At 33.2% G+C, this 141,695-nt stretch overlaps 14 protein-coding genes, 1 long non-coding RNA gene and 1 pseudogene across 24 annotated transcripts in view; 10 read left to right on the top strand and 6 right to left on the bottom strand.

Annotated features, from left to right (window-relative positions):
* LOC11411365 (UV radiation resistance-associated protein) overlaps window positions 1-4,047 on the top strand; it is a 5,087-nt gene extending 1,040 nt beyond the window's left edge. For all 3 annotated transcript variants that reach the window (XM_039829290.1, XM_003629628.4, XM_013591176.3), the window contains exons 3-6: window positions 1,017-1,197; window positions 2,087-2,235; window positions 2,441-2,668; window positions 3,753-4,047. In XM_039829290.1, the coding sequence (XP_039685224.1) occupies window positions 1,017-1,197; window positions 2,087-2,235; window positions 2,441-2,668; window positions 3,753-3,875 (681 nt within the window). In that variant the 3' untranslated portion in view covers window positions 3,876-4,047. The remainder of the gene's footprint in view (window positions 1-1,016; window positions 1,198-2,086; window positions 2,236-2,440; window positions 2,669-3,752) is intronic.
* A 348-nt stretch (window positions 4,048-4,395) lies between these two features.
* Window positions 4,396-6,636, bottom strand: LOC112417223 (uncharacterized). Its single transcript, XR_003007780.2, has 4 exons — window positions 6,360-6,636; window positions 6,145-6,248; window positions 5,300-5,379; window positions 4,396-4,644 (listed from the first exon to the last, which is right to left on the bottom strand). It is a non-coding gene; the product is annotated as an uncharacterized lncRNA (long non-coding RNA).
* A 1,342-nt stretch (window positions 6,637-7,978) lies between these two features.
* Window positions 7,979-9,826, top strand: LOC11408310 (small ubiquitin-related modifier 1). The gene is made up of 4 exons (XM_024772535.2): window positions 7,979-8,065; window positions 8,383-8,499; window positions 8,590-8,742; window positions 9,500-9,826. Exons 2-4 carry the CDS (start codon window positions 8,398-8,400, stop codon window positions 9,569-9,571), a joined length of 327 nt encoding a protein of 108 aa, XP_024628303.1. The 5' UTR covers window positions 7,979-8,065; window positions 8,383-8,397; the 3' UTR covers window positions 9,572-9,826.
* An 8,035-nt stretch (window positions 9,827-17,861) lies between these two features.
* Window positions 17,862-22,267, top strand: LOC11413792 (small ubiquitin-related modifier 2). 2 transcript variants are annotated; one of them, XM_003629625.2, is made up of 4 exons: window positions 17,862-17,997; window positions 18,296-18,396; window positions 19,657-19,809; window positions 21,953-22,267. In XM_003629625.2, the coding sequence occupies exons 1-4, from the start codon at window positions 17,967-17,969 to the stop codon at window positions 22,022-22,024; spliced, it is 357 nt and encodes a 118-aa protein (XP_003629673.2). In that variant the 5' UTR covers window positions 17,862-17,966; the 3' UTR covers window positions 22,025-22,267. The 2 variants fall into 2 exon arrangements, with proteins under 2 accessions (XP_003629673.2, XP_039685395.1); XM_039829461.1 differs by having other exon boundaries at window positions 17,874-18,154.
* Window positions 22,268-23,890: 1,623 nt separating this feature from the next.
* LOC11409745 (L10-interacting MYB domain-containing protein) lies at window positions 23,891-27,800 on the bottom strand. The gene is made up of 6 exons (XM_039828621.1): window positions 27,667-27,800; window positions 26,603-27,468; window positions 26,162-26,464; window positions 25,705-26,046; window positions 24,643-24,966; window positions 23,891-24,555 (listed from the first exon to the last, which is right to left on the bottom strand). Exons 3-6 carry the CDS (start codon window positions 26,387-26,389, stop codon window positions 24,013-24,015), a joined length of 1,437 nt encoding a protein of 478 aa, XP_039684555.1. The 5' UTR covers window positions 26,390-26,464; window positions 26,603-27,468; window positions 27,667-27,800; the 3' UTR covers window positions 23,891-24,012.
* Window positions 27,801-28,726: 926 nt separating this feature from the next.
* On the top strand, window positions 28,727-33,131 carry LOC11415850 (TBC1 domain family member 13). Its single transcript, XM_003629623.4, has 9 exons — window positions 28,727-29,131; window positions 29,225-29,317; window positions 29,547-29,651; window positions 29,898-30,050; window positions 30,325-30,423; window positions 30,524-30,652; window positions 31,498-31,677; window positions 32,152-32,268; window positions 32,742-33,131. Exons 1-9 carry the CDS (start codon window positions 28,838-28,840, stop codon window positions 32,901-32,903), a joined length of 1,332 nt encoding a protein of 443 aa, XP_003629671.2. The 5' UTR covers window positions 28,727-28,837; the 3' UTR covers window positions 32,904-33,131.
* Window positions 33,132-35,308: 2,177 nt separating this feature from the next.
* On the top strand, window positions 35,309-38,944 carry LOC11426571 (actin-related protein 2/3 complex subunit 4). Its single transcript, XM_024771693.2, has 8 exons — window positions 35,309-35,475; window positions 35,551-35,619; window positions 35,707-35,759; window positions 35,892-35,919; window positions 36,056-36,130; window positions 37,030-37,134; window positions 37,920-38,009; window positions 38,633-38,944. The coding sequence occupies exons 1-8, from the start codon at window positions 35,473-35,475 to the stop codon at window positions 38,720-38,722; spliced, it is 513 nt and encodes a 170-aa protein (XP_024627461.1). The 5' UTR covers window positions 35,309-35,472; the 3' UTR covers window positions 38,723-38,944.
* Window positions 38,945-42,005: 3,061 nt separating this feature from the next.
* Window positions 42,006-59,991, top strand: LOC11417982 (protein NO VEIN). The gene is made up of 13 exons (XM_003629621.4): window positions 42,006-42,574; window positions 42,870-43,210; window positions 44,511-45,180; window positions 46,433-46,540; window positions 47,800-47,974; window positions 48,297-50,056; window positions 50,707-50,919; window positions 51,849-54,104; window positions 54,673-54,788; window positions 55,888-56,281; window positions 56,362-56,679; window positions 57,630-57,887; window positions 58,305-59,991. Exons 1-13 carry the CDS (start codon window positions 42,044-42,046, stop codon window positions 59,445-59,447), a joined length of 8,283 nt encoding a protein of 2,760 aa, XP_003629669.2. The 5' UTR covers window positions 42,006-42,043; the 3' UTR covers window positions 59,448-59,991.
* A 3,041-nt stretch (window positions 59,992-63,032) lies between these two features.
* Window positions 63,033-66,155, top strand: LOC11409744 (cation/H(+) antiporter 4). The gene is made up of 3 exons (XM_003629619.3): window positions 63,033-63,372; window positions 63,455-64,474; window positions 64,888-66,155. Exons 1-3 carry the CDS (start codon window positions 63,106-63,108, stop codon window positions 65,983-65,985), a joined length of 2,385 nt encoding a protein of 794 aa, XP_003629667.3. The 5' UTR covers window positions 63,033-63,105; the 3' UTR covers window positions 65,986-66,155.
* A 1,186-nt stretch (window positions 66,156-67,341) lies between these two features.
* LOC112417483 (geranylgeranyl transferase type-2 subunit beta 1) lies at window positions 67,342-77,855 on the bottom strand. 3 transcript variants are annotated; one of them, XM_024773307.2, is made up of 8 exons: window positions 77,696-77,855; window positions 77,348-77,615; window positions 76,915-76,981; window positions 76,678-76,826; window positions 75,006-75,139; window positions 74,817-74,915; window positions 74,629-74,704; window positions 67,342-67,609 (listed from the first exon to the last, which is right to left on the bottom strand). In XM_024773307.2, the coding sequence occupies exons 1-8, from the start codon at window positions 77,747-77,749 to the stop codon at window positions 67,515-67,517; spliced, it is 942 nt and encodes a 313-aa protein (XP_024629075.1). In that variant the 5' UTR covers window positions 77,750-77,855; the 3' UTR covers window positions 67,342-67,514. The 3 variants fall into 3 exon arrangements, 2 of the variants coding, with proteins under 2 accessions (XP_024629075.1, XP_024629076.1); XM_024773308.1 differs by lacking the exon at window positions 67,342-67,609 and adding an exon at window positions 71,332-71,701; XR_005643490.1 differs by lacking the exon at window positions 67,342-67,609 and having other exon boundaries at window positions 74,817-74,925.
* An 8,264-nt stretch (window positions 77,856-86,119) lies between these two features.
* LOC11408309 (eEF1A lysine and N-terminal methyltransferase) lies at window positions 86,120-93,979 on the top strand. Of its 2 annotated transcripts, none has more exons than XM_013591175.3 (15): window positions 86,120-86,673; window positions 86,896-86,962; window positions 87,262-87,443; window positions 88,065-88,313; window positions 88,593-88,676; window positions 88,767-88,814; window positions 88,891-88,955; window positions 89,166-89,214; window positions 89,981-90,215; window positions 90,898-91,019; window positions 91,671-91,751; window positions 91,880-91,954; window positions 92,478-92,671; window positions 92,816-92,966; window positions 93,365-93,979. In XM_013591175.3, the coding sequence occupies exons 1-15, from the start codon at window positions 86,203-86,205 to the stop codon at window positions 93,560-93,562; spliced, it is 2,271 nt and encodes a 756-aa protein (XP_013446629.1). In that variant the 5' UTR covers window positions 86,120-86,202; the 3' UTR covers window positions 93,563-93,979. The 2 variants fall into 2 exon arrangements, with proteins under 2 accessions (XP_013446629.1, XP_003629664.1); XM_003629616.4 differs by having other exon boundaries at window positions 89,981-90,239.
* A 2,019-nt stretch (window positions 93,980-95,998) lies between these two features.
* LOC11411364 (beta-galactosidase 9) lies at window positions 95,999-108,895 on the bottom strand. The gene is made up of 19 exons (XM_039829486.1): window positions 108,454-108,895; window positions 108,125-108,220; window positions 107,877-107,989; window positions 106,951-107,017; window positions 106,558-106,650; window positions 105,860-106,003; window positions 105,566-105,654; window positions 105,166-105,271; window positions 103,680-103,767; window positions 103,446-103,567; window positions 102,462-102,665; window positions 101,734-101,966; window positions 100,754-100,869; window positions 99,473-99,570; window positions 98,787-98,897; window positions 97,571-97,678; window positions 97,080-97,285; window positions 96,513-96,864; window positions 95,999-96,351 (listed from the first exon to the last, which is right to left on the bottom strand). The coding sequence occupies exons 1-19, from the start codon at window positions 108,688-108,690 to the stop codon at window positions 96,214-96,216; spliced, it is 2,721 nt and encodes a 906-aa protein (XP_039685420.1). The 5' UTR covers window positions 108,691-108,895; the 3' UTR covers window positions 95,999-96,213.
* Window positions 108,896-111,368: 2,473 nt separating this feature from the next.
* On the bottom strand, window positions 111,369-112,681 carry LOC112417149 (chalcone synthase 1-like; annotated as a pseudogene).
* A 5,086-nt stretch (window positions 112,682-117,767) lies between these two features.
* LOC25501794 (probable magnesium transporter NIPA2) lies at window positions 117,768-122,535 on the bottom strand. The gene is made up of 9 exons (XM_013591174.3): window positions 122,282-122,535; window positions 121,941-122,164; window positions 121,769-121,825; window positions 121,090-121,180; window positions 120,792-120,952; window positions 119,258-119,385; window positions 119,033-119,170; window positions 118,770-118,862; window positions 117,768-118,254 (listed from the first exon to the last, which is right to left on the bottom strand). The coding sequence occupies exons 2-9, from the start codon at window positions 122,065-122,067 to the stop codon at window positions 118,078-118,080; spliced, it is 972 nt and encodes a 323-aa protein (XP_013446628.1). The 5' UTR covers window positions 122,068-122,164; window positions 122,282-122,535; the 3' UTR covers window positions 117,768-118,077.
* Window positions 122,536-126,492: 3,957 nt separating this feature from the next.
* On the top strand, window positions 126,493-134,555 carry LOC25501793 (serine/arginine repetitive matrix protein 2). Of its 4 annotated transcripts, none has more exons than XR_005643656.1 (9): window positions 126,493-126,654; window positions 126,991-127,521; window positions 128,185-128,607; window positions 128,768-129,284; window positions 130,168-131,804; window positions 131,894-131,948; window positions 132,038-132,594; window positions 132,926-133,001; window positions 133,201-134,555. XR_005643656.1 is itself a non-coding variant. In XM_024772219.2 (7 exons), exons 2-6 carry the CDS (start codon window positions 126,996-126,998, stop codon window positions 131,932-131,934), a joined length of 3,144 nt encoding a protein of 1,047 aa, XP_024627987.1. In that variant the 5' UTR covers window positions 126,493-126,654; window positions 126,991-126,995; the 3' UTR covers window positions 131,935-131,948; window positions 132,038-132,657. The 4 variants fall into 4 exon arrangements, 1 of the variants encoding a protein (XP_024627987.1); XR_003007682.2 differs by having other exon boundaries at window positions 132,926-133,342; window positions 134,084-134,518; XR_005643655.1 differs by having other exon boundaries at window positions 132,926-134,555.
* Window positions 134,556-141,361: 6,806 nt separating this feature from the next.
* LOC25501791 (chaperone protein dnaJ 20, chloroplastic) overlaps window positions 141,362-141,695 on the top strand; it is a 3,525-nt gene continuing 3,191 nt past the window's right edge. The window contains exon 1 of the mRNA XM_013591171.3: window positions 141,362-141,695. This exon is cut by the window's right edge and continues 190 nt beyond it. Coding sequence (XP_013446625.1) covers window positions 141,448-141,695 — 248 coding nt within the window. The 5' untranslated portion in view covers window positions 141,362-141,447.

Genomic DNA, 141,695 nt, shown 5'->3' with positions numbered 1-141,695 from the left:
AAACGGGTTCCAAGAATATCTATGTTTATAGTTTGCAATTTCCTAAATTTTGATAACTACAATTTTAGTTTATCTTACGACGTATGAAGCTTTTCAAATCGTATATCATTTGACATTCTTAAGAAAGTTTTGAAGTTGATGACGCCTGCAAGCAACAAGTCAGCAAACACAAATTTGGATGGTTATATGATCCTTTCTATTTCATTTGTATAGTTGGTATTTGGTTGAGGTTACGGATAATAGGCATTTATTTTAAACTGTTTAGGTGTTTCTTAAAGGTCCTCATGTTTAAAATTTACCCAGACTTTTCTATATTGATGGGAAAGGCCTATAGATTTTGTAGCAAGGAGAGTAGATCAAATGGAGGATAGTCAAATCCCTATAGGCAGAGGAAGACCTAGAAAAACTATCGGAGAAACTATTAGGAAAGATTTGGAAATTAATGAGTTGGACTGAAATATGGTGTATGATAGAACATTATGGCGTAATTTGATCCATGCAGCCAACCCCACTTAGTGGGAAAAGGCTTGGTTGTTGTTGATGGAAAATTACTTTCTTTTTAGGATGTCCTGTTGTTCTCTTTCTTGCATGTTTTGTCAGCTGTGTCTGTCTGTTGGTTAAATCCTTATCAGGTGGGCTATAAGATAATCGGATGTTTTTATTTAGACTGAATGGTAGATTTTGAATACTTTCAGCTCCTTTTCCATGTCTCCCCTCCTACACACACAAATCTTATGGAGTAAGCACTGCTATAATGTCTACCTTCTTTGAGAAATTTGTTGCTCTGTTACTTATGGAGTAAGTACTGCTATAATGTCTACCTTCCGTACAACTTTTTGTATTTGTAGTGTTGAGGTGATGCCTCCTTGACTGCTGCAGACATGTTGCTTTTAATTAGCTAGCATAGTGATAGCACTTTTGGGGATTTTATTTTTTAAATTTTAAAATTAAAAATAGCAGTGTCATATGTTACTCCTATTATTGTAGTTTGAAAGCTGATGATGCTGTTATTATAGGAATCAAGTAGATTAATGTCTGAAGAAAATGGCTATGTTCGTCTGAGAAACTTGCAAAAGATGCTAAGGATGAGGCAACAATACATGGCATCTCAAATTTCAATGCTGTATCCTGTAAAGTTGTTGGTTGAACCAGCACAAGAGCAAGAGCTTGAAGCATATCCTTTAGGTAGCCCAGCAGGTAATAGTTAGCTCAGTGATGATATTTATTCTGTGTGGATTTTACCCCTAAAGTAAGACATGACTGAGCTCATATAAAAAAAGAAATTTGAGGTGCTAAGATGGTTCTGCCACTCTCTCTTGGTTTTCTATTCCTTAAATTGGGCTGTTGTGTTCTCTCGTTCTGCATCTAATGATACACTTCAGGACTTGTTCTTTTTCATTGATGCTTTTGCATAGTTTTTGCTTCATATTTATTGCCAAAAATTATTACTTTGATCTTTTATTGGCAAATTAAAACAAATTACAATGTCATATTCTTGATTAGTAAAAATTATTACTTTGATCTTTTATTGGCAAATTAAAACAAATTACAATGTCATATTCTTGATTAGTAGTAGATGTTTATCTCATACTTTTCTCTGTCGTTTTGTATAGAATAAATGGCAGTAGTCTTTTACCACAATATCATAAGCAATAACATGTAGACCGCATTATTGTTGCTCTAAATGTAGGTGTACTGAAAGAGCAAATCGTTTGATCTTTTGGCTCTATCACAACGGCATTCTCAATTTTGTTGTCCTTTTTTATATCTCATTTGATTAGCAACCTTTATATTGAAATACTCATAACAAAATCATAGATCCTTTGAACATTCAACCAATCAATTAGTAATATTGTTTTTTCCTGTTACTTTTCTTTATACCGTAAAGAGGGTTTCATGGAATGTTTCACAGTATGGGGTGGATGCACTAGAACACTAGAAGACCATGGCAATTCCCTAAATGTTGAAAGTCTATTTTGCATAGTGCTAATTTAAATCATGCAAACTTTTGGATACTATTGATTGCATTGCTAAATTACATCTTCTCAGAATCGTTGTTAAAAGTTATGTTTATATCCTTGCCCAGGCACTCCTCCTGAACTTAAACCAGTTAATCAGGGATCTTTGACGATTCAGGGTCTGCACTTAAGCATGCTATCATTTAGAAAGATGAGTTTTTTCACAGATAAAAAGGAAATTCAGAAATCTGCTACAGCCTTAGGATATGTTGCACATGTAAGTTTTAGTACCTCCCGTCTTCTTTACCTCAGATCTTATATATTTATGCATTAATTTATATCTTGTGTTTTTTATGATCCACACCAAAAATCATGTGATACGGTTTATAATCTGTGGTTGTTTTTATATATAGCTCATGTGGGACTGTGGACCTAATAATTGTTGAAATATGCTTTTAATATACTGTTTTTTTTCTTCTCAGGCTGTTTCACTTGTAGCCTCATACTTGCAAGTTCCTCTACGTTATCCCGTACGGTTGGGTGCTTCTCATTCATATATTATTGACAACGCACCCTCGATAGAGCTAACTTCTTCTGAAGCTTCAACAAGCACAAAAGTTTTCACAAATGCCAAGCATGTAGAATTCCCCCTATTTTTAGAAGGCCAAGACACAACAAGAGCAGCTTATGCTGTATTCTTACTAAGCAAGGTATATTATACCCACACACACACAGATATATATATATATATATATATATATATATATATATATATATGTGTGTGTGTGTGTGTGTGTGTGTGTGTGTGTGTTAATATCTTCCCTGTAGCAATGCTGAAGCTTTGAATTTAATATGCAAAACATAACATGATAGTCTCCCTCTTGTTCATTGTTTCCTTCAGAGATCTTTCCACCGACAGTCGGCCCCCTTTATCATTTGCTTAGTTTGTTTTTCTGGGTTGTGAACTTTTCTTAATCGCTTGTGACTTTTATTATCTGATGATGATCTGTCTGTTTCTGTCGTTAAGCAATTTTTTTCATATCTGTTTCACTGAAATAGCGCTTTGAAGAAGTTTGGATGCATTTTCTAGACTCTGCTAAAGCATCATATCGGATTGCTTTGGCTCTGCTCATATGTTTCTCTGCATTAATATACTGAATTAGTAGACCTTCATGTTGACTGCAAGAAGAAAGCCTACCCTATCTTAGCTAAGGGTGTGTATGTTTCAAGGTTTGAAATTAAATTCCCTGGAATCATATTCTTAGGAATAAGATTCCTTCTCATGTGTTTGGTAAAACTTTTGACTTCCTTGTAATGTTTTTAAAAGTTGTTTGATTTAAAAAATAAAAATAAATGTGAGCGATAGTGGGAAGTTATGTTTAGTTGAACTTTATTCCCATGGGAGTGTTAAATTCCCATCCTTTAGCATGGGAATAGAAAGTTAATAAATCATGTGTAAAAAACATTCATGGGAATAAAAGTTATCTAGGAATAATTTTTAAAAAGTTGAAACAAATTGGAATGTTGGATTCCAAATCTCACATTCCCTGATTAACATTAGAATCCTTGAAACATACACACTCTAACTGGTTTCTTCACCGTAATGAACTTATCTTGGGTTTTATTCTCCTAACCATTTGAAAAAGGCTGTGGAATTTGCATTGACTTAGTCAGGTAGATTGGCTGCATTTGCCTACTCTCTTTGTTCGTTTAATTTTTCCTTGATTGCTGTGTAAATGTCCATTCTGATTAATCTTACTTATTGCTCATTTCACTTACGTTTTCTGATTGTAGGATTTAGAGCAGCTTTTGAATTTCATTGGTGCCAAGAGTTTGGGACCACGCCATGTATTGGCCAATTTGAGGGAACTTTTTAGAACTATCCAGTCTACAGCTTTTATAGATAACTTAATTTAGTATTTGTATCTGAACTTTGACGTTCTTGTAAATTGATTTTTGTTAATTCTTACACGAGTGCAATTTTTTTGGTGCACCGTTCAATGTAGCATTGTTGTCAAAATTGAGTCAAACTTTCTACAATGGATTTGATATTCTTTTCGAAAGTATACACAGCTGTTGATTAGTAGTATATTGTTCTTGAGTGAAACATTTCAGATGAATTTTTTGCGGGGCTGTCATGTTATATACTAGTAATTACACCGGTGCAATGCCCGGGGAGAAAATTAATTATAAATATACTATCGTAATATACATATTGTTTGTATGCTTAATATACAATCGAATAGTCAAATAAAAAATTAATCAAACAATAAGAAATTTAATTCATATTTGTTTTGAATCAAAATCAATTTTTTTGTCAAAATACACTACTGAAAGTGCACTTTCGATAAACCCAGTGTTTTTGACAGATTTATATAGATAACTTATTATACATAACACCATCCATTGCAAACGAAATGGATAAACAAAACATACAATGCATCACAAAGTCTACATAAAACCTTGAATATAATGATACCAACTACCTTATATATTTGTTGTTTCTCATACACCACAGCCTAATCCTCTAACTTCTAATAATTTTCATAAAAGTATGAATATTTACAATTTATACCTTCTTACACCCAAATTATAAATTCCTGAAGAAAGCTTTCAGCCTGTTCAATATTAGAGAGATGGCGAGCCCAACTTAAGGAGCTTGAATTTTGTGCTCAACCTGAATAGGCTTCTCCCACATTCGTAAACATCTTTTATCAGTATATCAATGAATACAATAATAAACATTTTATGCTTCCCTTCTAAAGAATTGCCTAGTCTAGTCTTCATTATCAACACAAAAAGAAAACTCATTATTATGTCATGTTAAATAATTGTCTAGTCTTTATTTGTTTGTAAATTCTCAATTGTGCTAAGGATATAAAAGTTCCATTACTAAAATGATGGAAAAAAGGTTTATGCAAAAAATAAATTGCTTGTGTGGCATAAGCAATTGTTTTCAAAGTCTGAGGTACAAAAAATGTCTTTGAAGAACCATGGACGTTGGAAAGTTACGTTGTATCACCTCAACTTTTTCCATTGATTTCTCTTACAATGTTCCACAAAAAGTAGTGTAATGGGAATAACATTCCATCGAATTGCTATGAGTTGTAATGTGACTGCTAAGATTATCAAAGATTGAGGAAAAAATGAAATAAAATGAGTTGTTATGAATTATGAGTGGTAATTGCTATGAGTTGATAAAAACTATACTTAGTTTCTTACCACCAACAACAATAAAAGAAAAGAAAAATAAAATGAATTGTACATTCCCATGTGCAAAATGAACATGCAAGTTTTAAATTCTACATTCATGACCAAAGACGAGGCATAGAGATGTTTACCTCATATGACCTCCCAAAACGAACCAAAACTGTTGTGCCCCTAGAGCTACTCCTCAAGATCAGCCACTAATACCCCAAAGCTGATACCAAAAAACATCGTTAGAAATGTAATATAAACGGAAAAATAAAAAAATAGAGGGAATCCCACAAGAAGTTCAATCAAAAGGATATTTCAATGAAACATTAATTGAGTTGTATAGCCAAATATATGAGTTCTTTCTTCTTTAAAAACAATACATGATGATTCATAGCATTCACAAATAATAGTAATGATATTCTTTTTGCCATACTCAAATTATTGGTTCACACAGTGCATGAGAGAGATGTTTCTAAACTCACCGAGTGATTGTCATGTGACAGATATATATCTAATGCATTATAAACTAATGGAATTTTTGTCTTCACCCTACAAAGCCTGCCCCATAAGCACTGAATATTTTCACTAAAAAAGTCACATCAGAGATCCAAACCAAAAAGATGATATACAATCCATAATGGTCATCAATGTTACTACAACGTTTATGTTAGATCTAAATAATCACTCTTAAAATTACTACTTATTCTTGTATTTGTGGCCTAATCAGATTGAGATTATTGTGTTCATTTGGATTATCCCATCATTCTTGGGAATGTTAGGTCTAGGATTGTAAGCAAATCAGATTAAATATTAGTTAGAAAAATAACCATAAGAGTGATTGTGATGTGAGAGATATTTCTAATACCAATCTCAGTAATTGATGCGATTAAAGAAAACCAATATGACCATAACCATAACCATAACACAAAAAGTAAAGTAACAAAAATGTTCCAAGATACGGAAATATTTGGGCTTAGAGTTATCTTACCCCTCATCACTCATCAGACGTGAGAAAGTAACACAGTTGCAATGAAATCTCCATCGCATGGTCAACATTTTCAGGTCTCACAAGAAATAGATGACTTGGTAATTCTAGTCAATAAAGGATAGTGGATTAGATTAGATCAATTTTCAATAATAAAGAAAACATCAAATTTAAAAGTCAAGCACAGAAACATGAAAATCGAGAGTGAAGAGAATTACCAAAAACAGGGCTTTAAAAAGTCTAATATTAAGATTAAGACATTTTCTGAACAAATTCTTGCGTTTCTGCGGAGGATCTCAACCCTTTTTGATCAAAAAAGAAAAATTAAACATTAATGAAATCAATTAATTGATGGATAAAATGAACACTTGAAAAATAAATAAAAAATATAGGGACCACAACAAATATAAACCGAAGGTAATGGTTTATAATTAGTTGATGTATATGTATTAGATGGATAGATATGACAATAAGGTTAACCATAAATGAAAAGGCAATATTAGCAGATATGTTATGAATCTTATGATTCATTGAGATTTTTGACGTGATTTTACCATTCAATGGTTTACTTGTAATATACTCTTTCCTTTTTAAAATTAACGTCGATTTAACCAATTGCACACAAATTAAGAAATAAAATAAAGTAGTTAAATGTCGTAACATAATATTAATTGAAGGGTATAATTGAAAAGAAAAAGTTATTATTGCATTGGAAACTGAAAATGATATTCATTTTGAAATAATTTTTTTGCTAAAGCGACACTAATTTTGAAACGGATGGAGTACAATTTATAAGAGATTCCTTACATTGATATTAGACGAGAAATGATATTTGAACATTCATTTTGTGATAACTTTCTCTCTCATACCCACATCATATTCTCATTTTCTCTCTCTAGTGCTTTGGTTTTTGTACCAAAACTCAAATACTTTCTATATTTTGATTATCCCACAAGTTATCCTACATGGTTGTTCAAATAACACTCCTTATATCACTTGAAAGAAAATTTAATTAAGTACTATTATTATAGCATGACAAAATTAGGTAGTGAAAGATAGGTAATTTTTACCAAACTTTTGAAAATGTCTGAATTAAGTAACGACGTAAATATAATTTTGGTGTTGCTCCATTAGGACCTGATCAGAGCTAAAGCTATGATATTCGGTATTCACAATCACATGGGGTTATACTATTACGAGAAATTCAATTCTCTGTTCCTACAGCAGTGTCTTGTCACTTCAGCAAAATATAGTAAATTGCTCATTACTCCACAATGAAAATTTAGAGACTCTTGTTGCGTGTTATGAGTGAATATCTGTTATTCATGTCAACATGCTTAAAACTGGAAACTGAAATCAACTTGTCATAAAAACTATCACCCTTACCTAAACACATATTTGTGAAACTTACAACTTTTCCTTTCACCACTAAAATCACAATCTTTATTATTGAGATAATAGTAATTTTGATCTTTGAATGCATTGAAATCCTAAAATAGTCTTTATTGTTAACAAGTTTTGTTAATATTTTTTATATGAGGCCTTTAATATACTTACATAATGTCATTTTTTTTTTGAGCAAACATAATGTCATATTAATCTATATAAATATTTATCTATAGTCATATTCATCTTTAAAGAAAAAAAGAGTTATTCTTAACATCGAAGACTATTTTAATATTAGAGACTATTTTAACTTACAGATCATACAATTAAATACTATTTTAAAATTTCAATACATTGAGAGACTATTATGACATGCTGTTACACATTCAAATACTAAAATGATTATTCTCTTCGACTTATTAATTAATGGTTTCTTTATAACTTTACACAAGTTACCTTCACTCTCACGAGACACTACAAAAACCTTAGTATTTATTTTATTGTTGTTCTGTTCTTCTCTAATTGTTCCTGTTTTCTTGTATGTACTCTATTTTTCTTCTTTTCTGCTCGAAGTCAATAATTTGTTTAACACAATCTGTATATGTTTTTTGTGGAGATTTTTGTTTCACTTTGTAACAACAAAAGAAAGAGGACTTTTTTCTTCTCTTTTTTATTTGTTTAATATTATGGTTAATCTCATTGTATAATAATAATGACAATGATAGTAATAATAAATGAATAAGAGTTATTTTATGCTGCTTTCTTTGCAGTGAAAAGAAAAAAATTGTTTTTGCTTTCGATTTGTGAAAAGGATCTTATTACCGTCTCTTCTTGTGTTTGTGTGTACACATGTAGGTTGATAAGAGCATTATGGCTTCAAATGGTATATTGGGTAATAAGAGAAAGGCTTCAGAAAGAGATGAAGTTACTGAAGATGGTATTGTTCATATCGAATTTGGAATCAGGGGTCAGGTATGTATATATGCATCACTCTTTTTCATTGCTTCTTTTTGTTGCATGAATCCAAACACACAATAAGTGCTTTTGTTCATTAAAATGTAGGATGGGAATGAGCAGCATTTCAAAGTGAACCAGGACAAGTTCTTGATAACAGCATTTCAACAGTACTGTAAAAAGATGAAATTGCAATATGCCACCATCAACTTTCTGCTTGATGAGAAATCTATTCAAGGAAATCGTCAAACACCAAAGATGGTTAGTTTCTTCTTGCTTTCTCACATTTTCCTTCATTTCTAGAAAAAACCGAATGTTGTAAATAGCTAAACACATTCTGTAATATAAAAGCTCTAGAAATATTAAGTATTTTGTGTGTGTTTATTCTCCGATTCTTGATGGAAAGAAATCCTAGTAATCTAAAGTTTAATTGAAAGATAAGTAAATTTTTTATCTAGAATTGTTCAAAAAAAAGCTGCAATATCATAACTCTAAAAATTGTTATATAACTTATTTTTGTTTGAAAGGGCTTATGTCTATCTTATGTGTATCAATCATAAGATATTGGATTCTGTCGCTTTCGCATATATTCTTTTACGTTGCATTATATTTTTAAGGTTTTATTTGAGAATTTGGAGGGGAGAAAGGGAGAGGAGGACCTTGGAAGTGAAATAGTATATAAGAAAAATGGAAAAATCTTTAATTTTTTTAAAGTGTATTTTTTATAGAATGATAAATTAATATTTATGATTAATATATTTTTAATTTTAGAATATTATAACAAAATAGAATAAAATTTAAAGAATTTATATAAACTTCTTTCAATATAATTTTTGAATTTTTCAAAATAAAAAAGATTTTATATTATGAAGAAGAAATAAACCCATAAAGCTAAATGTTATTGCTTGTACAATCTAGAAGTAATTTTTATGTCGTAATTCTAAGTACTATTTACTTTAAGTTTCTTATCCTGATTCAGCTAACCTTTTTTCTGTTTTTCATATCAATGTATCTTCAGCTGAATTTGAAAAATGGTGACACGATTGATGCCATGAAACACCAATCAGGAGGTGGTGTTGTAGCTATGTAAGTTGGAGGAAATTAAATGGCTTCGTAAATAAGTTTGTTAGTATGAATTGTTAATTTGTTTGTTTGACTATTTTATAATGTATTTGAGGTGCATGATCGATGATCACAAAAGTAGAAAATTTATTGTTCGGAAACACCATAAACAAGCATCGATATTGTGAGAATATGAACTCAAATCTTTGATGTTCTCACATTTATTGGCAGTCAAATTCGAACCCTAATTTTTGTAATTTGTATTGATTATGATTGATCAATTGTGTTAAAAACCTTTTCGAAAAAAATATAATGATAAGAAAAATAATGGTTAATTTTATCCTTATATCAAGAATGATTTTATAAGAAAAATTCAAGAATGACATGGCACAATAATCACCTTTAAATTTTAATCTCATTTATTAATCTTTCATAAAAAAAAGATACATAACACCCACCACCTCATGATTTCCGGCCAGGCTGAGATTTTATTGGTTAACATTAATTTCATGATTATTTCTTGATAAAATCTAAGGGTGATTATTCTGCCATGTCATTCTTAAAATTTTCTTGAAAAAATCTTTCTTGATATATAGCATTGCTCATATTTTTTTTTGCTAGTTACAAGATAATATACAATTATCATAGATATATTTTAAAAAACACTACAAAAAAAAGGTATATTTTAAAAAAAAATGATCATAGATATTTCATATCAAATAATTATTACATGAAATTTTTTGATGATATTTTGACATTTGACAAAGAAAACTAACAAGAAATACCAATTGTAACTAACATCGATTGTTGAATCTTTTCGCATGTGTCTTAGGCTCATGTTTGAAATTTTACAATCTGTATAAATTCTATTAGATTTCAGCTCTTATCTCGGCATGTCTCGCTTCCACTCAGCTAAACTGATAAAATACTGATGCGCTTGTTAACCAACGCAAGTGTAAATCAAATGAGATTTAATTTTACACATACATTACTTAAGTTACGTCGCATGAGTTAACTCACGCTAGTTACAAAGGTGTTATACCCATAGACTTGGACGGTGTTCATCTAAGAAAAAGGTACAGTCTCATGTGATAGTTTTGTTCTTTTCTGATATCACAAACATGTTTTTTTTTTTTTTTTTTAGAAAACAGGCATATATTTTATATATGAGTGGAGATATTTTGACTCCAAGAATAAGTGTAATATCTTATTTCAAATCCTGATCTTTGATTCCAATTTTGGTTAATGGTTTAGATTAATTGATATGGTAGGCTTTAATTTTATTTTCTACTGTAGTCAACACTCATCACCACAAAATAACAAAACAATAAATGTCTTTTAATTGATTGATTTTTTTTTCTTCTTCCATTTTCTTTCTCAAACAACATCATCAACAAAAACTAACTACAATGGAGATGATTATTTAAATTTGTCGTTATTTATATAAGAAAATACAAAAATTTATTTATTTTTATGCAATTATTGTAAATGAATTAGATATAAGAAAACATCAGGGTTACTTCCTCTATCATCTTTTATTTTTTCCGTGACAGATTAGTACAAATATGTGTTTTATAAAAAATATAAGAAAAAATCAGAATTATAATGAAGAAACAAAAAAAAAATATATCGTATAAAAAATAGTAACGGGGGAAGAATAAATATATACAATTTTTTTAACGTAAAAATAAGTAAAGGGAGAAGAAAAAAATCAATGGGTGGAAAAAAAATCTTTTAGCTTAAAAAAAATATATGAGTGAATCTTGAAATATTTTTAATTCAAGGAAATGATTTTAAGTTAACCCTCAATATTGTGTCAAAAAAAAAGTTAACCCTCAAACATTCTTTTAGCGTGAGAAATAAAAAAAAACAATGGAAGAAGAAAAAAGAAATCAATCAATTAAAAGATATTTATTGTTTTGTTTTGTTATTTTGTGTTGTTAAGTGTTGATTACAATAAAAAATGAAATTAAAGCCTACCATATCAATTCATCTAAGTCATTAACCAAAATTGGAATTAAAAGTCAAGATTTGGAGTAAGATATTGCACTAACTCTTGGAGTCAAAATATCATTCCTCATTATATATACCGATAACTAGAACATTTACCCGTGCTACCGCACGGGTCATTAGTAGTGTATAAGGTATAAAAATGCAAAATTATCCATTACAAAGAAAATAAAACGGTACATGAAGAAAAAAAACTTCACGGAAATACGACATATGCTTAAACATTTTGGAACATCTCCTTATATATTACATTTGAAGTGGCATCGATGCAATCCCCGTTGCCATCAGTTAGTAATATCTTAAGACCATCCCTTGATGTAAGGTGTGATACTGCAACATATAAGTGCCCATGTTAAAAGACAGGTTGTGGAAGATAGATACCGACTTGCTTAAGGGATTGCCCTTGGCTTTTGTGTATGGTCATTGCAAAGCATACAAATATAGGAAACTGCTTACGCTGAAATTTGAAAGGAATTCTTGTATCAGACGGCGTCATCGATAATCTTGGTATATATACCTTCTCCCCAATATTGCTACCTGATATAACCCTGCCTTCAAGAATATATATTCTCATCTTTGTAAGAATTAACCGAGTTCCATTACAAATGTCTGTTGTAATATCCAAATTTCTCAACAACATAATAGGAACTCCAACTTTCAAACATATTTTGTGATTTGGAAGACCGGAAGAATTAATAGAGTTAAAAAATTATGGTGTGAGTCCAGATGCGTGAAACACGAACATTGAGCTTGATCTTTACCCTTCCAGCAACAATAGCAGAAACATGAGTGAAAATTGGAGCCATTAGCTACTTTCGGTGTGATGTAAATTATGAGAGGATAGTACTCCTTCCGTTTCTAAATATAAGCAAAAATGATTTTTTAGGCATTTTCCAATAACCTTGTTTTTTGGGTGTGGCAGACAACAAATTTAATGTTGGCGGGAACTGGCCTTCCAAATACATCTTACAGTTTGTAAGGCATATAAAAAAAAATAAAAAATAAAATACATTCATAATTCGTTACTAGCATTAAGAAGGCATACAAAGATTAACCAAATAAATAATTGAATAGTCGTGCAACATTTTAAAAAAAAAACGAACACTAATTAGGCCAAAACACAATCATGCTTGAGTTAGAATTATCATTAGAATTATCACTGACACATAGAAATGAGACACTGCAAAAGGTAATGATCACATTTTAATAACACGGTTTGAATGTCGACTAATGTAATAGAAACACTGCAGTTTAGAATACTGAAGCCATGAAGATAACTTTTCAAGTCAAATAGTCAGAATTATAAATTCCTTCCTTCAAAAAAAAAATAGTCAGAATTATAAAGCCATTATAATGATATGAAACTGCTGAATAAAAATGAGATACATAATTTTTGAATAAATAAAAATGAGTTTGGAAAATTTGCACTATTAGTAACAAATATGGCCGCCTATAATTTTTATAGTTATAACCAACTACTGCAATAACCTAAATATGGATGTTAGCACTGTCCTGAGAATTATATAATGGAACTAAATCGGACAGAAATTTAATTAAGGACCAACTAAGGTCTGAACACAATTTGATAGTCAGGTTAGGACATGACGCTAACTACCTTATTTACCTGAACTTGACAGCTTGTTTGATTAAGCAAAGATGTTTTATGTTATGAAGATTTGTCTGTATGCATTGGACCATATGTAACTTAAAAAATACTTGCAAGTTTCACACCACAACACGTAAAAGTTATGCAATCATTTTAAATTGCCCCTACATCCTACATAAACCATAGAAACCCAAGAACCAACAGGGACGTTGAAAAAGTCCTTGAGGGCGTGCCAACCTGTTGTGGGGTAAATCCGGCCATTGTTTCGCTCAACCAAAACCTCAAATTCGTTGTAGTTACAGTCCACCAACATAGCATATCGACCAAGTTCATCCCCAAAGTCATGAGTTGGCAATACAACCATCCCCTGAAAACCAAAAGATAAAAAATCAGCAATTAAACCAATGTATTTCGTGGATATGATAAAACGTATATACGGACACATCATTACTTACGTATTCAACGTAAAGATCAACGACATAGGTTCGGTATTTGATTCTAAGATCATTGACGATCTTCTCCAGCTCGGTCGTCGGATTTGGATTCAAATCCTTTGGATTACGATAACATGAACGTATATAAGTATCAGGAACAAAAAGTTGAATATTGTACACGAATAAATCAAAATGGATTGCACATACCAGGGCATGGAGTAGTGAAAGCAAAACCTGGATATCAGCCATAGCCATTGCAAAACGTAACTGATGGGAACTTCAAAGGATGAGAATTGAACAGAGTGAATGGAATAAAAGCACCTAGCCTTGGTACAACACATTTGCATGGGAAAACAAAAGCCTGCTTAATTTGACGGCAGAAGTTGGAAAGAGTGCATATTGTAACGTAATGCAAGGAGAAATTTGAAATTTTTGTGTGTTGTGATGCGAGCCTTGTATAATCAAGATTAGTTGTAGGGCTGAGAAAATAATGGCGCACTAATAGTTAGATCAAATGGTTGATACTGATTGGCGCCTAAAATAAGTAGAATTAGGATTTTAAGTGTTAATTGGAGTGTTAACTAGGATTAGAAATAAGTTAGATAAGACATACATATATATAGTAGTATCTTTACAACATGTACGTAAATTTAAGTATGTGTGTAACCTCGTGACAGATATTTAAAGAAGTGTACTTTGGAATATTTGGATTTTATGCCTCCCGTTGAAATATATGTATTTTCTCACTTGTGATATGAAATATTGATGGTGCGGTTGAATTGGCAATATTGAGTCACATAAACACCACCCAAGTCTATGAGTATAACAACTTTGTAACTGGCGTGAGTTAACTCACATGGGATATAACATCTGTGTGAGTTAATTCATGCAGCGTGACTTAAGTCACGCATGTATAAAATTAAATTATGTTTGATTTACATATGCATTAATTAAATAATGCAGAATATTTTGATCAGTTTGGTTGGGTGGGAGTGAAACTTGTCAAGAAAAAGCAGGAATCACTCTTGTTGTTAATGGAGTTGGTGTTTCTCTTTGACTTTGTATGAGTGTGTGCTAATTGCACCTTCGATATTAGACTAAAGACTTTATTTTTTTTCCTTTCAATTAGATGTTTTAAGGGTGACGTCTAAGGTGAACCATCAAATAAGTGATTCACCGGTGAATCACTTTTAGATACCGTCAGATTAATTTAAAAGGTTTGGATGAGTTAGAGGCAAAAAATGAAAACGCATATGTATTTCCTCACAGAATCCCTACCCCACCCTCTCTCTCCCACTCATCTCTCTGCATTTCGTTCAACTGCTGCCTTTGGCCGATATTCATCCACCCACCGCCCCCATTGTCTAATCTACAATAACCAAGAAACCTTAAGACTATTCATTTTGGCACTCAAAACCCTTAATTCCATATCTAAGCATTTCATGAAACATAGATTTTGCACAATAAAAAATATTGCTTTCAATTTAAAATGATTTGGTTGCTCTTACAACTCAAAAGAGAAAATAATTTTTTTGAAAAAGACTTTTTAAAACTAACATATTAAACCTTGTTCCTTCACTTCCTATAGTTATCATATTCACATCTTAATGAAAGAAACATATTTTCGAATTTGAAGAAATTTCTAGTCTTGTTTGAAATAATTCTCATAGTCATAAAATACATCCCAAATGGTGGTAGTGAAATTGATCGGAGATGTTGAGACAAGGATAACTTGTTGAAGGGATTTATGACAGTGGGCAGCATGGAGTTTGGGAGCAAAACAGGTAGTAGGAAAAAGAAGAGAGATGTGCTCTGGTGTGTACGGTGCATAATAGAATCTTTAGGCTCGATTAATCTAATAACTCTTGTTTGTTGTTCAAAGTGGTTCACCGGTAAGGGACTTAATAGAACCCTCATCCTAAAATCCACCTGTTTTAAGTTTAACTTTTACAAAGTTGTCATTTTTATAGCTGGATTATATTGCTGACGTTTGTGCTACAATGCCGAGGTGGAAAGTCTTAATCAATAAATTGTATATTAACGCATCATCTTTAAACTTAGAAAACTCCATCTTCTCTCTAATCTTCAATATCAATTTGGTTTTTTTTTTTTTTTTTTTTTTTTGTGAAGAATATCAACTTTGTTTGATCAATGGTCATTAACAACAAAAAGATAATTATTTTGATTGAAAATTTTCAAACAACTTAGTTAATAATCACTTTTTTTTTGGAAGGAAACTTAAGATCACATATATGTTGGTATTTTCAAACCTAAATCAATTTTCATACAATTCACGTTTAACTAAAATCAATTTTCTTATTCAATTATATCAAAATTAATCTTCGTTATAGAACAAAACACACTATTATATTTTTAAAATCCAATATCACTTAAATGAGACAACCATATTATAAGATAAATAATATATGTACAACTCTTTTATGATAATTTTTAAGACAACTCTATCTTTTTCATAATTTTATTGTGATTTTACTATCTCTGCTTTTATCCTCTCTCTGGTGTATTTATTCCAAACCAGAAAATGAGAAATAAATTTGTTTCAATATTGTCCTAAGATAAGATGATAATACAAATAGGCTAAAATATGGTTTTGGTCCCTGCAAATATGTCTCGTTTTGGTTTTAGTCCCTGCAAATTTTTTTTGTTGTTTTTGGTCCCTGCAAAATATTTTGTTTTTGGAAATAGTCCCTGCAGGGACTATCTATTTCCAAAAACAAAATATTTTGCAGGGACCTTTTTCAAAATCAAAAGATTTTGCAGGGACTATTTCTCTAATAAATGGTTAAGTCATCATGTGACACGTGTGCAAATTATCACAAAAGTGAAGCCAGGGACCAAAATCAAAATGAGACATATTTGCAGGGACCAAAAACAACAAATTTTTTTTGCAGGGACTAAAACCAAAACGAGACATATTTGCAGGGACCAAAACCATATTTTAGCCATACAAATATTAGTACTCATTAAAACGATACGAGTGATAAAAAGATACTCTCTCCGTTATAAAATATAAGCAAAAAATTCTCATATTCTTTGTCTCAAAATATAAATAAAAAAGATCAACTTTTATGCTATTATTATGTTTTTTCAAACAAATCATCTTTTTCAATGTAAAATTGAATGCAAATTGCATTCAATGTATTCTCCTTTTTATTATCTCCATAATTTTTAACCAATGAGAATTATTTTTACATCTTTCCATGAAATTTATTTCAAGGAGAACACAAAAAATTATACCTCAAATCACTAAATATTAATTTTCTTAATAAATGTGAATTAGAGTTTTTTCTTATAAATTAGGACGGAAGGAGTACATAGATAGACGTAACTGATATATATTGCATTTGGATGGATGTGAACTAAGCAACAATCACGTGAGGTCATACTATTACGGTACTACCTAGTCACTTTTCAGGAATATATTCCAGCCAGAATCAGAAAATATAATGGCACATTTACGTCACTTTACTTTTTTTTTTGTTACATTTACGTCACTTTACTTTGAAAATGTAGTGAACTGACGGGTCATAAAAACTCTCATTCTTACATGAGAAATGATATTTGTCCAATTATTTTTGTACAATTTTCTTCCTCATCCTCACCTTATCTTTTTATTCTCTTTCTTCATTTTTCTCTTTCTATTGTTTTTACCAACGAAAAGAGAGAACAATCAGATTGTCTCAAAAGTTATATCAAAAGAACTGTTCAAATATCACTCCTCTTCATACTTAAGAGCATCCACATCAATACCATCCATCAAAATGATTTTAGTCTGTAAAAATGGTTTTTTCTACTATTATCAAATCAATATATTACCATTACTACTGACACACCTCACTTCCACCTCACAAGTTCCATCAATTTTTACTTTTGAAGTAGTAATTAAATTACTAGTACTATCTATCTACCTGATTACATTTTATTATTAATATTATAAGGATGTTAGTATATTTTAGGCTAAAATATGGTTTTAGTTCCTGCAAATATGCCTCGTTTTGGTTTTAATCCCTGTAAAAAAAACTTTTGTTTTTGGTCCTTGCAAATTTTTTTGTTTTTAAAAATAGTCTCTAGAAGAACTTTTGTTGTATGCGAATATGAGAGAGAAGGTTATCACAAAAATTATTACAAAATGGTTGTACAAATATCATTTTTTTTTGTCAAAAAATCAAATATCTTTACCACACTAACACAATGGCTTTGGGGAAAAGTGAAACCATTGTAACAGTCGTGTATGCTCTAACACACCCTTGTGAATATGACAACTTTTCACTACCAAATAATCATAATGCTTTCACCTAAGACAATTACTCCTTATTAAAGATTTATCCTTTTTTATTTTTATTTTTTTACACATGCTATGCCTTCATTCTCCCACATCCCTTGGTAACCATTTTCTTCTTGCTCTTTCTCCTTTTCTGTTGTCCTTTGTATGCACAGACTCTTACATCTTTCTCTGCCTTTTTCACACTATACTTTACTTATTCAAGTTCCAAAACCTTTGAGTATAGCAGCAATTGTAACACCTTGTGACCAATGTCATGTATGTTGTTTTTCTTGTCTTTTAGTCCATATGCTGTTAATGAAAATCTGAAATTCTTTTAGTGAAGTTGAGCAAAAATAGTTGTTTTGCCTTTAGATTTGTGAAAAGGATCTTATTATTATTGTTTGCGTGTACATGTAGATATGAGCAACATGGCTTCCAATGGGAAGAGAAAGGCCTCAGAAAGAGATGAAATTTCTAGTGATGATAGTGTTCGTATCAACTTTTCAATTAGGGCTCAGGTATGTACCACTCCTTTCCGTTCTATTTTCATGTTATTTACTTATTTTACCTGCCAAAGTTATATGTAAAATTATTAACCACAATTTTCCAAGAAAGCTTAACTGCATAACTAAGTAGGGTTTTCTTTTCTTTCTTTCATTCTCAATATTTTTTTTTTTTTGAGATATTGCACAAACAAGAGCAGGACAAGGTTAATATTCAATGTCATTAACTGATACTCCCTACGTCCTAATTTATAAGCAAAAAAACTCTAATTCACACTTATTAAGAAAACTAACACTTAGTGATTTGAGGTATAATTTTTTGTGTTCTCCTTGAAATAAGTTTCATGGAAAGATGTAAAAATAATTCTCATTGGTTAAAAATTATGGAGAAAATAAAAAGGAGAATACATTGAATGCAATTTGCATTTAATTTTACATTGAAAAAAAATGATTTGTTTGAAAAAACATAATAATAGCATAAAAATTGGTCTTTTTTGCTTATATTTTGAGACAAAGAATATGAGAAATTTTTGCTTATATTTTAGGATGGAGGGAGTAATTATACAAAAATTTGTCCAAATACAGAAGGGAGTTAATTTATTTATATATAATATATACCATATCTTATTTATAACTCTGTCTTTTTCAATTCTTTTGTAAAAATTATAATTTCTCTTTCTCCTGCAAAATACAAAATTAACTATTTTTTCGTAAGTATATGGATTTTCATAAGTTTAGGCAAAAGTACACTCGTGGTCCTACAACTTAATTTCATATAACAATTTAGTCTTTTGTCTTTTCGGTTAATTTGCTATGGATTTTCAAGGTTTGAATTCATGAAATTTAAAAATCCATATACAAATGGACCAAAAGAGAAAAGTCGCAATGAGAAAAAGACAAATAATTAGATTGTCATTTGAAATTATGTTAAGGGATTATAAGTGTAATATTCTCTACTTTTAATTAGTATATAATATACAAAAGTGACATGTTTTGGCACGGTGGCTCTTTTGATTCCTCGAAGTATGTCATAAGTATATTTGTTAGCATTTTTGTTTGGCTAAATCACAACGTTGTCCATTATTTTTACTTTGCTCCTATTTTCTCTCCAAAACCAGTTTTTCAGCCTTAGGTTCTAGCAATTTATGAGACTATAAATTTGTCTAGTAGTTATCCATGTGCTATCTTTTAATTTATGTCAAGTGTGTCTGTACAGCTCTAACCTTTTTCTTTTTGTTGTGTACCATTGTGGTTTTTCTCTTCATTCAAATAAAGGATGGGAGTAGGGTATTCTTCAAAGTGAACCCGGACAGATACTTGAAGATACCATTCAAGAAATACTGTCAAAAGTCTAACTTAGAGTATGAGACTGTCACCTTTTTGCTTGAAGGCAAACGTATTAATGGGAATCGTCAAACACCAAGAACGGTCAGTCTCTTTCATATCTTCTGCTTTTCTACTTTTCTTTCATAGTTTCCTTCATTTCTATAAATAAAACAACGTTGCCCCTTAAACAAGAAACAATGTTGTAAATAACTATTAAATTAATTACTTCCCTGTGTGTAGTTTCGTTCACTACTATACTAGCATGGACACATGTGCTAAAGATGGAACAAAAATTTATATACAGAACAAATATTTAATTTCCTGAAATTGTAAGGATTTGTAAAATTAGTCTATCAAATTTATGAAATATATTTAGTCCTTTAACCTAGACAATATCATTCGATTTAGCCTATTTTTCAAATTTAACACCACAATTTAAAGGTTTTATGATGGTATTGATGCATAAAGAAAAAAAGACTATTCGAGTCAATGTACAAGTCTTTCGTTGTTTTGATGGATGGACTAAAAGTTCATTTATTATAGATTAAAACGAAAGTGATTTTGATACACGTAAGTAATTTGGATATTAAGAAAAACATAAATTAATTGAAAAAGCATTCAATTTGAAAAACTATATATGTCAAAATAGTTTTTCTTAACACGGTTGAAAAATCATTTACACCATAAATTATGTTTATTTCCGTTTTCCATTAAAAATGATTTTCTTTGAAAGATAAAAAAAAACTTTATTTATGGCATAAAAATTATTTTTGAAACAAACTTACACAAACATAAATTAAAACATCAAAAATGATTTTTTTAACAATCTTAAGCAAACAGGCCCTACTTGATTAATGTTATATAATGTAAGGGGGCTAATTTTAATATTTCGTAAATTTGAGAGACTAATTCATACGCTTACAATATCGACGATGTAAATTCTCTTGTACTCAATGGTACTTGCCTTTACGTTTATTTTTTATTTTCTTATAATCCTTTACGTCCTCCTCTCAATGGTATTTGGGAGTTCCCTAGTTAGGGTTTATCTAATGATGGAGCTTTCTCTGCTAAATCTGCCTATTGAGTTCCTTTCCAAAAATCATACTACCACTATGCACATTAACCCTCTCTTTGATCTGTTGTGGACTTGGCATGACCCTCATAGAATTAGAGCCCACCTTTGGAAGTTATGTCATGCTCGTCTTCTTACTAATTATGAAAGACGTAGGAGAAACATGACTAATGGTGTCTCTTGCATTCATTATAGAGATTAAGATGAAACAATCATGATCAAAAGTGTTCGGCGAAGTTCTTCAGTTTTGGTCTTTGACTGGCAATTGGAATCTTACTATTGATTGCACCAATCTGCATTGGCCAACCTTATTTGTGATGATGGTTTAGGCTCTTTGGAAAGACCGAATCTGCTTGCTTTTGATGGCAAATAAGATCTTGATACAAATCTTCGCAATATAGTGGACAGTTTTGTAAATGTCATTGATACAACTCGTGCTATTAGCTCCAATTCTTACTTTGGAAACCTAAAGAAAGGATTACACATTGTTCGGCAGCCTCATAAATTTTTTTTGAAACTTAATATTGACGGTTCCCATAGAGCCTCTGACAGATCAGCAGCTTGTGGTGGTAAAATTAGAGACTCAGCATGCTGTTTCATTAAAGAATTCCATTGCAGCCTAGGAACCTCTACACAGGGGCGGATCCAAGATTTGGTTTTTGGTCCAATGAAATTTAAGACAATGTACTATTTCATCCAAATTAACAGTTTTAATAATAGTTTTATTTGGACCAGTTTTCTTAACCGAAGTTTATTTGTGACGCTAATTAGAACAAAATGGGATGTCAACTTCCTCTAACATTTCATTTTTATAGACATCCTTCGTATGTAAATTTATTTTTGGAAAAAATCTAGCGTGGCTTTAGCCTAAAGCCACACCAAGGTTTATGATAGATCCACCCGTGCCTCTAATGTCATCTTTACTGAGCTCTAGGGTCTTGACCTTTGCTTGAAACTCGCAAGAAGCGTACCTATACATTTCCTTCTTGTTGAAGTAAATTGTTCGGTTGTTGTTAGCCTAGTAAATAAAGGGTATCAGTCACGCCCAATGATGATTATGTCATTTTGTCATATCTCTTTTGTTACTTCACATCCTTATAAATGTTGCTGCATGTACAGAAGTAATTTTTATGTAATGTTCCTCATTTTGATTCTGTTTTTCATGAACTTCAGCTCAAATTGAAAAATGGTGCAGAGATCGATGTCATGAAACAACAAACTGGAGGTGGTGATGAAGCTTTGTAAGCGGGAGGAAATTAAATGGTTTAGGAGCGAGCCTAATATAAATTGTGAATTTGTTTGTTCACTATCATTGTGGTACATGATCACAAAAGTAGGTATCTATAACTTACATGTCCTTAACTATAACCTTATCTTACAAGAACATCTAACGCAAACATTGGTTTGGTGCAAGTTTAAAACTACTGCACTTATTTGTTGAACATGAATTGTTTGTCTGGTATGATATAATGCTGCTAATATTGGGTTAAGTGGAAAGTAATGTTTATTTTTTCTACATGGTGAACTACAATTAAACATTTTCACGAGAGATTGTCTCCAAAATGATTATCAGATGAGAGGAGCTACGCCAAAAACACAATAAAGTTATTATATCTAACTCTAACGAAATGGTGTGTTCTATAATTGATATGGCTGCAGCACATACATGTGTTGCACCGTGCAGCTGATGGAATTAGTTTGTTCTATAAACTACTATCACCTTAGATCAATTTAAAAATATCGATCATATCCTCTATTTCTTGCAGTCTTTATTATATATGTAGGGAATCTGGACAATATTGTCTTTGATACAATTGTAAAATGGTAATTAGTGTCATTTTTAATTAATATCAATTTTTTTCGTTCTCCATCCTTTTTTATATTTTAGAGTGGTTATTTAACTAGAATGCAATGGGAAGGACCATTTTATACATGTATCGTGTATAGTTTGACGAGAATTTTTTTTGTCTTTATCATGTTGTTAGTACAAAGTTATCGTAGTTTAACAATGACTAATTTCTATTGAGCGAACATGTGAAGCACATAAGATGAGTTCTTTCCTTCTAATTAAATTTTTTCTGCTCGAAAGAATTAGAAATCAAATTCATGATAAGATTTATTTTTGTTTATTTTGGTGAGAAAAGAAGAAAAAAAGAAGCAAAAAACAAAAAAAGTAAGCAAGAAAAGCAAAACAGAACAAACTAGGTTCTTAAAAACGACACATCCACAATATCAGCCCATACTGCCGATGAAATAGAAAGGAGGGGCTCCTACAACACAATGAGACTAAGCTATTAGCTCCTATTTTCGTCAAGATATCCGCACAAACATTTCATTCTTGGAGAGTATGATGATGAACTATGAAGATCAAATATTTTTTCATGTACTTGTTCAATTTTTTTTTTCTTTTTCTTTTCATGTTAATGTAATCTCTTATAATCATCAACAAATATGAAAATTATTATTACTCATGGTAACAACATAGAGAGAGAGAGTTAAAGAAGCAGATAATCTTTCGTTTCGAGATATTCTATGCAATCGTTGTCTTTCTACCCTCACATGAAATTTGTTTCTCTGTAGAAACTCACACACTTGTATGCGAATCATCAATTGCACTAATGCAACCCTATAATGCCCAACCCATATAAAAAGAAATTAAACAAAAAAATATGGATAAGTAAACACAACACGACTCCAATAACTTAAATAGTCACCCACTCTATGTTATTACAAAAATTAAGAAAATGTTTTTTCTTCATTTGAAGTAAACGAAAACAATTTGTTCCAAATCCATTTAATAATTCAACACCAAATACACTACTCAGAAGTTAGAACCTTAGCTTTGTTAATGTGTTTCTAATGAATGATAGTCATAAATCACATTATCAAAGAGATCAACATAATTTTGCAACTCGAGTACCCAGAAAAATAAGAGGGGGGACATATGAAAATTCACCATCACTTCACTTGCATCATAAGTGGAATCGCCACTTATATCAATATCAATACTAGTTATAACATATCATACAATCTCATAACAAAACTTTTAAAACAAGATATTTAATGAAAGTGAACTAAAATGTTTAATAACATCACTATAAACAACACACAAAAAAAAAAAAAAAAAACATACAATTGTTCACCAAAAAGCTTAAAGAAGAACATAGCCATAAATACCATAAAAAAAAGTGCCTCTCATCACTATCACCACATATAAAAGTAAAGTTGTATCCTTAAAGTCTAAATAGCCATCCACGTCTCTTATCAGTAGACATGGCGACAAACATTTCCCTCCAATCTGGATCCTTAAACTTCTCCAAGGCTTTCCCGTAGATGTCATCTGAAATGTCTCCTATCTCTTCAAGAGCAACTACACACTTAGTAAGAGAACAATTTGTTGTTACATGTGAAGAACTAGCCTCCACAATCTTACCCCATGCCTGAGCCCATGCTGCAATTGCATCTCCCATCTGACGTGATGTAGACACTTTCTCGGATGTACGATCTTTTAGTTGAATTTTTTGCTTCCCTCTGCATGTGATGCACTCCACTTCTTGTATACCATTGTCTGAACTATCATTATCAACACATACACAATTCGCACTCCTAGTGTTAAAATATTGATTATCATGCTCATTTTCTTTATTGGTATTTGGTTGGTCTTGGGCAATTGAATGATGAAGTACTTCAGTTTCATTATATTTGTTGAATATGATTTCCAACAACCTATAATGGTCACACCCTTTATTTTGAAACTGAGATGCTTTATCATGTGTCTAAAATAATATAAGCATATCGTCAATACATTAACAATATTGACAAATAAAATTAATTTAAATCTACAAACAAAAACTAAACCATACCTTAAGGTAATTTTTCCAAACCTCTTCACTTGCGGTAACAGTGTTGGTTTCTGAATTCCACACAAATCCAACATTTTGCAAAAGTGAATAAAACTCATGAAACATGGCTCGTAGACAATGCATTTTTGCCTTTAGTTGTTCCTCTTCATAGGAGCAATTAGTTATGGAATTCAACCTATTAGTCATCGAAGTCCATGTTCTAGTATGAAACACGCCATTTGACATATTTCCTTTTGTAACTTCATCAACCATAATGTCAATGAAAGTTTTAGTTACTATGTCAGGCCAAAACATTGAGTCACTACTGTCAACATTAGTTGTCACCTATCATGAAAAACAGCATTACAGTAAGAGGAGTGCAACAAATGCAATGAGACACAATTTGGAGGCCGCAATGATAATAGCAAAATCATATTTTATATCAATTTAGTTTTATTTCTCGTTAAGACATCAACGGTGTAATGTTTAATATAACCACATCAAGAGCGGATCATATCCTATATCAATTTAATTCACTTCAAAAATGTTGCTATTAATGTACAACGATGTAATTATTATAACAACGATTAACAATAGATTCCTATCAATATTAGCAGTGTACCAGAATGGGCATACACTCACCTCGTTCCTCTGCAATATGTAGTATTTAACAACAATGTCTTTAGATAATTACTTACACTATTATCAATTCAATGTTATGCATCTTAACTTCCAGCTAAGACATTACAATAGAAAGTATTTGACTTATATCTACTATCAATAAATAAATCTTTGTTTGCTTATACAAAAATGTTATAATATTAGAAAGCAAGTGGAAAAAAGGGGCACCAAGCAGTTGAAGGACACATGAAGATTTTATTACAGATGCCTCTGTCATCATTCTTGGAACAATTTCTACTTGAGTACATTGTAGACAAGGGTTCTTACAATAATCTAATATGCTATCTCATTCTCAAATATCGCAAAATGGAAATCTCCACATGACAACAAGTGGCACCCAAAAGTAATGTAATAGAAACTCAAGAGGGATCCATCAAAATGCATGTGAGGAATGAATGATACCTTTTCAGCGCAACAGAGATGATGACAGGGTGATGGAGCAGAGGCAGGCAAGGCGGCAGATGCAGGAGTAGCGGCAGAAGCAAGTGCAGCAGGGCCAGGGTAGGAGGCAGAACCAAGAGAATCGGCAGAAGCAGACTCAACAGCAGAGGCAGGTGCAGCATGGGCAGGGGAGGATGCAGGAGCAAGAGCACCGGCAGAAGTAGACTCAGCAGCAGAGGCAGGTGAAGGCACAGCGGCAGAAGCAAACTCAGTGGCATTAGCATGTGCAGAAGGGGAGGAGGCAGGTGCAGCATGTTGTGAACGATAGCCAGTGATCTTGGCCCCCTTTATGGATTTTTCGACCTGTTTAGTAACAAGCAATCACAAACTCTTATGCTTGTTTCATTTGAAGTTATCTAAGCTCGTATTCTCAAAGAAATTACCACACACAACTCTCTTATGGTTTTTAAACAACTACCTGCTTAATATTAAAATAACCCGTGTACTTTGTTGTGATGTTAACTTTCGCCGACGGTGAGTTTTGTTGCAAGAAGTCAACTATTCCATCAGGTATGGGAGGTGGTCTCAAACCTGCTTTAAATGTCTTTCTTAACTTTGCAGCTTCATTACAGGACTTGGCAGCCGCTTTCTTTAACATGGCATTTTCCATTATACGGAGTAATGGTCGATAATCAAATGGCATCATTTCTATTTCCAATGACTTCAAGTTACACAAAGAAGGGAGCTTAACCTCCAATAAATCAGGAACTAAGGAGAGAACCTAAGCAATTAAAAATGAGGGTGAATTAGGATCATTTTTATGCAAGTCAATTTAATATTAAGAAAGTTTAAAAAAATAAATATAAAAAACATGTTGAGAAGAAAGTCGAAAACAAAGATTGGAAACATGGCATGGTACCTGAAGAGTAATTGAAGTGGTTGTCAATGATTCTACATTGGTAAGGTCTCGCAGCCAGGTTAATAGAACCAAAGCACGGTTCTCCTTAGCTGAATAATCCGGTACATCAATGTTTACTTGTTTAACAGAAGAAAGACCGCTCCCACATATTTTCTGATCAAGGTTTCTGGGAAAAGTAAATGTACAAAGATTTGGAGTTGAAAGCTAGATTTTGGCAAAGTTAGATGAATAATAGAATAATCCAAAACTAAATTGACAAGTGTCTCGCTTGAGATGATGAGAGTTTGAGCATCCTTTAACACCTTACAGTTAGATCCAAGTGGGTTAAAAAAGGTAAATTCAAAGATTTTGGAAATAATGTTTCATAACTACCCTGTCTACCGTTAACTGAAAGCTTAAGAGACGTAAGAGCCTGGCATTTAGAAACGCAGTTCATAATGAGATAACTAACACCAGTGACAGAGATTCCTAAATGGTGGATGTGGGTGTTAAAGGAAGAAACATAGGTTAAAATCTTATGAAGGAGCGAAGACTCATAATGCCATAACAGTCAAGATCTAGAGAATGCAGTGCAGCGGATGTATCACGAAGAGACAAAAATGTTAGACACGAATATGGCAAATTTCTTTACATGCAATATAAGTGTTGGAATACGTTTCCATAGATGTTTCCATCTTTTGGACAAAACGCAAGTTTGAACAACTTGTTTGGAATGTAATAATGACAAAATGTGAAGTAGAATGCAATCAGGTAAGTCACTTATCCTGTCATGATTCTCGTCATTATCACGCCTTGCAATCTTGTTGGGTGGAATCATTACCTCATCCACTGAATTAGACATTGTTATTCAGATAACAGTACCTAAGCTGTTAGTTCAGTCAGAATAAAGATTCAGTAAGCAAGCATACAAATAAAAAAACAATATGTAACTATAATCTGCAATATAACGGAACAAAAAGGTGTTGTGAAATTCACAAAAACCTCACCATTTAAAAGAATAATTTATGAAAACTATTCAGTAAGTAAGTGTTATTGAGTCTCATGAAAAATAGAGAATGAAATACCTGAAACGGCGATTATTTTAAAATTGGAGTCAAAATCTGTTTGCACGAGGAGAGGTGGATTCGAAACGGAGGGGGAAACAAAGGGATTTAATTTTCATTTCCCGCATCTTTGAAAAATGGTTTTCATTTTTTTTATTTAATTTTAACAATTATTATTAGATTAGATCAAGTTATGATTATATATGTATGCTTTAAAAAAATACACCCCTTCAAAAGAAATACTTTAGAAAATTTGTTTAACATTTCATTCCTTCAAAAAATGTTTAACATTTCATTAATTTTTTTTTTTAGCTTATCTACTTTTTGAGTATTCCAAAATAGGAGAGAAGTCGTCTTGGAATACATATCCTATTTTTTTTTTTTTTAAATATATGATTAGATTCGTTTGAGATGCTTCGTGAATTTCTTTACGATGTTTCTAATTTTTTTTTATAATTTATGTTATAATCATGATTATATTTTTTTTTTTAGTAGGAATCACTATGTCTTTTGTAAATTGTGATTATATATCAACGAAGAACTATGAGTGTTTACTTAAAAGTATATTATACGTTCGTTCATACAATGATGTTATATAATTTGAATTTTATGTTTTTCTTATCCACTTAATTGTGTCGCATCGTATTCGTATCAGAAGTACGTATCTAAACTTGATAGCTTATATGGAAATTTTCTAGTTCAGTTTTGGAGGTTGACAATTTGCTTCGAATATATGATTGTTTGGCTTCTAACATATTCAATTGAATCCTCTTGAGTTTCTTGTTCCTTTAGTTCACCTTCACTTTCATTTACTCAAACCAGTAATGTAATTACTAATATTGTGGCCTCGACCTCCAAGTCTCTTGTTGATCTAAATAGATTTCTCAATTTTCAAGATGAATTGTTCATTGAGAATCTTGCAACAAAGCCACAAATCGGCCCTAACTTATGTAAACTGTATTTACAAATTTACATTATTTTTTTAATTTTTTTTACTAATGAAAAAGATTAACTATTAAAAAAAACTAATAATGACTAAAAAAATAACTAATTTAGGAATTAAAATTGACACACAGATTCCAAAAAACCAATGACATGTGTGTGTGTAGTGTGATGTGTTGTTCATCTCTTCTCTCTTGAGAAATGAAAATCCAGAAACCCTAAACGTAAAATTCATCGATTACCGTTCAAAATGATGAAGAAGAAAGTTCCCGATTGGCTTAACAGCTCTCTCTGGTCAGCACCAACTGTTCCTCCCTCCCCCGCCACCACCACCACCACCGCCACCACCACCACCACCACCACCGAGGAATCCTCCCCCGTCCACAGCCCAATTTCACCTCCGCAACCTCCGTCTCCTCCCATCGTAGTTCAAGATCCTCCACCTAAGCAGATAATTGAAGATTCTCGATCCGACGATCACCATGACCACGACGTGCCTCCTTCCGCTTACGACGTCTCTCACCATGCTCAATTATTGGCTGAGGTAGTTTCACTTTAGCAACTGATTCAACATATTTTTTTGGTATGTGTTTACGAGTATTGATTTTTGGAATGGTTTGTTTTTGTTTTGGTTCAGTTGTCGAAGAAGGTGATGGATTTGCGGGAATTGAGAAGGATCTCGTGTCAAGGTGTGCCTGATTCCGCTGGGATACGTTCTACATTGTGGAAGGTGTTATTGCTATTTCTCTTGCAAACTGTTTTTTCATTGATTTTAGTTATGATTACTGATGTCTCGTTTTTTGCGCCAAAGAATGGAAATGCAGTGATGGAAGTGTATTGATGATTTCAAAATAGGGATTTAGTTAGTATAGACTATATGTTCTTTTTTGTTATGGAAAGAAGCAAGTGAAATTATAGAAGACTATTATCGCAACTCACACACTTATTGATGTTTGCAGCTTTTGCTTGGATATCTTCCACCGGATCGAGCGCTCTGGTCATCTGAATTAGCTAAGAAGAGGTCACAATACAAACAGTTCAAAGAGGAGATTCTCATGAATCCTGTAAGTCAGTTGCATAGCAAGCAAAGTTATTGTAATGTTATCATCTCATATTATGGGGTGGAGGAGTGTTTGAAAGATTCCTTAATCGTAATGTTTGAATTTGATCAGATTTTGCTCTGTTTTTTCTGTTTCATTCGTAGAGTGCATGTTTGTCTAAGTGCAATCTTTGTTGAGTTGGTGATTTTTAATGCATGTTGTTCTATTTGCTTTATCTTTTTGGCTCTGAATGTTTCTGTCGCTAGCTAGTCAGAAATCACAAGGAGGATGTACAACTCCACTATTGGTGATGCTGATGATGCCGCCAAACGTGACAGGGCCCTGCTCTCTAGATCAGAAATTCCTCATGATGAGCATCCTTTGAGTCTTGGGAAGACCAGTGTATGGAATCAGTTCTTCCAGGTACAATGCAAAGGAATCTGTTTTCGTTAGATATTTGAATATTTCTACGTGAAGTCTCTGATCATGCATGGACTATCAACTTTGTTGTATATATAATCGATGAACGACACATCAATGCATGATACTTATCACACATTACTTAAATTGATCCGTTAATCTCTAGACTTTTTAATGCTTATTATATCACAAGTATATTAATTTGATCCTAATGTACTATAATGCTTTGGTATGCAAAGGCTGTTGTGATGTAAACGATCCTCATTGCATTCTGTAGGATACAGAAATCATAGATCAGATTGACCGAGATGTAAAGCGCACTCATCCTGATATGCATTTTTTCTCTGGTGATTCTAAATTTGCAAAATCTAACCAGGTTATTCCTTTATTTTTGTGGAAATTGGTATAGTCTCTCCATAATTCAAGTCTTTTCCAGCATGAACTTATTGGTTTTTTATTTTTGCTGACATTTTCAGGAGGCTTTAAAGAACATATTAATTATTTTTGCAAAGTTAAATCCAGGAGTAAAGTATGTCCAAGGGATGAATGAGTTATTGGCACCTCTATTCTATGTGTTCAAAAATGACCCAGACGAAGAAAATGCAGTGAGTATATTATATATTTTTGACTTGTAATCTCTTAGTTCTCAAGTTTATAATCCATCATTGAGAAGAATATTACATATGACCCTGATGTTTTGTTAACCTCTTTTTGTAATGTCTTGTTAACCTCTTTTTGTAATCCATGCTTTGCTAAGTCCACCTGCAGTCTCCTTTACATTTAATTAATTATATTTTTGTTTTTATAATCCTTTTGACTTGTAATCTCTTAGTTCTCAGTTTATAATCCATCATTGAGAAGAATATTACATACGACCCTGATGTTTTGTTAACCTCTTTTTGTAATGTCTTGTTAACCTCTTTTTGTAATCCATGCTTTGCTAAGTCCACCTGTAGTCTCCTTTACATTTAATTAATTATATTTTTGTTGCGTAAAATCTTATTAATTTAAATTACATATTTTCCTAGGAACCTTTAACAATAATTTGTGTAACATTGATTTTGAAATTTCTGTTTAAAAAGTGCTTACCCGTGATAATCAGAAGCACCATATGCATACCTGTAATTCTTTACCTTTTCCACACATAGAATTTCATGTTTTCTGTTTCCTCATTCCACTGGTTGATATTTCCAAGTGTATGCATAAATTGAAGGGGAAGCCATAATGGGGGGTAGAGATGACAGATCAAAATTTAGGTGTGATCAGTATAAAGGTATCATTGCTCACGGGAATTTAGACAAGAAATTTTGCTATGATGTATGATCACGGGAAGGGAATGTGAAGAAAAAATTATTGTTAGTAATAAGGAGTCATGTATGTTTATGGTGCATTTATGTTGTCTTTTATTATTGGTTTATTGTGCTTAACAGCTCCTTATTACAATATGCAGGCCTTCGCCGAAGCTGATGCATTCTTTTGTTTTGTTGAGCTATTGAGTGGGTTGCGAGATAACTTTGTTCAACAACTAGACAATAGTGTTGTGGGAATCCGTTCAACTATTACAAAATTGTCACAGCTTTTAAGAAAACATGATGAAGAGTTGTGGCGTCATCTTGAGATCACTTCCAAAGTAAGAGTTTTTAATATATTGTTACAGTTTTGCTTTTAGTTTACATTTGGAAATATATTGAGTAGGCTGTGCATTTATTTTAAATTATTATATATAGTTTTTGATATAGCTAATTATTTTTTCGTTCGCACATTGTGGTATATACTGTTATGCAATTGATTGTGGTGTTTGTGCACTGCTCCGTTCTATTAAATTTGTTAAATAAACTAACATGGAATATATACAAAAATGCGGGCTCTTTCCTGCTTCATTGCTTTGATGATATTACTTCCTGTGTTAGAATTGTTATTTTGACCATTAGTTTTTGTCTGTTAATACCTTTTTATGTTTATCCATCAATTAAGCAACAGGGAGGGGTAATTAGTCTGTTTACAATTTTGTTTGCATGCTTGCCAAATTATTCAACCATATATTTACTATTGGCTATTAAACAGTGTTTCAGTAATGGCTCACTTTTCTTCTTTTGAATGTCAGATCAATCCCCAATTCTATGCATTTAGGTGGATCACTCTCCTATTGACTCAGGAATTCAATTTTGCTGACAGTCTTCATATTTGGGACACTCTTTTAGGTGACCCAGAGGGTCCACAGGTACAATTTTATTCCAATTTACTTTTTAAATAATTGATTGGCATGTAGCATTTCAGTAATGGCTCATGTTTCTTTGATGGAAATGATAAGTCAGATTGGATTTGAAGTTGCGAAGTTACTTTTAGTGTCAATTTTCTCATACTGGTGTTGATTTTTCATTAGTGTTTCACTTTGCATTGCTACTCTTAATCCACTTTAGAGGATCCCGATTGTGAAGAAAAGATGGAAGATATGGCCATATTATCGGGACATTAGAACACGTTTTTTTTTCCTCATTTTCTTTTGTGCATGTGAGCGTGTTTCGTAAGTCTCCAGTTTTTAGTGACTATTGTTTGCTACTTGAAATTCCTGTCGCTTCTTAAACTGTATATAGAACTGGTGATGGTAGATCAGCAAGTTAATGATTTTGGGTAATGTATGTATCTTTTTTGTTAAAATAACTTAAGTTGGGAAACTGACACAATGTTCTGCAGGAGACTCTTCTCCGGGTGTGTTGTGCAATGCTAATTCTCATTCGCAAGCGCCTCCTAGCGGGTGATTTCACTTCAAATCTCAAGCTGCTACAAAATTACCCCTCGACAAACATTAGCCATTTGCTCTATGTTGCCAATAAGTTTCGTGTACAGTCAGTCTAAGGGTTTTTGTTCCCCGCATTTTTTGCATTTTGCTTTTGTATCTCTAATTTAGTGTTTGAAATCCAATGTTTGTAAATGACTCTAAATTTGAGGCTGTAGCAACTTTTTATTTTTCTCGTACTTTTTAGTTTTTTTTTCCTTCATGTGCCTTCTATCAATTTGTGCTTGGTGAAACATGCGTATATTCACATCTCCCCACTCTTCAAAGAATAATAGTTTGTTTAGACATTGGATCAAATTGTAATGTGAAATTATCAAATAAGTTATATTGGAGTATAGCTATTACGTAGCACACTACTTTGTAATAGTGAGAAGAAAAAAAAACATAAATTGGAGAGGAAAGGCTCTTGTGAATGCCTCTTCCGTGTGAATGAAGTGGCTTCTATTACAATGATATTTAACTAATATTTTAATTAAAGATTTAAATAATATATAAAAAAGTAAAATTGTACTTGCTATAGTTTAAATCTAAGAGTTTTTCTAATTACACCATGTTTAATCCTGGTTGCACTCCAAAATGACAAAATTATCCTTCCATAAAATTAATTTTCAAAAAGCATCTTTTTATCTGGGTTACACCCTAAAATCCCTCTTCAATTTAAGTAGGTCATGTAAACTTAGTTTCAGTAGGTCATATAAACTTAGTTTCAGTGTACATACTTAAACTCAGTTTAAGTAGGTCATGCAAACTTAGTTTCAGTAGGTCATGTAAACTGAGTTTAAGTGTACATACTTAAACTCAGTTTAAGTAAGTCATGCAAACCGAGTTTAAGTGTATTTAAAAGTTCAACCTTGTTCAATGATTCTACGTGATCTCAGTTTAAGTATGTACATGTAAACTTATTTTAACTAGGTCATGTAAACTAAGTTTAAGTGTACATACTTAAACTCAGTTTTAAGTAGATCATGTAAACTCAGTTTATGTAGGTTATGTAAATTGAGTTTAAGTAGATTATCTAAACTAAGTTCACATGAACCTACTTAAACTGAATTTAAGTTAACATCAACAATGTAAAACTGAAACTGTCGTACAGTGCAGTTGAACAAGAAGAATAAAATTGAAACCAGCGTTATTGAAAAAGAAAAAAAAATTCACTTATTTATATACAAGCTAGTATGAATGAAAGATGTTTTGATTCACTCTTTAATCTTCCAAAGAGATTAATTGAACATCAGGATTGTTTGATCGTTGGTGGGTGAAAGAAAGTGAAATTTTAGAGTGACAATGAATGAAATCAAAATTTTAAGAAAATTTATATAAAAGGACAATTTTGGTATTATCAAAAACTTTTTTAAAAAATTAGGTGTAATCAAAAATATATAGAATGTGAATAGAAAAACTCTTAAATCAATGGTATAATTGAAAAGATAAAAAAAGTCGGCCAAAAATCTCTTATGCCTTCTTTTCAATAGATAGTTCTGCTCCAAGTCATACTTTGTACTTTGAATGAATTTTACGATATGATACTAGGTTTTTTATTTTAACAAGTTATGATACTAGTTAGAGACCCGGGGTAAATTTTACTGATTTTGTTTGTATATTTTATTTTAAATACATAAGTAAAAAATAGTTAATTTGAATAATATAAAAAGAGAAATGATATTTATACAACCATTTATTGACAATTCTTTTATATTCATATACTATGTTTTTTTTTTTTTCTCTATTGTTTTTGGCAGTGAAAAAAAAAATGTTGTTACAAAAGTTATTTCAAATGGATGTTTAAATATCATTAATCTATTCATAATTATACCAAACTCGTCTGCTTGAAATATATTTCTTTATCTCTTTGATGAAATTATTCTTAATAGTTTACCGTGTTGCACCTTCTGGTTGCTGACAAATTAATAGTTGTTGATTGGCATATTAATTTTGTTACATATGCATAAATCCTTTGTATATAATGCATTAGTTTTTGGAAAATAAATTTGTTTTTGATTGAAAATATCTATGTAATTTAACGTCTTTTTTAGTATTATAAGTTTTTTTTTATTTGGATTAATCCATGTAACACATAAAAACTGTTGTTTTCAGGCTCTGATGTTATGCATGACACACTATAATAATGCCATATTGCGAAATAAGATGACATTAGAGTTGAAAATCAAGAGGCACCGTGAGTATAGTTCAGTTGGTAGGGTTATGCATTGTTTATTATATGTAGGGGTTGAGGTTTAAATTTCGGACATTCCATTTATTCAGTTTGAAAAAGGTGAATTTCAACCACTAAATAGTTGACAAAAAAAAAATTGAAAATCAAGAAATAAGAAAACTTACATGAATTAGTCTAAAATGATATTTAAATCTACTTTTTTATCTTAATATGAATTTTTGACCAGCGACTTTTATTTGTTTAAAAAAAATGTAAAAAATGATTTTTGTGATTGTGATGAATAAATAATATATAACATAAAGCGGGTAAGACAAAGAAAAGTGTAGTAGCAGGTGAGATTCGTTGATTGATTCGGATCCCTTTTTCCTTTCTATATTTGATTTGATTTGATTTGATTCATTCACTCGCTTAAACCGTACTTCAACTTCTAATTCGTCAGATTCAGACCCAAAGCAATGGTACGATACACACTGAATCTTGTTCTTCATCATCGCAATTTTTCATCTTCTCAATTCATGTGTTTTTGATTTCAGGGTAGCACAACATTACGCTTATACTTAACCTGCATTCGCAACACACTCGATGCTGCTATGTGCCTCCAGGTTCACCAGCTCTGCTTCTTCACACCATTTTCTATATTCATTCATTTTGTTTCCGATCGATCATCAATCCTATTTTCGTAATTGCAGAATTTTCCTTGTCAAGAAGTTGAAAGACATAACAAACCCGAGGTTGAACTCAAGTAAGCATTTTCTCACTTACACCGATTAACATCATTATAGTTACATCGATCAGTGCTTATGCTATGTTTAAGATTTTCACCTAACTAACTTAATTGAATTGACGTTCCCTTTTTTTTTTTTTTTTTTTGCAGGACCAGTCCTGAACTCCTTCTAAATCCTGTAAGACCCCATCTTATATCATATCACTATATCACGTTCATTTACATGTAATCCTTTCTAAATGATGTATGCTTTAAGGAAATTATTATTGTTGCATCAATGCTTCATTGAAAATTTTGTGCTGTTGTTGTTATAGGTTTTGATATGCCGTAACGAGGCTGAAAAATGCTTAATAGAAACCTCTATCAATTCATTAAGGATAAGTCTTAAGGTAAACCTTTTTTCTTGTTTTTTGTCATATGAAATTATTTCTCATCTGAAATTCGTCTCTGCCCTTGTTCATATCATGTATTTATTCATTATAGTCTCACTAAATTGGTCTCTGCAAGTGGCATGTGGCATGTGGCACTAGTCCAAAGATACCCTTAAGGGGTTTCAACATGGTACCTTTCTTTTTAGTATTAGGAGTTAGGACTACTGATCTTAGAAATGTAATTGGGTAAGACCTATATACATGGGATGCAACTGTTGAAATGGGTTTTGTAATGTTTTGCCAGAAAAGTGCGTCTATATTCTATGTAACGGTTACATTCAGCCCCTTTTTTCTTCACTAGAATTGTTTTTTTTAATAGCACCATCATTATTACTATGATATATTTGATAGGAACTGAGTCTGTTGGCAGAGATATATGTGTCTAGTACAATCAGTTTTCAGAGGTCTTCTTAGATGGTGTGTTGAAATCTATCAAGTTATATCCTTTAGTTAAATAAATTCAGATTTGTGAATTTAGATGATAACAGCGCTAATGGTTCATTGATCATACCGGGGTTGAATTATGGTAGAAGAGTTTTTAATATAAGTTTTAGTGATTTAGTCAATTATATAATATTTTGGATACATTCATCCTTTCTTGATGTTTGTTGCATTCTCTCCCGATACAAGAGCATCTTTAAGGCGCCAAAGTAGCAATAAATTGGCTACAAATCTTGTGCTTCAATTAACTTGTGGTGATAATTCACAATTTAATTCTATTAGCAGATAAGCAAACTATATCAAAATTAGAATATGTTAGCAACCTTCAGATTTACTCATGAAGTGCCACTATTCATTGTTAGTTGTCCGTAATTCCTTATTCTTATTTTATTTTATTTTTAATTCATCTTGTGCAGGTGAAGCAGGCTGATGAACTTGAAAACATATTGACGAAAAAATTTCTTAGATTTTTGTCCATGAGAGCTGAGGCTTTCCAAGTACTGAGGAGAAAGCCTGTGCAGGTTTATAGCTCTTGTTTCCTTTTAAAGTCTGGCGATGATTTTTCGATCAAATAAAGTAATGTTTAGATATTGGTGATAGCTAAAATAAAGGTGCAGGGCAGAGGGATAACTTTGTATGAAGTTTCATTGAATCTAGAAAGTAAAAATATTTGTTGAGTTTGCCTCAGATATTGCATGTTTTCGTGATTGTACATGGAATGAATAACTCCTTGTGATTGCCAAGCATAGGCTTACGCATACAACATACTCTATTACTATCAAGTCTCGTCTTGTTCATCTTCTAATTCCTAGTTAACCTTCGATTGAAAAAGTTAGAGAAAACCCTCTTCACACACAATACACTTGACAGGTGAGGAAGTGTCGACTTACCACTAATCCTCGTATTTAATTTATTTTCCCCTTCTACTTTAGCACCATTTTATATACATATGAGTGTCTTTAGAGTAACGGTTCAGGAATCAATGAATATAAAGTTTTTTATGGATCGATTTTCTTTGTAGTTGGTTGTGCTGTGTGTGGGAGTTCATTCTACATAGCCTCAGTTTTCTTATAGTAACATTCGTTGAATTATGACATTGACATTAAATGCTACGTTTTTTTTATAAAATAATTCACTTTTGATTTCTTAACAGGTTCACTTAGTAGTAGTGGTTCGTATTTGTCTTTCTAAATTCACTGTGGTGGATTATTTGCCTTGCTAACAATGTTAGGATTCTTGCTGGACAACCGTTAATGCAAGACATAGCAAATCAGAAAGTCATATTTTTTGTTATTTCTCTTGACAGGGATATGATATTAGCTTCCTTATTACAAATTACCATTGTGAGGAGATGCAGAAGCAAAAACTCATAGATTTTATAGTGCAATTCATGGAGGCAAGAATTTATTGACCCTATAACTTATTTTGCATTTCATTTTGTGGCTTGTACTGATATTTATTGATAGCTATGTGAAATTTTCTGAAATAATATCAGAAGTCCAACCTTTAAAATGTCAATTACCTGAATGCTACAAATAATTAAGTAATATCAAAACTTGTACCCTTTAGAAAACATTACATACCACCATAAAACAAAACGAACAACATTTAGATATTCTTTTATTAGGTTGCAACAATATGTTTCAATTCTCAAGTGGGGTAAGGTGCACTAGGGGCCTGCTTACTGCTTTCCCATTAACATACTTGTAGTTGGTACTTGGTACAGTATACACTTATTGTAGAGGCATGTCTGCCATACTTGTGTTGCTTTAAAATATTTATTGATTACTGATGTACACCTCCCAAAAAATGATAATATGAATTAGAGCAAGATGATGTTTTCTGCTGGCTACTTTTGCTATAGCCTTCATGACATGTTAAGTGTTTACTCTCATTGATCCGTTGCATGTTTCCTTTGCACAAGGACTTGTCAAAACTTTTTTCTTCTTTTTCTACCATTATTGCAATTCTTCTGCTTTGTTGGCGTCTACTAGCATAATAACGACTTTTAACTTACAGGATATCGAAAAGGAGATAAGCGAGCTCAAAATGTCAGTGAACACACGGGGGAGGCTTGTAGCTACAGAGTTTCTGAAGCAGTTTATATGATGCTTTGGACTAGTTAGAATTAGAACTACCAAGTCCGTGTAAATTGTACTATTTCAAATCTAGTCCCACTTTCCTCCTGGTTATAACAAATGCTTGTGTCTTTATTATATCCAGTAGCAAAAGCAGTGCCGAATAGTTTATGTAGAGAGAAATATTAAGTCAAATTGGAATCTTGAGTCTTTATTATAATCGGTTATCACACCTAATGTTGATCACATCCAATATCTTGTGCACTGTACTGGTTCCAGTATCCTTTAGGGTTCACATTGTTGGTCTCCCACCCAAACCATCAGTCCATCATTGGACAATCATACGATTCCTAGGGCAAGAGCCTCTAGTAACATGAAGCTTGGTTGGGAAGGAAATAAAGTCCGACCAAAACTTCCCACTAAGAATCGATTTTAGGCAACAACAACAACCAAGCCTTATCCCACTAAGTGGGGTCGGCTACGTGGATCAAATTACGTCATAATATTTTATTATATACCATATTTATCTATGTCATAGAGATTCGACAAAATTTTAAGTTGGCTGTCGAGGCCTGACCCAACCGTCTTCTTTTACCTGGGCTTGGGACTGACCTTGGTAGGATTTAAGAATTCAGGTTTGTCAAAAAAGAATTGAATTCAAGTTCTTCATAACAACACCCTGATTTTTTGGATGTTAATTAATGAAATTCTTAGTAAAAAGACATTTCATTTTTCCTTTTAAAATAATAACATTAAAGTAAAACTCTAACGACTTTAAAATAAACAAATAATTAAGTATAATTAAGTTTCTCTGAAAATTTTCAAAATAGTAACCGAGTTGTCTTACATAAAAAATTAAAAAATTTCTAAGAACAAGACTCTTAGCATTTTTTTCTACCCCAAGACAAAATCTGGTTGGTCATAGTTTTGAATGCTCGTGAAAAGTACTATCAACAAGGCTAATATTGATATGAAAATACGTTGAAGCCTCCAAATGTGCATCATTTACTCGCATCTTCTTCTACTAGTTCAATTTGCTTCCCTAAACGTAACCGCCACGAAGGAAAGACGGATTGACAGTTATTTGTCCAAAAATAAGGATCATATACAACTAACAAATATAATGGAGATGGAGATGGGAATGCAGACATAATTTGAATTGCAATTTAACTAAATAAAACATGTATTCCAATTCAACAACCACCCACACAACACCAAAATACAATTCGAGTAAAGATGCATTTAGAATCTTTTTACCGGAAGAGGGAAAATAACAATCAAAGACGAGGAACCATGATTATTTTTGTCACTTCCCCTACAAAATTTTCACCCTTTATCATCAAACTCAGCTTCGACCAAAGCAACAGTATTTTTTTCGCCCTAGTTTTTTGTATGTTCAAAGAGAAATCATGTTTGCATCTACTTCACTATCTCAATTCAAAAATTCAGGAACACCATTATTCATAAAATAAGATAAAATAAAGTAAGACATGACTTAAATATTTAGCAACCAGGATTTAACTACACAACAAAAAATAGAAAATAACATTTTTTAAGGGAGAAAAAATACCATCACCCAATAAATCATATTAATGAAATGTTTTATGTCAAATTATAATAAAATACTTTAGCATAAAAAAATGACAAAATATTCCGGTCTTACATTTTTTTAGATAGACGAAATAACAACAATTATTAGAAACTCATTATCGTAAATGAAGGAGCATGTTTGAACCCTGATCACAACGTCTGATCTAACAATTTCGATACTTTTATCCCTTAAAATAAAATTTGTAGACAATAAATCATTATTTAATGAACCCATTAATGTTTTTTTTTTGTTTGATAATTTGAAGATATTATGTTTTTACACGTACATAATAAACTCTTAAGTTTTGAAGTTGAACCGCTACCAATGTACTATGACTTTTTTAACCTGACATCGTTCTTACTATAAAACCTAGTTTTTTTTTTTGTTAATAGGCTTTTATCCCCTGTAATATAGATCACTTTTGGTTTTGTCCACTGTATTTTTTTTTATTCGGTCCTTGTAAAAAAATTTTGTTTTGGAAAACCCCCATAGACCAGCTGACTGTGCTTTTTTGCTGATGTGGCATGATGCCTCACCTTTTTTGGATGAGGTGGCATGCTGACTGTATAATATATATATATATTTATGGGGTACACGTGACATTTCTTATTTTTTTTAAAAATTCTTAAAAAATAAAAATATTAATAAAAATGATTAAAAAAAACGAAAATAATTATGGAAAAAATGAAAAAAAAAATATGGTAAAATGAAAAATAATGAAAAAAACTAGAAAATTTAATAAAATAAAATCTGGAAAAATTTTAAAAAATGAACAAATTAATATATATCAAAAAATTCATATTTCCATATTATTTTCAAAAGCGGAAAAATTAAAAAAATTATGGAAAAATGAAAAAATTTCATTTTTTTTTTCGAAAGTAAGAAATTTTATTTTATAAAAAATAGAAAAATTCAGGAACTTAAAATATTTCAAAATTTATGAATATAATAAGAATAGAATTAAAAATGAAAGTTCAGATTTTTCTTACGAAATTAAATTGTTTGTTTTTTTATTTTTTATACAGAAAATCAAAATATTGGAAAGTATTTTCATAATTAAAAAAAACATAACATTAAATTATGATGAATAGAATTAAGGGCTTGTTATTCAGCAGTATAACATGACTTCTATATCGGTGTCAATCAATATCCATTGTATCCTATTATTCATCTAGATTAATAAAATAAAATTTTAGAAATTAATTTTCAAAATTAAAATAATTATATAATAATATATTTTTGATTTTTTTTCTAATTTTAATTTAGTTTAGATTTTTTTTTTATAATTTTTTGAAAATTTCGATATATATTAATTTTTCCATATTTTTTTTATTAAATTTTCTAGATTTTACCTTTTTTTTTTAATTTTCCATATTTTTTTATTAAATTTTCTAGTTTTTTTCATTTTTATTAATTTTTCCTTTATTTTTTATTTTTTTCATTTTTCAAGAATTTATTTCATTTTTTTAAAAAAATTTAAGAATTTTTTAAATTTTTTTATAAAAAAATAATTATAGAGTGAGAACACCATCTCATTCAAAAAAAATGATACATCATGTCACATCAGCAAAAATACATAGTCAATTGATCTAGGGGGTTTTCCAAAACAAATCTTTTTTATAACGATGGATTCCGAAAAAATTTCTATTAACCCTTATTTTATTTTTTTTGTCAAGCTATAAAACCTAGTTTTGCTTCTTATTTTTATTTACTTCCTACACTTTTTCTTCTTCTTCTCTTCTCTTAATTAACACCACGACTATGTACCCTCACCGTTTCCCCGGCGGCCACCGACCGCCAGGGCAACCTCCTCCAAACCCTAACGCCTTCTACCCCAACTATTACAGCCCTTCCCACAACTTCCATCTCCCTAACTCTCCCTGGCCTCATTCCTTCCCTCCTCCGCAGCACAACCCATATGCCTTCGCTCCTCCGCCACAAAACCCTCCCGGTGTTGTTCCTCCACCGCAAAACCCTTACGCTCATCGCCCTCAAAACCCGCCCCCTTCCACCTCTACTGCTCCACCGAATAAACCATCCGGCTCCGCTCCTCGGCCTCCAAACCAGCCCGACTCCACTCCACGGCAGCAGAATCCCAAACAAGCAATCGACAAGGCTGAAAATGCTTCCTCTAAAGCCTGCCGTGAACTTCTGGCCGCCGGAGACTCTGTATCCGCATGGAAAGTATCTCAGAAAGCTCTCTTGACACTAAAAGTTGATTCTTTAAACTCTTTAGGCATCAAAATGCAGCAGGTTCCCACTCTTCACCGCCTTATGATCACTGAAGGAAAGGTATATAATATAAAAACAAGTTTTTTTTTATTGGTTTAGTTTTATGATGAATTTTGACCTAGAAAAACAATAAGAGAAACTATTAATATTAAGTACGGTTTAGGGATTAATGAGTTTGACCGAAAATGGTTTATGATAGATAGAACATTATGGCTTAATTTAATTAATGTAGCTGACCCCACTTAGTGGGATAAAGCTTGGTTATTGTTGTTTTTGTGGTTGCTGTAGTTCAATGATAATTTGATCAAAAGGGGTTGATTGGTTTTCAATGTTATATTTTGGTTGCTTTGTGAAGGTGAATGCTTTTGTTCATTGCTTTGTTGGTGTTCGGAGGATCACTTCTTTGTATGATTTGGAACTGGCTATATGCAAAAACGAAGGTGTTGATAGCTTTGAAGAGCTTGGATTGGGGCCTTTTTTGCGCCATCCTTTAGTTATTCATTATTTTTCGGTTCGTTCTAACGTGGCTGAAGTATGTAAGATAACCAGTGAGGAGATAATTCAGTTTTTGAGCGAGTTTTTAGACGTTTCTAAAGCTAAAGCAGTTGTTGGGGTTGAAGAGTTTCTCGAGTTTATTGCCAAGAAGCGGTCTGTTGAAAGCATGGAATTGCTTGGGATTCGAATTCAGAACTTGGGGTACGTTATGTTTGGAAAGGGTGTGTAGTGGTTTATGATATTAGAAAGAGGCAGATAGATTGAAAATGTTTATGTGATAATGATTGAATGAATTCTCTTTACTGACAACAGATTTGACCTGTTGCCAACAGCTCTTGATAAATTATATCCTTAGACAATGTTTTATTAGCTTCACAATAAAGATCCCCTTACCTCTAGGGTGTAAAATGGAAGAGGATGATCAGTTCAAGGGGATGATGAGTAGAAAGACTGTATAGGCAGCACTTGGTGGCTCAACCTCCCTACGAACTGAATCACTCATTTTATACCTCCTTTCCTTATCCTTAATTCACCCATAAAAGATCTTTTCTTCTCTCTCCGCACTCATGCATTCCTCAATAATACTCCATATTCTTAGTCGTCCAAACATTCTTTTATATCAATTTAACAATGATCCTATTCTCGCATGTTGCTATTCTCACTTTCCTGTCACAAGTTTTTTCTTCCTATTATATAATAGTCTAATGGGAGGTCTAGTTCCATATCAAATGTAATTTTCACACATATTATAAGTTTTGGTTATGAAAAAAAATGCATATAGGCAGTTAATTACGACAATGTAGTTATAGTTTTATTAGCACACACCATGACACCACCAATTTCCCCTGTCCTCCCAAACACCCACGGAGGAGTGAAATAATTGCTTTTATCTTGTCAGGGTATTTGATACTCCTTTCGTTCCTTTTTACGTGTCGTTTTAGAATAGTACACTCAAACTAAAAGTGGAATTTTGGAGGTTTTTTCTTCTTCCTATAATGCCCTCATTTTAATCCACCAAAAATTTCCTATTTTTTTTGCATACACCCTCTCTTTCCAATAACTTGATGCCTCATCTTTTCTTCCATAACAAACAACTGTGATACACTTTCCCTCTTTCCAGTAAATTCCTATTTTTTTGCTCACACTCTATCTCTCCAATAAAATCAACGGCCCCCTCTCTTCCCCTCTTTCTCTTCTTTTTGAACATTCATGGAGTCTTTTGTTTTTCCATCAAAATTGTTCTTTTATTTTGCGCTTGAAATTTTTAACAATGTTACTGATCTTATTTATGGAATTTTAACTCTTCATGGAACCATTATTAAAGGTAACAAAATTTTGTTTCATGTAAGTTTAAATTTGCATATAAATAAAAAACAAGCTAGAGTTTTCCAATTACATAGCATTAATTAGTTTTATTGAAAAGCAGTAAGTATGAGTAATTGACCTTTGGTTTGGACTTGAATAGGCCATGTTATCCTAATTAATGATTTTGTGATCACAGAATGCACATAGCTGCCATAAAGGAAGCTAGAAAATCAGAGCAATCTACACTAGAGAAATGTTTGAAGACATTAAGATCGAAAAGTGGCAAGCTTGGGAAGCGTCCTATTTCTTCCTCTCAGAAAAAGCAGTTAGATGAACGCTTTAGCACCATTGCTCAGCGTGTTGAGTCATTTTCTTCTGTTGAAAAGTCTTTTTGTGGAAAGCATATTCGATTTACGTCGTCGAGCTCAGAAGATGAAGGTAGTGATTATTATACAGATAATGATCAGAATGATAGCATTATTATGAACAGTTGGTCAAACCCATCATCACAATTTGGCAGAAGTTTAGAACGAATGAGTAGTTGTCCCTATCCATCTGCAACAGAAGAGATGGCACGCCTTGTGGTGAAGGGTGATAAGCAGGGAGGCTCCCTTTCTAATGGCAGTCTTAAAAATGAATTTACTGAGCCCCCTAGGAAAAAAAGAAAATCTGAATTGGATTTACCGGACCCCCTACCTTTTAAGCACTTTAACTTTAAGTATAAAAAGGTTGATCCAACACCAACAAAAAATGGTAACGCAACCGAGATAAATACTATGGATGAATGTCTTTCTATCACTGATGATGCTTTGCAGATGTTTGTCACAACCTGGAAGGAAGCATGTTTGGAGCACAATGTTGGTGAGGTAGGTGTTTAAGATCACTAAAATGAGATGATAATGATATACTCATAGCAATATTTTTTTTTCGTTGCTCCTCTCTGGAGATAGGTTCATTTGGTTGGTCTGTTATGAAATTGCACTATGGAATTATGACAATGCACATTTTGAAGATTTGATTTCATCATGTTGCCCCATTGCTTTGCCCATTTTATCTTATATTTCATTTTGGCTAATTATTAATTGTTTTATTTTTTTCCTTAAAATCTTGATGTCTGAATTTAGAAGCACTTCCATGGCTTGAAGGTTGTGATCCTTCCATAACATTTAAGAGCGATCTAATATCTTAATGTGCTATGGATCAGAGGGTAAATTATCATATTTGCTGACTTTGCTACTATATCCTATAGGAAAGATTACCCCATACTTGTTTGTGATTCTGATTCCAGGGAATTGCAAGTCTTTTATGTTCTAACATTCCCTCTTTCCTTCCTTTTTCTTTCTTATATATCATTTTTTTTTCTAGTCATCTCTGCCAAAAGGCATTCGTAAGGTATTCACCGAGCCAACACATCAGAAGGATAATTATATCCTCTTGATGGTTGAGATGCTTTATGTTTTCATGACGTGTCATTCAGTCAGGAGCTAGGGGGCATGTTTCTCAGTTCCTTAATCGATAAATCTAGAAAACCCTTAGCACCCAGTTTTCTACTTGCTTTTATGTGATGCTAAAGGGGATAAACTAGTCATCATGTTCAAAATAACTGCTCAAAGGTCTCTGGGACTCAGCAATAAGCAGCTTTGGATTTCTTATGGCCCATAGCTGGTGAATCAGTTAGTCAGTTTTCTGTTACAGTTGTGTGCTCCTTTTGTATCTATTTAAAAAAATTCAATATCTTCTTCTTGAGTTTATGGATCCTATTCAAAGACCTCCTAGCTTTGTAAAATTTTCCATTGAAAAAGGCTTCTATTCATTTTTTCGATGCTTTTGATTGAAAGAGATTACACATATCTTCATAGGTGTCTCTTTTCCCTTAAATTTGTGACAGGTTTGAAATGGAATAATTGTTTTTGCTTCTATTTGGTGTTCCGCTCACGGGCATTTCAAATCCTCATGTTTTTTCTAGTAGCTTGGTTTATTTTATTATCCTGTAATCCACTCTCTCTTCCGTGCTATGACTTATTATTCATCTACATCTTTATAGTAGCCTTGAAGCTCTTTCTGCATATTTGCTTTTGAATGAGAAGCGTAGTTTTTTAAATCACAATGTATGTGTAGGTTTTCTTCAGGATGCTTCAATTCTATGGAGTAAAACCCAAGGGAAAGAGGAAAATCCGAATGTTGTTCGTAGAATACCCCTTCTTAATTGGGCTGCTAAATGCTGCTGTAAGCTTCTTTTTGACGACTCTATTATTTTTCCTTCACACATAAATTTATAGTATATTGTTGAATTTATATTGTAATTAACCACTTTATTTGAGACCTAACTTCCTTCTCATTTACGTTAAGTAGATGTTGTAAATAGTTGGCTTGTTTTTTGTTTGCTAAATGTTCATTTGGCTTGAACTTCCCTCAATCACACAATGGGCTAATATCATTATGTTTCATGCTAAGCTAATGCTACTTTTACCACCTCAATTCTTCCTTCTCTTTCCCTCTTTATTGTAAAATAGAAACCACTTAACTAACAACACATAACTGATATACGTAACTGACCCAAATAATAATAAAAACATAACTGCATAGTAACTAACACTGCACTTTCCTCTTATAATGTTATCTTTAAGAGGTCTAACAATAAGCTGATGTAATAACTACACTCAATAATGTAACTCAGTTTACCATTGAATACAGACAGTTCAGATTCAGTTTATATCCCTTCTGCTTTGATGCTCTCTAATACGGGTAAGTAATAGTGAGGGTGGACTAAATGTAGGACAATCTAATAGTTAGAGGTAGTCGGAGACCAATGAAAATTATAGGACCAACCATTTAGTGAGATTTAGAGGTAAACGGTCTATATATCTTCACACCAAATGTAGTGTCGATTGGTTCATGTAGCTGACATCACTTAATGGAATAAGTCTTGATGGTGGTTGCTGCTAGAACTATATGAGGTCAAATCTAGCACTTCTAGTGCTCATTGCAGTGTTCTTTGGTGTAAGCTTTTGATGTTTTCAGGATTTTACAGGTTGTTTGAATTGACGATTGAAAAGCTCTTAAATATTGGTGCTTTTTTCGTCCTTATGGTTAGGGAGGACATATTGTTACTCATAGCACATTTTAACTGCAGCTTTGCTAATAGTTATCGGGTCTTGCTAACATGTGCCCTTAGGGGCACTTGTTAAGGAATAAATAAAGAGAAGCTTTTGTGTTGAACGAGACAAATTTTTAACTTAGAAAAAATTTAACACATAATTTTCAACACAATATTTACATATATGGTTCATTAAGAAGTGCCCTATGGGCACATTTTAGCATTTGCCATGGTTACTTTCTGTATAAACATTTCAGGTTTCACTTTTCTGCTTGATTGTAACTTGTATGGTTTCCTATGGAATTGATCTGTTTACTATAGACCTTTTTTTCTTTCCGAAGTTGTATGATATCATCTAATGAAATTCTTTCATTCTAAAACGCCGCAGGTTTCAGCTATCAAATCTGGAATGTGGAATAGCATCTATGATACCTTCCAAGTCTTCAACCATAGTGAATTAAGCAACTCACCGACAAAGAGTTCTGAATTTGAGACCATAGATGTTGGACCCAGCCTGGAAAATGTACCATTAGTATCAAAAGATAGCGCAGAGAATACAAAATGTGAGTCTATTTGCCTTTTGAATCAAGCATTGTCTAACATATTTATCTACTAATTTTGGCCGTATCTATAGTTTTCTTTTTAAAGAGTTTTCTCTCGGCAAGATATGAAAATGGATTGCATTATAACGTAAGAGTTTTATGGGCCTACTCCTTATATTTTTATATAGGAGTGGTATATCCATGATTTAAGTCTGATGAGTACTCCAAGAATTTATTTTCTTCTGTTTTTAATTACCCAGGGTACATGCATTATTTGTTACTTTTTTCTTCTCTAAACTCCTTATCTCATGTGCTCATCCTGAAGTTGTGGAACTTATAACAGGTATTTCTGCTGAAGACGTTGTCGGAAAAATTGGAATGTATTTTGACCTTGATAACGAAGTATATAGAAATAGTGACTGGCAGGTGAAATATAAAATCATGTTTTTGAGAAAGTTTTGCAACTGTGAAAGTTGGTTGGCTGAGCAGTTTGGCGTGAAGAACTTCAATTCTCTTGGTCATGGGGACCTCTTATCATTCCTTGAGAATAATGTTAACCAGTTGCCTCATGAGCTGCTCAAACTATTGGGTGGTGACATGTGTGAAAATTCCACTTTCAAGGCCTGCATGTCCACAAATGAGTTGGTTGCTCTACTATCTCAGGCTATTTGTAGTTTGTGGGAGAATGAAACAGTAACCAAACAGATTATTTCCATGCTGCTTATGAGGCAGTTTCCTTCAATTGGTTTTGAATTTTTGGAAAGTGGGTCTCTTGAGGATCTGTTGGATACTGTTCGAGAGCATAAATCTAATGTGACTTCAAAATGTGTTGTATTTTCTGCAGCCATGATTGAAGAGCACTGCGATGTAGACTCATTAAGGGATGGAGATAACAATTTGTCCGGAATCACCACAGATACGTCTGAAATTGGCCATAAAACAAAAAGCTCTGAAACTATTACAGCAAAAAAAGCAATTGAAATGTTACTTAAGTCACCGATGTTGTCTGACTTGAGCAAGTGGTCTCATTGGGATCTTATGTTTGCACCCTCCCTTGGCTCGCTTATATCATGGTTGTTGAATGACGTAAATTCTGAAGAATTGTTGTGTTTGGTTACCAGAGATGGAAAAGTGATACGGATAGATCATTCTGCAACCTTAAAATCTTTCCTCGAGGCTGCAGTTCAAGGATCCTCCTTCCGAACTGCAGTGAGTTTATTATCTTTGATCTCACTAGTTGGGGGGAAAAGAAAAGTTCCATTGTCACTTCTGAAACGCGATGCTTGTAGTGCATTTGAAGTCATGTTTAGAAACTTTTTGGAAGATATTGAAGTATGTGATGATAAAAATGCTCGCCAGTCCGAGGAAGCTTTACGTAAAACTAAAATATTAACTGAAGTTTCAACTGCTAAAATGAGTGATGAGTTTGGCAAACACTTACATAAAGTGAATAAGGCAGTGTCAATTCTGTCAAGGTTTGTCCTTGACTGTCTAGGTTATCTACCTGCTGAATTTCATAGTTTTGCTGCTGATGTGTTGCTCTCTGGGATGCGATCTGTTTTCAAGGATGCTGCTGCAGCTATTTTATGTGAATGCAGGAACATGGAGCAGCATCTCATGCTTCATGAAATAGGGTTATCTCTGGGGATTACTGAGTGGATTAATGATTACCATGCATTTATTTCAAACGATACTTCTGATCATGCTTCATGCTTAAAAGATGCCAAAACTGAAATAAGCACAGGACTGAAGCATGGCCAAGGTATCTTGGATAATTCTGATGTTCCTGAAGTGAATATGGTTACATCACTTGTGCCATGTGGGCTCAATGAAATCTGTTCTGAAATCAGTCAAACAGTTGATGGAGAAAAGTCCAATGATGAATCTATGACTAGCCACTTAGAAGATTCATTTCAAAATGGCAAAGATGTTGATTCTACTCTGGTCATTGAATCTATTAGGCGAGATGAATTTGGCCTAGATCCCAGTCTTTCTGATATTGACAGTTGCATGTTGAAGAAGCAACATGCTAGGTTAGGGAGAGCATTACATTGTCTTTCACAAGAGCTATATTCTCAAGATTCACATTTTATCCTTGAATTGGTGAGGATTTCCTTTCAACTTCATTTCTTGTCATAAGAATAAAGGAATAATGGGGAATGCTTTTTGATTCTGTCATGCCTTTTTTATTATTGTTTGTAAAATACATGTACTGATCCAATACTTAGTAACTGTTGGAAATAGAATATAATAATGTTCCACTTTCCAAGTGCAATTTGAATTATATCATAGGGTTCATTGCATTCTTAGGCTCAATGTACCTTAGAAGTTAAAGCTAGTTATAATTTCTCTTCCTGTAAATTGTACTTATCATATATATATAAGTAGATGCTTTTGCTTGCGTGGATTGGCTAAGTTGTGTTCTGGTGGTTTGGAGTAATTATAATGTAAGGCAGTGGTAATGTTCTTAAAATGTTCGTAAAATCTTATTGAATTGCAGTTTTTGAGATATTATTAACATCGTATCACCATTTTGGAGTTTTATTTACTCTTGGCCAGAACGTTATCAACTTATTCTATAGAAGTTTTGTATAAATCCTTGGCATTACTTTTTACTGTTTATGAAGGGGTGATTTTGATAAATCTTTCAAATTTAAGATGCACTCTCATTATTGGAAATTCTGTATGCTGTTGGTAAGCTGTGAGAGTTATTGTTCAGCACATGTATCTTATGGTTTCTCCTTTTGATTCAGGTTCAAAATGCTGATGATAATAATTATCCAGAAAATGTGGAGCCAACTCTTGCTTTCATTCTTCAAGATTCTGGTATTGTTGTATTGAATAATGAGCGAGGATTCTCTGCTCAAAATATGAGAGCACTTTGTGATGTTGGAAATTCAACAAAGAAAGGGTCCAGTACTGGATACATCGGGAAGAAAGGCATTGGCTTCAAGTCTGTATTCCGAGTATGTTGAGGAAACATTTTCCTTTCATCTTTATACTTCTTCCTATGATATTTTGTGCTCATGTTTATCTGTTTTATTTGATGGCACTCTTTTATCTGCATCCTTCCTATGATACACATGTCCGTTGTTTTTAATTCTGTGTTGTTTATATGGAAAATATCTCATAATATTTGAGTTGTAAGGACTAATTCAAAATATCTTATATTATCTCATAGGAATGGTATTTGTATTTTCTGTATATTTCATGATTTAGTTTGTTGTATAATTAACATCAAGATTCTAGGAATTTTGTTGTATAATTGACATTAGGATTCTATAAATCATGATAAATAGTTCCGTTATTTGATTAAGATTAGGAGTCTAGTTTTTGTTTGTATAATAATTGGTTAATTTTTTAACTGAACTCATCAATTCTAACTCTTTATTTGTATTCTTCCATCGTGTATCTAAAACCCTGAAATTTCAAGAATTAGATTGTCTGTAATGAAGTAATGCAGCATTCTAAACCCGATACACAAATGCATTCCGATTTGGGGCTTAATCTGTTACTACAACCTTTTAAAATTCAATATTCTATGTCCAAATAATTTCCTGGCACAAACATTTAATCAAGGTTATGTTTTTACTGTTATGATTAATTGTGTCAAGTCTTTATTACATAAAATATCCAAGTCATTACTACACACACACACACACACGTAATACATATATCATCAGACTGTTGATCACCCAAAGATGACGTGTTTCAGTTGTATTTGTAAGAAAATGATATATTTACAATGATATATTTACAAACAAGTTTTAATTTATGTATTATCTAAATAAAAGAAACTCGTTTCTTTTCCTTAAGGTTTTCTAATTGTACTTTTCGGTTATTAATATATTCTTCACATAATGAGTTTTATTGACTTTGGTTGGTTTCACTGCAGGTCACAGATGCTCCAGAGATTCACTCCAATGGTTTTCATGTTAAATTTGATATTAGTGAAGGCCAGATTGGTTTTGTTTTGCCCACATTAGTTCCTCCATGTGATATTGGGCTGCTCAGGAGGATGGCATTTACTGGTACTGATTCATATGGCGATAATCCCTGGAACACATGCATTATGCTTCCGTTCAGATCTCATCTATCAGACGGAGCTGTCATGAATAATATTATGACTATGTTTTCAGATCTCCATCCTTCGTTGTTACTATTTCTTCACCGCCTTAAGTGTATCAAGTTGAGAAACTTGCTTAATGATACAATTATTGTTATGAAAAAAGAAATTTCAGAAGACGGTATCATCAAGGTTTCTCATGGGAAAGAGAGAATGGCATGGTTCGTAGTATCTCAGAAGTTGCAGACAAATTCCATTCGCTTTGACGTGCAAACAACTGAAATATCTATGGCGTTTACACTGCAGGAATCCGACGATGGTTATAGTCCATGTTTAGACCAGCAACCAGTTTTTGCTTTTCTTCCTTTAAGAACATATGGCCTGAAATTTATTCTTCAAGGCGATTTTGTTCTTCCCTCATCCAGAGAGGAAGTTGATGGAGATAGCCCATGGAATCAATGGTTGTTGTCAGAGTATCCTAATTTGTTTGTCAAGGCAGTGAGAGAGTTTTGTGAGCTTCCCTGTTTTAGGAGTGAGCCTGGAAAGGGATTGTCAGCTTTCATGAGCTTCATTCCTTTAGTTGGGGAAGTGCATGGTTTTTTCTCCACTCTCCCTCGTTTGATTATTTCAAAATTACGCATGATGAACTGCTTACTTGTGGAGGGTGACAACAAAGGATGGGCCTCTCCATGCAAGGTATTGAGAGGTTGGACTGAGCAGGTGCGCTGTCTTCTTCCTGATGAAATACTTCTTGAACATCTAGGGCTCAGATACTTGGATAAAAATGTACTTCTGTCTGATACGCTGGCAAGGGCACTTGGCATTGAGGAGTTTGGGCCTTCAGTACTTGTTCGAGTAATGTCATCTTTGTGTTATACCAAGAATTGGCTGATATCAATGAATATGAGTTGGTTGGCATCTTTTCTAAATACACTCTATGTGTTGATGTTTGATTCATCGGGCACAATATCAATAAATTTTGAAATAAAAGATGATATTCTAAAACGGCTTAAAAAAACACCTTTCATTCCACTTTCAGATGGTACATACAGTTCAGTGGATGAAGGAACTATATGGTTGCAGTCCAATACTTTTAACACAGGATTTGATGGTGAGCATAAAATTGAAGCTTTCCCCAATTTATTTGCTAAACTACGGACTGTAAGTCCTTCGCTTCTTTCTGCAGCTTCTGATACTTCAAGCTTGAATGTGACTTCTTTGGACAATGTTACTCGATTACTTCAGACTATTGGTGTTCAACAGTTGTCTGCACATGATGTTGTGAAGTTGCATATTTTGCCTGTGTTGTCTGATGAAGCAATGGCAAACAAGAACAAAATGCTGATGATAGAATATATATGTTTTGTGATGCTGTACCTGAAATCTACTTGTTCTGATTGTGATAGGGAGGATATAATCTCAGAGTTGCGTTATAAATCTTTATTGTTGACAGATTGTGGTTTTAAATGTCCTTCTAAGATACCAATTCATTTTTGCCCTGGATTTGGGAATCCTGTCACTCCAAAAATATTGGCTGATGCTGTGAATATGAGGTGGCATGAAGTCGACATAAGCTATCTACAGCACCCGGTAAATGAGTCAGTTTCATCTTCACTAATCAAGTGGAGGGAATTTTTTGAGGAAATTGGGATCACTGATTTTGCTCAAATAGTCCAGGTGGATAAGACGGCTGTTGATATATGTGATGCCACTTTTAAGCAGGTGATGTGGGATAGAGGTCTGATTTCTGCTGAATCAATAGTCAAAGATTGGGAATCCCCAGAAATAGTGCAATTAGGATCATTATTATCTAAAAGCGGTAATCAAGGAAATTGCAAGTACTTCTTGGAGGTTCTTGATACATTATGGGATGCTTGCTATAGTGATAAAGCTAGAGGTTGCTTCTACTCTAAATCTGTTGGAGATGGACATCCCTTTAAGTCTACTTTCATATCCAACTTATGTGATATCCGATGGGTGGTATCGACCTTGGATGATGAGCTACACTATCCTAAAGATTTATTTCATGATTGTGAAGCAGTCCGGCAGACCCTTGGAACTTTTGCGCCATATGCTGTTCCAAAGGTTAGTTGTTTTGTACATTTGTGTGATACAGTGTAAGTGAGTACTTTTAATGATTAATTTTTTAGTTTATGATGTAATTGCAAACTGGCATGTAGAGATTAATTATCAATATGGTTTGCTTGCTTGGATCTTGGGGCTATTATCTGTAGTTCATTCTTGAATTTTATTTCCTGTTTTTATTTCTGATTTTGTGTCATATGCTTGGGTTGATTGTCCTGCTATATATAGGGTTGGTAATATATATGGTTTGCTTACTTGGGTCTCGGGCCTATTATCTGTAGCTCGTTCAGAATTTTATTTCCTGTTTTCATTTCTGATTTTGTGTCGTATACTTAGGTTGATTTTCCTGCTATATTTAGGGTTCGTAATATAAGGCACATTATTTGTCTTAAGGATTTCAGCTTAATATAGATTTTGATTGATATTTTGATGATTTGAGAAAATTTATTTATGGTTTTTTCCTTGTGGCTCTTGTTTTACATTAGTGTTTGTGCTTGTATGTGGATTTTTTAATAGTACAACATTCCTGTCTGTCAAAAAAGGAAATAACGGCTGTGGGTTCATATAGGTGAAAAGTGAAAGATTGGTAAACGATATTGGGTTAAAGACTAGAGTTACTCTTGATGACATTTTGGATATTCTTAAAGCCTGGAGAAAATCATCAAAGACTTCATTCAAGACCAGGTGTGTACGTTTTAGGCTTTTATGTACAGACAAAGGGCCCTTTTGTTACGGATTAAAATAAAAGTGATTTTGACATAAAATAATTTAGAGATTATATTTTAGAGATTTTATGAAAAATCATAATCTATTTTGCGTTTGTTTACCGTGATAAAAATCACTTTTTTTAAACAAATAATTTAGTTTGTTTGGATACAACTATATAAAAGGGATTTTTTTTGTTACAAAATTAGTTCAATCTTTTAAATCATATTTTCTCTCTCCTCTAAAAAAAATCTATTTTTTGAGAAGCTGCTCTTAACAACTTCTCATTTGAAGCTGTTTTTAGATTTTTTTTAGATTCTGATTTTTTTAAAAAGTTGTAACAAACGGATGCAACATTCTCAAAAGTGATTATTTTGTTAAAAAAAGTGATTTTTTTTCTTAAAAAAGCTATAACAAACGGGCTCAAAAATGGCTTTGATTGTTTGAGTAACCACACTTTTCATCAATAAAACACGAATATGACATGGAAAATTGATATGATATGACTAATTTTAAAGTTGTAAAATATTTGGGTAAAACATAATAGATTAATACCGCACCAAGTCATAACAGAGAATCAATGTTTTCAAAAATCAACTACAGGCATTTTAGATACAATAAAAAACTTTGGTTCGTCTATTTTTTCTGGGTTTCATCTGCACTGGTATAAAAAATTAAAAGCAAAATTTTGTAGAATGCATGACGCTTTGAGGGAGGAAAGAGTATTACATGGTGTCCAATGATTGTTTATCATAACTATATGTATGACAGAGACACTGTCATCGCTTTGAAGTGTCCTCTTTGTTTGCTCTAATTATCCAATGTTCATTGCTTATTATTCACTTTTTTCTAAAATTTCTCAAAGATTAACTCTTGTCAAATCTTAAGATGTTAAATGGAAGCTATTAGTGGGTTTATATTGGCTACACACACACACTCTGATTATATGGGCTTTCTAAAAAAGTGCAACACATTTGTAGCTATGTTTGAATTGGGTACACACTAATTATCTGTGCTTTTTGTTTCTCCTTTTAAAATTACACAAATTCACTGACCAAGAAATTTTCATTTATCCCAGCATAAGTCAAATGTCCAAATTTTACACCTTCATTTGGAAGGAAATGATAGATCCAAAACAGAAAACCCTGGAAGATTTGATGTCTGGACCTTTTATATTTGTTCCCGACTCATCTGTCTATAGTCATGATGATGATGTTTGTGGGATGTTGGTGCATTCCAATGAAGTGTATTGGCATGATCCAACTGGCTCTGCTCAGAAGATGCAGGAGTTTGATCCTCAATGCAGCTCAATTCATTCTCGAATTAACAAGTCACTGTGCAATATTTACCCTGGCCTTCGTGGTTTCTTTGTTAATGAATGTGGGGTTCAAGAGGCACCTCCTCTACACAGCTATATTCAAATTTTGCTGCAGTTATCAACCATCACTCTGCCTTCACAAGCAGCAGATAAAGTAAGTCTATGGTGAGCAATAAATTATGACTTGATTTCTTTTGCCTGAAACATTCTTACCTTGCTCTTTTCTCTTTCCAGATTTTCCAAGTTTTCCTCATGTGGGCGGATGGACTAGAATCTGGTTTGTTGAGTGCTGATGATGTCGTATATTTGAAAGATTGTCTTTCCAAACTAGAATTTTCAGTGCTTCCCACTGTGCAAGATAAGTGGGTTTCATTGCATCCTTCGTTTGGTCTTGTCTGCTGGTGTGATGATAAAAAGTTGAAAGAAGAATTTAAGCATTCAAATAACCTTGACTTTATTTATTTTGGTGAAGAAACTGAGGTTAATAAAGATATAGTGCTAAAAAAAGTTTCCTTCCTTATGAAAAATTTAGGTATTCCAGCTATCTCAGAGGTATGATCACTCTTTCTTGTGCACTTCTTTATCTTGGTCATATTATTCATTGTAGTCTAGACACTTCTCACACTATGTTGTTACACTAACACATACATTTACGCACATGCACATGTGATTATTTTCTATTTTATTCAATATTTTGTATGATGGTCTACATACACTTTTTGTTTAAAAATGGGAATCAACTTGGAGTGACATGGCCCGTGCATGGGTGTTTGTTCTCCAAAAATGCCCAACATTGACATTGGTGGTTAATTACAAATTAACAACCACTTACAAGCCTCCTCAATTGCTCAAGCTTTTAATGTGATTATGAAATAAAATTAGTTACTTTTTTTGGCCATGTTGCAAAGCAATTAATTGGTAACAAAATACTTCATTTTATTATGTTAGCTATCAAACTTGGGAATATAGTCCACAGTGATGTTATTGTTATATGTCTAGCGTGATTTAATGTAACTCACATTTATGCATTATCTGAATTTTTTGGGATCAACTTTTTGCTTTGATAAAACATTTAAAAAGAAAAGACTAGAGTGCTTGATCCTTTTTGTTTTCCCTTTGACCTAATTTGGTGCTTTTTCTAGCATAGTCTCCTATTCATCTCTCAAACCTTTCCAAACTGATTAGACCTCTTAATAAACTTTAAGACACACCTCAGTAAAGTAAATGGAAGAAATTACCATAAAACTAAATTGAAAATTTGGACATAAGTAAGGGACTGTGTTGTTTAAGATTCAAAAAGCGATTTATGTGATACAAAGGAATAGGTTTCAAAAGTTGTTTACTTGTGGATTCAAAATTTACATCCAGTTGTCTTTCCGAAATTGTATGGGTATAAAGTCGTTTCGTTGAGAAAAGAGAAATTTGATGTATAAAGTTGTTCACTTGAGAAAGAGAATTTTGATATTCATATAATTACGTTAGTCCTATATGACAACATGCAGGTGGTGACTCGTGAGGCAATATATTATGGTCTATCTAATTGTAGCTTGAAAGAATCATTGATCAACAAGACTCTTCCATATGCTCAGCGCTACATTTATAAACGTCATAATGATAAATATGTTCAACTCAAGCAGTCTGGTTTCAGTATTTTGAATAATCTCAAAGTCATTGTTGTTGAGAAGCTGTTCTACAGGAATGTTATAAAGGACTGTGACAGTGTATCAAAGGAACGGGTTGAGTGTAGTTGTCTTCTACAGGTATGTTTAAATTCGTGAATTTTCATCAAAAAGCTGCATTCATTAATTGAATGAATATCCATGACAGAAACTGAAAACCACTGGCTATTATTTAGTTTGAAATACCATTTATTTGTTCACCTAGACTATCGATTTCGATTAGGGGCTTGAATTGAAGTTCTGGTTAAATGAAAACTTGAATGCGAAACATATTTTCCTCGAACTCTTGACTAACTTTGGTTCTCAATTTTATTCTCAATTGGTTATTCAAGAGATTTTCAAGATTTCACACTGCATCATTAAAATATTTAGATCATTGATTATTTTATTCTTTGTATGTATCAAACATGTATTGCATATCACAACTTTTCCTTGCGTAAGTTTTTTCTCTTCAGAACTGATATCTATATCACCTGTTTGTCTGTGTCTTTATCACAGGGAAACATTTTGTACATCATTCGAGAAGCAGATCATCATTCTTTGTTTATGGAGCTTTCGACTTTGTTACTTGCTGGGATTGATGGGGATTATGAAATTGACTTGGTAAATTTCCTTCATAGGATAACAAACATGGCAGAATCTGAGTCCCTTGAGAAAATGTTGAACAGCCAAAAAGTGCCGAAGCTTCCTGATGAAGAACCTGTTTGGGCATTATCTACTGTATCTTCGCTGGTAGAGGATGAAATACCACTCCCTTCAGATAATTTTCAATCATCAAATGAACAGCTATTGCCATTGCCAAAAAGGAAGGCTGGAATATGCTCAAACTGGCCACCTGCTGGTTGGAAAAATGCACCAGATTTCAATTATGCCCGTGACAATGGCTTCAAGACCCAACCTGCCCCTTTTAGTAGCTTTTCTGAGGTGAAAGTTGATAATTCCGAAGGCATTAGTGTCCCGCCAGTTTGTTATGAACAGGGATCAGTTTCTGTTGACTGGAATGTCATAGATGATCCACAAGCAAGTTCGGTGTCATTAGTGTTGAATGAAGAAGGAAACTTGAAAAATCAATCCTACCGTGATTTTGAGCCAACTAGTTTTGATCATTTTGAATTTGATCCTGTTAGTTTAGGTGAGTATATGGATGAATCTCGAGTTGAAGCTCACTCGAGTTCGCCAGCATGCTTCAACTCAAGTTTGCCAGCTTTTAGTATGAGAGACCGACCTCAAACTGGTACATATGACTCAGCACAAGCAAATGCAACTGGCAGATTAGGCGAGTTTCTTGCATATAAATACTTTGCTGGTAAAGATGGCAATGCTACTGTAAGGTGGGTTAATGAAGTTAATGAAACAGGACTTCCATATGATTTAATCGTTGGAGAGGATGCCAATAAAGAGTTTATAGAAGTTAAAGCAACTAGATTTCCAAGAAAAGACTGGTTCCACATCTCAATTAGAGAGTGGCAGTATGCAATTGAGAAAGGCAAATCTTTTAGTATTGCATTTGTTGCAATAACAGGAGATAACAATGCGCGGGTTGCTGTATTCAAAGATCCAGTTAAGTTATGTCAGCAAGGTGGGCTGCAACTGGTTGTTATGATGCCGAAGCAACAGATGCAGCTACCTGTTGTCTCGTAGCTTCAACGCTTGTTATATCATAGTTTGTGGATGGACTGGATATCACTTGATGCAAGATTCAAGATTTATTGATCACATAGGTTGTTCCTAATAATACTGTATTGATGTTGTGTGGGGTATATTTTTGCATGTATCAATCATCTAGAAATAAACCTAACCCCATGGTAAAGGATGGCTGAGCAAATGTTGTGGGAATAATAAGGAATACTCGAACACAGGTCTCCAATATTTTGGTAGAGGTTCCTGTCTGTCACTTTTTGCAAATACAAAGCAACATTTTTGAAGGTAGCATAGTAAGGATCCAATTTGATATAGAAAACGCTAGGAGAGATGCAAAGCTGCATGTTTTCCATAACAAACGTAATTATTCACTGTCCCTACTTTGGAATTTTGGTATTTATTTATTTATTAGCACCGTAAATTAATTATCAATATAAGATGTTTTTAATGTTAATGTATAAGATGTTTGATTTGTCTTGATGAATATTTTTAAAATATCAATCTTTTATAATTTTTTATTATAATGAATTAAAAACTTCTATGGTCAAAGTTGTTCATTGAAATGTGTAAAATGATTGATTGCAATGCATATTTAACAATTGACTCCCTAATATATGTTGTGATGTGAGCTGTGTCTGAAAATCTTTATATTTACCTTTTTAACAATCTTTAATTTATTTTTTATTGCCGAAAATCTCTTTTCTAAAAGTATATATATATATATATATATATATATATATATATATATATATATATATATATATATATATATTAAGATTCACTATAATTGAATTAGTTTCTAAAATGAAAATCTTTAATTTAACCTTTTCAACAACGGAAGATCTTTAATTTATTTTTTATTGCCGAAAATCTATTTTCTAAAAAGTTTTTATTTTATTTTTAGATTCACTATAATCCAATTAGTTTCTAAAATCTCGTTGTATCTAGTGAATTTGAAATTACATAACACTTGTTCAACGCCTCAATATTTGAAGGGAAAAAATATCTAAAGCCAATTAATACTTTGGCTTTTAAATATGATCTCCCTATGGGGTTCAAATCAATTTTATTGATAGGAGTTGGGGGAAAAGTTATGGTGCATAGGACATTTTCTTATGCACCGTGCATAAACACTTCACAACCATTGGATTTACATAAAAAAAGGCAGTATAAAAACAACTTTAAACAAAAAAAAGTCATAAACCAACACTCTTTCTCTCTCTAAGTTTGAAACTTAGAGAGAGATGCTTAGAGAGATGCTCTGCAAAAGAGTTTCTTCTCCGACCTCCTCTTTAAGCGCCGGCGCGGTGGCTGCGGGCCCAACAGGGCGGCGGCGCCGCACCGGAGATAGCAAAAACCTCCGTTTTCAAAAAAAAATCAAGAATCCGACATCCATTTTCTTTTTAAACTCAAATCCACCTTTAAAATTTTCGAAAAGCAAACACATATGCCTAGATCTAGCTTCAAAGATTCGAAAAAAAAGGACACGGAAGAAAAGAATTCGAAATTGATAGAAGAGAAGATAAGAATTCGAAATTTGTAGTGTGTTATGATTCTGATGATTGTTTGCTGGAAAAGTGTTTGATGGATTTGTAGTGAAAGCTCAAAAAATGAATTGCTGAAACCATTCCCACAGCAAAAATTTCTGAAAACCATTCACACAGCAAAATTGTTTGTGAGTTCAACACACAGAAACCATTTCCACAACAAAATAGTTTTGGAGTACAACTCACAGAAACCATTTCTTTTCTCATCCTTCAATTGTGTCAGTCCAAAACTGAATGATGTCAATGGCTCTAGGTCCTTAGTTTTTTTCACCTGCTGGAAACCATTAAGTACATATAATGGTTTTGGAGTACAACTCACATAAACCATTTCCACAGCAAAATGGTTTTAGCATAATTTTATACAAAACATACTATAATAAGGACATTTGTGACTGTCATTGAACCAAATCAATACTCTGAAATCATTATTGAACTAAAATGATGATTTCCACGGTTGTAGTGTTGGTTCGTTTGGTTTCGCTTGGAGGTGTAGGGAAGCAATTATATTTCAAATGAGATTTATGCACGGTGCATAAGGATTTCCTTATGCACCATAACCACTCCCCGAGTTGGGGAGTAAGGCTAACAACACGCATTTTAATTTTGTAAAAAAAACACATTTTAGCAAACATTTTATTAACACATTATCTTTGATTGTTTAAAATTTACACGGGTCCAATCAAATTTATATGGGACTCATAATTTCATGGAATTCATGTGAATTTTAACTAATCAAATATTAATGTGTCAAAATAAGTGTTGCGAGCATTATTTTTGAGCTGAGATGCTCTTAATTTCTTAAAATAAATGGAGGTGCTCAATGTCCATTGATATGGTTTTAGTGTATAAATATTCAATTAATATTACCAAATTTAAAAATATTTGCATTTATTTTCTTTATTTATTTCAAATTTATACGATAATGAATACTTCCAATAGCTCAGTTGGCAGGGACAATGCATTATTATATGCAGGGGTCGGGGTTCGAACTCCGGACACCCTACTTATTCACTTTAAAAGTGAATTTCTAGCCACTAGACTACCTGACAAAAAAAAAAAAAAAAAAAAACTTCACCTCCCTCTAAGTTATCTTTTTCCTTCATTCATTGAGGAGGATAGTTTTAGTTTCTTTGTATATAAATGCATTCATGTTACTTATAATATTAATAAGAGGTATAAGTATTTAGAAAAAAAAAGTAGTAAATGCATCTAAAAATTTGTAGAAGGTCTTGTATTTAAGGACAAATAAATTTTTGTAAATGGTCTCGTAATTGGAGACAAACAAATTTATGTTAATAACATACATATCTAATGTATCAAAAATGTCTCTCAAAAAAAATGTATCAAAAATGAAAATTATCAAGTAATAAAAGAAAATCATAATCATAAAAAAGACTAGTTAAAAAGAAATATGGAACCAGTCTGATCTGAATAATTTTTCTAAAAATTAAAAATACAAAATAATATAAGTAAAATTAGTTTCCGGTAAAATGTTAAAATAAATTTAAAAATCCAATTCAACTCTACTAAAAAAAAAATGAAAAACTCTTTTTTCTTTCTTGCTTTGATCCTTTATCCTTGTAATAAAATAGATATATATATATATCAAAAGAAAAACAATTTGTGGAATTTTGTCTCGGTAGCATGCATGAATAGCTATTTCTAAAATCTCTAATTTTAGTACACAAGTGAAAAGACAATTCATAATATGCATTTTTTTTTTTTCTTTCTCAAACCTTAAAACTATGACTGTAATATAACAAGATATTTAATTATAGTAAATAGTTGAAATTTGAATACAACTGTATTATATAAATATATACCATCATGGTCTCAACTTTTAATAAAAATGTTCTGTCTCAAGAATGAAACTATAAAAGTCTAAACATAGTTTATTTATAGGATTGAATGTTGTTGTTGTAACTTCTCTGGCCAAACTAAAAATATAATTGTTTAGTTGTTTTTGTATTTGACTCATAACAACATTTAAGTATATAAGATAAGATAAGAAACTCAAATCATTATTATACTTGAATCATTTTCCTTCCTATATCTTTGAACTTGAATTCTCATATATAAATTTCTTTAAGAACTTAGTGTTGTGAAGGAAAATGAATAGTAATATAACAAGAGAACCAGGTTTATATGTCTCAGTTACACAAATGGATGTTAGTGCTACAGCCTTCAAAGTTTGTTCTGTTGCTCCACCAAATATTGTTTCAGATGGAATATGGGGTGGCCCAGATAGTAGAAAGAATCCAATGAAGTCTGCACTTCCTGTGTTTGAGATGCAGCTTCTTGTGATTTTTACTATCACACAAATCTGCAATTTCTTCCTAAAACGTTTGCATTTCCCTGCATTTATTGCACCAATGATAGTAAGTGCTATTCTTTTACATGCTTTTTTGTATAGATTCATATAGGTTGTAATATGCCTGACAAAATTGTATCCATCTGTAGGTTGGCCTAATTCTAGGACCTTCAATTCAAAATGCGGAATTTGACAAATACAAGAAGTTGTTGTTTCCATATGGAAGTCAAGACATACTTGCAACAATATCATTAATTGGTTATGGACTTTACATCTTTACCACTGCTGTGCAAATGGATTTGAGCATGGTAATGAGAACAGGACACAAGGTTTGGACCATTACAATCATGGGATTTGTCGTGCCTATACTGTTTAGTATTGTGCCTAAATTCTTGGTGTTAGAAGTAGTAAATGATTTTCGATTCGGAGATATGACTAAAGAACAGTTGGAAGCAGATATTTTTAAGGTGGCGATAATACATAGCTCGGTTGCATTCGCAGTCACTGCTACGCTCCTCAACGAACTTAAAATCCTTAACTCCGAACTCGGAAGATTGGCATTATCATCAGCAATGGTGACTTCCGTCCTAGGACTGTCTCTTCAATGTATTTGGAATGTCGTAGATCAAAAAGACGGACACAAGATGATAATCCATGGGATGTTATTGGTTGCTTTAGTTATCTTTGCTCCATTGATTTTTCGGCCATTAATGTTTTGGATCATCAGACATACTAAAGAAGGAAGACCTGTGGATGATGGTTACATCTATGGTATCATTGTAATGGTATTAGGTTTAGGTTGGTTTGCGGGTTACATAAACCAAGAGTTTGCATTAGGTGCATATGTTTTGGGGTTAGCTGTGCCAGAAGGACCTCCATTAGGATCTGCATTGGTTAGGAAGCTTGAATTCTTTGGGACAAGTTTGCTTCTGCCAATATTTATGACTTGTTGTGTGATGAAGGCAGATTTTACTTTGCCATATACATTAAAGGCAGCTATTGATTTTGGTGGCATCATTTGGTTTACACACACTGTCAAAGTAATAGCAATCCTTATACCTTCCCTCATTTGCAAAATCCCCTTCAAAGATGCCTTGACTCTTGCCCTCATTTTGAATGCCAAAGGAGAAGTGGATCTTGCCAAACTTTCATTTGGATATGATGACCAGGTACTACTATAATTACTTGCCCCTTAATTTCCTTTCAATAAGGTTCGGTAAACAGCTTAACTAGGCATTTATAGCATAATCATTTTATCATATAAGTGCTTATGTATAAGCTATTTCAGTAACAAAAGATAAAATAAAGCCAAACAGTTTTCAATATAAACTATAAGTTGTTTTCATAAGCTATCATGGTGAGCCTACATAAATAAGCTGAAAATAGTTTAAGAACACGTCCTAAATCGTTTTAATAATCTATCTCAAGCATTCTCATAAATGTTTATGTAAGTACATAAACTCAAATAAGTTAATCCAAACAAACTATATCACCATAATCTTTTGTGTGTACTTAAACTACTAGTCTATAATAACTATGATCATATTTAAAAATTTCATTTGTGTATATGCATGGGATGCAGGTTTTTCCTGGCCAAGTTTATTCAGTGAATGTAATCAACATAATGGTCATAGCTTGCATAATAAAATGGTCAGTGAAGATATTGTATGATCCATCAAGAAAATATGCCGGCTACCAGAAACGGAACATCGTGAGTTTAAAACCCGACGCAGAACTCAGACTAGTTGCTTGCATTCACAAACAATACAACATATCAGCTATAACAGACGCCCTTGACGTTTTTTCTCCAACAACAGAAAAACCTATCATTGTGGATGCATTACATCTTATTGAGCTAGTTGGAATGTCATCCCCAATTTTCATCTCCCATCGTCTTCAAAAAATGGTTTCAGGTTCTCATAGGTCTTACTCAGATGATGTCATTCTTGCTTTGGATCTCTATGAACATGATAACTATGGTGGAGTAACCGCACACGCTTACACCGCCATATCTCCACCGACCCTTATGTATGAAGATGTTTGCCAACTTGCATTGGACAAAGTTACATCCATCATAATTCTTCCATTCCATAGAAGATGGACTATTGATGGTGGCATTGAATCTGATGACAAGAACGTAAGGTCCTTAAACTGCAAGGTACTAGAAATAGCTCCATGCTCAATAGGAATCCTCGTGAATCGATCTTCCTTAAAAAACAATTCATTCATTAAGCTAGCCATGATTTATCTTGGTGGAAGAGACGACAGAGAAGCTTTGTGCTTAGCTAAAAGAGCGACTAGCAACCCGGGGATCAACTTGGTTGTGTACCACCTTACATTTGAGGATCACATTCACATGGAAAACTTGGAGTATATACTTGACAATGAGGCACTCGAAGAAGTAAAGAAACTACCACATTATGGCTCGAAAAATGTTTGTTATCAAAAATTGATTGTAAATGATAGTCCAGGGACATCAACTATTCTTTGCGATATAGCGAATGAACATGACTTTTTTATTGTTGGGAGAACACATGACTCAGACTTGCCTCAGATAGAAGGACTAGCAAAATGGACTGAATTTTCAGAGTTAGGTGTCATTGGTGATTTGCTTGCTTCACCAGATCTTGGGAGCAGAGCTGGTGTTTTGGTAGTGCAACAACAAGCCAAAGACAAATAAATAGTTGCTGGGTGGAAGCCAATATAAAGAACAAAAAACCAAAGAAATGGAATGTTCTCTTTTTTCTAGGAAATCTGGTTGTATCAAGTGATGGAAAAAGACTAGAGAAATAGAAAGAAAGAACATAAATGTTTCAGTACATGTTATTCACATTTAATTTTTATTTTTTTAATACAAGTTAGCTACACATTTTTTTCAGCAGGATCAGCTGAACATTTCATCATGTACGTGAATTTTGATCGATAATCACCCTTTTAAAGATATCTATCTCTCTCTCACTAAAGAATCAAACACTATAAAAAATTCAAATAAAGCATAAATGTGAGTTACACCTATATATCCATGAAATATATTTCTTGATAGACTTTATATTTTGACATTATTGTTTAATTCTTCATTTTAAACAATATTAAATATATCTTTCTATTTATGTGAAAAAGTATTCTTCAACAATTTATCTTTTTACACATTTTGTGGAGGCAAGACTTATTTTTAATGGTAAAAGAATAAAATTACTTAACAACTTGAAATAAAACAACCTTTCAAAAAGAAACTTTAAATAATACAAGAAAGTAAGTGGGGGCAAGTGCCTCCAACTACATAAACTTGGATCCGTCCGACAATTATGACCGAAACATTTTTTACTAAGATCAACTACAAAATTCAAATTATCTAATCTCACAACAATTGACTTTTTTTTTTTTTTAATCTTTTCCATTTTCTACATCTAAATATCAAACTATTCCATATGTAATTTAGGTGTCTTAAATTAATGTTCAAATTACATTTCTTTTATTGTTTACACATTCAAAGAAAAAGAAACATTACCTACAACTCAAATTCCCCAAATATACCTACAAAGTTGCTTCAAGACATTAATCTGTGAATTTGATTTGTACTACCTCCGTTCCTTTTTAACTGTCACTTTTTGATATTTTACACAAACCAAGACACTCAATAAATGTTATTTTTTCTTATACAATAATTAGTACTTTTACTATAATAGCCTTAATCATTTAATATCTTATTTCATATATTTCTCTCTCCGCAATAAATAACTAAAGGTAATGTCGGTAAAACAATATTTATTGTTGCATTGAACTTTGAAAGTGACAGTTAAATAGGAACAAAAAATTTCTACTAAAGTGACACTTAAAAAGGAACAGAAGTAGTATTTACTATGTAAAAAGATTTTACACAAGCACCCTATCATATCCAATCATTATGTTAATTTGCTTTAATTGCAAAAGTAACTCCTTAAATATCTATTTAGTGAAATGATGTGATTGAATGCTCAAAAAAAAAAATGCATATTGCATACCAAATAAACTCTTATTTTATTAGCAAAAGAAATTATATCCAGAAGTAGTAACATAAATTGAATGGATAGTAGTCGTATCAGTGCAAACTTATCTCATAGATAGATGCTCAAATCGTTGATATTTTTATACAGAAAATTTCATGCAACTATTAATAAGAATTAAAGATCTTCTGAATCTACACTAAAACGTTATCAATATTCCCAGTCCCTATTTACTAAAGAAAATTCTATTGACAACGTCTACAGGTAAAGCATAAGCTGGGTCGATCGGCTTCACTCCAGGATATTCAAGAAGTGAAAGTCCTGCAACAACAAATAAAATAAACTTCATATGAAACACATTAACATAAGTAATTGTATTGTCAGGAAAGGATAAACAGGGACGCATTTCTGAGTTAAATCCTGTTATATGTTAAATTGAATTTGGGACATAATGTATGTAACATGACCAGCAGCGTAAAAGTGAGAGAGAAATAATACAACAATAATATCATGAACATGTCTAATGACAAATCATTTATATTCAAATCTCTTTTTATGGTCAAGCCTATTGTTTTTCTTTGTTTCTCTCTACCTTTAACGTTTGAACTATCTTCCACCCCAATCAACACTTATCAGTGCTTTTACAAGTCTACTCCACACAAACCCAAACCACATAAGATGAGCACCAACTTTTTCGCTAACATTTCTATTTTTAATCCTATCCTATAGGAATTGAAATACTAGACTCAGATCGGTGAATCTATCAGGTTTCTTTCTCCTCCTCCGGGATTCATTAATAGAACTTAAATGCAGGAATAAGCACATAGACCATAGGTATGGAAGAATTAAAATTAATTCATGAGCATTATATTTATAATTTATCCTAGGAGAACGTTTTATGTGACTACTCATCCATCATAGCATTGTCATTTCAGCAACAGTGTGATTACTTTCTCATTAGCTCTAAAGCCCGACATTCATTATCATATAATATTAGAATTGGCAACCGCCATTGATGAAGCTTGAAACTGAATTCAGTTAGAAGAGAGAGAAAACAGATCTAAGAGAGAAAAAGGGAAAAACTGTTTAGTGTAATTCATTGAATAAATGTGAGAGATACAATGTATTTATAGATGCATTCTAGGAAGCATATGAGTGGTGACACATGTCACACTCCAAGAGGCTAAGCTATAATACTTGAACTATCTAAGACTAGTTACAGTAAGAGCCTTGGACTCTATGTACTCTAACATTCCCCCCTCAAACTAAGGAGGTCTGAAACTCTCAGTTTGTCTCTGAGTTCCAAAAATCTGGATGTAGATAATGGCTTAGTGAGAATATCTGCCCATTGAGAATGTGCTGGAACATGAGACACAAGTAGACTCCTGTTGATAACCTTTTCCCGAACAAAAAAGATATCCAGCTCCATGTGTTTGATCCTGGAGTGAAGGACTGGATTATGAGCCAGGGATACAGCACTTAAATTGTCACAGTAAATTTGAGGCACTTTAATGGGTACATGTAGTTCCTGTAAGATTTCAGCAGAAGCTTAAGCTAGACTTCTGTACTCAGCCTCTGCACTTGACCTAGCAACAAGAGTTTGTTTCTTAGCCCACCAAGAGATGAGGTTGGGACCTAAGAAAATACAGGCACCTGAAGTGCTTCTTCTATCATCTGGATCAGATGCCCAGTCAGCATCACAGAATCCTGTGAGTTGCAAAGGTTCATGTAAAGATGCAGGACTGATTAGCAGACCATGATGAATAGTGCCTTGCAAATACCTGAGGATCCTCTTTACTGCTTTCCAATGATCCTCTAGAGGTGCAAATAAAAACTGACAAACCTTGTTAACAGAGTAAGAGATTTCAGGTCTGGTTATAGTGGCATATTCCAGTCCTCCCACTATTGATCTGAAGAATGTTGGATCAGATACATGATTTGACCCATATTTTGACAGCTTTGTGCTGGAAGCCATGGGGGAAGCAATGCCATTGGCTTGAGACATATTTTCCTTGACCAGTAAGTCATGTATATATTTGGTTTGAGATAGGTGCAGGGAGCCAGTGTCAGAATGGTGCACCTCAATCCCTAAGAAATAGTCAAGTTGACCCAAATCTTTGAGAGAGAACTCTGAATTTAGCTTCTGAACAAGTTGCTGAAGCGGGGATTTAGAGCTGCCAGTGATGATAATATCATCCACATAAACTAAAATGAAGGTGCTATGATGATTGGCATGTAAAGTGAATAAAATGGATCACATTTGCTGGCACAGAAACCAAACTTGAGAAGAGTAGATTTCAATCTCTCAAACCATGCCCTGGGAGCTTGCTTTAACCCATATAGGGCCTTGTAATCAGTTGCTTCAAAACCAGGGGGTTGAGTCATGTACGCCTCTTCCTCCAAATAACCATTTAAAAAGGCATTATTGACATCAAGTTGTTGAATACACCACTTGTTTGTCACTGCTAAAGTCAATACAGTCATGACAGTTACTGGTTTGACAACTGGTGAAAAGGTTGCCTTGTAGTCAAAGCCTGGCATTTGGTGGAACCCCTTTGCCACCAGCCTTGCTTTGTATTTGTTTATGCTCCCATCAGGGTTCTGCTTCACTCTGAACATCCACTTGCAACCCACAACCTTCCTGTTGTGGGGAAGAGAGACAAGAGTCCAAGTATTGTTCTTCAATAATGTATCATATTCAAGTGTCATGGCTTGAAGCCAAATCTGAGTGTTTCATAGCTTGCTTGTAACTTGTAGGCTCAAGATGAGTTAGAAGTAGTGTAGGTTGAATTCTCTGTTGAACAATTCCACGTTTGCCTCTAGTGGCCATAGTGTGAATATTATTGGGATGAATACAATGAGGAGGAGCATGTGGTGGGGATGGACCAGATGCAGGCTCATTATGCTGACTGACAGTGTTGTTGCTGTGTGACTGAGAAGGTGAAGAGATAACACCAGAAGAGGAGGGTGAAATAGTGGTAATTGGTGTAGGATTAAAAATGGGTCCTGGTGGCAGATTGTTATCATGAGAAGCATGATGAGAAGGTGAGTAACTGGATGTAGTGTGATGAGGTGATAAATGAGCACTAGTGATATGTGTTAGTAGTGATGTAGTGTGATGTAGTGGATGTAGTGTGATGTGGGAGTAGAACCAGAAGGTAAAGATGAAGGTAGAGATGAATCATCAGTTGTAGAGGATGTGTTATTTGTAGGTGGCTTAATGATGGGAAAAGTGGTGAAAGATGAACTGGTGTCAGAAGTAGTGGAAGGCTGATGACAGGTAAATAATTCCTCATATGGAAATCTGTGCTCATTGAACAAAACATCTTTGGAGATGTAAAGCCTTCCTGTAGAATCAAGACACTTGTACCCTTTATGAGAAGGAGAATACCCCAGAAATTTGCACTCCTTGGATCTGAATTCAAGTTTGTTATAATTGTAGGATCTGGTAAAAGGGAAACAAGAGCAACCAAAACTCTTGAAGAACTTGTAATCAGGGAACTGAAGATGCAACATAAAATAGGGTGATTTGTTGTCAAGAGTAGGTGAGGGTAACCTATTGGTGAGATAGGTTGCTGTCAAAAAGGCATGATCCCAGTAGCACAGGGATAATTTAGCGGTAGCTAACAGTGTGAGACCAGTCTCTACTATATGCCTGTGTTTCCTTTCCACTAACCCATTTTGGTGATGTGTGTCATGTCAGTCAATGAGTGATGCCTAAGGGAGTGAGGAACTGAGTGAGGGGTTTGAATTCTCCACCCCCATCAGTTTGAACTGATTTTATAGGATAATTGTATTGCAGTTCCACCATACTTTTGAAATTTTTGAACATAGTAAGAGTTTGAGACTTAAGTTTAAGTGGAAAAATCCAAGTGTATCTAGAATAGGCATCAACACATGTTAGGAAATAGGAGAAACCACCATGAGACTCAATTGATGCAGGACCCCACAAATCACAAAATACAAGCTCAAAAGGTTTGTTATAAGAAGTATTAGAAGCAACAGAGGGTAATCTATGAGATTTTCCCAAACAACAGGCAGAATAGAATAAAAATCTGTGACACTTTTATTATGAAGATTTTGATAACACAATTTCATTACATTCCTAAGAACCTCACGATGAGGGTGGCCAAGCCTATTGTGCCAGACTTTGTACATAGACAGAGAAGAAACAATAGATTTACTAATGTTACTACTACTACTGATTGGAGTATAAGTACTTCCAAGATTATTACATTGAAACTTAGTGCTAGGAAAGCTAGAGTAAGAGAAGCACTCATTAGCTTGACATTTGGAGTTGAAACTTAGACTTGAAGCAGATAGTTGAGGAGCTGGTTGAGACACAGGAGGACTATCAAACTGGTACAAGCCATCAACACCAATGTGACCTTTAAGAAGAACTTTAGAAGTATCCTGAGATTTTACAAAGCAAGTGTTAGGATGAAATTCAAAGAATACATTGTTATCTTTAGTGAATTGACTGACACTGACAAGATTCTTAGTAATAGAGGGCACATGAAGTAAATTATGAAGTTTAAGAGTTGTATGGGGAGAAAAGGGTGAGGTGAAACTTAATGAGCCAACAGAATTTGTACACAGACCTTGACCATTACCAACATGTACTTGGTCAGAACCTGATAGGGACACAGCATCCATGAAGTTGGTGGCATCAGATGTGACATGGTGTGTTGCACCAGAATCAGGGTACCAACTGTTGTGAAGAGAGTTGGAGTTAATGGACTCAGTACCAGTTAAGTAAGCTTGTGGTGGTGGGGGCCTGAGATTACCATATTGAGGAGGGTAAGTAGGTCTTGTTGAAGATCCAGGTGCAGCTCTAGGGTTTGCACCTTGTAGCCAAACATTAGGAGGAGGTCCATAGTTTCCATAGCCATTACCATTTCCAGAACCTCCATAGCCAGCAAATGATCCACCATAGGTGCCATATCCCTCATATTGACGTGGAACAGATAGCCTGTGATAGCAAATAGTGGCATCATGTCCAACCTTGTAACATATCTAGCATTGAACAGAGCCTCCTCTACCATAATTGCGGCCTCCCCTGCCTCTGAAGCGGCCACCACGAGATCCTCTTCCTCTAAAACCACCTCTATTACCAAAATTAGGGTTAAGAAACTGAGAAGCATCATTTGCATTAGGATTTGAGGAAAAATTATTCTGCTGGTCAAAATATGAACCAGAAGCCTGATTGTTACCATTCTTTCCATCAGAAGTAGGTGCCTGAGTCACATTCACAGATGCAATATCTCCAATTAAGGCTTTCTTAAATTTTTCATTGCGTGATTCTTGTGTCAAAAGCTGAGATTCCAGTTCATCCAGGTCAACCTGACTGTTCACATTAGCAACTATGGCGTTGTATTCTTCTGGTAAGGCCTCAAGAACAAGTTCAATGAGGTGACGGTGAGAAACCGGATCTCCAATTGACATCAAGGATTCAGAAAATGTCCGAACACGAGCTATGAATTCAGTAATAGAACACGTTCCCTTGGTAATAGTGCGCAACTCAGAACGAAGTTGTCGCGAACGAGTACGCATTTGAGTATAACAGTAAGTGTGAATAGCATATCCCATACCTCATGCGAGTGGCGCAACCGAACAAACCGCGCAAGCAGGGAGGCAGAGACGGTGGAGAGAATCCACGTACACAGCAACGAGTCTTGCTCCTCCCAATCGGTGAACGCCGGATTTTCTTCACCGGCCTCGCGCGCAGCATCAGAGAGGAAAACTGGTGGAATTTGCGGCGAAACGACATAACGCACCATTTTTGTTCCACGCAGAACTCCTTCAACCTGCTGCTTCCATTAAAGGTAGTTCGTATCGTCGAGCTTGACCGATACGACTTGTTTGAAAGTTTTCGAAGCTGCTGGAGTGATACGTTGAACTCCATTGTTGTTCATTTGAGTTTCTGTGTGATGCGTAGGAATAGGAGAAGTTTGCGACGAAGCAGAGGCCATGGTTTAGGATCGAGAAAAAATGCTCATGATACCATTTTAGAATTGGCAACCGCCGTTGATGAAGCTTGAAACTGAATTCAGTTGGAAGAGAGAGAAAGGGATAGAAGAGAGAGAAAACAGATCTAAGAGAGAGAAAGGGAAAAACTGTTTAGTGTTATTCATTGAATAAATGTGAGAGATACAATGTATTTATAGATGCATTCTAAGAAGCATATGAGTGGTGACACATGTCACACTCCAAGAAGCTAAGCTATAATACTTGAACTATCTAAGACTAGTTACAGTAAGAGCCTTAGACTCTATGTACTCTAACATATAACTGCAGGATTTGTAGTTGTGGTAAAATTTTCTTTTAAACTTCGATGTCACTTTTCTATCACAAACTACAATAGAAACGTTTCTCCATTTCCACCACCATGCTTGAACCTATGGTTGATATCCAGCCAGTTCAGGTAGATTTTTCAACAAGCACTTACGGGAAAATAAGTTAGGAATTATACTACGATGAGTATGAGTATATAACTAATAAACTTCTACATTTCGACGATTTCAGAAACTTATGTTACTGCTCCAGAACTGCCTATAAACTTATAAGGGACTGTTTTATAGATATGAATCAAATACATCTCTCTATTAAGAAGCTCGTATAAGCTAGAAGTTTATCCAAACTTAGTCACCATGCGCTATCTCCATGGCATTTGTATGCTTGGCCCCATATAGCACTTGCTGTGTAAATTATAACATGGTATGTTCTCCAATTTTCAACCTTACGCTAGAATTCCAGTGCCGTTTACTTAAGTTACATTCCATATTATACTATTTTTACTACAAACTTTCCAAACAATTAAAAACTAAATAGAACGACATGTATCTGGTTCTAAATTCTAATGTACAATTATATAAGCTTGATGAACTAATACAATTTTTCAAGTGATTTTACCTAATAGTTTAACCTTTTGAGATAGTTGGTTCGCGACAAGATACCAAAGCCTCTATGACCAAATGATCTAAAATTAAATGCTTGTTGCCCCAATTCTTCTAATCAAAAAATGACATTCAATATGAAATTAGGAAGTCCTATGCATTGTCCACACTTTAGGCCCACAAGCTTAGTATTATGGGATATGATTTTATGACACAAACCAAAGCATGAAGCAGGCAACAAAAAACCACTAGGTTTCATGAAGAATGCCTTTTTGCGTATCTCTTGAAATTATGACCAAAGGAAGTCACTGGTCAGTGAGCACTATCATTCCGATATCAATATAATCTAAATGCATGAGAAAGAGAGAGGTGTCGGGGTACATGACAAGATGTTAGCACAAATAAATTAAGAATAGATGAAATACAAAAAGGGAAAAACATTACCAGCCACCCCAAAGTATGTATGATAGACATCCACAGCATCATCCGGTCTGTCTGAAATCCCACCATTTTCTGTGTCCTAACAGTTTCAACATACATAATATTTTTCAGAAATACTGATCTCACAACAGTTAACACCACAAAAGACGAACACAACATGCCGATTGCATACAAAAATTCCACTAAATAACCTGGCAGTCCAAGATAAACTTTATAAGCTTCTCCTTACTGATCCAGTGAACCCTATCAATCATGATCAGGCTAGAAAGAACCCACCATGAGTAGCATACCTGGCAAGATCTAAAAACTGATAAGAGAAACTGAGAAAAACAATAAGACCATCTCAAGCAATGAACCTAAACTTGAAAAGATTTACTCACATCAGGGAGTTTCTCTGGACGCCCATTCAGACCTCCGGATTTAACTTGTCGCTCACATAACCACCAACCAAGTAAGTCCTTGTCAACAAGATCTAGTGACCCCGTTATAGCAAGGGCCCCCACACAGCAGAAAACTGAAAATAGGAAAAGCAATGCCTCTCAAGGATGATTCAAGTCTACAACTCATTGCATTCTTTTATTTGGAATTCAGAAAATGGAAAAAACAAACAGACATAGTGACATACTAAGCAGTGCATTCAGTGACTAAAAATTTATTTTATTATATGTATTCCATGAGTGAGCTGTGAGCAGTCAATACAACACCACATAGCAAATATTTTTTTCCGAAAAACCTAAACTAGTCCACCCAAATTGGCACCGGAGAGAATCGAACATGATACCTTGAGGAGGAGCACACTCCAAAATCTCAAGCCAACACCACCAGGCCTACCCAAGTGGGTTACAACATAGCAAATATTAATAGTGTCGGCTAGTCATTCCGGTAGTTTTAACCATCAACTAACCACTGCTTCATTCAATGTGTTCTGTCTAGAGCCGTGTGACCTTCCAACACTTGGATCTAGAGCTTGACAATTAATTGTTACCTTCAGAACCATCCAATCAGTTCATGTGCCGTCTGCATCCCACTTACCAATTTCTCATGTCTTCCCTCACCTCATCTTCTTGAAAAAGACACACAGCAGCATATGCTTTGTTTGCTCCTAGTCAGTCATGACTTGGCTATATTAGCTTAACACTGCTGTTTCAACAAAGGCAGGGAATTTTTCTTTCCCATTAGCAATGATTTCCCCTTTAATGATTTTTTTTGTTTGTATTTCCGACAAGTTACTCAATCTTTTAGTTCCCTTCGATCCAAATGGTTGTCTCGACATGAAGCCCATTAAAAAAAAGTTTTATTCATTGTTGAGAAAGTTCACTCGTTATTACTCTTATAATAGTGTGTCTCGTTGAAACTTGAAAGGTGGGTTGTGGGACAAGTTAATAGGGAACATCTATGAAGTTCAAGTTATGAGACAGATGCAATTGCAAGCTTATATGGACTAAACAACTACTTTGAGGTCAAAACTTATAAGATGCAAGATAGATGCAGCTCATGTTTGATAATCAGGCAGCAATACACAAAACTCCAATCCAATTTACATAAAAAGACTATGCTATAAAGGTTGAATGTCATTTCATTAAAGAAAATATACTTTCTGGCCATATTGTTGCTGGCATTGCATATTAAAATGACTAGACAGAAGACGTCTTGGGTGTGTTTGATTCGCAAAACAGTAAATACTAGACTAGCACAGTGCACAACTGTACTAGAGAGAGATAATATTTTTTATGTTGGAAAATAAAAAATACTTTCTCTGAGTTGTGTCGGAGCTTTGCTCTGGGAGTAGTTAGAGAAACCACTACTACTATTATATCATTCTATTGTTATAATCAATAAAATATTATTATTTATTCAGTGCTTTCTCTTATTTTCATTATTGTTCCTATTTGATTTTGGGGTTCCTATCAAATTGGCCCTAACCAGACACAACACTTCCTTCATGACGGAAAATAGAAAACAAGAAATTTTCAAAAGGAATAGATGTACATGCATTGAGTAACATAGAGTGCGTAATATTTAAGCAAAAATGATGAATACTATATAACGTACTTTGTCCAGCATGAGATTCCCCACCAGGTGTGCAACCAAATCCACCATCCATGTTTTTGCAGCTTATAATGTATTTCACAGCATTCTCCACATTTATTCTATCCAATCGACGTAATATTGATAGGCAGCAAATAGCAATGTATGAGAACCTAAGACAAACAAGTCAGTGGATTATAGTCCTAAATTGCAGTAAGGTGGTAATCACTCAACGATCAAAATGGAGCTTAAGAAAAATACCGGGTATCAACTTCACCCCATATATCCCCTGAAAAAGACCCGTCTTCGTTTTGCAGGCTAACAATATCTAACATAAATATTAAGAAACACAAGATCCAGAATATTTTTTTAAAACAAAAGAAGCAAAAACAACAAAGTTTTGTCTGACCCACATAAAACATGTGAATATGTATGGCCTGTTTAGATTGGCTTATTTTTTAGCTTATACAAATAAATAAGCTTTCACGTTAATTCATAAGTTCTCGCTACTAAAAATTGTATCTTCATAAGCATTTTTTTCATAAACTACTTTGACGAGCTTATGAATAACACACAAAAGCTTATTTATTTGCATAAGCTGTTTTGTGTAAGCTAAATAATACGCCAATTCAAACAGGCTCATAATACAGAACCTTCAAAGTGAACCAATATGTGTGTCAAAGTCAAAGGATACAATTTGTAACCTTATCAGCATCAATAAGATGAAGCTTATTAAAGAGAGCTAGCACTTGCACTGCACTGAGTGTATACAAAATGTGTGGATCATGTCCAACATTTCCAGCAAATCCCCCATCATGGTGGTGGCAACTGATGATCCATGAAACAACCTCATCAACATCAACGGTGTCGAGTTTTCCAAGAAGATCAAGGGTAGTTAATCCCCAGTATGCTCCATTCATCCTGAGATGTTCCATTACCACAGATTCAAAACTATCTTTCTTCTGCAAAGGTAAAAAAAAAAAAAAATGAATATTAAAAATGAAACATAGTTGGCAAGTAGTGATTGATGAATGATAGATACCTTTTCAATTGATAGTATATATCGAACATGTTTCTCAGCGACAAGCTCTCCCATCTCCGGAGACTTCACTGACGGTGGTGGCGCGGGGTGGAAAGGGTTCCGGCGATACTTCAGAGATAAAGACTAGGGTTAATAATATAGAACACTTTTTATTTTTACTGTTTATTTTTTTTTTTTTATTTTGTAAATTAAGATTTTTGCTCCTAAATCCTTTGGGTTAGCAGAATCTCTGATGTGGCGTGTGGCTTTTTATTTTTATTTTTCCATTTTTCTTATGTCACGCATTTTTTTTTTTTGAGGAAAAGATGCTTATAGCATTTCATTGATCATAATAGCCTCAATACAATTGGGTATATCATAATAGACAGCGGGACTAGCTAAGGACGTGGCCTCTCGTGCAAGAGTATGAGCCACCGCGTTAGCTTGTCGCCTAACAAACTCCACCCTAGAGTTGGAAAATAAATTACGGTACAAAGAACGACAAGAAGAAATAATATAACCAAATTCAGAAAGGTCGTTCCGTGTAGAAAGGAAGGCATCGACTGTTACTTTAGAATCAGACACAAAATCCACATTATCAAGCTGCATATCACCCACCCACTGCAAAGCAGAGTACAAACCTAGTGCTTCTCCAACATCCACGGGGACTATACAAGAGTAAGAATTGGTCTTAGCCAGAACAAAACCACCCTCCGAGTCGCGAATACAAATACCAATACCTGTGCGATTGTTATGAGATGAGAACGCTGCGTCAATATTGCATTTATATCTACCTGATGTGGGAGGCTGCCACAATACCTGATTGGGAGTGTGTGAGGAGGAAGCCCCCATATGCGCAGGCATGGCATGCTGAGGAGACGAAGGAGATGCAAGAACATTCGGAGAGTTCGCCAACTGCCAATCCGTGACCAGATGGCGAGCTCGCTCGACAACCACCGCACTTGTCTCTGTAACATCTTCCCAAACACGAAGATTACGGTGTTTCCAAAGACTCCATATGACCGTTGACAGACGTTGAGATAACTCAGCTGACAGCGTCTCCAAAAGAGAGAAGATGGCATCTGTAACTGAACTGGTATGCGTGAGGGCATGATGAACAGAGCTCCAAAGGCCTGCCCGGTTCCACACCTGTAAAGCAAAAGGACAATCGAAAAAAACATGTAAAAGGTCTTCATGAGTAGAGTCGCAACTAGAACAGTTAGTAGGACAAACGACGCCTTTATCCAACAGACGTACGCGGGTTGGTAGACATCCCCGGCACATACGCCAGATTAAATTCTTAACCTTCGGTGGAGCTTTAAGGTTCCAAATGCCTGACCAATACCCCGGCCGCCATAAATAGGAAGAGTCAATTAACTCTGTGACACACAATCTATAAGCACTACGCACTGATTTACGTCCATGCCTTTCTGCTTTCCAAATAAGTCGATCTTCCTCAACCTGAGAAATAAGTGGCGTATGAAGTATTTTATCTGCAATAGCCGCGCTAAAGACCTCACGTACTACCTGTTCATTCCAGCTCTTGTCATGTAAATTCATCAGACTATTAATAGTGAAATTATGAACAAAATGTGCACCTGGAATATCACTACCAATAAATTCCCCGTTAGACAGCCAAGGTTCGTTGAGAATGGGAATCGTAGCACCTGACCCTATACTCCAACGTGCTCCCCCACGCACAATAAATCTAGCACGCATGATACTACGCCAGACATAACTCGGATTATGACCGACAGTGGCCGTGAGATAGGAACCAGACGGAAAATAGCGAGCTTTGAAAATACGAGCAACCAGAGAAAGGTTTTTACACGTCATTTATAATTAAAAAAATGAAAATTTTAAATTACGAAAATCATTTTTAAAAATAAAATAAAAACCAAAAATAACTTAAATTAACAGTAGAATATGAAGGGTTTTCTGATTTCCACCGTTATCATTTTAAACACTTTAGAAACAAACTAAACTTTAAAACCCTAATTTCTCTTAGAATCGAAACCCACAAAATCAAGTAACAGAAAAGCAAATCGAATCCTTGAAAGAGCTAAGAAAACGATGAAGTTAAAAGATGCGAAGAAGGCAAAGGCTGCGAAGAAAAAAAAAACGGCGGAATGTGGAAGATTAAAGTGTTTCAGAAGACTGCAAACATGATAGCTCGGAAGCATGAGTATTTCGATCACTTAGATTTTATCATATTATTTGTATATATTTTATCGTTGTATGCTATTAACTTGTGTGATGTAGGTTTGCTCGTAGATTTTACCATTAAATTTTTAGCGATGTTGAACACGTAGTTGTGTTTAATATACTTATTAATTTGAATGAACAAATATCGTTTTGTTTTTGCCAACAAAAATCACGGGCATTGAGAAAAATTGTTGGAACAATAAATTTATCTGAAATGTGTACGATTGGTCCTAATTTACCCTTTGTATATAAATGTATTCAATCTTGTTTATAATATTAATAATAGGTATAAGTAGTTATTCTTTTAAAAAAAGGTACGAAGTATTTAGAAAAAAAAAAGTAGCAAAGGCATCTAAAAATTTGTAAAAGATCTTATATTTAAGGACAAACAAATTTTTGTAAATAATCTCATACAAACAAATATATGTTAATAACATAACATATCTAATGAATCAAAAATGAAAATTATCAAGTAATAAAAGATAATTATGATCATAAAAAAAGACTATTTAAAAAAGAAATATTATATTAAACCAATAAATATTTAGTTTTTTTAAAATAATATGGAATCAGTCCGATCTGAATAATTTTCCTAAAAAGTGGAAATACAAAATAATATAAATAAAATTAGTTTACGGTAAAATATTAAAATAAATTTAAAAATCCAATTCAACTCCACTAAAAAAAATGAAATTTCCTTTTTTCTTTCTTGCTTTGATCCTTTATCCTTGCAACCAAAAAAAAAAAATCAAAAGAAACCAATTTGTGGAATTTTGCCCCGGTAGCATGCATGAATAGCTATTTCTGAAATCTCTAATTTTAGTACGCAGGTGAAAAGACACTTCATAATATGTATAATTTTTTTTTTTCTTTCTCAAACCTTAAAACTATGAGTGTAATATAACAAGAGATCTATTTATAGTATATAGTTGAAATTTGACTACAACTGTATTTATATAAATATATATTGTTATGGTCTCAACTTCTGATAAAAATGTTTTGTCTCAAGAATGAAACTATAAAAGTCTAAACATAGTTTATTTATAGGATTGAATGTTGTTGTTGTAACTTCTCTTGACAAACTAAAAATATAACTATTTAGTTGTTTTTGTATTTGACTCATAACAACATTTAAGTATATAAGATAAGATAAGAAATTCAAATCATTATTATACTTGAATCGATCTTTCCTAAAAACAATTCATCCATTAAGCTAGCTATGATTTATCTTGGTGGAAGAGACGACATAGAAGCTTTGTGCTTAGCTAAAAGAGTGATAAGGAACCCGGGGATCAATTTGGTTGTGTACCACCTTACATCTGAGGATCACATGCCAAACTTGGAGTATGTACTTGATAATGAGGCACTCGAAGAAGTAAAGAAACTACCACATTATGGCTCGAAAAATGTTTGTTATCAAAAATTGATTGTAAAAGATAGTCAAGGAATATCAACTATTCTTCGCGATATAGCGAATGAACATGACTTTTTTATTGTTAGGAGAACACATGACTCAGACTTGCCTCAGATAGAAGGACTAGCAAAATGGACTGAATTTTCAGAGTTAAGTGCCATTGGTGATTTGCTTGCTTCACCAGATCTTGGGAGCAGAGCTGGTGTTTTGGTATTGCAACAACAAGCCAAAGACAAATAAATAGCTGGTGGGTGGAAGCCAACATAAAGAACAAAAAACCAAAGAAATATGTAATGTACTCTTTTTTCTAGGAAATCTGGTTGTATCAAGTGATGGAAAAAGACTAGAGAAATAGAAAGAAAGAACATAAATGTTTCGGTAGATGTTATTCACATTTAATTTTTTTTAATACAAGTTAGCTACACATATTTTTCAACAGGATCAGCTACATATTTTTATTACTGTTCTTGCAGTTGTATCAAAGTGACTTGATTTGAGAATGAATCACATAAGTTTTCTCTGCAATACAATCAACTTTTACTCAAAAAATAATCTATCATGTACGTGAATTTTGATCGATAACCACTCTTTTAAAGATCTCTTGCAATTTTTTTTTTTGTTGCTTTTTCTTGTATATTTTTAATGGAGAAGAATGACCTAAAACACAAGGAACGGATTCAGAAATGTTTATTTATTATAAATCTTTAAAAATATATCAGTGCATAAGTGATAAAATAATAATACAATTATCACTAAAAAATCAGACACTATAAAAAATTCAAATAAAGCATAAATGTGAGTTACACCTATATATCCATGAAATATATTTCTTGATAGACTTTATATTTTGACATTATTGTTTAATTCTTCATTTTAAACAAATATTAAATATATCTTTCTATTTATGTGAACAAGTATTATTCAACAATTTATCTTTTTACACATTTTGTGGAGGCAAGACTTATTTTTAATGGTAAAAAAAATAAAATTACTTAACAACTTGAAATAAAACAACCTTTAAAAAAGAAACTTTAAATAATACAAGAAAGTAAGTGGGGGTAAAGCCTCCAACTACATAAACTTGGATCCGTCCCACAATTATGATCGAAACATTTTTTCATTAAGATCAACTACAAAAATCAAATTATCTAATCTCACAATAATTGACCCTTTTTTTTTATCTTTTCCATTTTCTACCTCTAAATATCAAACTATTCCATATATAATTTAGGTGTCTTAAATTAATGTTCAAATTACATTTCTTTTATTGTTTACACATTCAAAGAAAAAGAAACATTACCTAAAACTCAAATTCCCCAAATATACCTACAAAGTTGCTTCAAGACATTAATTTGTGGATTTGATTTGTATTTACTATATAAAAAGATTTTACACAAGCACCCTATCATATTCAATCATTATGTTACTTTGCTTTAATTGCAAAAGTAACTCCTTAAATATCTATTTAGTGAAATGATGTGATTGAATGTGTGTAAAAATCCCCTAAAAAAAAAAGAAGAATGCGTGTAAAAAGATTTCGGTGCTGTTACACAAGCACCCTATCATATTCAATCATTATTTTATTAGCAAAAGAAATTATATCCATAAGTAGTAACATAAATTGAATGGATAGTAGTCGTATCAATGCAAACTTAACTTATAGATAGATGTTCAAATCGTTGATATTTTTATACAGAAAATTTCATGCAACTATTAATAAGAGGAAAATGTTGTAATGCACGAGAAAGTCTATCGTCAAATTTGCACGAATTGATATATCATTGTAGTTTGGTATTTTATCTTAGTTTTAATTTGAGTCAAAGTGGCCAAATATGTATCTAAACTCCATAAACACGTTTCCATGTTGTGTGTTTTCCAAATCATGCATGTCTTAGTATCACCTTATAATTGACATGTGGAAAGGTGATATTCTTAGATCCGTATGATATCATTTTAGTTACATTTATTTTTGTACTATATGTTATATATAAGAACACAATAACACCAATAAGCTAGCAATAAGTCCAATAGTAAAGTAAATTGCCTGCAGTTTAACAAGTCGTGCGACTTCGTGCACTTGAAGCTCTCGTACCATTTAGCATCGCTCTTAATAAGAATTAAAGATCTTGTGAATCTACACTAAGACGTTATCAATATTCCAAGTCCCTATTTACTAAAGAAAATTCTATTGACAACGTCTACACGTAAAGCATAAGCTGGGTCGATCGGCTTCACTCCAGGATATTCAAGAAGTGAAAGTCCTGCAACAACAAATAAAACAACTTCATACGAAACACATTAACATAAGTAATTGTATTGTCAGGAAAGGATAAACAGGGATGCATTTCTGAGTCAAATTCTGTTATATGTTAAATTGAATTTGGGACATTATGTATGTTATATGACCAGCAGCGTAAAAGTGAGACAGAAATAATACAACAATATATCATGAACATGTCTAATGACAAATCATTTATATTCAAGGGTTAAATATGTTTTTGGTCCCTATAAATATACCAACTTTTCGTTTTAGTTCCTCTAAAATTTTCCTTCAACTTTTAGTCCTCCAAAATTTTTTCATCTTCACTTTTGGTCCCTCTTTTAAAGTAAACTCATACGTAGAATTCACATTTTTGAATAAAAGTTTGCAGAAAAATTCATAATATTATAAGAATCTCTCCTAAAAAAATTTAGAATTTTTTAACAAAATATGAATTTTTATATTTTTGATGGTTAAAAATTCATATTAAATTTATGCTTTGTTAAAAAATTCTAATTTTTTTTGGGAAATACTTTTACAATATTCTACACATTTCTGCACAATTTCATTAAAAAAATACTAAAATTAATTTAAAAATAGGGACTAAAAGTGGTGATTGAAAATTTTATAGGGATTAAAAATTGAAGGAAAATTTTAGAGGAACTAAAACAAAAAGTTGGTATATTTATAAGGACTAAAAACATATTTGACTCTATATTCAAATCTCTTTTAATGGTCAAGCCTATTGTTTTATGCTACTACTCATCCATTATAGCATTGTCATTTCCGCAACGGTGTGATTACTTTCTAATTAGCTCTAAAGCCCGACGACATTCATTATCATATAACTGCAGGTGCTATGATTGGCCCCATGTAGCACTTGCTGTGTAAATTATAACAGTATGTTCTCCAATTCTCCAATTTTCAACCTTACTACTTACTAGATACCTTTTCAACTGATAGTACATATCGAACATGTTTCTCAGCAACAAGCTCTCCCATCTCCGGAGACTTCACTGACGGTGGTGGTCCGGCGCGGAGTGGAAAGGGTTCCGGCGATACTTGAGAGATGTCAGAGATAAAGACGTGGTGATTGACAAATTTTGTAAATGTTGTTAGAATTAACTTAAATTCAAACTAAAACTTAACCAAGAAGAAAATTGAGAAAATAAATAGTTTAAATTTAAATAAAGGATAATTTCTATGTCCCGTTAACTTAGCTCAGACATCGCATAATTTAACTGATTGATGTTCTACTTTTGACAGGTACAAAATTGAAAAGGATTATTATATTAGCGTTGAGATGGACATAAGTTTATGTTATTGTATTTGGTTATAATTTTTATTTATTATTTCACAATCAAATAAATATTTAATTAATATTATTCATATTTTAGTGAAATTGTTCGTATTATAATGAGCTTTAATTGATTTTTTACTTAAAGATTTAAATAATATTATTTAAAAAAATAAAAATTATAATTAGAATAATTTAATTTAAATGAATGGTATAATTAGAAGATAAAAAATCAGCTCAAGGTCGTGTATTTCCTTTACATGTTTGTGTCTGTGTGTAAATTGTAATAGTGCATGTCTAAGAGTCTTAACACAATCATTATATAGGACGTCCAATATGAAAGCTTGTTAACAATGTGACGTGAAAGGCCGATAATACGATCAAATTCAAGACAATTTGAGGTGACCACCTCACGTTACGACGTGGTGCGGTATGTGATCTTATATCACGCACCACCTCAGAAGACATCACACCTCAGAATGACATGTGATACAAGAGAAGTCATACACAAATCGCCTTAGGATTCATCTTGTCCCCCACCCCCAATCAGAAACGAGAAGAGTGTCGGTGCACTTCCCCTTCAACATTAAGTTATTATCACATATAGGTTGAGTAGTTCTACTTATGGGAGCTCATGTTAATTAGATAGGCGCTCTCACATGTCTCAAATTTGGCAATTAGCACCAAACAACTAGAGTTCCTGCAACAAAGCACACTAAATCGCAAAAGGAAGGATAACAATAACCAAGGAGTGTATCTCTCTATACACCATTGTAAATATGAGCCTAGTCCTCATGCATAATCATTTATTGGCCTAGCCTACTCACATAGCTAGCTATTATTGCTTACTCAGGCGTTAAAGTGTCTTTTGCACGTACACCTATAAAAGGCATAAAAAGAAAGGACCTCATTCTCCCTTGAGATATAATGAATATGGCAGTTATGACATCTCACTTGCTTATAAGCTAAGAACATGTACTCATTACGAGGTAATGTGAGGATAAAAGGACAAAAAGAGAACGCTACACGACTTCCCTTTTTTCCATAAAATTAATGAAGATCATATACATGAGCGCTTTTGTCTTTAAACAAAAGAAGAATACGATGACAAGATCGACACACTTAAGTATCTAACCTCTTTTAATGTTAGTATGAAGATCAAACGAGTCTTGGATGCCTTTAAATATAATAATCACGACGAATATTTTTTCTATTTTTTTTTTTTACTAAAAAGTGATCAAGAGTTAAAACCACACAATTATGAAAGAGAAAGAAGCATCAATATTTGTTGAATCTGAGAGGGGACTTCTAAAACCCCACCAACCTCTCCTCACTCCCCATACAGCTGAGCCATGGCATCGAAGAGCAAAACTGAGAAGAAGGACCTTCTAGATACCCTAGGAGACTTCACCAGCAAAGAAAACTGGGACAATTTCTTCACTATTCGCCCCGATTCTTTCGAATGGTACGCCGAATGGCCTCACCTAAGGGACCCACTCATCTCCCTTCTCCAAACCCTAACTCCTCCTCCTCCGGCGTCTCTTCCCGTCCTCGTCCCCGGTTGCGGCAACTCCCGTCTTTCCGAACACCTCTACGACGCCGGCTTTACTTCCATCACCAACATTGATTTCTCTAAAGTCGTTATCGGAGACATGCTCCGCCGTAACATTCGTTCTCGTCCGCTTATGCGGTGGCGTGTTATGGATATGACCGCCATGCAGTTTGAAGATGAGTTTTTTGGTGCTGTTGTTGATAAAGGTGGATTGGATGCTTTAATGGAGCCTGAGCTTGGTCCTACTTTGGGAAATCAATATCTCTCTGAGGTTTCTATCTTTTTATCTATTTATTATATGTATGACACTGCACACGGCATTGACATGTGGACACATGTAGTTATTTCAGAAAATGACATAATTGTTGAATGTAATCACATTTGCCGGTGCTACAAAGGTTTATATGAATAATTTTATAGAATAGATTGATTTGAGATGGAATTTGAATTTGAGTGTTGGGTGTTTGTTAAATTGGTTTGGTTGATTTTGCAGGTGAAGAGAGTTTTAAAGCCTGGGGGAAAGTTTGTGTGCCTTACCTTGGCTGAATCTCATGTACTAGGTTAGTTTCTTCAGTTATGAATATCAATGTTTTTTTTTATCTGTTTGATTATGAATATATGAGAAATATATGTTGTGCGGACAATGTAATTGAAAACTCTAGCTGGCTGGGGCGGTGTTCTGTCTAACTGTAGAAGCTATTTTCTGTTAGTTTCATTTTATCGATAACCTGGAAAGGGAACTTTATTAGTTGGAACTTGGAAATGAATGGTTGCAGGATATTTTTTTTTTTGTTTTTGTTCTGTTTGATTTTGCTTGGCTAGATTAAAGGATGATGCTAAACTAATTCATACTTTTCAGATATACTTTTCTCAAAGTTTCGACTTGGGTGGAAAATGAGTGTTGATGCCATACCTATGAAGTCTTCTGGTAAACCTAACCTTCAAACATTTATGGTGGTTGTGGAGAAGGAGCTGTCTACCGCAGTACATCAGATTACATCATTACTTCAGAATGCTTCACTTCATTGTAATTCGGAACAGGTACTATATCTGGGCCAATTATGCTTTTTTATTCAGTTGTGTGTGGGCATGAGTTCTTTCTCGAAATAAGTTTTCATGGATGATTATCGTAACATTTGTTAGCTACATAAATAATTTTTTGAAACAGAAAAGAGAGTGGAATATGAGAGGTATTCCAACCCACAAACAAATCATTGTTATGTTTGTAGAGAACAATTAATTATTTTGTTTTATGTTGTAGGGTTTAGATAGGGTGGGGAGGAGCAGTTTAGATAGGGTGGTTGAAACATAGAGAGATACTCTGAATACTTTTGAGATTGGAAGGATTTGATGTATGTAAAATATTAAGCACCAATATTGTAATACTTTATACTACTTACACATAAAACTGGGTTAAATAATGGGTAGTAATAGTATAGTACTACTGCTAATACAAGCCCAAGCCCACTGATACAATAGGACTCCTAATCATAATCAAATTAGGAAACATAATAAAATTAGGGATAACTCATCCTAGAGTATATGCGTAAAATTCTAAAAATATTCTGTGGATTTTATAAGATGTTTTGTAGATATATTCTGTTTATAATATATTCGTTTATTGTTTTTTGTTAATGATTTTTTTTTTTCCGTGTGTCCTAGGCTTCTGGACTCCGCGAGGCTCTTCAAAATGAGAATCAAGTTCGTGAAAAATTATCCAGTAGCTCTGATAAATTATACTCCATGGAAAATCTGCAAGTGGAACTGATAAAAATTTCCCAAGGTCGGCGGGTGCAGCTGACTTTAGGTGGCCAAGGGTGCTCTGTTTTCTCTTATAGAGCAGCAGTTTTTGACGCCGAGGAACAGTCTGACCCATTTACATATCATTGTGGGGTTTTCATTGTGCCTAAGGTGTGTCTTTGCATCATAACAAGCCCCACTTGATGGAAGGCTTCATTGTTGTTTGTAGTTATGCTTGCATCTAGGATCACATTAATACTATTGTAAACAACATAGGCCGTAAGGATGCTAATTCAGTGATCGGCAATGGCAGATGGAAGGACTTTCTAGCATTTCTTATGTTCTTCCTTTATTTGTTTCTCTTTCGTCTTATTTTACATGTTTTTAGATTAAGATAGCAACGGTACCCATTGTTCTGTTTGAATTTTACGTCTGAATGTTACATCCCAGATTCGTGCTCGTGAGTGGCTCTTCTTTTCTGAAGAAGGACAATGGATGGTAGTCAGAAGCTCCAAAGCAGCTCGTCTCATAATGGTACTATGTTATTAACTTAATGAAATAATATTTTCTGGTATTTTGGTGTTACTTTTATAATTGAACTTTTTGAACACATCTCACCTTTAGGTTTTCTTGGACACCAGCCATACTAATGCCAGCATGGATGAGATTCAGGTAGAAACATCATCTTAAGTTATGCCATTCAAACAGATTAACTATTACTGAATTGTGTGTTGTTATCCCTTTTCAGAAGGATTTGTCTCCGCTGGTCAAACAGTTGGAACCTAAAGAAAACGAGAATGGAGCTCAAATACCGTTCGTATCTTGTACCAGCTGCTTTTTATGTGATTTTTCCCTCCATTTTTAACAATTTTAATCGGATTGATGATAAAATATTCAAATGAGTTCCGTTAGGCATTACAGTTATCACTATATTCCAAGCTATTTTTCCAGGTGTTGTTGTCATGCTTACACTTCATGAATTGTGGCTTTTCTCATAAAAAAAATTCTTGAATATATGCACAGTTTCTTGATGGCAAGTGATGGGATCAAAAAGCGAAACATTGTTGACCAGGTTAATAATGATATTTCTCTTTTGTTGTTATTTTGATGATTAAACTACTTAGTTGGATTAAACTTGATGATTGTAACTTAAAAACAACCTACTACTACAGTACTTGGTTTCTACGGAGTTATTGTTGTGTGTGAGTTCTTTCTTTTCTTAGATTTTACAAGAGCAACTCTAACAGGAATATGAAGAGAAAAGGTTAGAAAGAGAAGTTAGGAGAAAAAATCCTCCTAAACAAAAAAATAAAACAGAGAGCAATAAGAAAGAGAATTTCGATGTCAACATGTATGTTAGGGAGATAGATGACATGCGATTAGTGCCCACTAAATAGCCACTCTACAGGAGGTCTATTTTGTGCCAGTGTGTCTAAAATGTATGAGAGTAATGTTGAATGGAAGGCTAACAGTAAACATCACATGCTACACTCTATCAATTATCATTTTTGTAGTGTTCAGCCCCTGGTTTTCATACTGCCTTTTTCACAGTTTCTTCATTATTGTTAGTGGAAGGGAAGGGTTCTGTGAAACCATGTTCTTTATTTGTTTTTCATCTTTTTATCCCCTGGTTTATTGATATAAGATTGTATCTTATCACTTTACTAATTTTCATTAAAATCTGCTTATTATCAATACGAAAGAAGAAAAAAAAAATTATTAACTGCTTTTTTTGCTTTGTAATTTCCACTTTTAGATTCTCATTCAAGTGATGGCCTATTTTATTTTAAACAATCCTCATATTTCTCATTATATCAATAACTATCTGTGTTTTGCAGATCACTTCTTCATTAACTGGATCAATTATTGTTGAAGATGTAGTTTATGAAAATGTTGATAGTGAAGTCGGTTGTATCTTTCCTTCTAGAGAGTTGATATTTCGACGCCTTGTATTCGAAAGAGCTGCAAATTTGGTTCAGTCTGAAGCTTTGCTAACAGTTGAACATTTACCTACAAAATTGGTTGGTGAGACAGAAAGGAAGAAAACCAACTCATCTTCTAAATCTAAGAAAAGTGCGTCTCAGAGACGGAATGATGGTATTAGTTGAATTCACTGTTTAATGTTCATAACTGAACTCGTCAAATCCTAATAGTTAATATATTGTTGTTATAAGATTAAGAGGAACAAGGATCTTTCCTTCCCCTCTATATCTCTAATAAATTTTTTCCTCTCAAATAACTAGATAAGTGTCATTTGAAATGTTCTATGTTTATAAATATAGTTGTGTGTACTTCTTTGCTGTGCTTCATCTACCATGATGATAGTATAGGCCAAACGATGCAGTGCTCAGTTTCAAAATAGAAGGCTCTTTGAAAATTATATTAAACCATCAATAATTGTGCATCACAAAACATTGATATCATCGTTTCTAGTCTGTGATTACTATCGGGTTCAATTAGACACTGCTCACAATGATCTGAAGCATGTCATGTGAAATTTAAACATGGGATTATTGTTTCGTAAACATGGGTTCAATTAGACACTGCTCACCATTCACCCCTTTGTAGTGTCAAAATTGATTTTGATGAAAATGACGTCTTCTTTTGCATTTGTTGAATTTTCAGTTAACTCAATTATTACAGTGTATACTTCTTAAAAACTAAAATTATTCCCTATTTTTTTTGTTTAGGACATTTGCTTACTGCCTTTAACTTCATTCTCTTGCTATTTTAATATTTTATATTGATGTTGCAGGAGCATATAACCAGTTGACTGTCTATCATGGCTATGTAGCTAGTTCTTATCACACAGGGATTATTTCAGGATTCACATTAATATCCTCTTACATGGAAAATGTGGCATCAAGTGGGAAAATGGCAAGTATTTTTAACTTTTATTTGGGGAAATCATGAAAAAGGATCTTCTTGGTAAAAATATTTCCAGTTCAGGCAAAAGCTACCACTTGTAATTGTTTTTAATCTAGTTTTTGTACAGCAGGAATTCCTATTTCTTGTGTGCTTTCCTCTTCAATTTTGACTTTGCTTGAGGAACTCTTTTAAGGGGGGTATTTGGTGGCTGATCTTTCTAAGTTTCCATGAAATACTTTTTTGAGGAGCTGTAGACAAAGATGTACTATTCAAGTTCTCAAATCTGTAGCTTCCTCCAAACCCTAATCAGTCCAGTACTGTTATAACTCCAGCTATTGTAAATACTTCTTTCCAATCCAGTGTATCATTCACTGTGTGGCATCATCTGATCATATAGATTATGCCACCCCAATTTACTCAACAAGTCTTATGTTTACAATTTCAATAAAAGCAATATAATGAGGATTTTTTTTTCTTTTTAAATTTTAACATAATTCCTTTTCCTATAAAAAAAGTTAAACGTTAAGAAATTTTTAGTTGGTTTTTTAATAGAAAATAGCATGTACAGGCATAATTAATTTGTTTCTGACTTTCTTCCCATGCTCTGAAACATACTTGTGCAACTATTTGTTGCTGATCCATACCAGTGGTTTATCTCAGGTAAAAGCTGTAGTCATAGGTCTTGGAGCAGGTTTACTTCCTATGTTTCTTCACAGGTGTATCCCTGTTTTGGAGATTGAGGTAATATATATTTTTCCAGTAATGAAGAGAGGGGTAATAGATTCATTGTCCAGATCCAATTCTAAATTGTTGTTTTTAGAATGATTTTATATGATATCGCATGTCGTGATGTTAATTTATGTCTGCAGGCAGTGGAGTTAGACCCTGTAATTGTTGATATTGCAAGGAAGCACTTCAGATTTGTTGAGGATAAACGCTTAAAGGTAGTTAACTTAAAATACTTCCGAGACCTTCTCTTCTCAAGGTTTACCAAAACTTAATGTATGTTTGGGCGAATGTCGGTCAAGCATGGTATTGATTGAAATTGTTTTTGTGAAATTAGTTTGAATTAAATTGACTTTGAAGCAAAGTTATTTATATTTGAACTTTTTACTTTAAGTAAATTTGATGTAAAACTTGTGTAAATTTTTCAACGTGACTCAAAAGCAACTTTTTATCACCTTTAGTCAAAATGAGATTTAGAGGAAATCAGTTCTTCTGATATAAAGTAAACAATGTTGACAGTTGCAAGCAGATATTTTAATTTAGCGATATTGTATTGCATGTATGGAGAATTGTAAAATGGGTAACAGCATATAAAGCTAGTTCTGTTTTTATTTGGAACTGGATTACCAGACCAGTGTCTGGAATATTAAGAAAACTACAATAAATTTTATCATTTTGATGAATCAGTTTTGGGACAGAGGTTAACATTATCTACTAAATCCCATTATGTTGGGGATCCAGGTGCATATAGCTGATGGAATCCAGTTTGTTCGAGAGAGTGCTAGTTTTGGAGCAGCTCAGTCTCATAGTAAAAGTAATAATTCTAGCTATACCGAGTCTCCTTCAAATGGTAGTTCAACTAGTTCTCATGCAGAAGACGTAGAAGCTACAAAAGTTGATATAATTATTATTGATGTTGACTCTTCAGATTCAAGGTGAATTGAACTATGCATTTAGTTATTGTTACATTAAAGCTATTATGGACTGGCCAAGGAAAAGGGTGCTATAATATAAAGGGTTATAAATAGTGTATTATATGATTTAAAGAATCGCACTTAACCATTATGTATTTTGGACAGCTCTGGACTGGCATGCCCTGCCCCGGACTTTTTGGAGGAATCTTTTCTCGAATCTGTAAAGGATAAACTTTCAGAGCAAGGTCTGTTTGTTGTCAATTTGGTGTCGCGGTCCCAAGCCATCAAGGACATGGTTCTCTTGAGAATGAAAAAGGTATAAACAAAATATTAGTGGGATAATATTCATTTGGGTGATTCCATATTCTACCCCATTTTAGGAAGCCTCTTGTTTCTTTCCGGTCAATTTTCTTTTATAAAAATAATTGGTGATTCATTCTTTGATTATTTATAGTAGAAATTTCATTTTCTTATTATGAGGAATCATTTTATTATTTATTGAGAATGTTAGACCCTCAATGTCACTAGCTATTTAGTATTGAATTACGATCTGCTGATAATGTAAAGGTTTTTTACACCATGGCTTATCCACTTACAGGCATGGTCATGGTTTTTTTTTTTTGAAGGAAAGGAAAATGGTTTTGTTTACTGTATTTAGAGACTGGTTATTATTCACTAATAGTATTGTTTAATTTCTGTTGTCTTGACTTATAGGTCTTCAGCCACATCTTTTGCCTCCAGTTTGATGAGGATGTAAATGAGATCCATTTTGCCCTAAAATCAGCGTCACCTATTAAGGATCACTGCTTTTCTGAAGCTTCTCTTAAACTTAACAAATTGTTGAAGTTCAATCACCCTGAGATTGGTCAGAAGATTATTAATGCTACAAAGCAGATCAGACGTTTGAACTGAAGCACAACTATCTCTCTTTATGGGCAGGAAACTCTTGTAATATTTGGAACTGCGTCTCAAATGTAATTCTCACATTCCAAAAGGGCATTTGGCCGTGGTTTTATACAAGCTACAAGTTATTATAGCTTAAAGTTAAACACGTGATGTCGTTATTTGAACCGAGAAAACAAACACTTCCTCTATGTGAAGGAAGAAGTGATGTTACTGAGCCAAATATTTATCATTGATCTGCAAATTGAATTCTCTACCTAGTATACTGTACTTGTCTGGTGATGCGTGAATTATATCTGGGATACTATTTTTCTGAGGATTGTTTGGCTTTTCTTAGAAAAAATGTTCATGAGAATTATTTTCCAGATGTAAGCTTATAAATTGACTTACCCCGTGTGTATAAATTGTTTCCATTGAGTTTATATATATTTTTATTTTGAAAAATTAATTCTAGAATGATTTTCTTATTCTTTTTGAACATTTTTTAATGAAGGGCATTCTTTTATATATTGTTTAATAGGAAATAAATGCAAAAGCTTGGTTAAAATATACATATTTGTCTTTTACACAACTTATTGATTCTTAATTTTTAAAATGTTTGTTTTGTTATCTTGTGAAGTTAAAAAAAGTTCTTCATTTTCTACCATGATTGCTGCTTGTTTTTTGAAAGAATCAATACAACACTTGTAGGATTGAGAAGAGGAATAAATAAATACTATTCTCCATTGCACCAAAAATAATAGTACAAGTTTTTAAATCCAGAAGTCTAATCTCAAATTTTGAAATTTATGATTTTTAGGGGGAAGAATGCAACATTTAAGGAAGGTATACAAAAATGACAAGAGTTTTTTTTTTTGAGAGAAAAAATAACAGAGTTGTGTGTATAATAGAATATTTCACTGGTTTATTGACTTATGACCTAGAGCTGACCGATACTTGTCACTGTAAGTTACACCAAGGATTAGGTAGTGTAACTGTAAGGGAAGGTCCATGGGAGCTTCTATGAGCTGCAGCAGGAACATTCCTTTGATAAATATTCATGTTTACATCAGGATTTTTCTCTCTCTCCAAACTTAAATTGAGACTGTGTACAAGCCAACGACAATGATGAACAAACTGAATAATGATGAATTTGTGTAAAATATAAAGCACCGCACGTATATTAGCTTAAAGTTTTGTTTACTTCAAAAGGTTTGTGAGAAGTAGCTGTTTCTTGGCTATATGAATATGAGAATATTGGAGACAAGTTTAGTAGATTTTTTTTAGACAAGTATAGTAGATATTAATGTAAGTCTCAAATTGAGTATAACAATTAATAAACCCCCTTCAAACCATCTACAATGGGGTTCTTCCCCTATTTAACACCATTTTAAATAAGCACCCCCATTGTGACATGAATGAATATGGTGGTTATAACTTTATAAGGATGAGTGCTTTTAGAAGGCACTCTCTCTCCCATTACTTATGGTCCTACATGTGTAATTAATTATATTTTTTTCTCTATTTCAATTAGTAGGTGACAATTCTTGTATTTAATTACTCCTTAAAAAAAATCGTGTATTTAATTACTTTTTTTTCTTCCTTTTTTTATAATTAAATTACTTCAATATTTTAAAATTATATAATTATGAATTAGTATATAAATTATTATTAAAATTTAATGATATAGAGTTATTATTGTGACCCAATTAATAATTATTTTGAGGTGTTGGGTTGGAGAGATTGGGTGCTTATTAGGTATTAATTATAAAATGCATGACGTGTACAGTCGGGACCCATTTAAGCAACCAAACGGAATGCTTCATTGCGGATGGTCTCAAAAGGAAAAGAAAACAATTAATTAAACCTACAACAGATAAACGCAAATGCAGGAGAGGAGAACACACACATGGATGCAAATACACACGAAAATATAGGAAATAAGCACACAATAGCAAACATCACCACACTCCCATGTCACCACCGCAAAAGCAAAAGAGAAGATATAACAGAAGAGTGGGAGAAGGAGAAATACAAGAAAATAATAAATAGATTGAAATAACAAAATTGTGTCATTCACAAACAAAAAACGGCAACTTGTGTGGAAAACTGTGAAGGAATTTCCAACTGAATGCTGCAGGAAATAGTTTCATTTCTAAAGAGAGAAAAATGATATTTAGTAGTTACAAAATGTATAGTTCATTCACACCAATAAATAAACATAAATATCTTGATAAAAAAATATATACATAAATATACGCTTACCAGACCAGGTAGAAACTTCTCTTTCTCTGGGAGGTACAACCAAAAATCAGGAAAAGCTAATAATCAGTATGCACATACTTTAGTAAAAAAAAAACTTATAAGAAGTCATGATTTGAATACCACCAGATTTTAAAACATGTTTAACATATTCTGATTGTCCAAATTAAATGCCATAATACTTAATTATATTATTTAAAAGGCTTGATTGAATATCAAGATGCTTTTATTTATTAAATCATTTGAAACACAGCCAACCAAGGATCTTTTTTATACAATCAACCGGTGAACATATACAAGGGATAAAAATCTTTTTAGTACATTGCTACGTATGTTGGTGTATGTACATGGCTCATATCAAACTTGGAGCCAAAAACAAAGGACATACCAAAAACTCATTTTAGAGGATGTTTACAGCCTCAAAGTTGGAAGGAACCATTAGTGATGGTGATGCACCTTGCTTCCACAGACAATGTTTTCACAACATCCTGGCAGGGGTCACCTCCGAATACATCACTTGAAATTTTAATGGAGCAGCTCCTTTTCCCCAGGCAAGCCTTCAAAACGTAAAAAATTATTTAGAGGGTCTAAACCCAGAACTAGCTGATAAATATACTTAAACCTCGGGGAGCTTTTGCTTTCTTGCAGAGTCATATATGTCAACTATTTTTAGCTAAAAAAAAATTGTGTAAAAAAGGAGTGTGGTGTGGAGTTTTACCTTGGAAACTATAGATTTTGAACTAGGAGCATGACAGTTCCCTCTAGAAAAACTCTGACAACTACCTCCAGGAGTTCCAAAGCTAGCAAATGTTATGGAGGAAATTATATTTCCATCTCGACAGCGCAAGTTCATTTCAGGTATCATATCATTTGAAGAAACTTCTTGTTGACCAAGGAGACTTGCATTCAACAACTTCTGCATAGGTGGATAGTAGGATTGTGACACTTGAGCACAAACTATACTGGCTGAATGTAACTTGACAGAAATTCCTAAGGGATTTCCTCCAGTTTCCTCCAAGATAACAAGGAAATTGTTGGATGCTTTCAACCATGATCGTGGCACATGGTACCTGAAGATTGACCAATGACTCAAATTTAAGAAAGTAGCCTTGAGAATTGACTTCGGTATGTAAGTACAAAGAGTAATGCTATTCCCTCATAAAAAATCATCCTAATAAATAATCCTTCTAGTACTTAATAATGGACATACTGAAGTTGATATATTCAATATCATGGCAACATATACAATGCTCCAACAACATTAGATACTTTAAAGACTACTTACAAAGTTTGAGTTGGTTTTCCACAATTGGTTGTGCACTTGTCAGAATCGTAAGCCCCGCGATAATCACAGACTTGGCATCCAGTTTTTGGGGAAACCCGGGTCCAATATCTTCCGATATGGTGACCATTCACCCAAGCTTGACCTTTCCCCATGCTTTCCAAGTCAAGAGCAACTGGATCATTTCCACCAGGGACATCAAAGTATGTCTGCTTGAATAAGTAGACAACTATTTATTATTAGGCAATTTTGAAGGAAAAAAAATACAATTTAGGGGAAAATAACCATTGGGCTAAATTTCACTTTCATACAATATCAAGGGTGACGCCATGATTTTAAGGGAGACAAAAAAGAAAAGAAGAGTAAGCCATTAAGAAAAATTTAGAGGTAAAAACGTTCTATTTTTAAATTTTAATACAACTTGGTTATTGTAACTGTTATTTAGCATGCCACAAGTTTGATAGATATACACCACTTCAACTGCTGAAAATTACCTTGTACCATGTAAACGTGGATGGAATGGCATCAGGAGTCAATTCTACCCATCCTGCATTTTCACTCTCTTCATTGTAAAATTTTAAAAACTCACCTTGAAGCCCAACCTAGGATAAACATGAATATACTGGAGTCAGTGTTTTAAAATTACTATGACCTAAGAAAGGTGTAAAGTGAAAGATCGCACGAGCACAAAATTTTATAGTATTAGGATGAAAATTATAGAACAAGGAAATTAACTTGGAACGAAGATGATGAAACCAAGATATAACAAGCAAACACAACACTAAAGCAGCATTTTAAGCTTAACAGAAATATACCGACGAACTCAAAGTTGAACAAAGATTTCAAAAAAACAGAAAACAATTGAGAAATTCAAACGTATGCCCGAATATTACCATGACAATGGATATTCTTGAAGACATACTAGACCTCAAACAGACAACTTGACCTAATAATACAAGGATACATAACCAGAGACCAAGATTCAAAAGCCATTTCTATGCTAGAAAATAATATCTTAATCCCACTTATATTAAGAGATGCTAAGACCAGTGGACCTAAACTATGACTTCCTAAATGGCTCAAAATTTAACAGTTATTACCAATATTTCCCTCATTCTCCCTTCTTTTGCAATTCTTGTTTACATCAATAGAAGTTCTTTTTTTTATCAAATAATATGTTATCTATCACCAAACTTTATCATTTATAAAGAAGGTTAATGCATCAGAAAACCAGAAGTGAAAATCAGCATTATAGAATACATGTACAATACATACACACATATGCAAATACACACATAAAAATAAAAATACATACAATACTCATGTGTTTGGATGACGAATCTATGATATTTATACTAACTAGTAACTATACAAGTCTATTTATGGATAGAATACAAGTAAAACCAATAGTATGTACACAAAGTACCTACATTACGGATGAACCAATTCGGATGCATATATAACTGATAAAAGGACTTTAAAAGATTTTGAGAAAATATTTGTCTCAGTTCATTTGGATTCAGAAATGAGAGGAAGAGATAACACATGTATGGGATTGCATGCTTAGGGTGATATAAAAACTGTACGCATCTACTTACGGAGACTACAGATGCAGTGTACTACTTGTAATAGTATTTTCCTCTAGAAAGCAGTTAATAGTTCACATAATTCTCTTGGATCATTTATGGATCTCAAAGACTATATACAAACCTGGTAGGTCCATAATGGTTTCGAAAGATCTATGTGCCCATTTTCAAATCCAGTGATCTTGATTGTACCTCTTATTCCAGCTCCATCTTTCTCAATGAAGGCACCGTAATTCTGTAACATTGTTTAAAATAGTGCGGAATATAGTAAAGTGAGTAAACATTATCCCTTAGTTGTTTGATACAAGAGTAAGTTGAAGAAAATAGAGAAAGATGGCAAAAAAAAAAAAAATACAGGTGGAAAGGAATATGATATGCACATTCATGTGTACACATTGGAAAATGCATACCCACCCTTCATTATTGGATAACCTTCTAATAGACAACTAAGCTAACGGTAAATCTCTACCACTAATTTACATTGGTGACAATAAAATCATTCTCACATCATTAAACACATTTTTATAGGGAAAGTGTTTTTTTTTTTTTTATTAAAAAATCCAGTGTCAAATGAAAAGCTTCCAATACATAACATGTTCATAATTTTCTATGGTTTACTAATCACGAATTACTTAGCACTCCGTAAATCTAAGTAAATATGAAAATTCAATGGTTGAATTGAAAAAAGTATTTCATGTGAAGTTATACAAATGCTAGTGTATAAATTATGAAATCTTACACCAAAATCAGTTATTACCTACTCTGCAAACTTACACACACAGGTCAAAGAAGAACGGTATATATTTTCACCTGCAAGCCTACTGTTTGAGTTAACAGTGTTAAATCATTGTAGCCTGGCTGAAATTGAAGAGTCTGGACCGCCTTGACCCAATGGCCAACAACATTACCTTCACTTGGAAAGAAAAAGAATTACATGAATATATAGAGGGAAAAAAAAGATTATACTTCTAAAGCATAACAATTATGATACAATTGATGCTTGCATTCTGGGAAAAGAAGTACCCATTGTGCGTCACAACATTAACATTAATATTCATTGATTACAAATCTTATTCAGGATATTAGATTAAACCAATTAAGCTTCACTGACATGGTACATTGAAAATGAGAAATGCATATAAAAATGTACGTTGAAGTTATCTAAAACACAAGCCAAGAGGCGAGGACAAAATGAAAAGCATACAAAATTTAAGCAGTAGTTATCTCAAATCCCATTGGTGAGAGAAAGAAAAGAAATGCATTTAAAATGTAAATCGATGTTAACCTTTTCCAAACAGATGGGGATTGGTTGCCTAGATGAAAGAACTGTTGAGATATGATGTAGATTATGGAGATATGGAAGGATATTTCATTTGGAGATTTGATTTATATTTATGATGACGACTTAATTTTAGGTTTTATTTTTCTGTATATTTTGCAATTAGATAATTGGGATCATATCTTTATATTTAGCTTAATCATTTCCTTAATTTTAGCCTATCCTTGAATCTATATATTTGAGTGCATTTTTACCTAATCAATTTATCAGAAAATACAGTTTTATCTATTATCCTCTCTTATTTCAAGTTGGTATCAGAACTCGCGACCATTGGGCCTGACAAATATGTGCAAAAACTCTAGTGGCCTGACACCGTCGTGCTATTCTTTCTGTCAAGAAGCTTGATGCTCACACTTCTCAACCACATTAGGTTTTCTGGGGGGATGGTAATGTAAGATTATGAAGTTTAGCAGATATAACTGACAATCAGTATTAGCAGACTAGTTGGTTAGTAGTTGTTGGTTATAGTTCTGTTACTTTGAGCATGTTATCTCAGTATCAATAATATATCTTATTTATTCAGTATATGAATCGATTAATATCAGACTCAATCTAATATCAGTTTCAATCTAATATTTTTACCAGAAGAAAATTCTCTTATTTCCTTTCCTCTCTAGATTCAATAAGAGTCTTGCAAGGGAAACTACACAATTAAGTGCATTATTCATAATATAACTTCCATTAATTTAAGGAATAAAAAAAAAACACATATTCACGTAAAGCATATTTTCAGTACCAAAAAAGGTAATTACCTATAAGTTGGCCATTCACAAATACACGCAGTATATCACGGACACTGTCTATAGCAAGTTTTGGATGAGCAGCATTTTCTTTCCAAAACAAGATATCACCATCTGAAACATATATTCTGCATTTTGTACACAAATGAATGGAAATGGAATCAGAAAATTATTGAATTAATATTTGACCAAACTCTCGAGGAAAAAAATCAATTGCATCTTTATGGAATTCAGAACATGCTTTCTTCAAGGGAACCCCTTTGGAAGATATACAAAGGGAATAATAGAGAGCTCTTCAGTTTTGGCATCATTTTATGCATCCAATATCTTTTATTCTTAATTTTACAATAATGGATCATCGATATCTTGTTCTCCATTTTCTTTCTTGTATTCTTTTCCTCTTGTTAGGTATAAAATCATTCACAAGCCTTTACCAAGTGTAAGCTCATATGAATTTGGTTGTTGACATAGTAAGAAAGTTTCTACGACCAAGTTGTTGAGAGTCTAATCTCTGTTTCCCCCATCCTAATAGAAAATTGGCAATTTTAATTTAAGCAGCAGGTGGTGCGGGGCTTGTGTATTGTCAGCACTTCAAGTCTGCGTTACTTTTTACCTAAAAGCTTAAAAAAGGGCAACCCGGTGCACTAAAGCTCCCGCATACGCAGGGTCCAGGAAGGGGTCCCACCATTTGGTGTATTGTACGCAACCTTACCCTGTTTTTTACACAAGAGACTGTTTCCAGGGCTTGAACCCGTGACCTTCCAGTCACATGACAACAACTTTACCAGTTGCGCCAAGGTTACCCCTCTACCTAAAAGCTTAAGCTTTAAAAATTGATCCTTGAAAATAGTGCTACCAATAAAAAGAAAAGCAAGAATTGTCTTTTTTTTTTACAGTAATGCGTGTACACGCGCATATGTCAGAAACAGAATGTATAATATGCTAGAAAGCATATGATACCCACAGCAGAGTATTCAGGAGTGCAAGATTACCTGGTTGAATACCAAAGATAGTCAGATTGATCTTTTGTTACATTTAAGTGCTCCCATATACCTTCTGCAGTGAAACTGCTGTTAATCCATATATTGATCGGCTCTTTTGTAGTCATCCAAGACTTTGAGATATGGGAGATGCCATTGTGATCTATCGATTGCTGGGATAGCAAAAGATTAGATGTGAGTGGCAAATTGGACCCTACCAGTTTGACTGAAGTTTGTGCTCCAACCTGTGAAAATTTAAAGAAAGTTTTAGACAACCACAAGATAAAATTGGTGGAGATCCCAATTGACTAGTAATATGGCCAATTATTAGTTATAAGGAGGGAGAAACCATCACTCATGAGCTAGCTTTTGCTTTTTAACTAGGCCTGGTATCAGTGCTTATCCTAGATATGTTACTGGGCCACCCACACACAGAGTCCGTTTATATAGCCTTAATGTAATAAATACATGATATTCTACTTCTATTTACATGATACAATATGTCTAAAAAATAAACTGTACAAATACAATAACTACAAAGATCCTAACCATACTTTCAACAAGTTAAAACTGTAATTCATGACATCAAGGGTACTGCCGAACCACTCTAAAATTTACAAAACAGAGACGGAGAGAGACAGAGACACTGATAGATTAATAGGTTTTTATATATGTGAGACATAAAATGATGTCATGCAAAACTTCTTGAAGCACAAAAAATACACCCTGCATAACCTAACCTTAGCAGTATTGAAAATCGCACTCCTGCAATCTGGCAATATGCTCACAGACCATGGTGGTAAAGTGTATGTCTGACCACGAAAGGTCACAGTTGCTGCTTTACGTTCATCAATGTTGGCAAGGAACGCTGAGCATTTGTTAGAGATTTGAGATATAGACAAGTTCAATCCTTCACGGTGGACATTTTCCTGGTATACATGTGCCTGAAATTGATGTACAAAAGTTATTCAGCAAAAAAAAAAATGTCACCCATTTATCTCGTAGGATTAGCTTCTTAGTTCTTATCTTAGAGTATCCTACACTACCTTATTATCTCTTAAGATTAGTTTCCATGTTTCTTTGTAAACATCATGATTTGTTTTCCTACTTAATTAGGGTTTGAAGTATTGTATTAGTATGAATGTGGATTAGTACTTAGTCTTGTCTCAAACTATACTCATCAATTATATTAAGTTATACTCCCTCCGTCCTAATTTATAAGCAAAAAACACTAATTCACACTTATTAAGAAAACTAACACTTAGTGATTTGAGGTATCATTTTTTGTGTTCTCCTTGGAATAAGTTTCATGGAAAGATGTAAAAATAATTCTCATTGGTTAAAAATTATGGAGAAAATAAAAAGGAGAACAAATTGAATGGAATTTGCATTTAATTTTACATTGGAAAAGATGATTTGTTTGAAAAAACATAATAATAGCATAAAAGTTGGTCTTTTTTGCTTATATTTTGAGACAAAGAATATGAGATTTTTTTGCTTATATTTTAGGACGGAGGGAGTATTAACAATTCAAAGTCTTCATTTTTTTTCTTCCCTCTTTATCTAAAACCTTATAACTTCAACATGGTATCAGAACTACTAATAGGTTAATAACTATTTCAGGCTTGGCTCAAACCTTATAACTTCCTCCCTGACATTTGCAATCACTAAAATAAAATAAAATAAAATAATAGGTTAATAACTATTTCAGGCTTGGCTCAAACCTCCTGCTTTGAACCCAGTTTTATATATGTTGGTGAGTCAGCGGCCACTAGAGCAGGCTCACAAAGCTTTAAAGCCGCATGCAAATCTTTCAAGTGACCCCATTTTGGCTCATTCAGCAGACCTAGAAAAAAGAGGTTGATCAACTGATTGTCATTAACCATGTCAACAGTCATATGAATCCCAAAATTAGCCACCATCTCAATAACATGGTCCTTTGTTATACTTCTACGTACCATACTCATCAATTGGAGCATCATAATCATAACTTGTAATTTGCAAGGGTCCCCCTGCAGTGCGGCCAAAATTTGTTCCACCAAAATACTGTAACATAAAAAGACCCGTTAAGATGCAGGCCACACATAACTCATATACCCACAAGAACCAAATTATTAAGTGGATATAGATAAACCCAGTATAACAAATATATGTTTAAATCTCAAACTGAAACACAGTGGTTCAAAGATATCACTACACTGATCATATATATTTATCAGTCATTTAAATTAAATTAAATTAAATTACTATTACTATGGATGATAGATGAAAGTCAAAACAGAGGATACAACAACCTCTAGAATGGAAAAAACAAAATAAGACAGTTAAAGCATCAATGAAATAAACACCAATAGTAGTGTTTGACATACATTCCTTTACATGTCGTTTTAAAATGGGTAGTGGTTCTTTTTTAGCTCCACATTGGATAATGATATGGCCTGAACAGTGTGGTTAAAAGTGGTGGCAAAATCTCACTTTACAAGCCGCTTTTGTGGGGGGTTTAATTAGGTCCCAAAATAACCTCCAACTTTTTTGCTTATGCCTCTATTCCCGTGATGGCCTTTCGCATTTTCAATATTAAAAGGGTTAAATATATTTTTGTTTTTGACAAAATTAGTGAATTTTGATTTTACTCCATATTTATATTTTATTTTCAATATATTTTTATTTTTACATGCCGTTTTAAAATGGGTAGTGGTTCTTTTTTAGCTCCACATTGGATAATGATATGGCCTGAACAGTGTGGTTAAAAGTGGTGGCAAAATCTCACTTTACAAGCCGCTTTTGTGGGGGGTTTAATTAGGTCCCAAAATAACCTCCCAACTTTTTTGCTTATGCCTCTATTCCCGTAATGGCCTTTCGCATTTTCAATATTAAAAGGGTTAAATATATTTTTGTTTTTGACAAAATTAATGAATTTTGATTTTACTCCATATTTATATTTTATTTTTAGTCCTTAAAGAAACAAAAAGGGTGTATTTTTAGTCCCCATTGATAGAATAGAAACACTATTTCTATTAATAGAGACTAAAAACAAATAAAATTTCAACAGAAATCAAAATCCCAAAAAAATTGTCAATTTTATGCAAACGAAAAACTGTTTATTCCTAATAAAGAACAAAATAAGTGATAAAAAAAAAACTGCAATGTAGCAAATCCCCTCTAATACAAATATTGGAAAAGAATCCTTCACGAGATAACTATTGGCTTAGCAAGGTAAAGAACAATGTTGTGAAGTCTGTCATGGTGACACCATGGTGATATGGCATGGCCGATCTGTGCCGGCTACCACAGGCCACAGCGCCAGTTTTTTTTGTTTTTTAAGAAACCACAGCGCCATCGCAAACCATGTTTATATGGTGGATTTTGACTGGCCAGTCATAACACTAGTAAAGCAAAATATGAACTTATGATCCAGATAAAAAAATTAATCAACTATCATACCATATAATAATTTTGAAGACTTCCTCCACGCTGGAAAAAACGCGCAACAGCAAATGCAAGGTCTTCAACAGGTCTATGAGGCAATCTTTCACCCCACTGTGTGTACCTTCAAAAATCAATAGGAAGCAAAGAAAATATTTATCACCACATAAGAGCGGAGTAGGCAATGGCAGAACATGGCACAGAGCCACCAGCCCCTTAAAATGCTACAGTGGCAGATCAGAAAGCATCAACTTTGGTAAAGGAAGCAGAGTAAAAGTTCAATTTTGTAAAGAAATATGCATAGTTAAAATAGGGTTTCAAGAAAGAGGTAATAGTTATCATGACAATTTGTAGCCACTATTGACAAACATCCCTCATATTAAAAGATAATTCCCTTGAAGGATATGTTTGTTCATACCATCCATCCCAGTTCTCTGTCCAAAAAATTGGTTTATTACGAGAGTTTGGTTTAAATCCATCACAGTAGTATGCATTGCATGTATCAATCTGTGGACAGCAATACAATCCATTATTAATAATAATATCGATTTAACTAACAAATTTAAGTTATGCTATATAGGAAATATTTTAACTATGTTTTCTTTTTTGTTTTTTTAATAATAAAAGAGAAAGACCTGAACATATTTATTTTTATTTTGATAAGTGGAGTTAAATCACAGTTCTTTTCAATGTGGAAGAGAATATGGTTTACAATATCATATGGAGCATCAGGTTGCTTGCACATGACCCATGGAACACCAGCACCAAGACTTAGAGCCATGCTAGCCGCCCATTTAACGTACTCTTTGCCTTCATTGCCATAGGAGCTCTCAAGGTTCCCATATTCATTCTCAATCTGATAAAATTCAGTCACACACCTTGTCAAACACTGCATTCTACCAAGGGACGCATCAAGTTCAACACTTGCATTGCTAATTACATGACATCAAAATAAAGCATGATCAACAATACCTAACGTAAACACATAGGTCCACCTAAGTGCTTCGAAATTTCTATTTATGATCAGAATATAGAATCAAGCATATAACAAGAATCAACAATTAAAGCCTACCATACAATATCTATTAATATATCAAATATGAAGGAACATACCCACCTTAGCTATTCAGAATGTCAAACATATTATATAACATAACAGCTACTAAGGTGGTCATCAAAAACGAAGTAACAAATTAGAAGAGAAAAGTTTAGAGAGTGTGATAAATCCCAGTCTGGTAAAAGGTCATTCCAGTTAAAAACAAGACACAGGTGCAATAAGGTAAACAAGATTCTAAAGTGAGTTTTAATTTTTCCTGGGATACCCCAATAGGACTACCAATATCCTTCAAATTATGAATAAAAAAAATCAAATAATCCACATAAAATCCAAACTCCATACTCTCTTCTAACCTGTAACAAAATTATCGGTCCACCTTGCCAAGAAAACAGCATTTCCTCTCTCATAAGATTCACCACCTTGGAAACAAACCGCTTCATTTCCTCCTAGGTTTTGAAAAAACAGAAGTGGATCAGAACCATGTTAAGGCAATCCTTCAAAGTCCAATTAAAAAAACAATATCCACTGAAAATATTTAATACTACGGACAAATTACATACAGCTATTCAATGTACTGTGTCGTGTTCAAACCAAAAAAAAAACACTTCCCCAGTTAATCGCAATCTAAAACTTGTAAGGCTAAATGAAAAATTCATCACAAATACAAAAGGAGAAAAAATAAAATAAATGCTATGTCTGTTAAAATAAATAAAAGAAACAAATGTCAACCAACAAAGAATTTCTACCTTGAAAGGTGCATTATTGGTTCGAAATTCAATACCCGGGATATCACGCAACCACACCGGGAAACCACTGCAAACATAGCTCGCAAATCAATGAATAAATTTTGAAATATTTATCTATCTTTTATAGAAAAATAAGCATTACTAGAGAGAAATAATGAAGCCACATGTAAGGATAAGATAACCTTAAGAGCTGAACAACTAAAACATAACAAACGGAACGGATGAAACTAGGAGTGCAGCTGCCAAAATAGAGAAATAAGATAGATCTAAAACTACAAATATTTGTCACATAAACCAGGTCATAGTTTATGGTTCCATCAAAGTAGGAATTACTTCGATTTCATTTTTATTTTATTTTTTAAAAAGCCTTCTTTCAAAATACGACCACTTAATCCTTTTCCAATGGAGAATAAACTTAAAATTGATTTTCACAAATAAAAAAGAGTATGGCAGACTATTAGAAAGCTGCAGTCGAAATCACAACTATAAAACTAAAACAAGGCGAGAGGACTCCACAGCCACAGGAGTTAATGTACAACTTGCACAACTCATTGTGCTGATGCAATGATATGTAGTAATCTACATCCATTTTATTTTATTTTCCACTAAGTTTGAATAATTGTTGTATTTTAACACTTACTTTCATCAATAATTTATAGCCTAAAACCAACAATTTGACTACCTTCAATTGGACATACAAAAAAAAGGCTTATGAGATCGCAAATTAGTCCTGATGAGGCTTGGAACACAAGTAAGGCTTTTTCTCTCTTAGAAGTATGATTAATTAATAATCCTATATAATGAGCGCAATCAGATAGTCACCAAAGAATACAAGGCATGTCCTTAAAGTTGTTTATCTAAATGGAAATGTCAAACTTAAGCAATGAGAAATTGTAAGATAATAATGAGTAAAGGTAGAGAGAGACCCGAAGTTCCACTCAGCACATGCATAAGGGCCTATACGGAGAAAGAAATAGAGTCCATTGGATGCAACTAGCTTTGCAAACTTCACAAGATCGTATCTCCCTTCAAAATTATACTGCAGATGTTCAAGCATATTAATTAAATAAAGAAAATACTTTTTTTTGAACAAGTAAATAAAGAAAATACTATTCGGTTGAAGCAGAAGATAAGGCTGACTGCCAAGATAGTAAGGAGAAATATAAATTTTGACCTGTCCTTTAACAGGCTGGTGCCCATTCCAAAACACATAAGTTTCGATTACATCTACACCACCTTCCTTGGCCTTTGCTATGAGATCAGGCCACATCTAAAATGACATGAAATACATAAGATAAGATAAGAGAGTAAATTGAATTGTAGAAAGTTATCAGAAATGGTTATGTGAGTAGATTAAGTGAAATTAATTAATGATCGAAACAAACATGTCCCTGTTTTATCAGTTACTATTTAAGTGACAGAATTTATTCCTACGTTTTAGGAATGAACAGAATTAGAATATTAATTGTAATTGTAATAATTAAGAAAAGAAGAGTTAAAGACCTCGGGAGTGGCGCGGGGATAGTGAATACCGGCGGAGATGAGCATGCGACGGTGACCGTCGATGATGAGAGCACGATGATCGTAGGTGACGTTGAACGGTTTGAACCACGCAGCTTCTGCTCCTGCTACTATAATTGAAGCTACGAAAACACACACACAAAACCATGTGAATACCACTGTTCTTCCTCTTATTGTTCCTGCTTTGGAATTGGAATAATTCTGCAACGATATCTTCATTTTTGTGAATTGAATTGAAGCTTAGAAAAGTTAGTGATGATCTTGTTCTTGTTCTTGTTCTTGTTCTTGTACTGAATTGCTTCAATTTACATTTCCAACTAACCTCTCAACTCTCTACTTCAACGTCACTCCACCGTTAGTTAATTGCTCTTATTTTGTTCTTTCTCCTTACTATACAGACAAACCATGCTTGCTGCTCTTACTTATCCATTTTTTTTTTAAGTTTTGGATATATATTGCAATAATTAAGTTTTATGAGCCGTGGGATAAGAAAAATGAGTTGATAATATCAGGTTTGATGTGATTAATTGTTATTGCTAATAATAAAATTTGAAGTTCTTTTAAATAATTTGTCATTATGTGAAGTTTACTAATTAGGTTTAATCACTTGGTTCATTCAATTCTATTAATTGTTGAGTATTTTTTTTTTCAACTAACTACAAAAATTGTTTTATAGAATAAAGCGATAGAATAGTAAAATTTTGTCCCCGTGAGCAGTTGGCAGGGACAATACATTAATATATGCAGGGGTTGGGGTTCGAATCCGGACACCCCACTTATTCACTTTAAAAGTGAATTTCTAGCCACTAGGCTACCTGACCAAAAAAAAAAAGAATAGTAAAATTTTATTGGATGTATATGTAAAAGATTTTTTTTAAGAAATTAAAATGATATATATAACCAAACGATTATCCTCCCGGCACAAGATGTATCAGAGAATTAAGCCAAAATTTACAAATCGATAGTTAGCCACAACTCCCATAAATGAATAGGTTTTGGCACCAATTATAAAAGCTATAATAAAGGCTATACAAGATTTTTAAAGTTAAAATGTATATAAATTAAATCAACATGCATTTTCAATCAAACTGCTCTAACCCTCAATATATTCATACTTATCTAACAAAATTCAAGGATTGAGCTAGATTTGAGGGAACTGGTACAATGCTTTTGATATAAATAAGTAATTTTGAAATGAAGTAGTTTTATTTTTATTTACGGTGTTCTTTATTTTTTAGCACATTTTGTACGGAGACAATAAAGAGGTTTGTTTAATGAAATTTCATTTTAGTTTTTTTTAAAATAAAAAAAAAAGACTAAAGACTAAGGAGATAAAATTATAAAGATAGTGAAATTGAGTGTGAAATTAATAGTATAAAATTGAAATTGGAAATGTAAAATTTTGTAAACGATCAAAAATTATAGGTAAAAAAATTTCAGTTATGAATTTTTTTTAAAAATAAATTAACACATGATGCATATATACTTAGGTTGTGTTTGGTAACACAAACAAGCTAGCTTATAGTTTGCTGGACAAGCTTATAAGCTTGTTTTGATAGAATGCGATGTGTTTGGTAAAAAGTTTTTTCATTAATTTATAACGTTTTTTAAAAAGCTAATCCAAGTAGCTTTTGAGCTTGTAACTTGTAGCTTTTTATACTTTCTTCCAATTTTAACCTTTTCTTAATTTTATTTTATTTTTTTATAATAGAAAAAACTACCCATGTTCTTCTATGCGCCACCCACGTTACCAAATTTGGGATGGCTTTTTAAATTTTCTTCTTCACTTTTTAGTTTTTTTTTTATCTTGCTCATAATTTATATAATATATAATTTTTAAAAATTTAGTTTATTGAAGAAAGTTTAGTTAAATTAAATTCATAAAAAAATGGAAATTGTTAAATAAAAAAAGCGATTGAATTCATAAACACATTTATCATTTTGGAGATGAAAATAATTTGAAATATATTTAAAAATAAATGTGTTGGTAATAAAAAATTATATATATGATATTAAAAAAATTAAACAAGCATGTCCTTTTATGTCATTTTATATTTATCAGTCAGTTCAACAGTTAATTTTACCAAACACTTTTAATTTTAATAAGCTAACTTTTCAGCTATCAGCCATCAGTTATAAGCTAGCTTATAGCTTGTTTTTACCAAACACATCCTTAATCAAAAATAAAAAGAAATTTATACAAAGTATATTCAATTTATTAAACACATAAATTGAGTTACTTCATGAATTGGCGAGAACTCCACCATGGCAGACCCCAACGTTCGAACCTCCAAAATTACCGCATGTTAAAACTCTAAGCTGGCGGACAACATCAAAATAATGCCGCTCCATATGCTCTTATGAAATGGACAATGCTCCAATGCATTATTCTTAGATGCTTTTTGTGCTTTCTTAGACAAAAAAAAAAAAAAAATGTTTTTTGTGTTCTTCTTAACTTAAAATACGCTTGAGTGTATAAACTCTTGTATAATTGTGAATTTGGAGAAAAACACTTCAGTTTGTCGTGTAAAACTAAAAAATGGTCTAGAAATGATTTAAACTTCCCTACATTTGCACAGTACAAATTGATCATTTCACTGTGCCACTAAACAATTCATGCAAACTTTAGTGATAAAAAAGATCAGCCAGTCTCTGCCACTACCTGAGATTATTTTCATTTTCATACGATGGTGTTCTTCTCAAAAACATTATAAACATTGATTTTGTATTGATCTTCCTTTAGCTTTCTTTACATGCTCTTTTGCAATCGTAATAATCATCGATAACCTTGTAAAATTATTTCCATTAAATATAACACATTCTTGTTCACTGGTGTACAAAAAATTCTTTATATTAAGAAGTAGGGGAAAATACATTTATTTCAACAAAATATTTAAGAATAAATAGACTTAAAAGGATTTGCAGCCTCAAACAGCAACACTACGTAGCACAGCAGTCCCAACTGTAAGTCCAAGGCCAAAACCAAACAACACATCCCATTCAAGCCCTTCACCTAGTTGTTGCTAGTCCATTGTCTTTGGACTTCTTTCTCATTTCATCTAAAATGAACAACACACAAGCACTTGACATGTTCCCATAACTACTCAACACATTTCGAGTGGCTTCCAATTTTTCAGGCTTCAAGCCTAACTTGTCCTCAACTTGGTCAAGAATCGCTGGTCCACCCGTGTGAGCAATCCAAAAGATTGAGTTATAATAAGATATACCCAAAGGTTTGAAGGCTTCAACCAAGGCCTATTCTTCGAGATAAGTCCGGGTACATCCTTGAGAAGATGGAATGTTAGTCCAACCTCACGAAGGTGACCATCAATAGCTCCTTGACTATCAGGAAGGATTGTTTGTGCAGTCCACTCTAGCTCAAACAAAGGTCTCTCAACCTCAGGTAATGGATCTGAACCAACGATCACAGCTGCAGGCTGCAGCGCCATCTCCAAACAATGCTTGTCCCACGAGACTATCAAGATGGGTGTCACTAGGGCCACGAAAAGTCACTGCAGTGATCTCTGAACAAACCACAAGAACACGAGCACCTTTATTGTTCTCAGCCAAATCTTTAGCCAAACGAAGAACCATACCACCAGCGAAACACCCTTGTTGGTACATCATATAACGTTTCACCGACGGACGAAGTCCTAGCAATTTTGTGAGCTGATAATCAGCACCAGGCATATCCACACCACTAGTAATGCAAAATATGAGGTGAGTGATCTTGGACTTTGGTTGACCCCATTCCTTGATCGCTTTTGTTGCTGCTTCTTTTCCTAACCTTGGCACCTCTACTACCACCATATCTTGTCTTGCATCCAATGATGGTGCCATGTAAGCACACATATTGGGATTTTCTTTCAGAATTTCCTCTGTTAAATGCATGTATGTACCGCTTCTTAATCATTGACTTTTCACCTGAAATATATTTCAATGAATAATTTCATTAGTATTAATCTAAAACCATTACTCATATACATTTCTTTAACAAACATTATCTTTGGTATTAGAAATGAAAATATCTTACACATGCACTTGAATTTATGCTTGAGTTCTGTCATGTGTTCACTGTTTGTAACACGAAAGTAGTAATCAGGTAGGCACTCTAATCAACACAATTAGGAGGAGTTGCAGTGCCAATTGCCATGACAGTGGCAGGGCCTTCAGCACGTTGTGCCTTACGGATCTCATCAACACTCACCATCTTCTTCTTCTTCTTCTTCTTCTTCTTCTTCTTCTTCTAGTAAACAAAGCAGCTTAAATGAGAAAGAAATAAAAGGATTAAAAGATGATGTGATTTGGAGTGTGAAGATTGTATCTATATATATACATGTTTGAAAGTGGGTAGGTATATATGAAATGATACTATGACATTATTCCTTTGTCTAAATAATGAAAACCTTATACGTAATAATAATAAGAATAATTTGTAATAAGAAAATGATTTATTATTGGGTGTGGTGAAGAAGGACACAAGTCACATAACTCTAGTTGCTGGTTGCGTGTTCGTAAAAGAGTGGTATGAATGTCAACTTCGACTCATTCAAGACTGGTCTCCTCGTACCAACCCACATTTGCCCAAAATAATCGTGTGCTTCTATCAATCACAACATGCTGAATGATAGAAAAAATTATAAGTGAGTTGTTTTGAGCTTAAATAGAATGTGTAGTGTAATTGATCCTATAAGCTAAATTAACTAAGGAGGGACATTAAGGATACCAATACAACAATAATGGTCCATGTTATAGAGATTCGACAAAGTTTTATGTTGGTTGTCTGTCGAGGCCTATCACAACCCTCTTCTTTTACGCGGGCTTGGGACCAGTCTTGACAGGATTAGTTAAGGAGACCAATGTAGCAAAAAAAATCTTGAAACTTGTATAATCAAACTCTAAAAAGTTAAAAAAATATTATTTTCAATATAAAATCTTCTTTAGATTCCTTAACTAGTGCGCATATTAACTAATTTGATACATTAGTTTAATGTCTTCTTTTATATAAAAATAAGTTAGAGTTGCTAAAATATCATTTACTACCACATTAATCATCACATTAAATTTGCATTGCGACATTGCACGCATATCTTAGAAAAAATAGGACAGTAACAAGTAGTTTTGAAACAACAATAGTAAATATAGTCGTATTTTGTGACTTTTGCTTATGTTCAAGATCACCGAATTGTGATTCTTTTTTCTTATGAACTAATAGTATTCTCTCTTTTTTCTCTTCTCATTATTCATAAATTTCCCCTAATAATTAACATTAAGTGAGATGATATTTTGATGTAGATTGAACATGAAAGGGAAAAACAAAGAGGAAGAAGGATGGCAAGAAGCTTCGCTTGGAAATATTATATTTAGTCGTAGTTTTTTTTTTCTTCTTCTTGTTTCTAAATTGTTATGTACAATTACGTTGGTTTGTTAAAAAAAAATAGTACATAATCTTCATTTTTACGGACAGGAGTCAGCTTGTTAAAATTCAAGAAACAGGGCATACTTTTCTAGTATTAATTTTTTTTCAATAAAACATTTATCTAGTATTAAAAAATAAATATAACAGGACATATTTATCTAAGTTTTATTAAAAGACATAGGGAATCAGTTACCCCAAAAATGCAGGGAAACATGATTACAAGACAATGCAAAGACTTTGATTAGGTAAGAACTCTTGAAAAAATATGTTCAGTCTTAAAAAACTAGTCAGGAGAATATAAAACTCTGGTAAACAGAATAGAAAGTTTGTGAATGGTATTATTTGGTGAATATACCCTTCAATTTATGTACTTTATGTGTATGCGTACAATAAGGGGCGAACATAAAAGGACTTTCTCTATTAAGGGCATGAGATGAGATGAGTATATATACCAATATAACAAGAAAAAGTTCTAGTGAAGTTATCACACGACTTGGTTCCTAGCTTCTTCGTTTTTTGGGTGAATAATAGGGAGCAGAAATTGGTTGGGCTCCCGTAGAATATGATTCCGCTACAGACTCTAAACTGTCGCACAAGAAGATGGATCATATGAACTAATTGATGAACGATGAGTGGTATGTACTCTGCTGCACCTTCTGTAATCAGATTGATAGCTTCAGCAGAATCTGAATCTACACGAACATGCCGAAATCCTCTACTTTTTGCAACTTGAAGCCCGTGTAGAATCCCCCACAACTCTGACTGGACCACAGAGCAAGTCCCGATATTTGCTGCAAACGCTACTATGAAATTTGAGTGTTTTTCAGTATACCTCCACAACCTGCTGTTCCCAACGGGCCAGCTACCGAACCATCGCTATTTAAAGCCACTGTACCTTCATCCGGACAGCTCCAGCTAATTGTGGATTGAATGGCACTACGAGACCTCCCTTTTATTTCATTCATCACAGCAAGACTCCTAACTAAACCAATCGCTTGTGCTGCCACAATGGTAATTTATTTATCTACCTTTGGTTATTAAACAAGTGTGACCTTCCTTCCATAAAAACAGCTTTATACATTCCGGTCCTCGCCACTTCCAGATAAGATTGAATAGTTGCTGTTCTGGATGAACTGTAGAGATAAAGGTACACTAGATTCGTAGGCCGAGACGACTTGGTTCCTAGCTCTCTTTACCATAATGTTATAAACCAAATATACAAAACGAATGCAATAAATCATAAAATGAAGATGAAGTAACTTAAGATTACGGACGAGATTCCATGATCATATGCACAAGCACAGAAACTTCATAAGAGTAAAAAATTAAAGAACTAAATGAAGTAGATATAAACTCAGATAGATCCCTCAATATCTTTTTTGTGTTTCCCTTCACATTGCATTCTTCTAAGCACACAGTACCACATTTTCAAGTCCATGAGGCTGAAAACAAAGCCATAATTAACCTATCCTAATACTAGTCAAATGGTAGCAGGAAACAATTAAAAAAAATTGATGCAGCACTCTAGATTGTAGAGGTATCTGCTGTTGCATTGGCATTACAATGAGTTGGATTGCATATTAAAGAACTGATAGAAACTTACTCCTTCAGTTTATGTGCATTAAAGAATTGAGAGCTTAAATAGAATCATTTAAAACATGTATTGGACAAAAAAAGTGACCTTTACACTAAGAGTTTCATTGTTCAATACAAAAGGAACAAAAAGCATCATTATTATAGAAGATTAGTTACACTGATATTATAAATAAACTAGACACAGTATACAACAATACCTACTTGAAGAGATTACAGAAATGAATGCATTGAACAATATGTGCATTTTACGCCACTTCTTGCGACAGAAATGTTCCTGGACACCTCAGCAAGGAAACACAAAAATGGCAGAGATAAATTATCCATCAACAATGAATTGATCTTCTTGATTATCCCCCTCAACCCTAGTGTCTTCATGAACAATGCCATTTACATGATGCAAATTTTGCATCATTTGTGAAAGATAATGGTTGCTAGCACTAGTATGATCCGATAGGGCAGCAGGTTGGGCAGTCCACTGTGAGAATATACCGAGCAATTGGCTGCTAAGATTCTGTTGTTCGTGAAGAATCCGAGTCTGCACTTGTCCCATTTCTGCTCGGTGCTGATTTAGCATATCGTCAATCCTCTTCTTCCATTCCAGCCTCCTGCAATTCATTCTCTCTTCCAGTTCCCTCTCACGAATCAACTCTTCCTCTCTTCTTTTCCTTTCCTTCTCTTCATTTTCCTTATCTATCGCTTCCCACTCAGACACCCTCTGCCTCCTAACCTTTTCCCTCTCCTTCTCCCTTTCCTCCCTCTCCTTTTCCCTATCCTCAAATCTCTTTTCCCACTCTGCTCGCAAACTCTCCCTCCTCTGCCTCTCGCGCTCCCTATCCATCTCGCGCTGCTCAAACCGAACCTCCATTTCCCTCAACTGCCCCAACTGATTAGCAAAAACCCTCCACATCTTTTTTTCCATCCCCTTCACAACCTTCCTCTTCTTCTTCAAATTCGAACCCGTCACTTCCCCTTCCTCATACACATAACCATTCTCCGCATCCTCTCTCATCCCTCCATTCCCATTAAAATTCACCTCCCCTTCTTCAGCCTCATACTCAAACCCTAAACCTATCACCTCATTATCAACTCCATCCATAGCAACAGCAAAATCACCATCCCCGTCCCCTGAATGACCCATATGCCCAAACTCAGCCATATCCATTCCTCCACCACCACTACCAAGAAACCCATCTCGATCTCCCCGATCACCATCCGCAAATCCTAACAACTCATTATTTCCACCATGCTCAGCACCACCACCAACAACAAGTGCAACATCACCAAAAACTTCCTTATACCTAAGAAAATTAGACCAATGAGTTAAGCCCTCCACCCAATCAAACTCGCTACTCCCATCACACTCTCCACCAGAAAACTCTCCTTTCTTGATCTTCTGCTTCACCAACAGATACTGATGCCTCATATTCTGAACCTTCGTAGAAACATCTTTCCAACTCCATTGCCAAGGATAAACCACCGGATCGCGAACATGATGAACCGAATTCACATAACAAGCAATCGGTTTAAACTTCTTCTCGCGAGTTCTCATCTTCGCCAGAGAACCATCGGTAACCATCTCACCATACTTGTCGATTAGGGTTTTCTCTTCTGCTTCTGTCCATTTCTTCCTTCTTGGAGGAATCATTGGCACCAAAACCCAACGCTATCTTCTTCTTCTTCTTCCTCCAACAATTCTGATTGCATCGAGTACACGAAGATCGTTAAAATCGTTTGATTTTTTTTTTTTTCACATTCCAGAATTTTTGACAATTGATTGATTCTTTTCGAAAATCGCGAAATTCAAGAGAAAAGAAAGATATCAGTGATTTTCCCGGAAAGTGAAATTTTCCCGAGAAAATGTAACATAATGTGGAATCAAAGCTGAGATCGAAAATTTCTCAGCAAATTATTTTTCTATTTATTATTTTTTCGGAATAATAATATTTCAATTTTCTGAAGATTTATAATAATATTTTTATAATAATAAAGTAATAAGACAAAAAAATTTGTTGAGGTGGACAGGTGGGAGTGGTTATTAGGCATGACTAGAAATCATGTGGGCTCTGTCTGCGCAGGTTCGAATCCTGCTGTTCACGTTTTGTTCATTCCATGCTTCTTTTTGCTTGGTATTGCTAGGTGTACACTTTAACGTGTTTATTCCATGATAATATATTGAAGAAAGGGTATGAAAACCGCAGTAAAAATTATCAAAAGATTCTAATTCAAACTCATCAATTTTTTTTTTGAACAACAAACTCATAAATTAATGAATACTCTTTTGGCTATTATTAGCACTTCAAAATTGCACATAAAAAATAAGAATGTCGATAACAAGAAAAAAAGTATTACAACCTAGATTGAGATACTTTTATATGGATTTTTTTCCTTCATAAATGTTTCCTTTAGTCTTTCACATTCACATTATGCTTTCTGCTTTGTCATTTTCAACACTACAAGCTTGTTTAAATGGGACAGTGTCACTCACTCACTCTTTCTATGTGCTTCTTTTCTATGAAATCGTTTTTTTCAAACTTGTTTAGTTCGCGAACAAATATGAAAGACAGTTGTTAGTTTAATAATCCATGCATTTTTCATGTGCTTGGGTTATTATCAGTATTAGCTTGGTCTGGTGTTGAAGAAGCAGGAGATTGTTCGGGTGGTTTATTTCCCATATCTTTTGTCTTGTGAAGGAGAAATGTTCCTGATAAAATTGTGACAAAGCCACATAACTCAGTAGCAATTTGTGATGCGTTTTGTGAGTCCCAGTCCTAGACAAGAAAAAATACATAAAAGCATTTTAAGAATCACAATCCATTTGCAAATTTTCAATGAACATAGTGAGAATATTAGTAATACAAACAAGTTTAACAAGACAAACATCAGTATAATAGTTCACTTGTTAGATAGATATGTCACACCACAAACACTCCATGTTGAAAGTGTGTTTGACACTCAAACAACATTAATGTGTGTGGTTATATTTAATCTTTATCATTTTCTTAAATTATTTTCGGTGTCTATGTCTATGTATCAATGTAAATGATGATTTTGGTGTTTATAAAAGTGCTTCATAAGTCAAGAAGGCAAACAAATATCAAAGAAAAACTATAAAAAATATTAATAATAATAACTTAAATATAATTGGCATCTCTGAGCACTTGATTTATTATGTATCATAATGATGTTGTTTGGTTCATTTATAAAGTTAATCCATTAATTGATCAAACATTTTTGTTGTTGATGTAGGTTATCATGTGTCCAAATGTGTGAGAGAGAGAGATACCTTAAACATGATTATGCTGGCAAAGATGGTAAGTGATGTAAACATGACGTAGTAAACTGGTGATACAACCGCTGTGTTAAAGGTGTCCAAGGCCTGAAACATGTTTTAAAAGTTAATAAATATCGCTACAATATTTTTTTAGCTTAATAAATTGTTTCGTTCCTCCTATTTTCAACGGTGTAACATTACTCAAATGTTACGATGATTATGTATGTGTGTGTGTTTTTTCAATATTGAGTATACTCATTTACATCGTAACTTACCTTGTTCAGGTAGTTGATTTGCAAGATACAACATCCTATAACAAACAAAGTAAAAAACCAAGTTTGGAAGTAAGTGAATTGATTTGTCTCTTCAATTGTAAGCTTTATAGCTATTCCCACGGCTTTCACACCCATAACCTATGTAACAATAATCACCATTGAGATTATTATATAATACATACATAATTATGAACAACACGTGCGTATTTAGAATATAATCAATACCGTAAGTGAGCCAGTGAGAGAACATATTCCAACATATACGACAAGATGTCTCTCGCCATATCTTGGAACACAGTAGAAAATGAGGACAAAAACTAGAACCACAACTACACAAGTATAGACAATAAAACCTGTTCAATAGGTAGGGAAAGGATAGTTAGTTTAATTGACCATAATCAAGTCAAATACATCAAGGTCACAGTTTATCCTACTCGTATATCATTCTTCTTTGGGTTTTGACAAGATTGTTGGATATTTTATAGTATTTAAAAAAAATTGAGTCACACATTACTTAGTGGTGGACACAAACCTGTTTGGTAAGACCCAAAAATGAGCTTATAACGAATAGTGATTAGCTTATAAATTTGTTTGATAAAAAAAGCTCTGTTTAGTGATGTCTTTTCACCACGAGCTTATATCTTATTTCACGAGCTTATAAGTTATTTTTCAGACGCTATTCCAAGTAGCGTTTGAGCTTATAGCTTATAGCTTCTCACTTTTTCTCCCAATTTTACCCTTATTATTTCATTTAAATTCCATTTTTATCCATTACAATTTATTATAATAAGCTACGTAATAAATACTACTGTCCCTTTATTACGATTTTTGTATATATACTAGCTGACCTTTTTTTTTTGTTTTGAAAAAATATATACCTTCGTTTTTTTTAACGGAACAAAATACTATTACTCTATTAGCGTTACTTTTTTTTTTTTTTGAGGTAAGTGTTATTTTTTTTATTCTTTGTTAGTGTTACTTTATTAATATTACTCTATTAGTGTTACTTTTTTTTTTTTTGAGGTAAGTGTTATTTTCTTTATTCTAAGTGTTACTTTATTAGTATTACTCCGTTGGTGTTATCTTTTTTTTTTTTTGAGGTAAGTGTTATTTTCTTTATAAAGTGGAAACACTTAAATGATAATAAATATAAGATGAAATTTTAGTGAATAAAATTTAATTTATAATACATAGGATATATTAAATTAATAAATTTAAAGTATTTTTTTTAAAGAAAAATTAGTTTATAAAATTACAAATACTTAAATATTAATTGATATAATTTCTATTATGAATTAAAAATACCCTTTATGTCATTTTACATTTATCAGCTAATTGAACCGCTATTTTTACCATACACTTCAGTTAGCTTATCAGTTATCGGTCATCAGCTATAAACTATCCGCTATTTTTATCAAACAGAGCTTAGTTTTTTATTTAAACTCCGCCTACTTTTTATATTGTTGTCAGATTTATATTTTTTTTCTGAATCTGTTGAATCTTATGATATATTTTCCTTAGATGATGAAGAAATCATTGAGGACAACATGTCTCCACACATCTTAGTCATATATATTCACAGTACTTTTATAAAATTATGATTGGTGTCATACATCTGTGGTATGCGATCGATGATTATGTGTGACTTGGCACTCGAGATGTTTGTAGTGGTCATAAATTATAGAGTTGGTTGACAATATTTTTCAACAATTCAATGAGAGAAAATGTTGAAACTAAACAATCAACGATTAAAAAATACCTGGCTCTGTGGCAAGATGCCACACTTCCCTCACGGAATGAATAATTCTTTCATGTGGAGCATGCAAAACAATAGTTGTAGATCCCACCATACAAAGAGCACATCCAAGCATGCCAAAGATGTGCAATTTCTCTTCCAATATGAAATGAGCTAGTACTGCACTGCATCATGGTACGTGTTTACAACTACTTTAATGCAAACATTCAATTTAAATATATGGTAGAAGATGTCAATCCATGCTTGTGTTGAAGAAAACAAAAACGTCCTAAATATATGTTGAGACTTTCATGTTTCTTACCTAACAATGATGCTTAAAGCTCCTAATGGAGTCACAAGTATTGCAGGTGCAAATGCATAAGCTGCAAAATTGGCAATTTCTCCAACAATCACTGTAAAATTTGAGGCATTTATGTGTATAATTAGTTTGATGAGATGAAACTTATTAAATTTAGATGAAAGAACTCCATCAATAACATCTATTTGACAATGTCGGGTATTAAATACTGACAGGGCCAATAAGTAATTGATATGATTTACCTCTTCAAATAATTCAAATGTTAGTGCAATAAAATAATTTGCAGAGACGTTTGAATCCATAATGAACGTGTCATTAGCATACTATTTAACTCTTTTTATAAACATAAAACAATCTTTCATTAGTAATTGAATAAAGAATTTTGCAAAGCACAAAGTGAAAGGATTTAGATTCTCTCTCGTGGAGGAAAACACGAAATCATGCAGTTGAGGAATCGCACACATTAAATGAAAAAAATAAAACAACTCTAATGTTTAAAGTTATTTTGAATCAAATATATGTTTGACTTAGACATACATATGCAGGAAAAAAATATAATATGCACCAACTATATCTAATATCCAACAAAATCTGTCACAGATAATATTGGGTGTGTGTGTGTATAAAACTCAAAAAATGGGGTAATCAAAAAAAGAAACACAAAACCTGCAAAATCACATACTTGAGATCATTCCAATCCACCACCAAGGTTCATACAAATATGCATGTCCTCCCGAGGCTGGTCAAATCAAAAAAAAAAATGATTAAAAGAAAACAATTGAGAATTCAACAATTCACAACAAATAAAAATTTAGGGTATCAAAGAGTAAGCACATTAATTCAAGAAGGTGAACCTGCGCTTCTTCCTCTGGTGCTGGATTTTTTTAGCCCCATCTTTTTAACAATAAAACTAGTGCCAATGAAAATGCTTGAAGAAACCGCAAGAACAAGTCCAGTTACGTTGTCTGTGGATATCCCCATGTAATGTCACGGGAATATCACACGAATCAAGATGATAGATAGAAAATGTTTTTGTTGAATGAATCAATTGCAAATCCAAGAAGTATAATCAAATTATCTGACATAAACAATCCATACAAAGATGATCTTGTTAGTAAAAAAGGAAAAATATAAAATGCGTAATTATGAAATAAAATGCACAGTATATAAAAAAAGGGTAATTAAGGATGTGTACCTTCCTTCTTCGCACCTTACGAAATGAGTTATTTGGTAGCTAAAAAACCACCACTGAGCATATGAGAAAAAGGGAAAAATAAAAGATTTGATTGAAAGTGAAAGTTATGATTTAATTCGTTAAGAGATGGAAGAGGCAAGAGTGAAGATGGGGAGATGAGATGTTACACATGTGAATCTGAAAAAATAACATCAACACTTAGCGAAATATGATTATCCACATGTTTGAATGTCTTTACATAACAACCATGAACAATGTTGGGTTGTCTCGTGTTTTGTCGTTCAACTATTAGTTGTGCTTTATAATCAATAATAAACAATTAATAATATGACTGCACCGAAACTCCCTAATAATATCTCTCTTAGAAAGTCTATCAAATCACCACTTTTTGTGTCCAATAGTAATTTTCAAACATTTACTATATCTTAATAATACATTTTATTTTATATTTTGAGTTACTTTTGTTTTTGTATAATTTTATTAAATAGATCACACTACCTTTAAATGTATTTTAACTTTTTATATCTTAAAATAATACATGAAATGTTTTCTGTTATTTTTTTAAAATATACTTTTAGTTTTTACTTTTATACTTAAATATATAATAGATTAGAAAACATTACATAGGCGAAAATAAATATTTATTGCACGCAATATTTTTTTTTGTTGGTAACAATTTATTCCTCTTTGATTGTCGTTATATAGACTTTTGAATTTTGTTTCTCTCCGTGTCCAAAATTGATTGGCAATATTCATATGGTTTTGTGATCGTGGATCAATTTAATTGCCGCCAGTTTGTATGGCAGCACAAATTAATTAAAATACATTTTTTTGTCATGTGACACTGTCACTTCATCCACCTTTAGAGACATTTGACAACAGAGATCAAACGTGTGGATGGAAAACTTTTGAAGGATTAAAAGTTAATCGAAAATTTTAGGGGATCAAAATTAAAAGTTGAGATATGCAAGGACCAAAACCACGTTTAACCCCACAATAAACAAATGACATTACAAGTCGCACTACAGAAAACAACCCAAAAGAAGGGAGCAACAAAGAAGAAACGAGAAAAATTCCTAGTCCCTATTAGTAAACACGTCCAAATCAGGTGGGTGACAAGGGCCAAAATTCTACTACAAGAGATAATCCAACCTAAAAACACCCATATCACCTTAGTGTGCGTTTGGTTATACGACGACGATAATTGATTTTGATAAAATTGATTTTGGTTAAAAGTGAATTGAATATAAAATAATTTATGTTTGAATACTTTTTTTTTACAATATGTTTGAATACTTCAAAACAAAAGTGATTTTTATGAAAATTGATTTTTGGATATTTTGCATTAGAATTGCTTTTGGATGTGTAAATGACCAAGATGGATTTTAACATGTGTGAAAATAAAAGTTATGAGCTAAGAGAAAGGCAATTAAATTCAAGGGCAAAAGAGAGAAATTGATAGAAGCAAAACTCACGCTGAGATAATTGTTTTTAAGAAGCTAGGAATTTGACTTCATCCAAAATTCATTCTGAAAAGTAAAATGCATGCTAGCAGCAAAGAAGTGTAGAAGAACTAAACACAATAAAATTGATTTTGAAGGAGTAAACTCACGTTTTGGCTGCCACACCGGGCAACGAAACATATACTTACTCTATTAGCTCCAACGTAAAATTGGGACCACTTTCCACTCATATTACGTACAAAAAACAGCGTGGTTTAAAAGAAATTGATACACTTATTTAACCAAATGGTGGCATTTAGCCTAGGAAAGGAGAGTATTTTCCCATTATGGGAAAGTTAAATTTGAACCATTGATATAATAATAAAAATATTCAACGAGTAAGATTAAACACTGGCAACTTGTTGTTCACTTTTTTGGTACGGTGTTCTTCTTTTGAAAAAGGAAATCATTCTCTGACTAATTAAATTCAATTACTTTTTTGGTGAGAAAATTTAATTGCCTTAACTAATTAAATTACCCTTTTTACTTATTTAAATATCAAATGAATATTGTATTCACACAGAAAACATGCTTCCTCTTCTTCCTTTACTGTGTTTTGACCGCTCACCATCACCCTTGTAATTTTTCTTCTTCTTTCTAAGATTTGTCCCAAAAAAAAAAAAAAAAACTCAGATTATTGAGATATGTCAACTTATTTTAACATAATTTTAATTAAAAATTAATTATTCATCTTCATGTGTTCTACAATGGAATCTTCATCATCTCCACCAATTTTTCTTACTAAAAGTTCAGATCTAAAAAACAACAACAAGAAAATGTACAGATGTAGAAAATCACCACATCAATAGAACCATAACCTTTTTTAACTGTACATATTAAGTGGGTAAATTGTACATATTGTGAAAAACTTTACATTTCTTTGACTAAAAACAATAGCTGTTCTAGATCTGATGGGTGTGGTTGAACAAATTTGAAGGAAATTCTCTAACAGCCATTGTCAAAATTCTCTCAGCAAGTGAAAGAAAAATTGATGTTTTCAAAGAATCTTTCCTTAAACAATAGTAGGAGAGTATTTGGTTTTTTGGCTTTGCTGGGTTTTCCTATGAAGAACTTCACCAAACTTACAGTTTTATGTTTGAGTTAGAAAAGAATTCTGATACAAAATAAGATGGTGTATATTAAAAATAAATTGTTAGTAAAAGTAGTTTATGCTGTCATGATAAAAGGGGTGGTGAATCAGTAAAAGGATAGACAATATTAAAATATAAAAGCTAGAGTTTTTCTTTTTTGTTTGGACTCAACAGGTGACAACCTCCAGCTGTCCTTAAAAACCAGCCTTTTCCATCATAGGAAACTCTTTCCCTCACCCACCCTAAATGCCACCTAACCAAATAGTTACGATGTGTGTTCACATGGGAAAGGTTAATCCTTTCCCACCATAGAAAAGTTGATTCAATAATTAGATTAAGTGAAGAACATATTCTCTTAACACTAGATTTTTCTTCACACTATCTTCTAACAATTTAAAAATTTTGAAAATTAATTTTCAGAAATTTAAAAAATATAAAAAAATTCATATAATTTTTTTTTAATTCTGTAATTCATTTAATGAATGTTAGAATTTTATTTTTTTTTGCAAAAAAAAATAATTATCTCAATAAAAATAAAATTTTGGAAACTAAGATAAGTTTTTATTTTTCTAAAAAGAATATATTTTTTAATTTCATAATAAAATAAGATGTTCTGAAAAATAAAATAGAAACCCTAAAAAAATATTTTGAAATTAAAGTTTTTTATTTTTCTAAGAAAATAAAATTCAGAACAATTTTTTTTTCATTTTTTCAAAAAAAAAATTCTAACATTCAATAAATGAATTACAGAATTTAAAAAAAAAAATATCTGAATTTTTTATATTTTTTTAATTTTTAAAAATTCATTTTTAGAATTTTAAAATTGTTGAAAGATAGTGTGAAGAAAAATTTAGTATTGAAAGAGCATGTTAAGAATATGTTATTCACTTAATCTAATCATTGAATCCAACTTTCCCATGGTGGGAAAGGATTAACCTTTCCCATGTGAAATGTCACCAATAGTTACTACGAAGATCATCCTTTTAGACCACCAGCCACACGCCCGCACCGTAACGAATATTATTATTTTTTTAATCCACAGCAAACGATCCAAGTGTTGTTGGCCTTTGGGATAATATATTTTTGGGTTATGCTAACCGATGCCTTTATGACACTAGTTAAGAAAACAAAAAATGATAAGTTTGCATTGAATTTAGCGATTTTATAACTTTTTAAAAAGTAAATTTATCACTTTTCACCACTTTTCAATACAACATTTCTAAATTTATCATCTTGACCAATACCTTAAGGGCACTCTTTAGTATTTCCGTGTTACAAATGGCTAGTTTTTATGCAAGTGGTACTTTTTATATAGGTCAAATACCTTCCAGGGTCTTTTAAGTTTCACGTTCAGATAGGGTCCTTTAAGTTTCTAAGGTTTCAAATAGGTCATTTAAGTTTCAAGTTTATTTCGGATAAGTTATTTCTGTCAACCTCCGTTAAGCCAAAATTGTTATGTCCGTCAAGTCAAAACTGATATACGTTTAAGAGGATGAGGCTGAAACTTGACATCAATTTTATCTCCATAACTTTGCCTTAAATATCTATGTGAAACAAACATATAAAACTTAAAAGAATCTGGGAAGATATTTGATATTTTATATATTAATTATATTAAATTAAAATAAAAACGCAAAGCAAAAACGGACGTACGCATATGCTTTGTTATAGATCAAACTGACCCTTTTGCTTTGTGTCGTGCATCAGAGGATTGATTTATTCATTGATTGATTTCGTCCCAAACCTCCATCACCAAACTTGGCCGCCACACATCGAAAAGGTACGAACGACTTCTCCGCTATTTCTAACTCTTTTCCCATTCTACCCCCTTCCCTTTCGGTACTCTCTAATTCCCTCAAACCCATAACAGTCATATCACGTTTTCTTCCCCAAAATTCCCTGATTATATTTTCCTATATCTTCCTCCGTCCTTTTTTCTCTGCTCAATTTTCTTTTCTCTTTCGAATTTCTCCAAATTTAACATCAATTTTTCATTTTATTTTCACCTTTTTTCCCTAGGGTTTATTGTTCCAATTTCAATACTATGTTCAGTTGAAGATTTATTTACTTTATCAATTAAGAATTCAATTGAAGATTCGTCAATTTTCGTTGTTAGGGTTAATGGCTGATCGAAGTTTGGCCGTTGTGAAACCGGTATGGATGAAACAAGCTGAAGAAGCCAAGATCAAGAGCGAGGCTGAGAAAGACGCTGCTGCAAAAGCCGCTTTTGAAGCAACTTTTAAGGGTTTGGTGAAAAGTCATGAGAAGAGAGCATCAAATTCCGATAGTGATTCCGATGATTATGAGGATTTGGCTCATAAGCCAATTGGGCCGGTGGATCCTTCCAAGTGTACTGCTGCTGGTACTGGAATTGCTGGAGGAACGGCCTGTGCTGCTTCTTCCTTCGCCGTGGTGACTAAGGATGCTAATGAAAGGAAGGTTTCGGTTGGGGGTGCACAGATTACTGTGAAAGTGACGCCGGGTTTGGGTGTTGGAGGGTCTGATCAAGAAGGGATTGTGAAGGATATGGGGGATGGGACGTATACGGTTACTTATGTGGTGCCTAAGAGAGGGAATTATATGGTTAATGTTGAATGTAATGGCAGGCCAATCAATGGTAGTCCATTCCCTGTGTTTTTCAGTGCAGGTATTCATCTTTAGTTGCAAACAAATTCTCTGCTGTTTATTGTATGTGAATGTGAATATGTATACCTGCAATGTGATTCTTTTGACTTGTTCTTTATATGTTGTTAATAGAGTGCTATAGCGGCATAGTGCCCACTGGTCACTATTGGAAATATGTAGCATAATAGTTTGCTTTAGAGGCCGTTATTGTGGGCTTGTGGCCTTAACTACCGTTAACTGTTTCAGAAACAAAATGTGTTATATACTATTTAATATGTATAAAAAAATTCAGAGTAGCCGTTAACCCGCTTTAGTGTTTTAAGGGTGGATGCTTCGTGCCGCTATCTGGGATTAATAACTACCAGTTGTTATTGGTTTCTCCTTTATATGTATAAGTTGGTTTGTTTTGTTTATTGTTGCGAGTAGGAAGGAAACACTATGGTCTAAATCTAAATAGAGTAACAAATACCGAAGTTAAAAACAAAGTTTCCTTGATTTTGAATAATGGGATTGTTGCTAAAGTCACTCATTTTCATTCTTGATATAAGTTATGCTGGATCATAAAATCTTGGATTAAAAAATAAATAAAGATGATTTTATTGCTACACAGTACACACATATCCGTTTTTTTGGCTCAATAATCTCTATGGTAGTCAAATCTCAATTCCTTGGTTTGTTGTTGTAGGTAATAGTAATGGAGGGCTGCTGGGTTTAGCTCCTACATCTTCATATCCAAATATGGTTAATCAAACTATGCCCAACATGCCGAATTACTCTGGCTCCGTCTCAGGGGCTTTCCCAGGATTGTTGGGAATGATTCCAGGAATTGTTGCTGGAGCTTCTGGAGGTGCTATTTTGCCAGGAATTGGGGCCACACTTGGGGAAGTTTGTCGTGACTACCTGAGTGGGCGCTGTGCAAAAGTTGATTGTAATTTGAATCACCCACCTCATAATCTGCTAATGACTGCCTTAGCTGCGACAACTTCAATGGGAACACTTAGCCAGGCTCCGATGGCACCTTCTGCTGCTGCAATGGCCGCTGCTCAGGCAATAGTTGCTGCCCAAGCCCTTCAAGCTCATGCAGCTCAGTCAGCAAAAGATTCTGCGGGTATGTTGTGTGCTATATTAATTTTTGTTTTATGTTGATGGTACGTTCTTCATTTCCCAGCTACGAGGAGTAATTACTCCTTGATATTGCACTTCTTTTTCTATTGTTTTTTTTACTCTTTCTAGTTGTTTCTTACCACTGATTTTGCTACCATTATCAGGCTCACCTGATAAAGCCAATAAGGAGGATGTGTTGAAGAAAACTCTTCAAGTTAGCAATCTTAGTCCACTTCTCACCGTGGAACAGCTAAAACAACTCTTTGGTTTCTGTGGTACTGTTGTTGAATGTACAATAACTGATTCAAAGCATTTTGCTTATATAGAATACTCAAAACCTGAAGAGGCAGCTGCTGCTATGGCATTAAACAACATTGATGTTGGGGGGCGTCCTTTGAATGTTGAAATGGCAAAGTCACTTCCACCAAAACCAACTATGAATTCTTCACTTACTTCATCTTCTCTTCCTTTGATGATGCAGCAAGCTGTTGCCATGCAACAGATGCAATTCCAGCAAGCACTGATTATGCAACAAAATATGACTGCCCAGCAGGCTGCTAACCGAGCTGCAACCATGAAATCTGCCACAGATTTAGCGGCAGCACGAGCTTTAGAAATAAGTAAGAAATTGAATCCTGATGGACTTGAAATTGAAGAAAAAGAGACGAAACAGAAATCCAGGTGTGATATTTTGTTGGTTGTTTTAATGATAATTTATACTCCCTCCATTTCAAAATGAATATTGTTTAAGGTTTTTTACACACACATTAAGAAATACAATGATTAGAAGAAAGAGAATAGTCATTTTACCAAACTATCCCTATAAAATATTGATGTCTTTTTTACTATCATAAATGCAAAGTAAAAGTACTATTTTGGGAGTAGTGTATATAGGGGTACAATTGAAAAGATGTAAAATTGAAAGTCATTCATTTCAAAACATTTTTTTTGCTCTAGTGACACTCATTTTGAAACGGAGGGAGTACTTTTTTGTTCATTGTTTAATTTCTTTAACTTTTTTAATTCTGTAACTGTTTGATATTCTTTTAGTAGCATGCCCTGCATATGAATTCTAGGAATCATGTACTCTATATGCGGTGCTTGAAAAAACTAAGATGTAACAAATTAAGCAAAAAAAGCCTTAAATGCCTGTGGTTAAGACTGTCAAGTTACAATGTGTGAACTAAAAGGTGTACAATTTGGATAAGTAATTCTGTTAAAGTACATAATGCTCATGCCTTAATAACTAGCAAAATTATTTTAGGTTTCATACTTAAGAGCGGTGTGGTTGAAATTTTTTAATTAAATGAAGTTCCTTTTTTTTTCTTTAGAAATGGTAGGGTTTTGTATGTAGAAGATGAAGGCAGCAAAGGTAAGAAGGAAGTAATATATTGTTGGTTGGCCTGCCAATTGGCAATTTTATACCAATCATGTTTTATTTGAAATAAACTATGGTGACAAAATCTTGTTTAACATAATTTTTTTAATTGTGTATCTTCGATTATCACATTGCCTTTTGTTTTCAAAGGTCTCTCTAAAGCTAAAATTCAATTCCCTTTTGTAGATCACCTTCTCCCCCTCCTGAACGATCACGATCAAAGTCAAAATCTCCTATCAATTACAGAAGGAGAAAGTCTCGTTCCTACTCACCTCCCCGCTATTCTAAGGCTCGTCGGTCTAGGTCTCCATTGAGGTTCCATCATCATTCGAGGTATGAAAGGGAATGGAGGTCCTATAGAGACAGCAGGGAACATAGTGATAGGTACAGGCGACGAGATTCAGATAGATTTCTTGATAACCATTCATCTGGTTCAAGAAGAAACAGAAGTAGGAGTGTGAGTCCTCATGCAAGGAGATCCCCTGTTTCTCCAAAACGTCATGGAGGAAGTTCATCTTATAGAGGAAGGAAACAGTCTCGTGCTGATTCTGGTTCTCCAAGCAATCGCAGAGGAAGTAGGTCTTCTCCGAAGGTTGATGAAAAGAAAGCAAGAAACAGAAGGCGCTCGAGGTCAAGATCTTCAGATGATAAGCTTAACTTCGTTGTCAAAAATGAAGAACCCGTGAATGAGAAGGCCAAACAAAGAGAGCGAAGGCGGTCAAGGTCAGCATCTGTGGATGAGGAGAAGCCTCACAGGGGCCGATCTTCTCCAAGAAAAGTGGATGAAAGCAGACCCAGGCACAAGAAGCGGTCCAGGTCAAAATCTGTGGACGATAAGCATCACTTGTCTGATAAATTTGATGAAAACAGAAGTAGAAGGTCAATATCTTCAGATGATAAGCTTAACTCCTCTGACAAAAACGAAGAAATCTTACACGAAATGCCCAAACATAGAGAGCGAAGGAGGTCCAGGTCCGTATCTGTGGGCGAGAAGCCTCAGAGGAGGCGATCATCCCCACGGAAAGTGGATGAAAGCAGATCCAGGCATAAGAAGCGGTCCAGGTCAAAATCTGTGGACGATAAGCGACACTTGTCTGGAAGATCGGATGAGAACAGAAGTAGAAGATCAAGACATGGTGATAAAAGGCACTCCAGATCAAGATCTATTGAAAATAGAGACCGGGCTGATGTCAGAGAGGATGGACGCAAACATGCAAAGTCAAAACATCATGATACAAAATGTAACAGGTCAGAGTCTGATGAAGGGAAGCATCATTCTAAAGGTAAGTCTGGTGAAAATAGAGATAAGAAATCAAAGCATCGTGATAGAAGGCGTTCCAGGTCAATATCATCAGAAGGTAAGCATGACAAAGGAGGCACTTCATCACGTAGAGACGAGAGCGATTTTGAGCACAAAAGATTCAGGTCAAAGTCTCCTAATGCCAAGCATCACTGCAGTGATGATTATGAAAATAAAGATGAAAGATCAGAGCATCAAGAGAAAACCTTATCTAAATCAAAATCAGAAAATCACCAGCAATATGATGATGGGAGTGTGCCGTCCCCAATAAATTTCAAGGAGTATGAATCAAAAGAAAAAACAAAATTTGGTTCTGGATCTGCAGGTGATAAGCCCCATATGAGTGATGGAGAAAATGGTACAAGTGAAGGAAATTCAAAACATCTTGAAAATGCCACACAGGAACCAATTTTAAATGTGAAGGACTTAACAAACATGAATGCCAATGGGATACTGATTTCTGAGAATGAGAACACAAAGTTCAATGGGTGGACTGAAAATGCAGGAGCTGATGATAACTCAGGTATGGCAAGTCCTACTGTTGAACATTGACATTAATCATGTAAAAGGTTAGATGTTGCCAAATCTCAGCTTATTTATTCTTTGATGCAGGGTGGAAATGCGTGGAAGAAGTCAGAAGTGGGAAATGTTAAGCAACCTCGCCCTGGTAAATAGCTAATAATGTTAATTATAGAACAAATTTGATTACTTACCTGTTTATTATTAAAACTAAGTTGCTTTCTGTGTGCTTTACAGGAGTGGTGGATCTCAATGATTTCAAAGTTTCTACCTGGCTTTTGACAACAACATAGCTATAAGTATAGATTTCTGTTATTTCACCTCAAACGAGGAGTACTTAAAAAAAGAGGATAATCAAATTTCCTTGCTTTTAAAGGCTGATCAGAGAAGATGCATTACTGGATGCTGATATGATTTATCGTCACTAGAGCATAATCTTACCAGAAAAAGCACTGCACAGATTATGGTTTTGTTTATGGTTGAAGATTTTTGCACCTGTTAATGATTATGGGATAATAGCATATTCTAATTAAGGATGCAACATAGACTGTTCCTCTTAGGCAAAGTGCTATTACCACAGGATGCTTAGAGAGTATTTGATTGGGTCCCAAGAATATTCTCTGCTGGCTTATGAACATCTTCGATTGTTTATTTCTTTTTGCAGGTTGGGTTGGAAAAAGTCAGATGTAGAATTCCACAGCTGTTGGTGTGATTTAAGGTTTCAAGAAATGACCTGCTTTTGTTATGATCAACCATGCAACACTATATCATGCTTCTTTTACTGGTTGATTGATGTATGTTGGAATGTTATTTTAACTATACTGTTCTTTTTTAATTAAAGATGCCACAATTTGCTATCTTGGGTCTTTATGTTTATTTTTAAAATCTGGTAGAATCTGAATATTCTTGGTTTCTAGTCCTTCAGAAATTATAATTATATTAACGGAGAGACCCTTTTATACATCTAAAACTTTTTGGGCCTAGGGTAGAAATAATGTTTAAACTGAATCTACTAGTGATGATCATGGTTGCGAGCCACATTCTTTTGTGGCCCACCGCAGGTTCCATTTCATTTACTCATGTTCTGTGGTACGGTGGGCATGTTTATACCCAAAACAAATGCAGGTTATATTCACATTGAAATCTATTGGAGCTTTGAGATACAGTTTTGCTGGGTTGATTTTCTCTTGTATAAATGAAGGTATGCAGTCAGATTCTGATGCTCTATGGTTCAGAGCATGTCTTATTTTTTTTCCCTCCGATAAGTGTTGGGAGCAATGAGAGCTGCTTAACTTTGTATTATGTTTCAGTGTGTGCATTAATCACTGCATTTTTTTCTCTTTTTTTTCCTTTTTTTCTTCTTCTTTTTTTCCCCTTTTCCTTTTCTTCTTTTTTCCAAGCAATTGTCATGGTTAGGTAAAGCTTCGATATAAGGTCAACTGAACCTGGATGTTGCTGCAATGAGTTGCGTCATGTAGTGTTTGAGCAATTGGCTGACTTATATTCTTTAAGTAAATGCTGAAATGCAAATGATTTCAACAGGTAATTCTCCCTGAAACTATTGGGTTGTTAAGCTATATATGTAGGGTCTTCAGTAACACTTGTATGCATAGTTGCAGCCTTTATATAATCTCATCAGCCTTGTAGCTCTTTTATTTAGTTTTTTTCGTTTTCATGTTCACAATGATGCTTCCATATTTCACTTATTGCAATCGCAATTCTGTGCAACTCTAGTGAGCAACTCACTTTTGAGTGTAAAGTTAGCAATATCAACTGTTAATTAACCAAATTAAAGGTATATATTGTGGGTACATCATAACAATCCGGAGTTGATTTTCTCACTTTATACTTTACTCACTTTAGAGGATCCTTGCCCTAAAATATAAGGTTGTTGCCAATAGTTTTAGCTCTTTTGATCAATTTGCTTTGGAGGATAAAGTAAAGTAAGTGATCTCATTTTTCAACCATAAATCAACTGTTGATAATATTTTGTATTTGTATGTATTGCACTATTGCAAATCCTGATTGTGTTAAAATATCGACAGTTGATTTTTTTTTCTCATTAATGGTTGTACTATTTTACTTTGTCCTCTAAAGTGAGAGCTCACTTTAGAGGAGCCGGGCGAAGTACGGTGATGAGAGATGCTGGATAACTCTAGGATTTTTCCTTTCTTGAGGACATAGACATTATGTTTGTGTTTGTGAATCACATCTTAAGGTTTCCCGCCTTTTTTTTCTTCCACTCTTCCCACTCTCTTTCCCGGTTTCTGTTTTTCTGGTTAGGTTATGCATTGGATATGATGATCAAATAAGCAGCTGTGAGTTCTCTTCACGACTTCACCGGATGATTCTGTGAAGTCTGTTCTTGGAAGTTCTTTGTGTTATATTTATCTTATTTATTTTTTAGGGTCGAACGTCCTAATATAATCTGGTCTCTCCGCCAACTGGTCTAGTCGCTGACCGCTGCCAAATAACTTGCCATGAAGTGTTGTTCTGCATACATTATAATTACGAGTTGATTTGTTTTTAGTTCAGCTTAGGATAAGAAAAGAAAGCGAACAATGTGGTTAAGGGCTCAGAAATTGGCAGTATTTTTCTCTTAAACTGTCTATATGAAGCTCTAAGCTTTCTAGCACTTGTAAAATGATTGGTAGCTTAGGAGTGATTTGTGTTTATATAAATAGATTGAATCTTAGATACTGTCGATGTCATTCCTGAGTTTTTTTTTTTTTGAAAGATTTGTTTCTGTTTTTAAGTTTGACTGTCCGATTATTTCCTGGAAAGTCATTCTAACAGCAATAACTATAAATCAATCATTAAATTCAAGAAAGCGTCATTAGACTTATTTTTTTAGCAAAAAGCGTCGTTAGACTTATTATGCTTTGTGCGGCATATCTTATATAAAACATGTCATTCTCGAGTAACCAATCATTAACGGAAATTCCATATTATATTCTGTTTAAAGGACAAATGCATAGCATAACATGTCAATGTTTTGTAACTAATCAATTAAATCTTCTTATATGATATTCCTACGAAGGAATTCCCTCAGGTTCTTCAATTCGTCAACCCCATGTTGTGGGGTATATCATAGCCGGTTCTAAGACTTTTTGATGTCTTGAAGAATCAATCAAGTGGTGTCCTTTTAATTATTTTATTCCAAGATCCTTCATAAAACAAATTGTTTATGGCGCCAAAGGCAGGTGCCATTCAACAAATCTCGTCTGTCCGTTATCTCTAATACACCAGATTACGCCACGTGTTCAAGACTTTGTTTACAAAAAACAGAACAAAAACTGACTATTGAGAAAGTGAAACAGTGTTTCTTCCCATTCCTTCTTCTATCTGCAATTCGACATCACCTGCCATTAACTTGCCTCGTCGCACCGTCAACCTTCGTTTATACAGGTTCTGTTGAATTCCAGTATCATAAAACAAAAAAGAAGCTTTCTCTCTTAAACCGAAAATTGAAACTTGATTTAAATTAAACCCACTTCACTTTTCTCTCGATAAACCCTAGTTATTTTTCTGGGTATCTCAAAAAATAATTCCATTTTCAAGAATCAAAAACAACAAAACATTTGTTTTGTTCTGTGAATATAAATGGGTGAGAATTGAATAGATTTTTTTCTTCTGTTTTAATTGTGATTTATATTGGTTGAGCAATGGAAAAGGAGAGACAAATAGTGTGTTGTGTGTGATCAAGCAAAAAAAAAGGCAAGAAAACTGAAAGAAAATGGAAAGAAAGAGAAAGAGGTTAAGTGATCCAAAAACCCGCGGTCAGCTTTGGTGCTTCAGAGATTCACATTTTTTTACTAGCAAAACCTCCAAATTGGGCTTTGAGTCAAGCATGAATGTTGTAGCTCTATTTCTCATCTTTCCAACACCTATTTACACGTCTTAATCGGATAACTGCAACCAAGGTTATGGTCTACGGTGAACTGAGGTTTGAACACATTAAATACAAAAATTACATCAGCGCTAAAATCAGGCCCAAAATATAGAAACACAATGAAATATTAAATTACGCGTAAAAATATCTCAAAATGTCAAAATGCAAGACTATAGAGAATGTGCAAAAACCCGTAAAAAAAATGCACTGATCAATGTTTTAGTCACTGATTTAAAATTTCCTCTCCGACAAAAAAAAAAACTTCATTGAAATTTTCTAAGTGTAAATTGGGTATTATTCGCTCGCAACAGTAGAGACTAATTCTTGAATGTGGTAATTGAAAGTTTTAGAAAACTAGTATGGATATCAGTGCTAAGCACGAGCTAGAATTTCGTCAAACATGACAAAGATAATCTTGTGGTGTATCAAGTGTCGGCTACAGTCCAACATTGAGTGGAAGAGTGAAGGTTGAATAACATATAAGTGAAAAACTCATACACTCAGTGCCTTAAAATATTGGATGAAAATGTGATATCATTCTCATTTGTGTGGTTGCTATCTGTCTATGAGTCAACTCACACAAGTGTTGGCTCCCTCGAAAGGCCCAAAGATGGAAATATAGCTCGATTCAAATTTGTGGGGGAAGCTGGAGTGGTTCATGATGGTAGATCACATATGCAAAGAGTCTCATACTTAAGGAAGAAATGTTAGTATGTCAAGTATTAGTTAAAGTTTTTCATTTAATGCAAGAGTAAATGTCAAAGAAAATTTAAATTATATACCCTTATACCTAATTCCTTAACGTATAGGATAAAGATGATGTGTCAATCCCCCAGAAGTCACAACATTATGTTGAGCTGTTTTTTTTTTGTTTTAGTTTTTAGATATCATTTGTTTAATTTTTTATCTTTAAATTTAGTTTTTGGATGTCATTTGTTTTCATGCATATTTTTGTATTCAACCCCTGTTATTTCAGATTCCTTCACTTTTGATCTTTGGTGGCATGTGACAATTAAAAATTGCAGAAGTGTTATGTTAAGTTGACAAAATACATATTTGTTACATATTTAAAATTATGTGATGTTTTTTTAATTGCGTCTAAATTTTTGCTAAAACAATTAATCGAAAATCTAAAACTTCTTCAACAAACCTATAAAAATACCAACAATTTACACTATTTCTTACACTATCACAAACAAAATGCACAATATTACTTTTTCCCTTATCTCATCTCATGTTCAAATTCCTCTTTCAAATTTATTTTTTGTTTCTTCTAAATTTTAGTCTCCCTTCTCATCAAAGAAAAATATGTAAGTCTCCTTCCATGAAACTACCATCGACCAACCTTTTTGAATATGTGCTTCCATTTGACTTATTTTCGCTATGTCACATAATTACAAACTTGGAGAGTCACACACTTGAATAAAAGATGTTAATGTGTCAAGTATGAGTTAAAGTTCAATATTATATAGAATAGTAGAATTCGAACAACATATCAGTAAAAAGACCTATATAATGATGCCTTAGGGTGCGTTTGATTTGATAAAAAATGAAGGATAGGACAGAACAACTCCAGTTGTCCAGTGTTTGGTTTGTAAAACAGTTTCAGGGACAGGACAAACTGGAGGCAAGGGACAGGACAAAAACTGCAATTTTTGTCCCTCGCCAAACCACATCACAACTTTTTGTCACAAGTACAAGTTGTCTAAAATACAAAAATAGCATTTCGTCACCCAAAAATCATATAAAACAGGAAATTATTCAATACCATAAAAATTTGTCTTGTGTTGTTCTGTCTTGTGTTGTGTTGTCCTGTCTTGTACTATTCTGTCCAGTACTTACTGTTTTGCAAACCAAACACATCCTTAAAGTTTTTTTTATAAGGATGTGGTATCAACCTCACTTGTGTAGTTTCTAGTCTAATGTGGTGATCATACTAAGTGTAAGTTCCCTCGGTAGTCCCAAACTAATGATGAACTTTGTTAGTTTTTAGATCTCATTTGTTTAATTTTTATATTAAATTTTAATTATTGGATGTCATTCCCTTTATTGCTATTTTATTTTTATTCAACCTCCATTATTTCATTTCCTTCACTTTTGATTTTTAGTGGAATCTGACAACGAAAAAATATAGGTGGGTTATGCTGAGTTGACAAAACACATACTTATTAAAATGACGTGTTTTTTTTTTTTGTTGATTCTAACTTTCGGATAAAATAATTATCCAAAAATATTCAATTCCTTCAACAAACTCGTAAAATTACCGGCAACTCAATCTATCCCTTATACTCTCACAGACACACTCCTTGTTTTTTCTCTTATCATTTGTCTTATGTTAAAATTCTTTTTTCATATTCTTTTTATTCTAATTTATTTTTTCTCTTCTAATGTAAGAAATAACCACCCTCCATTCGTAGAAAAATAATAATAAAAAGAAACTTTCATCCATGAAACTACCATCAACCCACCTTTTTTACCATGTTATGCCTCAACCAAACCTTACCTGACTATGTTAACATATCACATATGCAGAGAGTCTCACACTTTAGAGAGATATGTTACTGTGTCATATGTAAATTCAAGTTCTCTATTGGATGCAAGATTCAATTGTTAGAAAAATATAACTGAGATGACGCATAAACATAATGCCTTAAGATTTTGGGTGAAGATGTGGTGTCAATTTTTATCTTAAATTTTAGTTCTTAGATGTCTTTCGTTTTGATGTTTTTTTTTTTTCCCATTCAATCTCCATTATTTAAAATTCTTTCACTTTTGGTCTTTTTTGGGATCTGAAAATGGAAAACAACAGATGTTTTATTATGAGTATTGACAAAATACATGCTTATTAGACACTTTAAGTGAAAATATGGTGTCAATTTCACGTGCTTGATTGCTCTTAGCTAAGGATGAGAATAGGTCAGGCTGACCTACAGGGACATACGTCCTAGCCTACGACAGGCCAGACCAGACTTTATTTTTAAATAGAGAAGACTTAAGCTTTTTTAAAAATCTATTTAGCTAAAAAGACCACGTCAAAGGCCATACAAGAAGCCTCTTACGCCTATCAGGTCGGTCTACTTAAGTAAATATAAATAATATTGTATATTAATAATATTTTTATATTATATTTTAATTTTGAATTAATTTAGAAATTTGTTAATAATTAAGCTTAATAGTATACATCATTTTTTTTTGTATATTTAAATGAATTATTATAATCTATAATTGAAATATGATATAATATAGGCTAAATTGCATTTTTGGTCCCTTAACTATTTAGTTAGTATCGTTTTGGTCCCTTAACTAAAATTCGATTTATTTTGGTCCCTTAACTTCTCTTTGTTACACATTTTGGTCATTTCCGTTAGTTTTAATTCAAAAACGTTAGTTTTTCTTCATCTTCTTCTCCTCTTTTTCATCTTCATATCATCTCCATCAACAACAAGAATCCCATAAAAATTCTAGAAGAAAATGAAGAAAATCTAACGTTTTTGAATTAAAACAAACGGAAATGACCAAAATGTGTAACAAAGAGAAGTTAAGGGACCAAAATAAATCGAATTTTAGTCAAGGGACCAAAGCGATACTACCTAAATAGTAAAGGGACCAAAAATGCAATTTAGCCTATAATATATGGCCAAATTCTCTAAAAATTCATGTTAAACTATAATATATGGCCAAATACTCTAAAAACTCATGTTAAACTTAGATCATATTACTTATTTAAAGACGTCCATATAAAATAATATTTTAAACACGCTAGCAGGCCATATCAGACTTTTAAAAGGTAAAACTCAGACTTAAAAGATAAGCCTATGATAGCCGCAAGGCAAGCTTAGGCCTTACAATTTTTGAAAAGCTAGGTTTAGGCTTTGCAAAGCCTGTCTCGCTCCAGCTTATTTCCACCACTACTCTTAACCTAATATGATGATCCAACACAATGTAGGCTTCCTTTGTAGTCCTAACATTATGATAAACTATTTTGTTAATATTTGGATGTCATTTGCTTATTATTTTTTTTTTTATCTTGAAATGTAGTTTTTGGATATTATTCGTTTTCATGCTATTTCTTTTTATTCAACTTTTATTATTTTAAATTCCTTCAAATCACTTGGTAACATTATCTTGGATGTCATTATTCAAATTCTACGGTGAACTGAGGTTTAAACACATTAAATACGAAAATTAATACAAAAAATTACATCAGCACTAAAATCAGGCCCAAAATAGAGAAACACGATAAAATATTAAATTACGCGTAAAAATATCTCAAAATGTTAAAATGCAAGATTACAGAGAATGTGCAAAAATCCATAAAAAAAAAAAAATGCACCGATCAATGTTTTATAGTCACTGACTTAAAATTTCCTCTCCAACAAAAAAAACTTCATTAAAATTTTCTAAATGTAAATATGGTATTATTCGCTCACAACAACGAAGACTATTTCTTAAATATGGTAATTGAAAGTTTTAGAAAATATCATATGCTGAGTTTGAATTAGTAATCATCGAGAAGAGTTAAGGAGCATAGCTATAACGAGCTATACAAAAATATAATTCGAAGAATCAAAGGACTATAGATTATTAGGTTTTCTCCTTTTTTTCTTCTCTGTTTTTTTTTATTTATATATTATTTTACGTTAGGTTTTCTCCTAGGAAAATACAAAACACAAATCATAAGTCTTCCTCTTCCATCGTTTATTGCCGAAAAGATAGGAACGACCACCACAAAACAAATACACAAAAGGACAAATTAATTAATCTTATCAAAAAAAATTAAATAGAAAAAACAAAACCACATAAAATTATACAAGATAACAAATATTTTCAAGACCTTAATAAAAAGCATTTTCTTGACCAAAAAAAAAACATTTCGAAAATTTATCACATCGGATAAGAACAAATAAATATGTAATACTCACTTTCCAAACAGAAAAAAATTCATTGAAGCATCCCTCAAAAAAGTAATAATTCAATAAATTACGTTAATTTTTTTTTGATAGATAGACGAAATGGCAAAGCCATTACAAACTTACACATAAGTGGAGGTACCGGGGTTCGAACCTCGGTCATGGTATCCGACCTAACAATTTCGACATTTTACCAGTTGAGCTAGGATTTGTGGATTAAATCACATTAATTATTTCCATTAAAAAAATCAAATAGAATTAAAATGAAATGATAAATCATATCTTCCAATTTAATCTTTGGGTCAAATGCAACCTAAGAATACAACTTTTCTTGAAAATAGTTACGGCATTTTTTACGATCATCATACTCGAGATATTTACTTTTTACATCTCTATGTGTATCTCAAAAATAGTGTCGTCATTCCTTACGATCATCATACCTATTCAAGAAATTTACTTTCTACGTCTCTATAGTTATGCACATGTGTTTTGAAAATAGTTACGTCATTCCTTACGATCATCATACCTACTCGAGAAATTTACTTTTTACGTCTCTATAGTTGCGCGTGCGCGCACGTGTGTATTTGAAAATAGTGTCGTCATTCCTCACAATCATGATACCTACTCGAGAAGATCTACTTTCTACGTCTTTATAGTACGATCATCGTACTTATTCGAGAGATTTACCTTCTTCGTCTCTATAGTTGCGCGTGCACGCTCGGATGTATATATATATATATATATATAAGACGGATTAATCTTAAAAAAAAAACACAACACATAAACCTTAAATCATACAATTGAGAACAAAATAGTGTGTGTCTGAGAGAGAGAGAGAGAGAGAAATGCGTTGTTACGGCTTAACAATCCCTGGAAGCGATCATCGCTTCATCACACCAACACTACCTCCTCCTTCACTATCCTTCCGACCCACCACCATACCCATGACCCGAATTTCATTCGGGTCATCCTTCCCAAAGCTCAGAGCCACCTTCAACGACGGGGTTGTGGCGGAGGAACGGAGCTTCTACGATCTTCTGGGCATACCAGAATCCGGTTCATTGATGGATATCAAAAGCGCTTATAAACAACT

The sequence above is a fragment of the Medicago truncatula genome, chromosome 8 (genome assembly GCF_003473485.1).
Source record: "Medicago truncatula cultivar Jemalong A17 chromosome 8, MtrunA17r5.0-ANR, whole genome shotgun sequence".
Lineage (NCBI taxonomy): Eukaryota > Viridiplantae > Streptophyta > Magnoliopsida > Fabales > Fabaceae > Medicago > Medicago truncatula.
The sequence above is the reverse complement of the archived record's forward strand: the minus strand, read 5'-3'. Positions and strand labels throughout refer to the sequence as shown.

What these genes read in the sequence shown, in the direction of transcription:
- LOC112417483 (XM_024773307.2), bottom strand. Translation starts at nt 77,749, where the DNA reads ATGGGAGAGCTTGTCGCTGAGAAACATGTTCGATATATACTATCAATT. An exon ending in TGGGGTGAAGTTGATACCCG is followed by an intron (nt 76,827 to 76,914) that starts GTATTTTTCTTA and finishes TGTTTGTCTTAG; the next exon opens with GTTCTCATACATTGCTATTT. An exon ending in AGTTTATCTTGGACTGCCAG is followed by an intron (nt 74,705 to 74,816) that starts GTTATTTAGTGG and finishes TGAAACTGTTAG; the next exon opens with GACACAGAAAATGGTGGGAT.
- LOC11408309 (XM_003629616.4), top strand. Translation starts at nt 86,203, where the DNA reads ATGGCATCGAAGAGCAAAACTGAGAAGAAGGACCTTCTAGATACCCTA. An exon ending in TTCATTGTAATTCGGAACAG is followed by an intron (nt 87,444 to 88,064) that starts GTACTATATCTG and finishes CGTGTGTCCTAG; the next exon opens with GCTTCTGGACTCCGCGAGGC. An exon ending in TGGCATCAAGTGGGAAAATG is followed by an intron (nt 91,020 to 91,670) that starts GCAAGTATTTTT and finishes GGTTTATCTCAG; the next exon opens with GTAAAAGCTGTAGTCATAGG.
- LOC11426571 (XM_024771693.2), top strand. An exon ending in CATTAAGGATAAGTCTTAAG is followed by an intron (nt 36,131 to 37,029) that starts GTAAACCTTTTT and finishes CATCTTGTGCAG; the next exon opens with GTGAAGCAGGCTGATGAACT. An exon ending in TGAGGAGAAAGCCTGTGCAG is followed by an intron (nt 37,135 to 37,919) that starts GTTTATAGCTCT and finishes TTCTCTTGACAG; the next exon opens with GGATATGATATTAGCTTCCT.
- LOC11415850 (XM_003629623.4), top strand. Translation starts at nt 28,838, where the DNA reads ATGATGAAGAAGAAAGTTCCCGATTGGCTTAACAGCTCTCTCTGGTCA. An exon ending in AGGAGATTCTCATGAATCCT is followed by an intron (nt 29,652 to 29,897) that starts GTAAGTCAGTTG and finishes GTCGCTAGCTAG; the next exon opens with TCAGAAATCACAAGGAGGAT. An exon ending in AATTTGCAAAATCTAACCAG is followed by an intron (nt 30,424 to 30,523) that starts GTTATTCCTTTA and finishes TGACATTTTCAG; the next exon opens with GAGGCTTTAAAGAACATATT.
- LOC11411364 (XM_039829486.1), bottom strand. Translation starts at nt 108,690, where the DNA reads ATGAAGATATCGTTGCAGAATTATTCCAATTCCAAAGCAGGAACAATA. An exon ending in ATCCCCGCGCCACTCCCGAG is followed by an intron (nt 108,221 to 108,453) that starts GTCTTTAACTCT and finishes ATGTCATTTTAG; the next exon opens with ATGTGGCCTGATCTCATAGC. An exon ending in ACAGAGAACTGGGATGGATG is followed by an intron (nt 105,272 to 105,565) that starts GTATGAACAAAC and finishes TGATTTTTGAAG; the next exon opens with GTACACACAGTGGGGTGAAA.
- LOC11408310 (XM_024772535.2), top strand. Translation starts at nt 8,398, where the DNA reads ATGGCTTCAAATGGTATATTGGGTAATAAGAGAAAGGCTTCAGAAAGA. An exon ending in AATTTGGAATCAGGGGTCAG is followed by an intron (nt 8,500 to 8,589) that starts GTATGTATATAT and finishes ATTAAAATGTAG; the next exon opens with GATGGGAATGAGCAGCATTT. An exon ending in ATCGTCAAACACCAAAGATG is followed by an intron (nt 8,743 to 9,499) that starts GTTAGTTTCTTC and finishes ATGTATCTTCAG; the next exon opens with CTGAATTTGAAAAATGGTGA.
- LOC25501793 (XM_024772219.2), top strand. Translation starts at nt 126,996, where the DNA reads ATGGCTGATCGAAGTTTGGCCGTTGTGAAACCGGTATGGATGAAACAA. An exon ending in GTCAGCAAAAGATTCTGCGG is followed by an intron (nt 128,608 to 128,767) that starts GTATGTTGTGTG and finishes TACCATTATCAG; the next exon opens with GCTCACCTGATAAAGCCAAT. An exon ending in GAGACGAAACAGAAATCCAG is followed by an intron (nt 129,285 to 130,167) that starts GTGTGATATTTT and finishes TCCCTTTTGTAG; the next exon opens with ATCACCTTCTCCCCCTCCTG.
- LOC25501794 (XM_013591174.3), bottom strand. Translation starts at nt 122,067, where the DNA reads ATGGGGATATCCACAGACAACGTAACTGGACTTGTTCTTGCGGTTTCT. An exon ending in GCATCTTGCCACAGAGCCAG is followed by an intron (nt 119,386 to 120,791) that starts GTATTTTTTAAT and finishes CCTATTGAACAG; the next exon opens with GTTTTATTGTCTATACTTGT. An exon ending in CTCTCACTGGCTCACTTACG is followed by an intron (nt 119,171 to 119,257) that starts GTATTGATTATA and finishes ATTGTTACATAG; the next exon opens with GTTATGGGTGTGAAAGCCGT.
- LOC11409744 (XM_003629619.3), top strand. Translation starts at nt 63,106, where the DNA reads ATGAATAGTAATATAACAAGAGAACCAGGTTTATATGTCTCAGTTACA. An exon ending in CATTTATTGCACCAATGATA is followed by an intron (nt 63,373 to 63,454) that starts GTAAGTGCTATT and finishes ATCCATCTGTAG; the next exon opens with GTTGGCCTAATTCTAGGACC. An exon ending in CATTTGGATATGATGACCAG is followed by an intron (nt 64,475 to 64,887) that starts GTACTACTATAA and finishes CATGGGATGCAG; the next exon opens with GTTTTTCCTGGCCAAGTTTA.
- LOC11413792 (XM_003629625.2), top strand. Translation starts at nt 17,967, where the DNA reads ATGCTATGCCTTCATTCTCCCACATCCCTTG. An exon ending in TCATTCTCCCACATCCCTTG is followed by an intron (nt 17,998 to 18,295) that starts GTAACCATTTTC and finishes GTGTACATGTAG; the next exon opens with ATATGAGCAACATGGCTTCC. An exon ending in ACTTTTCAATTAGGGCTCAG is followed by an intron (nt 18,397 to 19,656) that starts GTATGTACCACT and finishes ATTCAAATAAAG; the next exon opens with GATGGGAGTAGGGTATTCTT.
- LOC11417982 (XM_003629621.4), top strand. Translation starts at nt 42,044, where the DNA reads ATGTACCCTCACCGTTTCCCCGGCGGCCACCGACCGCCAGGGCAACCT. An exon ending in TAGCGCAGAGAATACAAAAT is followed by an intron (nt 47,975 to 48,296) that starts GTGAGTCTATTT and finishes AACTTATAACAG; the next exon opens with GTATTTCTGCTGAAGACGTT. An exon ending in CGCCATATGCTGTTCCAAAG is followed by an intron (nt 54,105 to 54,672) that starts GTTAGTTGTTTT and finishes GGGTTCATATAG; the next exon opens with GTGAAAAGTGAAAGATTGGT.
- LOC11409745 (XM_039828621.1), bottom strand. Translation starts at nt 26,389, where the DNA reads ATGATGCCATTTGATTATCGACCATTACTCCGTATAATGGAAAATGCC. An exon ending in GTTATTTTAATATTAAGCAG is followed by an intron (nt 26,047 to 26,161) that starts GTAGTTGTTTAA and finishes GTTACTAAACAG; the next exon opens with GTCGAAAAATCCATAAAGGG. An exon ending in TTTGGAAAAATTACCTTAAG is followed by an intron (nt 24,556 to 24,642) that starts GTATGGTTTAGT and finishes ATATTATTTTAG; the next exon opens with ACACATGATAAAGCATCTCA.